The sequence below is a fragment of the Leptosomus discolor genome, chromosome 19 (genome assembly GCF_034619465.1).
Source record: "Leptosomus discolor isolate bLepDis1 chromosome 19, bLepDis1.hap2, whole genome shotgun sequence".
In the NCBI taxonomy this organism is placed as follows: Eukaryota; Metazoa; Chordata; class Aves; order Leptosomiformes; family Leptosomidae; genus Leptosomus; species Leptosomus discolor.
Genome location: NC_141409.1, coordinates 10,181,201 through 10,322,363, shown reverse-complemented (window position 1 = coordinate 10,322,363; position 141,163 = coordinate 10,181,201). Strand labels below are relative to the sequence as shown.

Sequence of the window (141,163 nt, the reverse complement as noted above, 5' to 3'; positions counted from 1 at the left end):
CTCGGTGATGTTGGCAGGCGCCGGACCTGCCCTTCCTTAAAAACATCTCCCCTGACGCGTTGCCCCGCAGGTTTGGACCGCAGGCGGGAGCCTGTGGCCGCAGGGGCGGACGGGAACGCCTTTGCTCTGGGAGCTGTGCTGGCTCCCCCGGGATGGGCTGTGAGATAGGGAAAGCGAGCCCGAAACGGGCTCTGATCTTCCCACCCCAGCCTGCAGCTACTCGGATCCATGGCTGGGCTGTCATGTCAGGGAACTGGGTTTGCAGGTGGGACTCAAGCCTGCCTGGGCTGGATCTGTCCCACAGCTCCCAAGACACGCGATGGAGCCCTGTGTCACAGCCCCTGGCAGGGACGAGCGGTCCCCCGGTGTGACCGACCCCTCTGCCTGCCCCGCGGCAGCCGGGCAGAGACTGTGGGACCAGCGAGTCGCAAATGCGCCTCCTTGCCAAAGTTGCTCGTGGAAGGAGATTTGTCACATAAGCCTGTTTACTCCAGAAATAAATCTCCCTTTAAGGCAGGTAAATCTCAGGCAGAATCTGTAAGATACCTTAATGTGGCATTAAGCTGAAGTTAAGGTTATATTCCTCCAGGGATGCCAGATGGGATTTGCTTTCCTTGAAGACAGGACACGTATTTCAACTTTAATGGGTTGATGGAGCCCCTTTTATCTTGTAAATATGAATGAGGAAGGGGGAGCTGTTAAATAAATGGAGGGGTTTTACCTGAACCTTTTTCCCTGTCATTGGCTTGGACTGTGTTAAAGACCTTTGTTTTCTCAGCGGAAAACTCGCTCAATCATTCAGAAAGGGAACTAAATGCCTTTTGAGAACATAACCTTTATATTCCAGATAAATGGTTCACTCAGAGCAATTTGCATGTGGGAAGCTAGTATAGAGCACAGTAAAAAAAAAATATATTTAAAACCCAATAGCAATGTAGGTCATGATGCAAACATCTACTGCTGAGATGACTTCTCTGGGGTTGGAAAGTTAGGGAGCTCAAGGCAATTTAAAAGGATGGGGAGGTTTTGTGCAGCAGCTCTGCTTAGGGCTGAGCGGGTGGATGGATGAGTGAACTAATCCATACCGGTCCAGATGAAAGGGGTTGGGCATTGTGAAGATCATAGAATAGAAACATAGAATAGTTTCTGCTGGAAGGGATCTTTAAAGGCCATCTAGTCCAACCCCCCTGCAGTGAGCAGGGACATCTTTAGCTGGATCAGGCTGCTCAGAGCCCTGCCCGACCCAACCTTGAATGTTTCCAGGGATGGGGCTTCTACCACCTCTCTGGGCAGCCTGGGCCAGTGTTTCACCACTCTCATTGTAAAAAATTTCTTCCTTCTATCCAGTCCAATTCTACCCTCCTTTACTTTAAAACCATTACTCCTTGTCCTATCGCAACAGGCCCTGCTAAAATACAGATAGGGTCAAACCAGGTGATAAACTCTGCGACTGGGCCCCACCATCCAAAGACTGCTCTGCAGCCTTCCTCCCAACGGCTGGGTTTGCAAACTCATCCCAGCCCCCCTCTCTTTCTCTCTCCCCATCTCTTGCCAGTGTTGATACCACCAGAAGTGTCCCAGTCCCTGGTAGACGTCCTGTGGACCCCAGATGGCACTTGCCTAAGGAAGGGACCCTGCACCAAGTGCAATTCCCACAGCAAAGCCAGCCAAGGGCGCTGCTGCAGCCACATCAGCAGGGAGGGACAAACCACCACTCAAACCACTGAGTCCCAATGACTCACTTTTCCTCCAGCAGTGGATTTCCCTAAACCTCTCCGCATTGGTGCACCCCAAAACTTCTCAGAGTGGCTCCTCATCTCCTTATATAAGCATTTACCTGCTGGGAACCGACCCACTCATCCAAGTCACCTAATACAGATCAGAAATAGCCCCCAGACTTCCAGGGGTTTGCAGACCGCGGGCTGGGAACCGCAACCATCCCCTAGGAAGTGAGAAAAGACCCTGCAAGGCAGCAACCCCCCCCCCCCCCCCACCCCACCCCAGCTTCTTCCCCCGCTGTCGCATGGAGGAGGCAGAGCCGCAGCCCTGGGAAAGGCTCTGGAAGCCGCCGGGAGCAGCTGCGGCAGAGAGCGGTGCCAACTCCAGCTGCTTGTTAATTACGGTAACATGTTGTCTCATGTACGCACCTCCGCGAAGACGCTGTATTAGCTTGATAAGTATTTAACACTTGGCACAGGGGGAAATTTCCACTTAGCATCCAGCAGGGCTGAGCAGCAGGGGGGGAAAGGTGGCACAGGCAGGGCATTCAGCGAGGGCGCAGGCAGGGCAAGGAGGTGGCACGGTCCTGGGGATTCAGCCTCGTGCGGCTTCGGTTAGCGCTGCCGGGAACGGCGTCGTGCAGCAGCCGAGCTTTTTGTCGCCTCTGCCATCACACTGGGAGCTTACAGCCCAGGGCTGCCCCCAGTACAAAGCCCAGGCGCTGCTCTGGGTTTAATCTGCCCTGCTCACGGGGATTGGAGTCGCCTGTGCCTTTCTTCGGCAAGCTTTTCGTGTTTGCTCTGCGTGACCAGCCCGCTGTGCAGCACCTATTGTGCCGGAGCAGAGGAACCGTGCAAACACACTTTCAGGTCCGAGGTGGAGCTCACGAGACATCTTCATCCCCAGAGCTGCCTTCCTGTGCGGGGGCCGTGGGAGAAGGCTCAGGTTTGTCGCGGTGTCCCCAGATTCAAGGGAAAGAGAAAGAGCCTGGGCAGCTCTGCAGAATAATGGCTATTGTCGCAAAAGTCACTTTTTGCAAGCAAATTTCCCTCCAGCGTGGCCAGTTCTGTGCAGGGATGAGGGTGACCAGACCCTCTCCGGGCCTCGGCGGGCTCATCCCAGCCACACGTGCAAGTTGGGATGAGGAAGCTGGCTCCAGTCCATTGTATGCTCCCCGAGCCTTACACAGGGCCGTGGACAACTTCGCAGCACTGCCTCCTCTTGTCACTACCAAGTTATGTTACCATTTTCTGTATGCTTGAATGCAGATAAATCTTTTGTCTGAATCGAAATCAGTAATTATAAGTCAGTGTTAGCACAGAGCGGGTGAGTCAGGCACAAAAGCATTTTTGCCTTGTACCCTCAAGGTCTGAGATACATCGCTCACCTGAGCCTCCCGTGTGTGGTCTCCGCTCAGGGTTTTCACAAACATCATTAGCAATCCACCAGCGAGTTCGGCAGCAACCCACAGCCAAAGCTGCCACCTCCCCTTCGGTTCCCCGGGGTGGGAAAGCACCCTCAGCACCTGGGAAATGCATAGGTGGCCTCCGCTCCCTCCGCACGGGGGCTGCAATGGTTGGGGATGCTGAGGAGGGGTTTATCCCGCACCCACAGCACTCGGCTCACTCTCAGCAGGGTGGCTGAGCACCAAGCCATCCCCTCGGATGGCTGGGTAGCAGGTCCATGCCAAGCCCATTGCCTTCCCGGTGGCTTCCTGGGAAGTCGAGGTGGCTGCGGGAGAAGGGATGGCTGCTCTGCGGTGACAAGAGCTGGACATCATCTCCCCTCAGCCGGACCTGGAAGCCCCCAGCACAAGGACCTGGCTTCAGACCCCACTGCTGGGCATCTCCTGGGGCAGGGCTGGAGCTGGTTGGGCTCCTCGCACCACCACAAGCCCCCGCACCTCAGAGCTATGGGAGGTCTCTGCGTGGTCCAAGACTGCTGAGCAGAGTCCAGCTCGCCCAGGGGCCAGCTGACCATCACACGCTACCAGCTCAGCACCTCCCTCCCAGTAAATCTCTGGGCGGCCAGGCAGCCCGACCCTTCCTTCGGGCTGTCTGCCCCAGAGCCCCCCCACAGAGGAGCCCTGGGCTTGCATTCACTTGCCTTTCAGCTCTGGTGGGATGTGAGTTATTAGAAGGGATGTTTTATTGATGGGTGGGGCTGGTTATGGTTGGAGGTTCGTCTACCCACTCGCTTTGATCCCCTGACTCCTCTCCTTTCCCCATCATCTCCTCTCCTTACACCCCCGTGGAATTTAACTCCATCCTTCCCTCCAACATGGCATTTCACCCTCCTGTACACCAGGTTTGTGCTAGGGAAAGCATTTAAACACTTAGAGGTGATGTGGGCTGCAGGTTAATTTATTCACCCGGCTGCAAGGAAGGAGCCACAACCCAGCAGCAACCCTGGTGAGCTGATCCCAATATGGACCCCGCTGCTGAGTCAAGTTTTAAAGAGAGATGAGCAGACCAGTATGTGGGCAGCATTGCTCCTTGTACATCTCCTGCCCAAATCCTGCATCTCTACAAGGGCCACACTGCCCCGGGGTGACACTTTCCACTGCTTTTCTGCTCCTGGCTGCCTACGGCCATGGAAAAAGTCAGATTATAACTTCCTTAGGGGCTTTGTCCTAGTGAGGCTGGAACTGGCCTGTAGCTCCAAAAGTTATGAGCAGGGAGAATGTGGTCTGAGACATCCACGCACCCAGCATGACCATCTAAACTTCATTTAATTTGGAGGTGCCACAAAGGAGTAACGACACCCTGACAAGTGCCACGAGCCAGAAGTGCGCAGTGCGCAGGAGAGCATCCCCGTGCTCATTGTCTGAGCCATAACAGAGATAAAAATCCCACTGGCACGACCTAGGAAGGAGCTGTCAGCCTCCAGCTCTGCACTGAGGAGATTAGCCCAGGGAGCGTGTGTTTGCTTTCTTTGCCTCAAAGCACGCAAAAGCCCAACAAAACAGACTTTGTTTACTGCTCGTCCTGTAAACCGCTTAGGCAGTCGGAGATGAGCTGAAAGCTTAGACAAGCTGCCGAGTTACAGCCAGATGTGGTTTCGAATGGCCGAGTTAGGCACCTCTGAAACCTGAGGTTTATTAATGAAGGTGCCTGCTGAACCATAACGGGCTGTTGTAATTACCTCCGCCACAGCATCCCCTGCTCCTGGCGGAGGGTGGCCGGGTGCTGCTGCTGCGGCGGCCCCGCTGCGAGCGCCCGGCCGAGCGGACACGGCGTCTTGTGGAGGTGAGTAAACAGGTTAAGGTCATTCCCCACGATGACAGGTCTACGGCTCCGTGAGATGGCTGGGGAGAGATAACAAACCAACAGGGGTCACCACCGATAAGAGATGAAAAGGCTCCAGAGGCGAGGAATAATTACGTGTGAAGGGCGAGCTTTTCCTCCCAATGACAAGCTCTTCATCAGAGCCCTCCAGCGCCGAGGATGCTCTACCGAGGGACTGGCCACAGCTGGGCAGCACCAAGCTGCATCTCTGCAGGGTCAGCGCTGGGTGGGAGGCTCCTTCCCTGCAGCCCAGATAATCCCTTCCCAGTTCAAACCAGTACAAGGAGCAAAGAAGAGGGGTGTAATCCTCCCAGAACACCCCATTGCATCTCCCAGAACACTCCTGGATGAGCTCCGGCATGCTCGGGGAGCAATACTGGGCTCTGCTTAAGTGTGAGCAGCTGGAGCTGAACGCAACCAAGGGCCCACAGCAGAGGGAGTGGAAAAGCCACCACGGCTGAGGATGAGAGAGGAGTCTACCCAAGGCCACCAGGCTGATGGCGACCAGGAAGACCAAGGAAGACAAAGCATGGCATCCAGGAGAGGGTCACAAAGCCAGGGGGGCCGCAGTGCCTCTGCAGGGGACCGGGTGACCCCCACCAGCAGGAGCAGGGACATGTTCTCCTCCCCCCTTCCCCGAAGCACAGCACTGAGGGATGGAAGCCAGCGCCTCGCCAAGGAAACACTCGCTGGGAGCTTTTCACACCTGGTTTTGTCTCTTGAAGTTTCACACCAAAGAATAACTGTGACCTCAGGAGGGGAGCATATCGGCTGTATTTCCCAAATATCAGCAAATTGTGTGAGAGAAAGAGATATGTTAAGGGGGCAGACTGCTCAAACCATTACCATCCTTCTTAGTACCACTTAGCTGAACTGTTAAAAAGATCCAGGGCTCCCAAAGACAATTAAGCTCAAGGGAAGCCATAAATCTCAATAAACATCAGGCCAAGTTTTCTTCACTGCTTGAAACAACAGATATAATTTCATTGGTTACTGAGCTCATGCTCCCAAAGGGATTTCAGATAAAAAGCCACTTATTCAAAACACCAAAGCCAGGCTTCTCCTGTCTCTCAGGCTACTGAGGGGTCAGATTTCCCAGCATGGGAACATGCGCCCCGCGGTCTGCAGAGGTGGAGCTTGACTGGAGAAAACCTTTGCAGATTTATGACGTCTGGGGCACGGCGCTGCAACCTGTCACCAAGGTCGGGCCACTGGCACCTGTGTGCAAAGGTGGCCCTTCCTGATGGGAGGTAGCCATCCCGCAGGAGGGGAATGCTGGAGACAGCCCTTCATCCTCGGCTGTGGTGGTGGGCAAGGGTGGAGGCTTGGCAGGACGTGGACCTGGCAGAGGTAGACCTCTGCTCTGGGTCTGTGTACACATTCCCAGGGACCAAGGTCCCGCACGGCCAAGGCTGAGATACACGACATGTTCCCTCCAAAGCTGGGTGCCACCCTTGCCTCGTTATCTCCGACGTACTTGAGGAGCCTAAATAAGCAACACAGAGGATTCCAGCTCTCCTTGCTGCCCCAGGAGCAACCTGGCAGCTTGCCCTTGTGCCGTTTGCCCAGCCCATGACCAGCCTACCCTGTCCACGTGCTTTGCGGCGCAGAGATCAGAGCGTTTCCCAGTGCAAAGCCCGTGCCAAGGAAGCACACACCAGCCTGAAGTCTGCACGCCAGCCTTGCAGCATTTTTTTTCTGGCAGGTTTTGCATTGGCAGGGCTGGGGCCCTGGTTTTGACAGCTCTCTGCAAGGTCGCTCCGTTCGCCAAGTGCTGCTTCCTTGTGCTTTGATTTAAGTTCTTGCATGCTTCTTGTATTGATCTCCCTCAGATGTATTTTATGGGGAATAAGCACTCAAACCAGAAGGCCAAGACCTCCTGCCTTGTGCACAGCATAGTAATGGATGAGCTCCTTCTCACACTCACTCCCTCGCTCTCCCTCCCCTTCTTCCCACTTCTCTCACCTTTTATTTAATCCGCTTTCAAATGCACCAGGGTGAAGGATGGCAAATGCACAAACACGTGAGGTTTCACTGCTCTGGACACTTAACTCAGCGAGCCAAGCAGGGCACGGCTTCAGGAGGGCTGCGTTTAGATGAGAGTAGAAAGATATCTCCCAGGTATTATCAGAAACTTCGGCTGCAGAAGTATTTCCCAGCTTGCAGAGATGATGGCAAGCACCCGCTGGCTCTGGGCACCCTAAGCCCCAGGAGCCCTGCTTGGCCACAGGAGGAAAGCAGCAGCCCGGAGCCACACACGCAGGGCTCTCCTCCCTCTGAAACCCTAAGGACTTATCCATCATCTCTCTCTGGGGTCTCCTCAATTGCTGGGCGGTACTTTGGGAGCCTCAGAAAGCATTAAGAAGCACATTCAGGTTTTATTCATGATAAATACGCCTTATTTAGAGCCTAAAAACTGAAGATAATAGAACCAACCCGAACCTAATTTTTTCTCCCCACACTACACCCATCTTTACGATTCAGAAATGCCCCGGTAAGATACTAGGGATTTTGTCCTTACATTTGTTTTGCTGTCTGCGCCGCCTATCTGGGGCCAAACACACCCAAACATCCGAGGGAAGGCTCTTCTGCCGGCTGCAAATGTGACCTCAGAAGGAGAGGAGAAACACAGGGTCTCAGGGAACTGCCTGATCTATCGAGGTTTCCAGCCCAGTGGTTTATCAGCATCCAAGACTCACGCTCTGGGTTTGCTGCATCCAGCACAGCTAGAGGTGACCTTGGCCCTGCCTTGCTGACGTCCCAGTTAAACCCCAGACTTAAACCAGACCTAAGGTAAGTCCCCATCAGAAACAGGGAACAAAGCCTCAACTTGAGGGGCTTTTTTGTCCTGTATTAGTAAACAAACGATCTGTGGTCCGTATTGCTAGCATCAGGTTTCCCAAAATCCTGAGTCCGGACTGCTGGAATAACAACACTATCATAAAAATGAGGAATCCAAAAACCCCGTGCAATCTATTTTCATCTAACAATGTGAGCCTAGCTAAGGAGCCAGAATTTGGAAGGCAGCCCTCCCTCTGTACACAGGAGGAATAAAAACATTATTATTGTTTTTCCCAGTGAACTGCAAAGCCTGTTTTTAAGTGAAACCTGAGCTCCCCATCTCATCACGTGCTTCCAGGAGCTAGAGCTTTCAGAAGACCAAATACTTTGAAACTCTGGATAAGACCATTAGAGTTGCTTAATTTCCTTTATGTCCATCTGTTTCAGTTCAGCTCAGTTGCTTCTGTCCCAGACAAGACATTTGGCTCTTCTAAATAAATCTTATAGCCCATTTGGATTAAAGACTTTCTGATGCAGCCTCTGAATATAATCCCTCTGATTTGCATCTCAAAGAAATTGAGTTAAAACCAAGTAAGAACCATACATAGAGTGCTTGGAATTGCTGGAGTATGTGAACAGCTCACGAGGTCCCATATGGATAATGGAGCTTTTGTTTTTAATTTATCATGATCTCCTGCATTCCTATGGCTGTGGTCGCACCAGGCACACTCCGGAGCTTTCAAAGCAGACAGGGTGAAAACATAATTGACTGGTTTTGCTGTTGTCCGAGGCTTGAGTCTTGCACCCGAGAAACTGGGAACGCTGCAGAGAAAGTGTGAGACGCACTTAGAAAGTCTGGGGCAACAGATGCCACCGCGGTGACAGCGGAGGATGAATGACAAATAACATCCGAGCTCAATCAGGTTCGGTGTTATTCTGCTCATTAGCTCTTAATAGCCGTTTTTCACATCAAGGGAGATCGGAGAGTCTTTGCTCAGACAACAGGGCAGCGTGCTCGCGAGCGACGAGCAGGGCACATTGATCATCCTAAGAGGCAGCACTTGCAGGGGTCTTCGCGGTGCTTTCCCAAGGCTGCTCAGCGCCTGTTGCTGGAAAAGTTATCTTATTTTTTTGCAGGACAGCCTGGGTCACGGGACGCCAGGGTGCTATTCCTGGCAGTGACGCAGCCGCCTTCCTTCCCAGGCGAATGCTTTTACCTTTTCCATGTCCCAGGGTACCTGTCTATGAAACACGCCTTGCGAAACAGTTGAAACATGCTCTGAGATTCCCCAGATAAGAGGCTCCGTTCGAGGGTTACTGCTGTCATCATTTTGGCAGCAGCCCTGGTGCTCCCTAGCTGCAAGACGTGACGTGGCCGTCCCACCAATGCTTCTTGTGAGCATTTTTTTGGGGGAGGCGCTTGTACTGGTAAAGTGTGGGAACAGCCACTTCCCGTTTTCTCACCTTCTGAGCAGTAAAATCCTGAAAAAAAAGAAAACTTAATTAATAATTAAAAAAAAAAAAAAAAGAAAATCCTTGCTCCACCACCAGTGCTGCCCATCGCAGAGCTGTGCTCCAGCTGGCATGGGATTTAAGAGAGGGTTTCCAGCAGAGCCCATCGCAGCCTCCTTTGGTGACATAACCATGAGAGGAATGGACCCAGAGACATTGGCAAACCTCTGAACAGTCTCCCAAAGGCCCCAATATCGTTACCTCCTCTGTATGATGGGAAACTGAGTCACTGAGCAGGTAGGCGGTTTGGCTACCAGCCCTAGAGCTCACAGGGTTACATCAGAGGAGTTGATCCACAGCACACAGTCGGATGCAGGCAGGAATCCCAGGTGCTAGGACAAGCAGACACCCACACTCCTACTAATGATAACAATTAATTATGGGGGAGGAAGGGACAGAGCAGAACTGCCCCAGCCTGAACCCTTACCCAGAAAAACTTCATTTTCTGTGGATGAGAAGAGCCTCAGTTGTTTACCACTGAAGAGCAAGGGGTAGAGACGGGGTAGAGACAAACTGGACCCAGCCTGGGCTATCACTCCCTCCTTTTCTGCCATTCCCTCAGCCCCAGATGAAGCAGCTCCAGGGACATTACAGAGCCATTAAAAGCCAAATTCATTTCCACGGCTGAAACCAACTGCCCATAACACAGTATCTCTTGCAGCTGTGGTTCAGTGTGGCACCTGAGAGCTGTGAGGTTAATGACACAGGGCTGTCAGCAGCCTTAATTATATTCCCATTTTTCCATCCCCTGATTAGTTTTAGAGCTCATCTGGTGTCAGAAATTTGGTGCCTAAGCTTTGACAAAAGTGTTTCATTATTACTTAATAAACGAGCAAAAAGGGAGGGCACGTCTTTAAGCTCTGGCTTGTAAAAGCTTCCTCTTTTTTCAGCTATTTTTTATTTAACCTCACAAAAGCTGCCCTACCTCAGCCACTTTGGGCTGACCTCATTCTCAGTGCCCAGCTGGGAGCCCTCCGGGGGTTACTGGGAGCCCCTACCCAGGGGTGCTGGCTGGGGTCACCCTGCTGGCATCTCCAAACCCGACTCCCATTCCCCCATAAGCATGCTCTGTTCAGCTGGGAGCCTGCTGCTCCCTGTCAGCTGATGGCCAATTAATAAGAATCTTTTATTACTGTTATATCACCTCTAAAGTGGGCCAGGTGTTTGCAGGAAAAAAAAAAAAAAAAAAAAAAAGAAAGATTTAAAATAATAATAATAAAAGAACAAGCTTCAAATCAAAAGCTCCGAACAGCTTAACATCTAAAGCAGAGCTTAGGTTCTTCTTGCGATTCAATTTCCTCCAGCCCTCAGTGAAGCTAATTAGCTCAAATATTAATAAAAATGGTGAGAAGGAGCCTGGCATCTTTTAGCTCCTTCTCTAAAAGCACAGCGAACCCCATGCTCCATCCCAAACCTTGCCGCGACCGATGAACCGCCAGCAGCTCCCTGCCCTTGCTCAAACCTTCAAAAGCAGGTCGGTACCCAGTTCCTGGTGACTTCCCCCAAAACCTTTATGGTTCTCAAATCGTCTTTTTCTCCTTTTGCAGGAAATTCCTGGAGTGACATTTGAGCAGATAATCACAGGATATTATACCTGTGCTGGGGGCTTCAATAGCTGGCACTGCCTAGATGGCTGGATGGGATTTTTAAAACCGATGGGTGGCTCTTCGGCACCATGGGTTGGATGTTCCCTTCCACCTGACCTGACAGTCAATCCCCCAAATCTCTCCTGTATTTATGAGCATCAGTAGCAACGTTTTCCATGTTTCTGTGAAGTCAGGACAGGACCTGCCCAGAGTAGCAGTCACGTGTGGTCGGGGTTATGGTGCAGGTTTGTTGCTAGTCACTCTCTGGGCTTGGCCATTTTTGTGGCGGTTGTTTGAGATGAAGGACACTCTCAATGACTTTATCCTTGACCTGTGATCAGTCGGAAACCACTGAAGCTTCCAACAACTTCAACCACTTAATGTTTAACTTCTGTGGTAGCTTCTGGAGACTGATATGGTATGATTTTGGCTTTGCAAAGACAACTTGGCTCTAAGGAGCTGACTGCAAATCATTAGCAGGACTGTTCTCACCTTGGTTCTTCGCTTTGTGATTGCCAAGCAGAGCAGCATGAAACATTCATAACAAAAAGCTGCAACCACACAAAATTTGCCCCATTTGAGGTTTCGTTCCAGCAGAGCAGCGGGTGATGGAAACCAGGCTGATGACTACAGAGCCACTTCCAGCATCTCCAGTGGTGACAGGGCTGGAGTTTGGCTCAGAAGTCTTCCAGAGTCCGGAGGTGGACAAGGAGCAACAATTGCTTTTAATGAATGGCCTCAGTTCAGCAGAAAGCACACGAGCGGGTGGGACGGGATATTTTCAGCACAGTCCCCACTGCCCTATCTAGTGCTCTGCCTGTTCCTGTCACGTTTGGCCCCCATCCCTATAGGCCGAGTGCCCTAAAACAGGCTCCATCAAAACAGGACCACAGGGAAGGTTGGTGACTGCTGTGTGCCCAGCTTTTAAATTATTCCTGTGTCCAGGAATACCTGAAACCACTGAAAATAACCCATCTCCTTCCCCTTTCCTCCCACCTGAAGAAAATATCCTTTACTTTGGGGGGAAAACCAGCTGGGACAGAAACGATCTTCCTCAGCCTCACAAGGCTGGTGTTTCGTGACGTCCCGCTCCGAGGTGGCCAAACCCACGGCAGGTCCCTCTGGATGGGGGAGGACTTTGGCGTAGCCACCTCCCAGCAAGGCGCCGGTAACGCCAGCCCTGCTGCGCCAAAGGCAGCCGGGTCCCATCTCAGTCCCAGGGCTGGGTAACGAAGGGCAAATGCCAAGGCTGGCGGCAGTGCCGCCCCACTGCTTGTTGCATCAAACCCACCCAGGCTAATAACAGTATTAATTACAGCACACGGCCCCTTCTTCCCACTGTAAATCTCTATTAGCAATAAACTGGAAGGGCCATAAAAGGGAGTTTACAATGAACCCACAAGGCGATACGTGTCTGAATCTTTGGCTTTGTTGCAGCTGGCAATAAAGCCGTCTTTTATTATAGCATATACCCTGCCCTCGAGATAACGTACAAGGCCCAGGACTCCTCGAAGGAATGATGCAAAGCCATTTGTTGCACTTTGATTTGCTGCAAAGCCGTGTGGAGGTGGGAAAGCGGAGGGATCCAGCTAACAGGCTCTGGTTCCCTCGATCCCAGCCTGACACTGAATCACCGTGGTGTGCGGCACGGCGGAGTAACAGCCTCTGTAATTTTACGTCGTAAATGTTACTCTGCCCTGCAGGGGGGGAAACTCAAGTAAACATTAAAAAAACAAAAAAAAAGAAGAAAAAAAATTCAGGTTGATTAAGGAACGCAAGGAAATCTCTCATATGAGAAGGCAGTTCTCAAGTAGCAAAATGTGGTGGTGTGATGGGTGGGGGTTAATATTTAAGCTTCTGGTTTTGGTTCTAATAGCCACGAGCAGATAATACTGAATATCCTAGAAATGGGCACAGATCCATGCAGGGGCACGAGGTCCAGGCCTGGAAGAGATTTGTCGGCTTCAAAGTCCCAGGCAGGCTGGTTCCAAAAGAGAAAAAAAGAAAAGTGGGAAAAAAAAAAAAGGACAAACAAGCAAAGATTGATATTTGCAACTTGTGGGACACGAGAGAACCAGCCAGCTCAGCGCACCGGTCCCAGTAAAGCTGTCCCGCTCTCCGCTTCCCTCCCCAGCACACAGCCGAGTTTGCTTTGCTGAAGGGCAAATGTCACCGCTGCTTAGCATCACTGGACAGCACAGCACTGACCCTGGTCCCCAGACGGGGTGCATTTAAGCCCTAAAAAAGGGGACCTGAAGTCCTCGGGCTTGCAAGACCCTTTGGGAGGCAACAACACGCTCATTAATTCAAGCTCAGTTGAAGGCTGCTGTAGACACCGGTATGAAATCATCGGTTTTATTTAGTTCAGTGGTTAGGTATGATTGTTCTGAACTGCAATTCAACCCTGTTCTCTTGTATATCTCGCAGTGTTAAAAGTAACAAGTCTATCACCTCTGGAGCCATTTCTCTGTCGTTCGTACCCTTGCTGGAGCTGCAGTGTTTAGCTGGAGGGCTTCATCTCTTTCAGACAGCCACCTGTCAATTATCTGTCTTCTCCACAAATAAAATGTACGGCTGGTGATTTTTTTTTTTATACATATATAAAAGTAGCTCTCCCTCTGTGTTTGCACTAAAGCTGGTGGCACCACATTAGGAGAAGGCAAAGAGATTCTTCCAGAGAGCTTCATACCTGGCTCCAACAGTGTGGTTCGCACTTTCAAGTTGAGATTCAACTGCGCAGTGTCCCTTCTCACTGCTGCCTTTTTGCCGACTGGAGCTGCTATGAGGCACATTTCCATTCTTGCTGTAAACACTCACAGTTTTGGGGCTCTTGCTGACCAGTGTCTGCTCCCCTGTACGATGGTGAAAACCCATCAGGGTCACCAGATGAACGAGACAAATGGTCCCCTCCGAGCAGTGAGCTGTCCCCAGCGTGGTGTTTCTTAAATGCTGGCATCAGCACATTCTGGACACTGGCTCTTCTCCTTAATCCCAGCACATCTCAGCCCCAAACCCTGGACCCAGCACCTCCAAGCTCCCATGAGGAGCTCCAAAACCAGACCCACTCCAAGCTCCTCTCTCCGTACGGTGGTGCCAGGCACAGGCAAGCGTGGGACCTTGCTCAGCTGGACACTCACACCCCTGGGCCCCATCGCCATCCCCTCCCAAACACCGCTGGCCACGAGCACCGCTGGTGCGTGGGCCACAGCTGGTGGGAGCAGAGAGGGGGCACCAGTGCCTCCCAGATTCTGGCACATCCCAAAACAGAAGCAAGCGCCATGTGGTTTCCCTGGGTGACCAAGAGATACTTGGAATGTGACTTTGGGATTAAAACCAGATGCCATCCACCACCTAGGATGTGGCCAGTGGACTTGGTTCTTCCTTCACTGTCTGTTTCTCCTCCATTGGAAAGGGTGTGTGTTTGCTGTGGAAAACAACCCCTGCCTCCAACGAGGGGATAAATCACCAGCACAGAGTAGTGAGGGTGGGGAGAGGGGAGAGTTGAGCACAAGGCAGAAGGGATGCTTAATCCCCCTGTATAAGGAGACGAAGGAGGTAACTGGCAAACTGCTGTTGCTCATTCGCTGTGAAAGGGTTTGTATTCACAGTAAAACAGCAGCGCTGCTGGCAGCGCCTGTCCCCACCGCCGGCTCCAGGCTGCAGCCAGCCCCAGCATCTTCGGGGAACGTGCTCATCCCAGCCCAGGACAACCTTTCCTGAGCTCTTCTCTCCCCCAGTTAGAGCTTTTCCCCGTTGGGTTTACAGGCCAGACACACTCTCAAAGTCAAGGGGAGAAAAATAATGTGCTGGAAGCGCCGAAGCACTGGGCCTGGCTTTTTAAAGATGAATATTCCGCAGAGAAATTACTCATTGTTTTTTGTGGCTCTTTTACAGAGACAGAGAAAGAAAAGAAACTGATGTAATAGGAGCTATTAGCCAAGCCATCTGACTAATGCACCTCACTCCTGATCTGTGACATCCAGCCCACTCTCTCCGATTTCTCCAGCCAGCCCCAGGCTGGGCTCTGCCTCTGCTGCCTGACCCGGGCAGCAAAGGGGGCTGCAAGAAACACATCGAGATCAGCCTCTGCAGCCGCCTCTGAACCCGCCTCAGCTCCTCCCAGGGAAACCAGGGCTCCGAGGAAGACAGGGAGTCCCACCAGCCTGCAGCCGGGCTTGGAAGGGACGTCAGGTCTCTCCTGGGCCCTTTGCCCACCAGACGGTCCTTCCCACTGGGCTGCTCTTTCTCACTACAGCTTCTGCTACCGAGAGTGCCCGGTAGCCAGCAAGGCCATAACAAACATTACTCATCCACATCCAGTACTTACCAGCTCCAGCTTCTATCAGTCTTGCATGACGCATATGTTTACCACCAGTGGGAGGGTTTTTTTATATATATGTATTTTTTACTGCAGTGAGTGTCCCTGTTTCTGGGGACAGAGGAATTATTACCCACTGCTTTCACAGTGTAATAAAGAGCATGTGTTGTACCCTGCATAAATTTAGCTTCTGATCTGATGAGCAAGGAGATTTTTTCCCTTCTCTGTCCCTAATTGTATAGATGAGTGCTTACATTCATCTGTAACAGGAGCAGGAGAGGGACCGCTCGGTGAAAAGTGAGAATAAGGCACACATGCGCACGCACAGGGACACATGCGCCCATGCATATTGAGCTAGAAAAACACTGAAGCTTTCTAAATCTACCCAGCAATCCTGCGCTAATCTGCTCAGTCGCAGTCACAAATACAACTCAGGGACAATAAATAAACTAACAGGAGTTAAATAAGTTCAGCTTCTTAACCTTTGGACAGATCAATCCCCATGTTATCTCATTTCTCCGTTGTCTCTCTCCATCCCCCACGTCTTGTTCCCTTCTTCTCCCTCCTGTGGTGTTTGTTAGCGCCGGGCAGGCTGACAGCAGGGCAAACACAGCGATATGAAGCAGGTAGCTGGAAGCACAAGCGGAAGACTTAGATCTGTGAGAAAAAAAAAAAAAAAAAAAAAAAAAATCACTAACCACTTCCTTTCTCAAGCCTGGGTTTGGGTGTGCATGTGCAACGACAGGCTGCGTTGCCTGCTGTGCATCCCAAATCTCACAAGGTCCTGTCTCTTCAGGAGGGCAAACAACCCCCAGGGTGCATGTGTTTAGAAGTCCTGGGTTAAAAAGCACTGGCCGTGGCTCCTGCTTGTCTCTGCCCGTATTTCCCACTCTGCCAGTTTGGAGGGAAACAGCCCAGGTGGCTGGGAGCTGAGGTCTGGAAGATGCTCGGTCCTGCCTGTGCTAGAAGGGAGTTCATCATGTCTTCCTGCCCCTCACCGTGACTCATTTGCTGCTACGAAACACACTCATCAGGAAAGTATGATGTGGCCAGGAGCATCTTAGCAAGTTGCCACCCAGCAGATGCTGCACCAGAGAGGGACAGTCCCATGAATCTCAATTCTCCATGCATCCTCCTGGCGTATGCGCCTATCCCTTCCCTCCCAGCTGGTTTCTCAGTTCCCTCAAGAGTGATGCAACTCCAGCCTTGCTGTTGGTGCCATCTCAAGGCACGGGACATGGTCTTTCTAGGTCTTTTTCAAGGTGGTCAATACACACAGCCACCATCTTCCTTTCCCGAAATCCAGGGAGGGCTGTTTTCTCTAAGCTGGGAAAAAGAAGCTGCTTTCCAGACCCCCGCCCTCAGAAGATGAGTCGGAGGAAATTAGCAATGATGCACAACTGAAAAAATCGAATTGTTCTAGCAAGTTCAAAGCTGAGCCAGTCTGGAGACATCTGCACACCACATGCCAGGCTCAGTGAAACACTAATAAATCTTTCTAGGCTGGCACCAATGTAAGGAAGCTGGACCACTGCTCAACCCAACTGGGAAAGCTCCCAATGTTTCTGTTTCTGGGGTGGCTGAAGGGACTCGGCAGACAGGAGAGTTAGGGGACAAGTGAGGGAAGAAAAACAACTTTTGGGGAAAATGTTGAGCCATCCAAGTTATCTTCGTTTTGGGCATGGTTGTTGCTCTAGCTACCAGAATGCGGTGTCCGTTGAAAAGCGCGTTTTCTGATTGAAACCCAGATTTTAAAAAATTGTTAGGACAAATATAATGAAAACCTTTCTAAAATTGGAAGGCAGCTATGAATTAAAATGGCAGAGAAAAATGGAGGCGAGAGTCCAATTTTATTTCCGGAGAAAAGGCCGTTATTTCAATAAAAGTAAAAGAACCTTCCCAGGTGAAAAATGTCAATCCCCTTTAACAGAGATCAATAATGCGATACAATCAGTCTGGTCATGCCGGCTGCCGCTGATCTATGGCTGTTTGCAAAGGGCTTTCATTCTGCCTGTCTTTACAATTTAGCTAATAGTAAAAAAACTTCACAGTGTTAAAAAGAAAACTGAGTAAATGACCCAGAATCAAAGGTCCAGGAGCTCTGCACCCAAATGGTCTCAGGATCCTGCACGCTAAGGGAAGAAATGCCAACCAGAGAGGTAGAATCCTGTCTTACCCGAGCTCAACGGGATATTTGCCATCAAATCCAACAGAGGCAGGATCTTACCCACCGTATTTTTCTGAATTTCTGTGTCAGCCTTAACTCTGTTCCACTGAATTTTGTGGTTGAGACAATAAAGGAGCAAGATAGTTCTAGGAACATTTTACGTCCACATTTAACAAGTGCAAATATCCCTTTGGGAAAATACAGCCGCGTGTCAGCGAGACAGCTGGAGTCTTCCATCTTCAAGACCTTCTGTAGGCTGAACGATGGGTGTGCTGTTGGTGGGCTACCTTGCCAGGAAATCCCCTACAGGGAGGGTGCCGCACTTCATCCCTGGTGCTCAACAAACCACACTAAAGCCTCAGTTCCCCCCCCAGCTCCAGCTGTGCTCTGGCCACTGTGCCTTTGGCAGCATACCCTCGCAGCGGGCGTTACCTTCTCCCAGGAAAAACTGAGGTCAAGCGCGTGACCATGCCATGACCAGCTCCGTGCCTACCAGACGGCCGCTCTGCTGGTCTTTACGTATGACGAGGGCTCCTGGCCTTCAGGCACAATGGGAAGATGCCAAAAGCCCCCATGCGAGGAGCAGCGTGGGAATAGACAGTCACTGCTTTCTCAGAAGTAACAACTCTCTAGGGACAACAAACAGGCTTTTGGCAATGGAGATACCCACCATAATCCCTGTTCGTGATCCCCTCTGCTCCGCCGGTGCTTCCTCACGTTCCATCTCACCAGCCCTGGTCTCTGTGGCTACCTCCTGGAGGAGAATCTCCCCAGAAAGCACCAATAATACCAAAGAAATTCAAGTTAATCAAAATCTGTTCTCAACATCTGGACTATCTGCCACTTTCTGGAGACGGAAGCAAGAAGCAGGGTTAGGGCTGGCCCGCGGGCAGAGGAGTAGAGACATGAGAATTGAGCCCCGTGCCTCCAGGTGTGCTGCCTCTCCTCTAAGAGAGGAGTTTCACACAGACCTGAAACCAGATTGTCAGAGCAGGTAGTTTGCAGAAGTGCTTCAGTGCTGGTGGACTCCCATGGGGATGCTTGAGACCAGACTTTCCTGAAGTGCTCAGCACACACCTAATATACTCTGTTTTTTGGAAACTCTGACACACACAGCAGATAGCTCTAGACACTGCTGTCTCATATATGTATGGCTGACTCAGATATATATATATGAGTGGCCTAACATACTTCCTTTTCTTCCTCCTGCCCCCATCCCCCAAGTTTTGCATGTCTGAAGCTGTTTCAGATAAAAGATACCAAAAATGAAAATGCATTTGGGATGTCTGGGAACTAAAAAATCAGACTGCAAGAAAACCAGACAGGGTTAGAGACCAAAAATCCCTGTCTCCTGCCAGAAATCTAAACCCGCTGCTGACTTCAGGTTCTGAGGCTCCGTGTGCTCAGCGGCAGCAGCGGCCGTCGCCGGAGCTATTTCAAAAGTGTATTCCATCAGCGGTAATGGGTCTTTCCTCATAAGCTGTGTTTTCATAGTAAATCTTCAGTCTTACATTGCATTACAGAGTTCAGCTGCCGCTAATCCTTAAAAACAATTCATTTCCAACTGCAAAGTGCAATAAAGAAAGGATAATCACTATTAATATTAGTTATTGTTATTGATTTCAGCTTTAAAGAATTGATTTTCAGTCCCGGCTGCATTTATGAGTCTCTTTGCTGAAGATGCATATACAGGGCCCACCACTATTTTTAGATCCTTGTCCCAGCTCCCACTGCAGACCCAGAAGGAAAAGGATGGGGGAGGCAGAGGAGGGACCTCATGGGAAAGATGCTGCCGGGTGAAGGAGGGCACCTCCCCGTGGCTTCGCCCCTCTCCCTCACTGGGGATGCTCATCTTCCCAGGACGCAGCCTTAGCTCCAGCTCGTCATCCGCTGGAGCGGCTTTGGGCAGCTGCCTGCAGACCTGCCCGGCTTGGATGCCTTCTCCCCAGAGCAGCTCTGGCCTTTCAGCCCCAAACCCAGAGCAGCCCTGGGCTTTCAGCCCCAAAACGCCTCATCCCTCCATCTCACCATCTGCAACAGCACCCTGAGGGGTCCAGGGCAATGGTTGGTACTGGTGTCTCGGTGTCTGGCACCCAGCGGGGTTGCGTGCCAGCCCGGGGAGCGAGGAAAAAGCACCTCGCAGGCCCATGCACCTCCATCCTTGGCTTCAAACCCTGCTGGTCTTTCGCAGGCACCGTGATATCTCAGCACTTTGGCTGAGCCCATCCTAACTCTGCACTGGGCGAAGCAACCCCGAAGTGGGAGTGACCTCCTGCAACAGAAGCACAAGTTATCCTTCTCCTCCAAGCCACAACAGCTTCCCACATGCATGCACAAGCACACACAGAGGAAAACACGGAGATTAAAAGGGAAAGTATTATTGCTTTCTGCCAGTGAGTCCCTAAAACATCAGTGAGTTTTCCCAGTCCTTCGTGAGCTGTCAATTCAGCTTTAACCTCTGCTGATGAGGCTTGCCTTGCCTGGAGTTTTCCTGCCTGACATCTCCACACTCTGCCCATAGTTTACTTGCTAAATATAACACTAAAACATAAAAAAAATGGTCTTAGTTCAGGTGACCCACTCATGTCCAAGGGGGTGCTTCTCTCTCTGAGGATTCAGGGCATCTCTCACTGAGCAAATCTGTGCGAAATCCCCAAAACACCCTCCTGGTGCGGGAGGGGAGGTGATGGGATAACCCTGGAGGGCTCTTTGGGGAGGGGGGGGGGCTCGGGGCAGGGATGCAGACAGGCAGGTGGGAAATGTTTTGTCGCTTGTGGTCGAAGCAGATGCCCGGAGGAGGGATGCTGAGAGGAAAAAAGAGATGTTTCACTTCCCTGTTTTTAAGGCAAAAAGCAGGTTGGGTTTTTTGAATCAACGTCTTGCTTCAAAAGTCACTAAAGTTTTGTTTCAAGGGCAGAAAAGTTAAGAACCTCAAAAGCAGAAGGAAGGGGGTTGTGTTTTTTAAGCCAGCAAAATGTTTCAGTGGGCTTGAAATAGAAAGGTTTTCAACATATTGCTTAGGAAAAAAATTTGGAAATTTTTTTTCAGTTCCAGTCAACCTGCAGCAAATGCTTCTTCTACCCAGTTGTTTGGAAATGGCAGCATGTAAAAAAAAAAAAACCCACCACATATAGAGCTCTATTTTCTCTGAGCTTTAAAGAGTCTCCCTTTAGATATTTTGAATATAATCTGATGAGGATGTGGGAATGAAACTGGGATAAAAAACCTTAGCCAAGACTGCAAAATAATTAAATGAGCGTTTAACCAAGATCATTATTTTCTACGATTTTTATTTATATGCTAGATTGGATACAATGGTCTTGAATATTGTTTCACGCTATTACTGTGGTATAAATTATTTGAGCAAAGCACAGCAAGGCATCGTGATGTAATATATTTTTATAGTGCCATAAAGTAATTACGCACAAGACAACAAAATCCTACAGAAGCGACATATTTTATGCTTAAATTATAATTACATTAAAAGTGTCTCTTCCATTCAATGTTTATAGAGCACACACAACTGCTGTCAGTCAGCCTGCGAACAAAGAGGATCTTTCATTGAGAGCAGGGCTGGGCCAGGAAGATGCAGCTCGGAAATATTCCTTGAGTTTCGGTGTTTTCAGGATGTTTCTGACAATCTTTGCTACCTATCAGTAGCCGAGCTCAGAGTAACTTCACTATTTCTTGCGTTGGCTTCTCCTGCTGTCTGGTTGAGCCTGTAGGTAGCAGTCCCACCTAGGAGAAACAGCGTAATGTAACGGTGTCCCAAGAGCTGTGGTGGGGATTTTCGCTTTGGTTCGCCTCTCCTGGACGTGAGGAAGGGGTGAATTACCCAAATTAACACTTGCACCCCTGCAGCCTCAGCTACAAGGAAATACAACAACCCCCCTCAATAGAGACCTCAAGCCATCTTCTTCCAATACCATTTTTCTACTAATCTCGCAATGTTCTGGGCACTAATTCAGTCCAGGAGAGAGAATAACATCCTAAAATTTGCACTTGGAGCGAAGGGTGCCTGTTCTTTGGTGGGAAGAGCCTGGAGCCACGGATTTTTTTGCCTCAAAGCCGGAGGGGTTGCAGCCCACAGGAAAGGTCTACACCTCTCCAAATGGGGCATAATGATTTTTCTTAGTGGATGGCGTGTGGTTTGGGTTAAAACTGACCAAGAAGCTTAGGGCAGCGATGCAGAGAGGGGTCATTAATCCAGGGAAGCTGCGGAAGGAGTGAGATGAGCAATGAGGCAGCGATGGTCCCATGGTTGTCCTCATGGCAGGACGCCCTTCGGGGAGCAGCCCAGGGGGTGGGCAAGAGGCAGCTCTGTGGTGAGGACATGAGGGAGCAAATCTCAACCTCAGGAGGGCTCAGCATGCGCAAAGCAGTCGTTTCTGGCAGGAGGATAATGGCTGGAGTCTGCAAGGAAATGGCTTCTGTGGTTTCAGCCCAGCTTTTCCTGGAAAGTGCCCAGCTCCCACCTCGCAGCTCTCGGCTGTTCTGCATGACTCATGCAGGCACACAGACTCCCGGAGGTGGGTGTTCACCATCCTTTAAAGGAGGTGACATCTTCTTAGAGGTGTGACAGGGATCACAACGGGCAGCACAGCAAGTGGCAACGGTTAGAAGAGAGGATGGAGGACGCCATGCCCGGCTTTCCTTCCCGCATGTCACAGGACCTTTAGAAGTTACTTTGCTGCTGTGTGCCTCAGTTTCCCCATCCGGCTGGGAGCTAGGCATGAAGGGAAGGAGTACAGGATCAGGCCTGAGACATTAACACTGTGCAAATACTGCCACACTCAGGAACGGTGTGAAGATACATGAAGTGCCCTTCCAGAGGCGTCAAAACCTGTGTTATGAATGAGAGCAGTTAAAACAAGGATTTGTGAAGGCTGCATTTGTCTGCCTCTATTTCTCTCTCTAACCCCCACACTATCTATCCATCTGGCTGTTTAGCTGTCCATTCATCCATCTTTGCATCCCCTGGCTGTGAAATGGCTGCACACTTCCAGAGCTGACAACTCTTTAGAACAAATCCATACGATAGTTGGTGTTCTGCTAGAGAAAGGTCACTTAAGCTATTTGTGTGACAGAGACGAAGCCAACTCAATGCCCTTCCTGTCCTGACATCCTTTTTCAGGCTGAAGTCCTTTCTGGAAGCACACAGAGGAAAAGCACAGAACAACCGCTAGCAATATCTGCCTTTACTTCCCTCTCCTATGCCACATCCTTCAATGTCCCACCAACCAGGGGTTACACTTGCTGGACTCCATGACAAAAGAAGAAGAAATGGCTCTCAAAGCATGTCTCTCAGGTCTTTGTCATAGCCTGCCTGGACGAGGTGACACACACCTGAACAAACTGGGAGTCCCTCCACTCGATCAGCCTCCTTGCACTTCCTCCGGCATCGAGCTCTCCTCGGGATCTTATGCTAAGAGCGAGAGCAGCAGTGCTGCAGGCTCTGCTGGCAGAGACAAGAGGGAGGAGAGGGCAGGGGTTAAATTCAGGCCTTGGAGAGCTGAAATATTCCAAACATAAGGCGGATGTGGCACTTCCCAGTCTGCATGTAAATCAGAGACACATGCTCCTTCCAGTATGGCAGCACATGTGCACTGTCTGTTTGGAGGACCCACATTGTCTTCTTTTTATTGTTTCAACCCACCAGAACTGAAAAGAGTTTGCTCCAGCTCTACATGGCATTGTAACACGGGATCTCTCTCCCCCAAGGACCGACGGCATGAAAGCTACCTTCAATTTTTTGACCAAAAGGCCTCAACGGTGCCCTTTTGAAATGAGCTCCAGATCCCCCACCAGCCCTGGAGCTTTCTCTCCCTCTGAACCCTGCCAGGAGCAACTCAACATCAGGAAACTATTCAAGGGACTGTTCCACATTAGCCACAATCCAATTATTAGCCGTAGCCTGATGATGGCTTCCCACAACCCTTCCCGGGCCGTGACGATGCCGTCTGTGGCATTGGGCAGGCTGGAGGTCACCAGCCGTTCCCCTGCCCTGGGGACAGCCCTGTTAGCGGGCAGCACGTGAAGGAGCTTGCACTGAGGTCTGTGCCTCCAGCTCTTTGCACAAGCCCCAGTTTGCATCGTCTCGCTGGCAGCGGTGCCTTCAGGGTGAAGTCTGGTGCTACGCTGCCAGTGGGCAAAGGGCACGGGCAATGTGGAGAGCTCGAAGCAGCCAGAGGACCAAAGAGGGACAGACATCCAGGGAGGACAGACTTACACAGCCAGGGCATGAAAGGACTTTCACGCACTGGGCATGGGCAGCTCCCTGGAAAGCTCCGTGGTGCAGCAGTGAGCAAGGCTGGGTGCAAGGCTGGTCTAGCTTCCCTCTTGGGTGTCTCCTCTGGATATTTTGCAAGCAGATACTTTTTGCTGGCTTAAACCAGCCCTGGCTTCATGCTGGGACCTGTGGCTGTGGTCAATGCAGGGCTGAGCCATCGCTAACAAGCCCAGCCTGCTGAGCGTCTGCCCCCACACAGCCCCCAGCAGCTCGGCGTGACTTGCAAGGCACCTCACCCACCACACGGCTCTTACTCTCACCCTCCATGTCACCCTGGGTCCTTTCTTGCCCGACGGCAATTTAGCTCTTGCTGAAATTTGCTCCCCTGCTCAACACCCAGCCCAGCAACCCGGCAGGCTCTCTGGCAGGGACCACGACACAGACGATAGCAATCTGTGAGTGGGATTTGGGGTCCTGGGGAAGGTCCCCCCTGCCATTCTGCCTTGCATCTTTACTCCGAGTTGTGCATTGGTAAGGCAGGAAAACAACACTGCAGGCAGTGCATTTCTGCAGGGTTATCAGTCTGCTCAGCTGGTTGTAGTCACTTACCCTCCAAACCTCCTCCATCACAGCAGCACTCAAGGCATGCAGTAATCTGTCCGGAGTGCAGCATCTGCATATGTTTTTGACTGGCATCTACTGCATGACTGGAGCAGAGAGTGAGGGTTGGGCCAGCTCCGCGTTGAAGTGGCCTTGTGTCACCCAGGAGAGGCTGGGCCGTGTTGCTGTCCCCACTCACAGAGCCATCAGCCAGATGTGGCTTGTCCCATGGTGCGTAAGTGCCTGTGCTGAAGATTTTTTGGGTTTCCTTCCTTCTCAGTGCCCTCAGGCTAGCTGAGCTGATGGCTGGGATGAAAGAGGTGGCTGAGATGCTGGGGCTGAAACCTTCTGTCTCCTGGCACACGAGTACCGTGTCCCCAGTGACTGGTTCATCCTGACCCACCTCCACTCCTGCTCTGTGACACTGGAGGCTGCCTTGTTGCTGGACCACCCGGTGAGGTTTGGTACCCAGCCACACGCCAGCATCCTCCTCTGGTGGAAGGAGAAGCGCACGAAGCCTCAATCACCAAGGCAGAAAATGGATCTCTATCCATCAGCCGGTTCCCATCAGTTCCAGAGGGGCAGAGGGACTGGGCTAACTGGGCAGCTTAACAAGCGATGCTCAGAGGCTCACGCTGAGTTGAGTATGGGCAGCAAAAGCCACCCTACAAAGGATGTGAGAAACCTGTTTGCAGCCGGCTGTGACTAACTTTTCCCTGCTGGATTCAAACTGAAGTTTTGTTCCCTGCTGAACTTAGGACTGATAGAAAAGGACCCACCTGGAGCAACCCCCACTGCATTTTTTGGCTCTGTGATGCCCGTGCCCATCCCACATACAAAGCTCACAGACAAACCCAGGGAGTTTGAAGCCGCTGGGGCTTGCCCAGCTGGAGGGGGTGATTCTGAACCCACTCACGGCATCGCACTGCGGCAAAAACTGCCGAGGAGGGCTGGGATGGAGAGCGCTGGGGGAGGCAAGAAAACCAAAACAGAAACAGAGCTCAGAGGGAAGGAGACAGTCTTTGTTTTTCATCCCCAGGTGAGGCAAGGTGGGGAGGAGGAATACTTTCCTCTGAATCCACCGGGACCCAAGCCACGAATGCACCCGCAGCCTGAGCCCCCAGGGGGGCTGCCCTCACCCCTGAGAGCACAGGCTCTCACAGCGTCCCGGCCAGCCCAGCGGCTGCGGCACACGGCGTTGATCCCGGCTCGGCAGACAGCTCGAAACGCAGCAGCTTCAGAGGGAGAGCAGCCGGGAGGTGGGGAGGAAGGAGAGGGGGTTCCCCACTCTGCAGCCTCCACCATCCTAGGGAGCTCTGCAAACTTGCCTACCCAGCCCAGCAGCAGCAGCAGCAAAAGCAGGCGACCGCGTACCACGAAACCTGGCAGCAGCACGCCCGATGCTTTCCTCCCACTCAAGACAAATCAGCCTTTATCTCCCAGCTAAGTGGGCAAGAGGTGCCTCTTCCGACGATGACTGTGCTCACTGCCGAGAGCCGGGAGCGCGCGGCGCACCGCAGGCACGACCTACAATGGCTCTTTGTACTGGGTTTCGAGGAAGCTGCAAGCCAAGGGAAGCAGAACAGGTTTGGCTTACAGGCTGAGCAAAGACCAAAATCCTCCCAGGAGTGATTATCAGGGGATTCTGAGTGTAAGAAAATCCCCAGCTCCCTCTGGTCCCCATAATTTGGATGTGAGGACAGGCTCACCTGCGAAGACACAGGTAAAAGACGGAGAACCGTTCAATGAGTGCTCCTGGGGACACTGCCGGTGGCAGGTCTGTTGACTGAAAGTCCTGCCAACACGGCCACTCGGCTTCCTATGGCAACACGAAAACGTTGTGGGGAAGGACAAACTTCTGCTTAATTTGGAGATGGAAAAGATCACACTCTTTCAGACAGCTTGGAAGCATATTGATTTGACTGTCATGGTCCCAGGCTGTTGTGCTGTGTCAAAGCAAGATACTCGGATAAGACTGAAACAAAAGAAATGTTGAATTTTCCCTTCAGGAAAAGAATTCCCAGGACTGTGATTTTCATCTCAGCTTGGGAGCGAAGGAGACTGCCCTGCCTCAGCCTTTACTGTGGGACAGGGATGTTTTCTTCTGTTTTCCAAGCCCTTGTCCTCAAGACCTTCAATTCTGAAATTCTGGATTTAGCCTTCACAGAGGGGTCAGGTTTATTCATAACCAGGGATGCCAGAAGGCCTTTTTACTAGTACTGTAATTATAACTGAAATGTCCGTAGAATCAGGACTCCAGAGAGAGCAGAGGCTGAAGGCGAGCACCAAGTGCCTCAGGACCCTTGAGGAAATGAGGAGATCTGGCGCACGTATTTGAAAAGCCATGGTTAAGCCATGAAAACCCTGGTTGGTGCTATTCTGCATCACACTTACGACTGAAATACCAAACCAGGGCTCCCACAGGGAGGCCATACAGGAGCATTAAAACAAATGGTGGTGAATGGAGAAACACCCGCTGCTGTCAAAGGCTTTTTCTCCTGTAAGTGCAGCAATACGGACTCAGAGACTGCGTCCAGTCCCTGCAGCTCGGCAGCTTTAGCTAGCAGACACATCTTGAGTCACAGGATAGCTTTCTATTTCTATTTTCTGTTTCTTTGCAGGGCAGTTTGTATTGGTAGAAGATTTTGCCACGCACTCTTTAACAGATGTCTGTGTTGAGGCACTTCACGGCGGTGCCGCCTACTTCTCCTGCTGTGCGGGAGGTTTCCATGTCCACCTGCGTGCATGAGTGACGAAGCAGGAGGACATGCACAGCCACGTCCAAGGCTCGCTTAGGTTGGTTCCAGGCTGCAAGAACAAGCTCCAAAGCGTGGCATCTCTTGATGGAAATCCAAAGCAGACTATTTCCAGAACACGCCTGCCTGTTTCAGCATCAGTCCCCAAATTTTGATCATTCAACCACCCACGTCAATACCTGTGAAACAAGTTCCCTCGTCGCCTTCCCACCTGCTTGTAGTGTATCTGGTACTGGGATGACCTCAGGTATAAACTGGTGAATTGGGATGTCTGTTTGCTGTTCATAACCCACTCACAGCACAGAAATGTCATCGGACTTTGCTCTCAGCGTTGAATCCCAAGAGGTTTTGTGGCCTTTTCAATCCCCTGCTCAGATCTACAACCCAATTTGCAATGGTTGACCTAAATGGTCATGAAGGGCTTAGAGATATTTGGACGTAAACAACGTCCCGGCCATGCCAAGAACTAACTTCACTCTGAAATCTGCAAAACCTACTTCTGTGTAACTCCTGCCAAGACAGCAATAATCCCAGCTGCAAAGCCAGGGCCGAGGCAGCCCAAGCCAGGGAAGCTATGACCCTGTTTCATTTCAGAGCAGCAAGAAAGTTTTGCATTAAAGAAGCAGATTTCAAAATGAATGCATTCAGAAAAAAAAAAAAAGAATACGCCATCATGAGAACCCACTGCTCAGGGCAGGGGAAATTTCCCCGTGGGGCTGCCCGAAAGGCGCAAGGTGCCAAAACGGGGAAAGATTTAAAGTTACTTCTTTACAGATGGAGGAACTGTAGGTGAACCTCGATAAAAACAACTGAGGGTTACTGTGTGGGCTGTTTCCATTCCCAGCAGAAGAAAAAAAAGATGCAGCAAGTTGGGGGTTTATTTTAAACCTTACCTCCTGGCTCTTCCGCTCCTCGTTCAATAGAGTCATGGTCCCCGATTTACACCCTTTCAGAGATAGCCTTGCTCTTGGAAATTACCCAGGAGAAGCTTTTCCAGATACCCAGGTGGATCAGGTCCTCCAGCAAGGACGAAGCCCTCTCTCTCCAGAGGCAAAATGCAAACATGGGGCTAGGGCTGGGAAGTGGGGCTGGGATTTGGTTGTGAAATATATGCCTGACTTGTACATGGGGCTTATTCCCTGCTCCCTGCATGCCTAGAAATGAGCTGGATCCATGCACGCCGACACTGCGCAGTCCTCCTCTGGCAGCTTTCCCAATGCAAAGAAAAGGATAAAAAAGGAGAAAAATATTATTTTTAAAACAGTCTGAAAGGAAAGAGCTGTACTGAGATCAGGTTAAATACATATATTTCAGGCTCAGTCCTCCTCCCTCCCCCAGAACCAGCAGACGGGCTCCCATTTTGGTGCTCATTACAGAGAGGGAGAATTACCCCGACACGAAAATGCATCCATTTCTGATACCGTCTTTAGCTGGTCCTTCCTTCCACAGCTCCAAGGCTGCCTGCATGGAATCTGCCATTATACTGACGTTGCCATGGATTGGAAACTACTCAGAGTGCAAGCCTGCTGCCAGTCCCACCACGTATACCCCAACCCCTCCAGATGTAAGGGGAAGCGCCCTCAGGAGGCAAAGCCCTGGCCTAGGGACATGGGGATGGCCCTTCCCACCACCTTGCTAGATCATTTCAGGCGACCCTTTACAAATCATTTTTCCCACCTACAAGAAGTCAGCATTGATGCTCAGGTCTTTGCAGAGCGCTTTGGACCTCAGAGTTGCAGCTGAATGTTTGGAGTTTGATTGAGCCACCCATGCAACCACCAGTTAAACTTTAAGCGATGTCCAGAAGTCCTGTTGGCTTCCGTGAGACCAAAGGACACATCTGAAGTGAAGTGTGGGGTTAAACCAGGTTTTCCAAAGGAGTCTGATTGAGTTAAACATTCAACTCCCGATGAAACAGGATGTGGGCACCTGCCCGAATACCTAAACCTTCTCCGAAAACAGGATGTGAAGACAACATTGCTTCACCTGGATAAATGGCTTGAAGAGTTTTATGCCCAGCTTGGCCCAGTGTCTTGCCCAAAACGTCATGTTTTCCACTAAATGGAGCCATTGCAGGAAATGAATGACTCTGAGCCTTTGCCAATGTTGAAGCCATGCAAATGAGGACGGGTGCCCGACGGTGCCAGTAGTTTTGTGTTGGTGGCTCGTCCCTGACAATGGCGGAGTGGCTCCTGATCCCACGGTGACATCAGAAGCGCCTCGTGACTTTGAAGAGCATTTGAGAACTTGAGCTCTATTCTGCTTAAGCAATCCTCGCCTTGAAAACGAGGTTATGGAGAATCCACTGAAAATCCCTTTGCATTTCCTGAGCACTGAGGAAATGAGTGAGACCAACTGCAAACTCTTGCAGCGAGCATGCCCTGCCAGAAATATTTGTGCTCGGACCAGCAAAGCCAACCTTCCCAGGCTGGCTTCGGAGACCAGACACTTTGCTATTTGGCTCCAAGGGAAAATGTTGCCAGCTGCCAGCATTTAAACCGTCTATGTTGCTCCTGAGCATGAAATCAGCCAGGCAAGACGCTGTGATGGGGAGACAGAAGGGGAGAAAGGAGGGCATGGGCTCGGTACAGAAACCACCAAGCCGAGAAACCCAGCTGTGGCACAGAGCTAGAACATGCCCAGGGGTGAAACCAGATGATACCAAGCGATTGGGACTGTTCACTCCATATTACTGCCATCCTTCACCCATTATTGTCCTAGGAAAGGGGGCAGGAGCTTCTAAAAATATGCTAATGCTATTGCTCTTGATTGCCTGACCCTGCCCGTAGTCTGACAGCAGACTGAGCCATGGTGTGGCCGTACACCCCGCGCTCTGCTCTGGATATCTGGATCTTGTACCAGGAAGATGACTCAGTCTCACCTAGGCACTGAGAATGAGCACAGGTTGAATTACTACAAAAGTTTACTTATTTTTTTCTACAAAAGATTATTTTTTCCGTTGGGTCCATCAGCGTGAGTGCTCCCACATCACACGCTCGTCCTCTCTTTGCCTCTTCTCCAGTCCCCTCGTCGCTTCCACAAGCAGCAAGATGCAAGCAGATGTTGGCAGCTTGCAAGACTTTTCTTTCTGAGCCAGGCAAAAGTGACTTTGATTTTCCATGCTGTTCTAGCAGACTTTTCTGACGGAGTGCATGACTGTATATGGCTAATGGTGAATTTACTAAATGAGTTGGGAGCTCTAGAGTCGTCCATATATATGGATATGAAATGCCTGATTCAAATGACTATCCCATGGCCGTTCTTTAAAAGAACAGGAATTTATACACGAAAAAATGTTAACATCAGTATGTTTCCTACAAAGAGAAAGTTTCATAGAGGTTGGGTTTCGTGGGCGTATGTTGCCTACATTTCAAAATCTGCCCACAAATATTTTCTGTCTTAAACACATCAAAAACTTCCCAGCAAAAAGCGACAGAGTGTATCTCTCTGCAGTCAGAAATGTGATTGCATCATATGCAGACATATCCAGGCTAGCTTCAAGCTAATTAGCTCCAATCTCAATAGCAGCATTGCTTGAACAAAGCTGTAAGAGACCCCAGGGGATGTGCCCTGGTAGTTTCGTGATGGGGACAACCTTGCCACAGAGGCTGGGGTTCCCTGGAAGGCCGTACTGATGCCATTTGAAACATTTACACGTACTTCAAGGAAAATCCTTCCAGTTCCCCAAAGATTAAAATACCCGTTGCGAAAATACCCCAAATTTCTTTTCTAAAGTGATAAAAATAACTGTAAAATGAAATCTGGAATGTCTTCCGAAGTAAAAAATAAGAGCTTTCAATTTTATTATTTTATTTTAGGGGATGTCTCAATGCAATATTTTTTTTACATTATTTGATTACATGAAAGAAATTGGAGTGCATAATAGAAGCATCATTGCTAACGAACAAGCCATAACATAACGTGTCAAGCTGTGATAAAACAGGTGGAATTTTAATACTCAGGGCACTGCTGCCAGGCGCGGGCTGAAGCCTTCCACCCCAGCTTCCTTGCAAAGCACAGGGCAATGACAAGGTGAGAGCCTGCAGACCGCGTCCTGTGGCACTGCCAGCTGCAGCTGGAGGCTCTTGGTGCTGACGAAGATGCTCTGAAGACGCTGCTACGCGCAGGGAGTTGTGCTGGACCGGGGTATGAAACCCAGTGCAGCAGCAGCCTCCAAGAGCTTTGTCGCACAGTTCATATGAATGAAAAACTCCCGCTGTCTCCAGCCAATTGTAATTCAATTGTAAAAAATTTGCTCCAGGTGGCAATTTGGCATCTGCTTTCATTTCACCCCCGCACCGCACCGAGGGATTACAGGCAACGCTAACGAGCGGCTAATTTTGCACACAGTGGGCCAGATCCTCAGCTCGTACAAACCCGAGGAGGCACCATTAAGTGTGAAGAAACTCCCTCAGCTTAGGGCAGCGGAGGAACGGAGCCCTGGGTGTCAGTCCTTCCAACAAACCGCTCTCAGTTGCAACAGCAGCTTAAAGCTTGGAGTTCTGGGCTGCAGCGTGGGACAGGTCACGGGGTTGATGTTTGCATCCGCAGCCCCTTTAAACGTCCTCTCTTGTGCCCTTATCGCTCTGGCATTCCAGAGTGCTGAGCCCTGGCCTCAAGCAGCCGGAGGAATTTGCTCCCTGAGCACTAATTCCTTCCTTCCCCCCAGAAGAAGTCCATGGGATGGCTCCTGTTGTGCAACAGGGATGGGTTGGTCTCCTGCCAGTTTCCAGATCCGGGCTCTGGGTTTGTTCCCCCCAGTACATCCAGCTCCGGGGTGTGAGCTGGGTGGTGGGAGAATCATGCTCCAGCCGTGGTGGGACTGGAACAAGCCGAGGGTGAAGAAGGGCTGCAGCACTGGGTGCTGCTGGAGGGCAGCGGCCTCTTCCACCCCTACCACCGCATGGGTGCCTAGGTTGGCATTAACTCATCCAGAGGCAGGATTGGGACCTGGTCTGGAGGAGATGTGCCACGTCTTGGGTCCTCACTCCTATTATTCCCTGATTTTGAGGACAAAAGGGAAGGTTTCTCCACTCAGAGTGTAGCTCAGCTGCGAGACTCTTTGCCACAGGGCAAAGTCGCAGCGGAGTTTCAGTGTGGACTGAATTCATAAGGGATAATAAGAAATTGTACACAGAGAAGAGCAATAGTTTAAAAAATAAAGATAGGGGGAAGAGATAGAAAAGCTTCAGGATGAAAACCAGGCTAATTGCTTGGGTTAGGAGGAGGCTCAACCACAACTGCTTACTGCAGGGTTTTTTTGCCTCTTCTTCTGCTGCAGTCGCTGTTGGAGGAAAAAGGCTCCGGGACTAACCGGGCTGTGGGGTTGGTGAATCATCCTGGGCGAGCTCCGAAGGAGCCAGCGAGCTTTTCCAGAATCTTTGTGTTGACAAGAACATTGTGCTGACAAAACAGCCCATTTTCCCCAGTCTAACCTCCTCCTTATCAGCCATTCATTACAGGAGTGTTGGCTGACACAGGATCGTGGCAGACGCAGATTATTAAGTTGTTGACGGAAAGCTCATCCACTTTGAACAGTTATCATCGCAGGGAGCATCCACCACGCAGGCTGCTCCTGACAGACTCTCTCATCAGCCAGATGCCATGTGTTGGGGAGCCTCCTTGAGACACATGCCCCTATTTTCCCTCTTAATGTATTTAAATGAGTTTCCCAGCAGTGTCATGGTTGACTAGCCTTGCAGAGCGGTTTATGAGGGGGCACAGCGACAAATAGGCCTGGAAAGGCTTCTCACCTGTCCCTCCGGATGAGCACATCTCTGCAAGGGAATAGGAATAGGGGCAGGAGAGGGGTTAATTTGGGTAAATGCTGTTGTGACTGTTGTCCTAAGGAACAGAGAGAGGAAGGAGGAGCGCTGGACCGTGCCTTCATGGATGGGGAAAACCCACCAGGCCAGACCAACACCTTGCCAAGACCTCCGTTGCGTTACTGATTTTGGTATAAGGCTACTGATTGCACCAAGCGGCTGAAAGCCGTGCCAAAGGCTGGGATTAGAAAGCCAAAGGACTGTTCGGTGCTTTTTTCCTGAGCTCGTTAAGTTTGTCCCATCCTGGAAATGGTGCTCAATGATAACGGGTTTAGTGGATGTGCTTGCCACCTCTCAGAGCAGGGTAGGAAGAAAGGAGGTGGGAAGGATAGAAAAGAGCAGGGCAGGAGAAGGAAGACTTTGGTGAAATGTCCTCGTTCCTGCTTCTCTGCCTGCTGGGTCACGGCGCTCCCTCCCCGCTGCTTTGCCATCCGGGCAGCTCATCTGCTAATCACAAGGAAGCAGTGAGAACACCCCAAGCCCATGATGCAGTGCTGGAAAACTCAAGGCTTCACTTTGATGTCTGCCTGAAAGATGAAAAGTCTTAATCAAAGCCAAGAGCATGTAAAACAGCAGACTCTAAAATAATTGGGCACTCCAGCCTTCTTAGGTAAGTGCAAATGGGAGGATTATTGTGGCATGGGTAGTCAAACGTGTATAAGCTTTAATCCAACTGGAATAAGATGCAGGCAGTGAGAGCACGGCAATGCAGGCTTCAGCACACACCATAGAAGGCTTTCCAGAAAGTGCTACGGTCTCTCAGCCGCCCGGGGATTGTGCTGGTCTCTGCTCTTTCCCCTGTGCTGGCTGCATTAAAGCTGCCTGGGGCAGGGCTGCCAGGTTTGGCCAGCGCTTTACTTGCAAGTCTCTCTGCTGATTTTGCAGCGGGGATTTGTCTACTGAGGGAGTCCAAGTCCTTTGCTTCATTTCCCTATGTTAAAGGGTTTCAAAAGGCCTGCAAAGCTGAAGAAGACTTTTAGAAGGTTTTAAACTGGTCATTGGTGGTGGGATGGGGACAGGACTGGACACAGGCTTCGTAAGAGGATCGTCTTCCCAATGCTCTTAGGACAGTGTGCCAGGGAACAAGGGACAACCACGACATCCAGATGGGCCAGACCAGTGCAAAAGGCTGCAGAAATCAGGAGGGATGGAGAGGAGAGGGCTTGCTGCAGGCCGAGCTCTCGCTGGGTTCAAGTGGCATTGCTGCCCCTGGCACTCAGCGCTTGAAGAGGGAACATCAGAGCTGGCCTGGCGGAGGGTGGCGTGGGCCACGGGCTCAGATGATGATGTGGGGGTGCTAGAGCAGAACCCAAACATACCCATTTCTCGTTGCAGTGTTTGTGTCACAGCGGCTCCCAACACTTCACAACCACGCTCCATGTGCAATGACACGGACACATGAGAGAGCTCTTCTGGCACGGGGAGGTTTCTGCCATTGAAAAGGGAGGTTTCTCCCTGATTGGAAAAGCTAATTAGTAATTAGAGAGGAAGGAGCATCACATCAAGCAGATTTGCAGGTTCTTTTCTAGCCCATGTGGTTCGCAGAGAGCAAGGGAGCCGCTTCTCCTGCGAGCCGGCGGAGGGGAGCAGGGGGATGGACAAAGGAGAGGATTGTCTTTAAGAATGAAGAGGACATGAGACAAAATGTTCTTGCTCAATGTTGTAAACAACCCTAAAGTGTTTTGAAAGACTCTGTCAATATAAATTACCGACAAACAAGACACTGGGATTGCAAAAGAGGAGCCCAGCTGGAGAAACGCTGCTCGCGGAGTGCCTCGCTGCCGTCCACCTCAGACACTCAGCGGCGCTGGCACCGCTCTCCGCTGCTCTCACACATTCTTCTCTATTCTTTCCCCTCTCACATGGAGGAGACACATCAAGTGCTCTGCGCGAGATGAGTGCATTAAAGCATCCTCCAGACCCAGCTCCTGCGGCCTGGCGAGCAGAGGGAATTTACCAGCAGAGCTCTTTGCACAGCGTTTTCCTGCTGCAAATGTTTGAGGATAATTCCCTGTGCAAGCTGTCCCCGGGTACGGCCAGACGAGCACGCTGCCGTGAGCTGCACCCAGGTTTGCACGGTTTGCTCGGCCGTGTCTGCGTCCCCACTCCTTCCCTGCGAGCGGCTCGTCTCCATCCCCGCAGGGCAGCAGATCCCGGAGCTCTTTGCATTCACCATGGGGTAAATGTGCACTTAGACCACAGCCAGGGAGCAGCTGCTGTGCCGTAAATCCACATCCCGGGCTACCTCGTGTTAGCTTTCTCATGTGGCCGTACCTTCTCGTGGGACAACAGCCAGAGCTCTGCGAGAAACAGCCACAGCAGTGCCCTCCTGGCTCAGCTCAGGCAGCAGAGAGCCCAGGCAGCCACACTGGCAAAGAAAAGGCCAAACTAGAGTGATGCTGTTCTCTTAACCACGGCTTGGAGTGGTTTGAGCTTGCAGGAAAGGTGGTGCACACTCCCTGAGCACATCGGGAGGCAGTGGTGGCGAGAAGTGTGCACACACCCACACAAGTCATGTTTTGGTACAGGTTGGGGCCAAAAGTCCCTTTTTGGGGGTGTGTTAATCCTCTCCCAAAGAGATCAGTTGAAAAAACTCATCCTCACAGGGGCCGTTGGTGCGGCGAGTTCCCAGTCCATCCCTCTTCCCATCAGGGCTCTGGTGGTAAATCTCAGGAGGATTTTATCTATACCCGTGGGGGTTACATCATCAGAACCTCTCTGGATCTGATCTTAAATTACCAAAACAAAGGCTGTAAAGCCCGTTGCAGCCCCTCAAATTGTCTGTTTGCACTTCTAACTTTTTAATCTGGTATCTAATGAGTAAGAGGAAACAGATAAAAACCAGGAACTTCTACACCCAACGACTTTCTACCAATTCCCAATACCACCCCATGAATGGCATCGATTAGGGCTCTGCACTTTTTCTTTGATGTTTAAAGCACGGGTGTGTAAGAAGAGCTCCAGGAAGAGAGCTCTGCCTGCTGCAGAGCCATGGCATGCGCAAGGTGATGGTTTAAAGCCATATGGGATTTCCACCAGGCCCCTACTGTACTTGGGCCCCGAGTTCAGTGCAAGGGGAGTCCCGCCGCGTCCCTTGTCTGGAGGGGTGTCTTTACCAGCTACATAAATAAACTGGAGCAGCTTCATCCGCCACTGAAATACAAACATGGCCAAGATGGCAGTAAGCCAAGCAGAGAGATAATATTTTTCTTAGATATTAGCCTAGTATGAAATCAGAGCAGAAGTATACTCAAAGAAATTCTTGACAGGGAATAATGAGAGTTTCAGGTGGGCTTTTAAAATCTAACTAGAAAGCTGAGAAAATACTGAATCCTAACAATCCTCCCTATGATTAAAGGGTCTCAGTGCAACCCCCCGGAGTGGCACTGGTAGGAAGTGCTTTTCAGAAGGATTTAGTGGTTATCTCTGCTTTTGCTTACATTGCAGGAGGCTCCAGGAAAGCCAGCCCGGAGCTCAGCAGTCTTTCAGCAGCAACGAGCCCAGCTCTGCCAATGGCACTGGGCACACAGAGCCCTGCCCCGGCACGGATGTCACCGTGGGGCTGGGGGCGCAGGCAGGGCTGCCCTTGGACCAGGGCTCCTGCAGCTTGCCAGAGCCACAGGGCTTTGGGACAGAGCCTGAGCCTCCCCAAGGAGGAGAAGACAAAGCCAGGCCAGGGTGCAAGCAAGGAGCAGAGAGAAGGTCTTCTCCATGGGCATATCACTGTCGCTCAGTCAGCTCTGCCTCCCCTTGGGGCTAAAAATACCCCACTGAGATGCTGACAGGGACCCCAAAGCAGAGCTGGGATGGCCCAGGGATGGGGGGCTGGGGGAGGCAAAGGGAAAACAGAGAGAAACCACCCGTTTTCGGTGCCCCCGAGATGCCAGCGATGGTCCCATGCGTGGGCATCGCTCCGCAGCCAGCCCGTGAGGAGCATTTTGGCCGCCGTCTCTCCCTGTCAGCCTGCAGAAACAGGAGACGATGGACGGTTCGCAGGAGCAGAACTAACAAGCCAACAAATCAGGCCGCTGCCATCTCCTCCGCCCCTCTCTGTCTGGTTCAATAACAGCCGATGGGGGAGGCTCCCAGAACTGCTGAATGGCTCGATAACCAGGAGCCAAAAACATTCAAAACCACACGTCTAAATTAATTCATCCCAAAGCATCCGCAGACAGCAAAGGGGAGGGGGGGGGGGGGGGGGGGGGTGGCGAGGGAGGAGGTGGAGGAAAAGAAACAGAAGAAGAAGAAACAACTTGGCCTCTTTTCAAGCCCTTTCTAAAAATGCTGAAAGAGTTTGGCAATACTAATAAAAACGCTGTGCAGCAGTCGCCCTAATTTCTCCGAGCGACATCACTGAGACGCAGGCGACAAGACGGCTGTGGCATGTAAAATAAGGGCTGAAAAGGATGAGGAAAGGGTTTGGAGGTGCTGGATGTCAAAATGACGGTGGCAGGCTGGAGGGAGAGACCCTGGGGCGGCTGAGCCGCTGGAGCCCCACATGGATGAGTCCCAGCTCCATCTCCGGTCCTTCACAGGTCACCCCAAATCCCTTCCCAGTGCCACGAGCCGCTCTCCATGCACGTGGCTCAGCCCGGCACACTCAGCCGACCACCTCAAGAATGGCAGAGATGGATTTTAACATCACATAGAGGAAGCGTACGATGCAAGACTGTCTGCTGGAATGAAGTTCAACAGAGCTTCAACGAGAGGCGAGCGAGCACAAAAGCAAAGCGTTAGGATTCAGAGCGAGGGAGCCCAGCAGCCAGGCAGACTGCTTGCCTGGAATGCAGCGCAGAGAACATTTTTTTTCTTCAAACGGTGTGAAATCTGGACAGGAGAAAAGTTTGAGACCACGGCAACACAGCCTTCGAACCGCCTCCTAGGGAGGTGAGGGCTGAGAAAGCACTGCGAGGTTCCTGCAGGCACGGGCAGTGCGGCCAAGGTGTTCTGAAGTGCCACCAAACCTGCACTTTGGGCTTAATTTCTATGAAAAAATATTTGTCACTCCAGAGCAGCACTGGCAGCACGCCGTGTGGTCACGCCCAGCTCATCATGGCCAAAGAGGGAGGCTTTGGGGTGCCTTTGAAGTCGACTTCATCAATTAAAAGCTCTAGAAATAAAATCCCTCAGGAATTTCAAGCTCAATACCTTATGTTTTAGGTTTCCAGCATTAAATATCCTGTCAGTAATGGGGTTTAGATGACTCCATTCCTGGAGGTGTAATCTCAGACTGCTGACGGGTTTTGCCAGCTATTGAACGATGGCATTTCTAGGGCAATGGTAGACTCAGGTACATGTCAGGGGTTGCTAATCTGAAAGGCTAGCATTGATGTTAGCAACACACCTATTTAAGGACTTCTGCCCATCAAACCACCAGAACGACCAAGGTCAAAACCATTTTTGAGTCATCCCATCGAGTCTTACAGGGATATATATATAAATAATTGTACAGGCTAAAGCTAACGACTGAATGCAAACACTCCCACTGCTGCAGAACTTGGTGACATTCAGCCAAAAGGTCAGTTTTCTCATGATGGTATTTGCATTCTCCATCTACATACATTAGAAGGAAAGCGAAGGAACTGAAGGAGGCGGATGAATGGCCTGGAAACGCTGACAGGTCTCTGGTTTGGATGGGGCCTTGCATTTATTTTCATCCTTTTAACTATTAAAGCTGATCAACAAAGCACCTCCTGGGGTGATGGGTCTTTTCCTCCCTCTGACCAAGAGCCCCCTAGGGTGAGGACAACACACCCGTGTGGGGCCAGGAGCCCCAGCAGAACGAGCTGGGACACGGAGGCTGCTATATAAGATCATGCCCTGCTCCAGCTGGGGCTTGCTTTTTGGGAAGGTGCTGGGGGCTGTTGTAGGGACAAGTAGAGGTTGGCACTGCTCTGTCAGGGCTACTTTAACTCAGGAGAGCGGGGTTTGGAAGAAGAAAACCGTGAACTCAAGCTCTGTTAGGGCATGTAGCATTTTTAGGGTGCCCCTCGTCTCAGTAACAGTTGAGGACAATTAAGGATTGCAGCGGGAAGGCCGGAGCTTTTGGGCAGGGGCCACTGAATCCCCATCTGACTCCAGGCTGGCTGAATCCAGTCGGGATGAGCAAGAAACAGGGCTTTTCTGTCTTTTAGAGCTGTTCATTATCTGGGGAGTGCGGGGAGGGAAAAGGTGTTAGGAAATGTCTCTGACTCAGGCTTAAAACTTGCTCAACCAAAATGTCCGCTGCAATATAGTGGGGTTTCTTCCTCTGAGCCCTACCCCAGTTGCAAAGAAGTTATGGGTCCAAAAGTTTAAACCTCCAGCTAATAGCAGATGGACTGTCCTATTAGTGTCCAAGCTTGCATCAGTTAAACCTTGTTTCTCTGTTAAACGGGACATAGGAGACATTTGTACCAGTGAAGATGGGCTTAGTCAGAGCATTTCTGGAGCCTGGGGCTTGCTGTACTAAATGGCTGTTCTTAATGCAGTTTCTGCTGATGTCTGAGGCACCTCAGACAGCAGAATGCATCTTTTTAATCGAAAAGAAAAAGGCTGTAGTGTACACGAACCTGGTGAACCATGTCCTCAAAGTCTGACGAAGGATCAAAGTTGGATAACCCTCCTCCTTGCTCCCCAGAGCAGGCTGGCACGCTGGCTTGTTGCACTGACTGTACATGAATTTGAAGTCCCAGTTAGGATTTTAACCACAGCAGATGTTTGAGAAGAAAGCAAAGACCCTCCAGAGCAGACAAACCTGGAACATGGGCTGATCTACAATAGAGGAGACTGATGGTGGGGTCTGTTCTGCTCCTCTCACGGGTATCAGAGGCTTTGGAGCACCTCCTAATGCATCTTTCTGAGAGTGTGTGTACGGGGAATACATCCTGCCCTGGCTTTGGGAGGTGTCCGCTCTAAGCTCTCGGCTAGGGGAAACCATCAATAAAGACTCAAAATAGGAAATGCCTTCAAAAAAATTTCGGGGGAAAACTAGTCTTTGCTGATCTTATCAGAGGGGAAACGGGAATCGGGCTTTTGGGAGGAGACATTTCCCACCCCTGAGGGCTGCCAAGCCATCCCCTGCTGCAGCAGAGCCCTGGCAGAGGCCGTGTGCAGGATGCAGGAGAAGGCCTCTGCGACATTTCTTTCAAAAATAGAGCAGGGGTTACCCTTTCTTTCAAAACTCCTCCCGGGAAGGAGCCACCCTCTCCCCAGCGCCTCGCCGTCCGGTTGCTCCGTGCACGTTAACCCCAGGCTCAGCCCCACCGGAGGGTCCAGCCTGGCTCTTCCCTGTGCATCGGGGCTGCGTTCACCAGGCGTTCCTGGGGCAGCAGGTCCCACTTCTCCTGCTGACGGCTTCCCACATCGTCCCCAAAAGTTTGAGGTAACACCAGGGAAAAGCAGGGATGTGACCATCCGTCTTAACCACGGGGCCCTCCCCTGCACTCCAGCCCCCAGCAGGGCTCTCAGCCAGCCAAGCAGGAGGCCAACCAGAGCTTATGGTGGAAGAGGAGCTATAGCAGAAATTTTAGGAGAAACGCCAGATCCCTGCAAGTCCTCAGTGTGAGACAACCCCATGCTGCTCAGCTCTCTCAAGACAGATGTTTCCAGGTGTGGCCGGGCTGCCTTACAGTCAAAACGACAACACATTCAGACGTTTGGTACCCAGAGGGTTACACACCAGTTCAGCAGGGAGAGGAAGCGTGGCAATTTGGCAGACGACAAGTGGCAAAGTCCCACGAGTCCCCTTTAAGAGGCTGAAGATCGTTTTGTGGATCCAGGCCATCTCTGCTCCTGGGTTTGCGCCTGCTTAAAAATCAATAAAATAATACCGGGCTTCTGGAGGGTGTTGTGACACTCTGAGGATGTGGCTGGAGTGTTTTTAAGTTCTTCCTCTGGAAAGAGCTCTGCAAGTGTGAATTGAAATTGCTATTAACCTTTTCCTGCGTCGTGTACAGACCAGTTTCAGTCTAGCATCCAGGGATTCAAGCTAAGATCGAGGGTCTCTTCTGCAAGGTAGTAAAACACAGTCAGAGGCTGTGGTCAGATGGGTTTGTCACCCAAACGAAAAGAAAATGGGGGAAGAAGAAATCACAAGCATCCCTATTGAACGGGTGAGGGGATGGGGGAACCAAAACTGCAGCCAGACAAGGAGCTGAGATTTTACCTCTGCTCCCCTGAGCATCCGTCCTGGTGCTGCTGATGCTCGTCGCGCTGTGGGAGGGATTGCATCTACTGCGGCTGCATTACCTGCAGGGCATGCAGGCTAATTACCAGCCACACGCTCCAGCAAATGGCTCTGCCATAGAAAAGTGTTATTGACTGAATAAGAGTGCAGGAAAATGGGCCGATCTCTGATAAGGTAACCTCCTTTTTCTAAATGGTTAATCTCCAACATTAGAGCTAGTGTGTTAAAGGAGGTTTAGGACAATTTAATAGCTCATAAAACTTTATGGTCCCAGTTGAAATTGGAGTGATAACTCTGGAGTGTAAAGCTATACTTTGCTAAATGTCTCCCTTAGATTTTTTATTTTATTTTATTATTGGAAACTTAACATCTGCTACAGCAAAATAAAATGGAACAATTTTCACTGTTGAGAGACATGAGCGTTCTGCTTCTCTTCATTCTGTTTATATGTTTATTGCTTAAAACTTTGGCATCGATATTATCTTTGATTATCAAGATTTCAATCACTTCAAGGAAGGGAGAGATAAAATAAGCCAAAATGGACCCACGATCAATTTAATCTGCGAGCAGAATAGAAACCAAGAGGATGCTAAATCGTAAAGTCCTTTTAAATCCCGGTTAATGATATGGTTCCTTGGCCAAATTTCGTCTGTAACAGTGCTACATAAAGCAACATGCAAATCATCATGAAAAGGGAAATGGGGAGGATCTGGAAGGTGTTTGACCTCTAACAGACCCCATCCTGGGGTACAAGTGCGGCAGTGCCTCAGTTTCCCCAAATGTCAAATGCTGGTGATTCCTCTCCTTCCAGGTAGAGACCCACACCTGAAAGGCTCATCCCAAAAGTTAAATATCATTGCTGTTCTGGGGAGTAAACCTGGCCCTGGTAAACGCCTACATCTTTGGCAGGTTGATGTTGGTCGTAAGCCCCAAAATTGGGGAGTTCTCTATAACGCCCAGAGTATTTTTTTTTCATCCAACTTATTTGCTGTTCTTTTCCCATCCTTTTCAGCATAAATCTCAGTTCACACTCTCAGACCACATATTTAAGGGGAAAAATATGTTTCTAAAAAAGAGCCATATGAGAAATGAACCGGTGACTTACGAAGACAGAACAGCCAGAGCGTGAGCAGCGACTCACATGGAAAACGAAATGAAAATCTTCATGAACTCCAGCAAAGGGTGCTCCGGCGGGGAGAGGGTCAGCGCAGCCCAGCACAGGCTCCTGCACTGCTGCCCTTCGGTCCCTGGGGCGTACTAAAGCAAGTTTGGGATTTAGCCAAAGGCCCCTGTGTAGAAGCCAGCTTAACTTGGTCTGAGTACCAAAGCAGGGTTTGCAGAGAGCCCCGGCAGCCTGGTTGAAACCTGGTTTCTATTCGGTGTCCCTTGCTCAGCGCATCACCCAGTGCTTCGTTACCCGGAGTCACTGGTAGTGACTGGGTGCTCCTGGAGCACAGAGCGGCAAGCTCTCCCTCTGCTGCAAGCAGGCCCCCAAAGAGGCTGCTCTGCAATTTTCTGTATTTCGTTGCCACTTGGAACAAAGGGAATTGCTCCTGGCGCAGAAGCTCGCAGCTTCCCTGCCCGTCAGCTGTGTGCAGGGCAGCTCTGCCCGGGTGCTTTCCCAGAGAGTCCGTGATTCAGCAAATACCAGGGCAGCGGCTGAAGGGTTAAAGAGCCTCTTGTTAAGTTGCCCCCAGGGATCCCTTCCCAAGCTCCAGTTTTGGCCTTTGCTGAAAGATTTCCTCCTTCCATGAGAGGTTTAGGCCATTAGGGGATCTTTTGCAGGGAATAATGCCCATCCCTTATATGTGGTCCCCTTAATTAGTAATTAGGGTAATGCAATATTGAAAAAGCAAGGCACAAATTTAATTAGTTGTGTTTTATTAGAGTAACTAAGGAGAAGGCCCCCGGACTCCACTGGAGGAAAGAGATCAATACCGAACATCTATTTTCACTAGAAAACAATTGCAGCTGACGGCTGTCTGCGGAAGCCCAGCAGCGGCGTGATGGAGCGGCTGCCCACCGCAGCGCTCCCTGCCCACCGAAGGGGAAGGGGAAGCACAGGGCCTGGTAAATAAATGATCGATATCTCCAGAGAGCATCTGCGTGTTCTCAGTTAATGTTACAGAGCAGCTAATAGGAGCTGACACATAGCTATAGGGAGATGGCTTCCATTACTCAATTAACTAATTATCTTTTAAGCTGTTCTGACTCAGATGGGAAATAACGGCAGAGGAGCTCGGCTTTTGCATCTATTTTCCTTTTTGGCCAGTTGGTTGGTCTGTTTTGCAGGCAAGCCCCTTCCCAGCGCCGCCCTTTCGTCCCCCAGTCAACCTCCCGGTGTGCACGGAGCCGCCGCAGGAACCCACCCGGCACGGCTGCCCCGCTGCGCGCCCGTGCCTGCCCGGTGTCACCCCGCACACCTGCGGGGAGCAGCCGCCGTGTTCCTTCCGTGCTGGTCCTCCCCGCTCCCTCGGCAGAGGCTCACAGCACACACCTCGGTGGGGGCTGCGGGGGGCTTTGGCGTGTCTCCCTGCTGCCGAGATGAAATAACAGGTTGGTTTGCTCTGCAAACCCTTCTCACGGAGATACTGTGCGAGATGTTTCCTCCTCGGCAGCGCTGGTGTGCAGGCAAGCTTGCCTTTATCGATGTGCTTTCTTCTTACTATGAAAACCTCCCATCTGAGCACATGTTACATCAGTGCCAATGAGTCAGTAAGTGCCGTGTCTTTGCGTGACTTAATAAAGCCACCAGACAGTTTCCAGTCTACCTTTTCCTACCCCTGCCTCTGTTCCATAATTACCAGCTAGGTTGCCTGCATTTCGTGAAGCACCGAGAGCAGGGCCCTGCTGTGCTAGGAACTGTACAAGTACGTGGTAAGATAAAGGGACTGCATGCGGGCACTTGTAGTTCAGATAAAAAGATAAAGGCTGGAAGAAAAGAATTATTCTTGCTTAGTTTAGTTGAGGGAGAAATCGAAGGGTTGTTGAGGGTTGCAGAGAGCAGTGATGGCCACCGCTCCGAGGGTCCCAGGCCAGCGCAGTGGCCACGAGGGCAGCGGAGGGCCAGCAGCACGATGCGGAGCGGTGCAAAAAACTAGACTCAAAACCATGTGGGCTTGAAGGGAGGTCAGGCTTAAAAAAAACCCACCCAAACAAACCAACCAACAGCAAAGATAAAACATGAACTCGTACCCGTTTCTCCACCTGGATGCTTGAACCACCCCAGCTGACGCTGCCCCGGTCCCTGCCGGAGAGGGGACGCAGCGACACAAAGGAAGACAGGCTGCGAACCCGACCTCCCCGCGGGCCAGTGGCAGCAGAGCCTTTCACGGTGTTTAATGCTCTCCAGTGCGATTTCGTACGTAGAGATCAGTCAGGCTTTGATAAGATCATAGCAGGAGGACAGGAGGAAATTGCAGTCTTGCCCAATGCTTGATCTTACGCTGCTGAACTTGCTGTATCTGGGACATTATAGTCCAGCCTTAATAGCATCATATTAAGCTGAGACAATGCAGCCCTGTGACCTTGTGATGCTTGATAGCCATATGTGCTATTTTAATGAAAAATTGGGACTTAAGTAAATGGCTGCCCATCGGCAGAGGGCTGTTAACGGGATCTCACTCCGAGCGAAGCCCAGGCCGGGGGGAGGGCAGGGGAAGGGAATTGGGATGTAATAGCCATAATCATCCCTCAGTGAATGACCTTCCGCCTCCTCTGATCACGGCCCACGATGTTTGCCCAGAGGCAACCCCAACAGGACTGGGGGCTGGACCCAGAGCTACTGGGCTCTGCCGCTGGCTCTGCCTTTGCCGTGCGCCCGAATTTGGTGACGGGCCTCGGTTTCCCGGAGCCGAACAAGCTGCTGCTGCCCCATCACTCGGATGCGATAAGGACAAAGCCCAACTGGATTCCCAGCCGCTCCCCCTCGCTCCGCTCCAGCCTCCCCCGTGCCAACACCCACCGCTGGCGAGCAGGGACGCGGGGCGGACACCCCTTCCAGGCACACGCACGGGTTTCCTCCCCCAACAAATTGAAGCTGTAAATATTGATAGCCTTCTCTTCCAGGGCTTTTTAATGCCCTCTGATACTTAGAAACTATTAAGCGCACCCATCATTACTAACCTGCGAAGTAAATGCGTCCTAATGGGCAGGGGAGCTACGCTGGCCCCAACAAATCATTTCTAATGAATAGTACCTGGCACATCCATCACCCTTAAATGCCAAAGCAAATCCATCTGCGTTAGCCGCTGAAAAGAGCCAGGCAGAGCTCGCCCTCCCTTTCTTCCCGAGGTAGGGGAGGGTTTGGCTCGCAACACGTAAGTGTGACTGTTTCCAATCTTTTTCCCATTCCTGCCGTCAGGATCTTCAAGGCGCGTTTCTCACTAGCCGGGCTGCTCCCGCACACAATGGCGAGAGGTCTCTGGCAGCGGCATGAAAGGTTTTAAATAGAAACCAGCGTTTCTCCCTCGCGCGCACACAATGCTTCCCTGACCCTTTCCCGACCTCACCCTCAAATCTGGGGTTCACAGCCCCAGCCTTGAACCCGGCTCTGTTTTTTCATGTTTGGCCTCTCTATTTCCTGAGGTCAGGCAGCCCACCGCTCCATTAGCATGAAGCAACTCAGGGCTCATTTGCCAAAACTGACATCCTGGGAAAGTCCTGATGAATTTATGAATTAGAGGCTACAGATGCCAGTAAAAGAATTAAGGACTTATTTATATAGATATATTTTTTATTATTATTATTTGCAGGAAGTCAGCTGGAATGCTGCTGTTTTCTTTTTCTGAAAAGCGCCATCAGCCTTGGACGCTGCAAAGGCTGCGTCAGCAACAGTTTTCTTTTAAAGAGGAAAAAACACATTTTTAAAGGCCTGTTGTAGGTTGTGTTTTTTTCAGTTGTTGGGGTTTTTTTGGTTTTTTTTTTTTAAAGGAAGGGCCAGAGGAAGAAAGTTCGGTGAGCAGGAGGGAGAGGGAGCTGGCACGGCATCCCGGCAGGGTGAGGTGCTCTCACCTTGCGGAGCGTAGTGGTTGCAACACCGAAGCAAAGAGGTAAAATTTATATCCCATAAATCACATGTCAAGTGCCTGCAAGGAGAGGTCATTAAACAGATGTATGAGGCAAGAGGCAAAGTCCATCCATTTCAGAAGACGCTCCCAGTGTCAGCAGCTCTCCAGAAGCCTTGAGAGGCAGGGATCCAAGCAGAGCGGCAGCAGCTTTCCTGATAGTCTTATTTATTTCCTCCTCTCTTTATTCGATTGCATTTTCCTTATTGGAATAACTTCCCGGGCTTTCCCCTGTCAGAGCCGCCCGATGTGGGGGATGCAGGATGGAAGAGCGGAGGGCAGCACATCAAACAGCTCGGGAGGGATGGAGTGATGGATGGAGGCTGCCCTGTGATTAATAATCAAACCAAGAGCTTTTACTGGGAGTCATGTGGAAAATGTGGCTTTGGAAACATTTGTCTTCATCCCACAAACAACAAGTGGTGTTTCTCTCCCTTTCTTTGTTTCTCACCCCTCCTTTCCTCCCTCCCTCTCCCTCTTTTGGCTTTTCTTGCCCAGATTCACTGATTAAAATCTTTTCCATCCTTTACCTGCTCCAAGTGGCTCCCGTTCTGGTTTGATTTATGCTTTGCTTATCTCAGGCTTCAGTGGAAAAATAATGACCAGATAATAAAGAGCACTAAGTAGCTTTTCAAATGACATGGCATCCGCCGCGCGGGACTGGGTTCTGCAGGAGCGGGGAGGGAAATGCTGCGATGGCCTTGGGCCAAAGCGGAGGGAGAGTAACGGAGAGAAACTCTTCTCCCATTGTGGCCGCGGTCCAGCAGCTCCTCGCCGGCTGAGAGCCGAGGGCACCTTCCAGCGGGTGCCTCAGCCGGCCCCTCCATGACGTGCCGAGGGTCAGGCAATTTCTCTTGGCGTTGCGATTTTTCCCAGGGCTTTTGGCCCGTCTCGCGGTGGCTGTTGGTCCTCCCAAGCACAGGCAGTCCAGGACACCGCTTTCTCTAGAGCAGACTCACCAGGATGCTCCTTACCACCTCCTTGATCGTCTCCTGGACAAAACCCGCCAGCGAGAGAGGAGACTCCCAGCTCCATCCCTCGGCTGACCCAGGGTGCCCAAACCCCGCTGCCTCCTGCAGCCCCTGGGTCTTGCTGCTCCCGATGGACCTGCAAGGGCTCCAGATCCACGGGACTTCGCCCACAGCTGTAGGGATCAGACTTTGCTATAGGGTCGGGACCTATAGGTATCGCTGCTTTATTCCTTGCTGTCTGCAGGGACGCACGGCTTGGCTGTTCCAGCTTTCCCTATCCTCGGCCACTGCAGCAGAATCATCTGGTTAAAGGATTGCCATTCATTTTAGGGTAGGAAGGACCCATTGTTTACTGTGCAAGCAGGGAAAAGGGAATGTTTTTGTTGCCAATAAACTATTTTTAATTGTAATGTAGATCCAGTATGGCCAGCAAGGTAGTTGCTGCGTGGGAATGGCAGGTTGTTGGCAGGCCAGCTCGGCCGGCGGACTGCAGGGAGAAGCTTTGCAGGGGCAAACGCTCTCCTCCATCGTCCCGCAGCAAAACCTCGAGGTCTGCCCTGCGCAAGCGTGCAGCCAGCACCCAGCCATCCGCAGCGCTGCTCGCTCGGACAGGGAGCCAGCAGTAGCCAGCCCTGTCCCTTCCAGTACACATTTCCAACAAATCAGCCCCAAAAAGGTGCTGCTCGGTTCAACTTAAAGGGGAGAAGAGCTACAAGCCAGCGCAGGACCCGCAGCGTGAAGTTATTGTGGAGGAGGGATAGCAGAAGTCCCTTCTGGCTTGGAATAATGTGCAAAAATAGATGTCTCAGGGTTGTCTCCTGGCTCCTTCCGAGGAGTAAGGGGTGAGTGTGTGAGTTTGTCGGGAAAGGGGAGGGATGCCTGTTTATTTCCCCCTCTCCTCTGGCGGGGAGCCAGCGGCTTACACCTATGGCAGCACCGGAGCCCTCTGCGCCGAGCCGACGTTCCCCGCGCTGTAGGCTCTATAAATACGTGTGCACGACGGATTTGGCACCGCGTATTCCTGTAAGTGATGTAATCTTTGGGAAGTTACTTAGCAACCATGGAAAATGTTTTGGAGGCTCTAATTTTTCAGTATGGTAAAATCGTGTATTTATGCAGTGCAGCTAATCAGCTTGCTGGCAAGTCAGCGACGATGATCTCATTTTCTTCATCATTATTTTATGTGAATTGGGCTTTTAGCACTAAAGAGACCACAAAGATTTAATTCAAAAATGTGATTGCTTTATGTTTCCAGGGTATCATTAACATGGTATCTACGCAAATAACCATGGTAACAAACTGGTAATTAGTACATATATGGCACTTATTATTAATACAGAAACAGGACAAGTTCCAAATCAGCGCAGATTACAGTACATTATTACCATAGTAATTACCTGCAGTAACACACACAAATTGAACTAAATGGCCAATTGAACTAGAGTGAATGGCTTTTTATTCCAGTCCCTAAATAATGTGCATTCTTGGCTGAGTAGTTCAAGGTAAATAAAACTGTTTTAAATTTATTGCCAACTTTTTTTTTCCTTTGGTGGGGAAGGGCTGGGAATGGCAGGAGTCAAGAACTTTTTTTGCCGTGCACACAGTATAATTATTGTACAGACTAAGCCGTTCCTGACTCCATAGAAAGACAAAGAGGGTAAAAGTTATTAGTTTCTATTTTATTAGCGGGTTTATTTCTGTAATTTCAGCCATGAAGTAATGTTCAATGTATCTAAAAGAGTCAATGCCAAATAACGTAGGGTCCAAATTCAGTCTTTTGGTTTCTCGGTGGGTTTTTTTGAGAAAGAATATCTGCACTGGGAGGAAGCTAGAAAACGAAACTTTTTTAAAATTATCACATTTATTAAAATAATGGAAAAACAAGGTTTTGGCCTAAGTCTTCCCCCATGGTTTGAGGCCTCAATAGAAAAATATTGAACCCATGAACCCCAAGTCAAACCCGAGAAGCCAAATGCACGGGCTGAAGCCAGAGGTGCAGAGACGAAGCCAACCGCTGAAAAAAGGAAAAAGCTCCAAACTGCTTCTTATTCTCCCCGTTTTGCTGCATTGCATTGGTGCCCTGATGCCTATCACAGCCCGGGGAGAGCTGGAAAGCGTCTCTTTCGGGGGTGCACAAAGACGCTGGAGCCCCAGGGCTCGGAAGAGAGGAGGCAGAGCAGGGTGAACTGGGAATGGCCCTACTGCTGGGGTGCTGCTGGGGATGGAGCCCTTTAGAGGAGAAAGCCAGCCAGCCAGCCTCTTTTTTTTTTCTTTCTAAATGGAAATAACGTTTAGAGAGAAGCTTTCAAAAGCAGGCCCTGCCTGGCCTCTAAGTCTGCAGCGCTTGCAGACCTGGGAGCAGGCGCTCCAGCTGTGCTGCAGGAGTGCACACGCGCGTGCAAGGCAGCCGGTCCTGCAGGTGCACGGTTCAAGACCTCTTTTTTTTTTTTTCCTTTTTTTTTTTTTTTTTTTCCCAGCTTTGCCTCTTGAAACGATTCTCCCGGGTTCTTTGTATGATGATGATATTACCATTCCCTTCTTATTTGGATGGGCTTTCTTCCAGCTGACGTTTCTTTCTGTCCAGAGCCCCACTGAACAAGTTCTCGGAGCGCAGAAGTGGCCCCAGGCCCACCAGATGAGGTGTCTCCCATCTCGCCAGCACTGGCAAGCAAAACCACAATTAAAATTGCAGTTATTCACAGATATTTCCCCCTCCCCCCCATTCCTTCTCTTTCCTCTGGACAAGCATTTGTATTTCCACTTGCTGTGGGTAATTCAGACAATGCCATTCCTTGAGCTGACCGTGTAGAGCAGCACTGGGTTCTATGTTCTTGTTTTGTGATGGAGACAGGCAGTACGTGAGGGCTTCGGCAGCCAGCACAGCCATGGCGGGCATCCTACACGTGGACCTGTAAGAGGGAAAACACGAAGAACCTTCCCCACCAAAAAAAACTGCTTTATTGTGCTCTTTACCTGGCACACTGGAGAATCATTGTTCCTTTATCAAGTCCATCTTTCATTGTACTTTACCTTCCTCAATTCATAAGAAAATTATTATTTTAGCAGGCAAGCATTTAATTAAGTTTCACTGTATTTGCTTTGGCTCTCATAGCACGGAAAATCTCCTCCTTTTAACAACGATCCATTGAACGTGGGTTCCGATAAAGCCAAATTGCCTGTAACTCAGCTCGATGCAATCCCCTCTCTCCTCTCCTTGCAGCTCCCTTCCTCCTTCCAAATCCCAAGCCCACCTAACGTGGCTGCGATGCTCTCAGCCTGGCCTGCCATGCCAGAAGCGTCCGTAACCCCTTTCAGCACGCAGCAGAAGCAGCAACACTTCTCATCCCTGCGTCGTGCCGCCTGCCCACTCCTCCCCCCTGCACCCCACCACCTGACTCACAAACTTGCCACTTCGAATTAACACCCATTAGGGCTTATTTCCATCACGCTCTTCCTACGCACCCCACAGCAGAGCGCTCCCTGGGTTCAAAACAGGGTTTAAGCCTTGTTTTGATGCTGAGTTTATCCCAGTTTTGTTTCTTGGGGCAGGGGGGGGTTGCCCTTGTTGGAGGCAAAAGCATCGTTTTGGAAGGTGGGAGAGCAGCAGAGCTGCCTCTGAGGAGCAGCTCCGCTCCTGGGCTCGGTTATTTAATCCAGCAAGTCCGTGGCACCTCAGTCCTAAGGGGCAAAAGGATCGTTTTCCCCTATACTGCCAACAGCCATGAGCAGCTCATCTTTGTGAAGTGATTATGAGCTGCTGTTGGGGATTGTGCCTCCTGTGCTGGCCATTTTTCTTTGTATTTTCTCAACAGTAATTGAAAAAAACCCCAAAAAAACAAAACAAACCACGACAGGTTTGGTATCCTCAGCTCTCAGCCCTGCCCTACTGGCGACCCTCAGGAGCTGGGACCTTTCTCAGCCCGAGCGCAGGCTCAGGTACCCCCAGAGAACCACAGCAGTCAGACCTGCCCTAAGGACACCCTGGGAAATGTCGTCACCACCACCCTGTGCCACAGCCCCCATCTCGCTGCAGCCCCTTCCCAGCTCCAGAGGCCAAACTGGGCACTCCAGGACCCTCCAGGACCCCAGCAGCCGAGCGGAGCTGTGCCCAGGTCCGTGCAGCCAGCCCCTCGCATCAGCACCCAGTCCATGTACTAACTCCCACCAACCTGGGATGCGACACCCCCACTTTACCTTAAAAACCCCTGAAGGACAGAGCAGGGCTTTATTTTCTCTCTCTCCTCCTCTCTTCTTGTTACTGTTTTGTTTTGCAGCAGTTGCCGCTGTTGCCATGCTCTCTCCTTTTGTTGCTATGGATTAATAGTGTTTTTTACTGATTTTTATGTATGTCCTGGGAACATGATTGCTTAATTTGCCCTGCAGGTTTGTAGGCCTGACAGGCATTTCCACATCATCCCAGCGCTCACCTTATCTTAATCCAGTTCTGGGCTGCTTGCAGGGTAAATACCTGCAGAAATGTTCCTTCGGAGGCTTGGGACAGGTATTTGCCCCAGCAAACGGCCGGGGTGTGAGCAGAAGGGACATACCGTTCCTGCAACCTGTGCTGTGCCCTCTCTGCTGTCACGGGGCTGTTTTTCATCTAACCCAGAATAACAACTCGGGAACCACCAGTCTACCAAGCCCGCACAGAAGGGTGGGCTCCAGCTGTCCCCCATGGACCCCCAGAGCCCAAAGACGACACAACTGAGGGCTTGCATAAAATATGTTCCTTCATGTTATTATAATGGGCAGCAGGATTTTGCCTCCAGTTTTTTCTGTCCCTGGAAAATCCTGGTCACTAGAGAGGGGCCAGGAGTCCCCGAGGAGCATCCGAGCTGTCCCATGGGGGAGTCTGTTGTCTCCAGCACGTAACGTGGTGATGGGAGCGAGGGTGTCGGGAAAAGAACAGGAACAAAGTGTTTTCCGGTGGTTTTAGGAGGCTGGTTTGTACGCTGTGGAGTCAGAAGACTCAGCACCGGGAGGGCTGGGTTCCTGAGGCCATTTGCTGACACGCCAGTTCATCCTTGCCCCACAAACCCCAAAGGCTGCTCCATCATTGCCGGCCGCGGCAGCGTTCGGCTTTGCTGCTCTAAGTACCCTTGGCCACCCCTGCAACGCTGCTTCCCACCAACCAGTCCAAGAGGAGGACTTGCGTAAGGAAACCACCGCAAATTTGTGGTTTCATTGTGTTATACAAATGTGAAAGCACGAGGTGGGATCAGGAGGGATCTGCTCCGGGTCTGGCTCTGCTGCACGCTCCTTGTGGGATAGTCTGCTTTATTACATTAAGGCAAGCCTTTAATTGCTCTACGTCTCCATCCTCCCCACATGAAATGGGGAAAACAATCCATCGTTTTGTCCCATCATTGAAATCTTCATGGAAGTGGCTCCATCCTATTATTATTTCTGCACTTGGCTCACCACAACGGCCACCGAGCCCTGATGCACTAATGAATATGGATGCAGGGATCGGGCTCTTCCCTTCTGCAATTAATCTTCCCTCCATCCTACTGGGTCATCTAATGAGCAATACTCAGACAAATATCCCCCCGGAGTCGTGAGCCTCGGCGGTTCCTCGGTTGCACACATCAAAGGGGAGCTGGTGACATCATGGAGATCACAGAAAACATCAAGTCTGTCTGTCTGAGGGGGAAAAAAATAGCTTCTCGCAGATCCACAGCTGGTGGGGCTTTTAATTACACAAGGGCCGAGGAACATTCCAACCATAACATCCCGCAGTCTCTCCGCCACCAGACAACGCGCCTTTTATTAGCATAGGAATGTATCTTTAATAAACTGGAGGTTTTTAACTTGTCAGAGGGTGCCAGGGACTGGATCTACCGCCGTCTTTTTTGGCCTGGCTGTTGCACCGGCAGCAGGACAGGTTGGCCCACGGCTGCCCTGGTCCCCTGCCCGTGCCGGTGCCAGGTCGGGGCGATGCTCGTTGCTCTCCGCGCACCCTCTCGTCCCAGGCACCCCGTGCTCTTACAAGGGAGTGACTCTACCGGACCCTCCGTGGGCACCTCATAGCATTTTCCCCGTGGTGCCACCGAAATCCATCCCCACCCCTGCAAGGAGAGCGGCTGGCAGCGCCTGTGAGCTGTAAGTGAGGCTGAAGTCATCATGGCAAAGGAGCGAGCAGCCTTCATCATCTCTGCCATCATCAGTGCTCGTGTGTCGGCACAAACTGGGCTTTGGGGGGGGATATTGCATGCAAATAAATTTGTTTTCTCCAATTCCAAAATGATTGTCGCCACCTTCCTCACCGCTCTGTGTGTGTATATGTATGTATATATGCATAAATGTGTGATCCCATGTAATTCAGCAGGGTTTGGGGCTTTACTCAAGGTTTTCCTCTTTTTCCTCTTTTTCCTCTTTTTCCTCTTTTACTCAAGGTTTTCCTCTTTTTCCTCTTTTACTAGAGATTTTCTTCTTTTTCCTCTTTTACTCGAGGTTTTTTACTTAAAGCAGCAGGAAGGTGACACTGAGTGGCTCCTCCACCAAGTAACAAATCCCCCATATCGTTCCCTCTCCTTCATTCATCCCAAGCAAGCGGCAGCGAGGCAGCCTGAAGAAGTGCGCTGTGTTCCGAGGCGGGCAGCCCAGCAAATGGCTGTTTGCTTTAATCAACCCTGGAGGAGCCCGTGGGGGCCAGGAGAGGTGCGACGCCGGAGATTTGTTCTATTGATTAACCCAGCGCCGGGATGGGAGGAATCAGACACTGGGAGTGGATAAAAGCCTGGGAGGTGAATAGGGCTATTGTCGGGTTTGGTTTGCAGGTTATTGCGTTCGGGGGATTTTATTTTTCTTTTCTTACCTGCGGGGCTGAGAGAAAGCAGAATAACTTTTCTAATATTCCTCCCTGCTTCCCTTTTTCAACTTCCCCGGTTAACACCACACGCCGGAGAGATCCCCCGCTCTGCCTGCCAGCCAGAAGTAAGATTTCACGTTATTGCATCTGACAGCTCTCATTCCTCAGGCACTTTCTTTTTCCTTCCTCAAAGGAGAGAGGAAAAAAAAAAAAAAAAAAAAATCAAAGGTTTCAAAACCTGAGCACCTTCCGAGACTGCAAAATGCAGCCCCTTGTCGGGAGGGACGCTCTGAGCAGGGGAGCAGGAGGAGGGGGTCGGTGTGATCCTGCGCTGCTTGGGAAGAGTTAGGTTTGTCTGACATTACGTTTGCCTTGGGCCCTTGGAAGATGTTTGTAGTTTTCAATTAATCTCATTAGTTTGGAAGTAGACGGAGGGGAGGGAAGGGAGGGAGGAGAGGCGGGAAATAAAAATAATTTCATGGGGAATTCTCTTTAATGACTTTTTAAAAACATGTAATTGAAATCGGGGCTGGCAGAAAACGTTTTCAGAGTGTTGAAGCCAGCTGAGGGGAAGCAGCAAGGGGTGCTCAGAAAACCCCTTGTACGAAGGGGGTCCTTGTGCCGGGACAGGGCTGAGCTGCGGGGGCAACAGGGCTGCCAGGGGCGGCTGGCACGGGGACAGCAGCAGGATCGGGATGCCCAGCTGGGTCCCCCTGGCCTGGGCTCCACAGGTGAGCCATCCCGGCTGCTGCAAAGCCCTGGGAGAGCTCTACTTGCCATCGTCGAGTGAGCTTTTAATTTCCTTTTGCTGCTCTCCCGAGGTTGAATTTGCAAGTCTGGAAGCAGGCAGCGGTTCCCGCAGCTCGCCTTCGCCTCGCTCGCCGACGAGGTGCCAGACCCCACGGCTGCAGGCGGCCGCTGTTTACCCGCTGTGGTGACACTGGGATGACTCCGGGGGTGGCCTGGGGTGAGGACAGGGCACGGTCTGGATGGGTTCCAGCCCGTTCATCCCAGGAAGTATGGCCGGAGGAGGGATGGAGCCTGCCTACGCACTCAGGGTATAAAAACCTCTCTGCTTTGCTGTAACGAGCCCCAGCACCGTGCCTGCCCACCGCAGGAGAGCCCAGCACCCCTCGGGGGGCACAGGACGCGCTGAGCCTCCATCCCACAGTCCAAATCCACCGCATCCCAATTAACCGTGCATTCACCAGAGAGGAAGAACTGTTCATTCGCTTGGGTTTCGAGGAGGATCCTGTGGCAGAGACCCCCCCCGGCAGCCCCCCGCACACCCAGAGCTGCCCCGAGCCCCACACCGACCCCACACAGCTACCCCTTCCCGCCTGCCTCGTCGGCAGAGGTGCGCCCTCCTCTCCAGCCTCCAGGCTGAGCACTTAATTGATCGGATTATCCCTTATTTACTAATTAGCAGCCTCATGCTCAGACGGCAGGAGCGGGGGCCAGCAGCGCTTTCCCTTTATGCCGGAGCAGTTGGAGTTTGATGGCAGCGGGGGCTCCGGCCGCGATCTGGTGCGATTCCCTTCTGCCGTGTAAAACTGAATCTTGGCACGCGGCGCTTTCCCGGGAGCAAAGTGCCGCCATCGGGAACAGGCAATGCCAGACTCTGCCCACCTTTTAACCTGCCTTATTTTTCCTTATTCCATGCCAGGTTTTGCTTTTCTGTGTTTAACGAGCTCTGTAATTACTGCCAGAGACAAAGTCTGCTGCTCCAGGTAGGTAGCGCTAATAGAGAAGGTATAACCCACGGGGAGGGACATGACACTGACACCCAGCAGACCTGGCTTTTGTTCCAAAAGAGTTACCCACAGCGAGGACACACTCTTCTTGTTCATCACCCACCTCCCTCCATCCTCCTCCGTGCTGTGCCCCCAGCCTGGGTGTTCAGCCATCCTCCTCCGGATCCACACTCCCTGGCTAATGCCACCAGCAGTCAGGAGAGTGAATCTGTGTTCATCACATGCGTGGGGAGAGGCAAACTACAGGATTAGGCCCACTGTGCCACCAGATGGTATGTTTGTTCCCCCTAGCTCTTAATTGGTGAGCATTTGGGGATTTGGGGGGAAAATATCGCCTGATACCATAGCGTTTTCCCTCTCCTCCCCTTGTTTACTGTTATATCCTGCCACCCTACCAACCACCTCTGCTGAAGGACAGAAAAGAGCAAACTGTGACAGAAATATCCATCCTTTGCAGCAGAACCTGTGAGGTCAGCAACAGTGGCCCAAGGGTGTCAGATGCTAAAACAACAGAGTCGAAGGAAAAGCCTTAAGGATGTGTTTCCAGGCTGGATGAACCAGACAACTGGGGAGGAAAGACACTCGAATCCACTGATGATCCATTAGCAGGCTCTGTAAGGAGATGTGAATCTAGCTTCTGAGCCAGAGAGCACACCTTTTGACTTAACAGCCGCCAAAACCTTGCGTGCGTTACTTGGAGGTGGCCCAGGGGCACACACAAACCCACGCCTTTCCCTTCCCGAAGCCAGCTGCGCAAAAGGAAGGCCTGCCGGAGGAGAACGTCTCGCCACACGTGTCCGTGGGTCCGGGTTGCTCTGTGCTGGGGCTGTCAAACACGGAGGGCGCAGGGTAGGGGTCCGGGGGGGGGGCTGCGGGATGCACGTGGTGCCCAGGACGGAGGACAAGCTGCTGCCGTGTGGCTTCACCCCAGTGGTTAGACACCGCGACACGGCCACGGTGCCGCCAGCGCCCGGCTGACCGAGGGGTGATGCCCGTTGGGTACAGGGGGGCAGGTCCTCCCCCCCCACCGTTGCATTTGCTGTCTTGCCAATGGATCGATTGTGTTCGGAGAGCTCGGGGCTGTATGTAGGTCAGGCACATCGCCGGCTCCGGCAGTGCCGTAAAATGAACAAGGATCCCTCCTTCTCCCTCCGTTCAACTCCCCCGATGCCCAGCCCTTGGCAGAGGACAGCCTTGGCTCCCGTCCTAGAGAAGAAGAGCGTTTCTTTGAGGCTTTGGGCTCGTTTGAGCAAAGCCAGCGTGTGTGCAGCCCCTCGACTGGTACGGACACTGTGCCCCGTACATCCCCGTGAGCGATGAGCTCCCCGTTTGTGCACGAGGAGAGCTCTGCGCTGGGAGGGGAATGGGCAACATGACCCAGTTCGTGGTTTTCTGTCGATACGGCTGGCACTGCTCCCTCTCAGCTTTGTGAAACGGATGGGGCTGAACCAGCTCCCAGAGAAGGGGGATTTCTTCTGCTGGGGCCCACAGCAGCATCCCCCCCAGGGCAGGCTGAGCGACCCCAGGGAGGAGGGAGCTGGATGTCCCAGGCGTGGTTGCTCCCCTGCTTGTCTCTCCATGGGAGGGGAGCAGATAACCTTCAACCTTGGGAGTCTTTGGTTTTGGCCACCCAGCTTTCATTCCCCCTTTATCACTCCAAGAGGAAACCCAAATCCTTTGGGAACTTGGGCTTCTCCTGGGCTGGAGGGAGGGGGAGGCATGGTAAGAGAGAGAGACAGAGCAAGCAGAGGATAAACTTTCTCAAATAAGAAATTCAGTAGTTTAGAGCAAACTTTGCACTAGCTGAAGATTTGACCTTGTGTTCGTTCCTAGGAACAAACAAGAGAAGAACGAGGATCATATTATTTTGCCTGAAGTTTGGAGTGGATCAAACCCCTGCTGTTCCGAGCTCCTGCAATGAATGGCTATAAACAACATGTATTTCCGGAGAATGAATTAAACAGCGAGCCTGAGTACTGACTGTATTTTAAGAGATGTTTATTTGTCCTCACTGCCTCTCTATAAAGAGTTGCACAAGGACTTACTAAATTTTAACCCCACATTGTTCTTGGGTAAACACTGCCCTTTATCCAACCTGAGGAGTGCTCTCAGCCGAGATAAGCACACGTTAGCTCGTGCTCTCCGGAGCACACAGCATCTCAGCAGCGCTCCCGAGGCAGCCCTGGGCATCAGTGCTGCACGCAGACCCCAGGGCAGCCAGCTCATGCCTGATGACTTGCAGTTTTCTGCACCTTTCTGCCAAAAAGTTGTTTGCAAGAAGGTGGGGATGACCTTGGCCTGCAGAAGCATAGCTGAGACGTACCTCAGCTCCTGTGCTCCTTATTTTACGTTATGGAAAGGGAAAGCATGAGAAACCGCGAATCCTGGCTAAAGAGCTGTGCTGCAACTCCCCAGCGAGTCGAGTCCCAGGGACAGCCTCGTCCCGAGGTTCTCCTGCCCCAGCTCCCACCACCACACGGAGCAAGGGCTGCGGTGGGTGCATATGCCACGGTCCATCCCTCGCACGCCCTTCCTGCAGGCAGCGATGGAGAGACTCCTCCTCCCGAATTTGCGCTCTGTCACCCCCAGGTGAACGCACAAAAAAAAGGCTAAGGGGGATTCATCCCACTCCATGCTTGCTGTCTTCTTTGATTTCCAGGGTCTAAACAGCCTGCACTTTTGGACCATCTGCTGGCATCCAGCGGGGTGGGGAGGCAGGTCTGCAGAGATGTAACTCCCCGTCGGCGTTCAAGAAAGAAGAGCAGGCTGCAGTGCCATATTTGTGGGGGGAAAAAATGGTTTTGCTGCTCGCGAGGGAAAGGCTGACTAAAAGCACGAAAAGCAAACCCTGGCGCCCTGGTGTGAAAGCCAGGCCAGCTCTCCCTGCCTTACCAGGAGCCCCCAAGAAGTCCCCACCTCCCTGTTTTCGGGGGGTGCTTTGGGGTGTTCCCTCCACTTCGGGGAGACGTCAGCCACGGGATGCAAGATGCTGAACGTGGTTCTTCAAAAAGAAGAGGGATCTGTGCCTTGTAGAAACATTTCTGAACTCATGTTTGTTCCCTCTCCTGGGTCTGGGCAGAATGTCAAAGCCTGCTCTGAGCTGGAAATATTTTAAGACTAGCACTCACTAGAGACTGAAACAATGGCAATTCTTCAGCTACTGAGGCTTTTATAAAAGGGCTTTTGACACAGAGGCTGCTTAGGGTTGGGGGTTTTTTGTAGCTGTTTTGGTTTGGTTTTTTCCCAGAAAACACCGTGCTGGTGTCTACGCGTGTGTTTGTGCGCGCACTTTCGCGCGTGCAAAATAATCCCTTGGCTTGCAGCTTGGCCGTTCGTGTGTCTGCCCCCGAGGATGCCCGCAGCCCTGCTAAGATGCAGCCAGCTCCGGCGAGGAGGGGAGCAGGGCCGCTCACACGGGATGCCATGCAGCGATGCAGGAAGAAGACATTTTAGAGTAAATGTCAGCTTTTGCGTTTCTGGGTTTGGGGCTTTTTTTAAACATGTGGGTGGGACTTTTAATGCCCACATGAAGCTGAGACGGTTTCAGTCTCCAGGGCTTATCCAGAAGATTTACACAAACACTACGGAAAGTGTCTCTTTGCTTAGGAGGATGAAATTTGACACTGTGGAGATTTTTAACCCGGTATTCCAGCGAGAAGCCTCCGTGGTTAGTGTGTCATATCTGATAAAGGCTAATCAGCCCTCCTTCAGGCACCATTCAATTCTTATTTTCATCTGCCTTCCATGCATATTGTGTTATCTATGATATCTACTCACACGCAGGCAAACCAGTGCAAATTCTGCCCGGCTCCGGTCTTCCCTTGACAAAAGACCAACAGGCAATGGAAAGTATGAAGAAGTACTTGAGGGACCCCATGAGCAGAGCCCTTGAAAACAGCCCAGGCAGCTCCCAAACAGGTCTTCAGCACTGCCTGGAAACCAGCAGTACCCAGCACCAGTTTGCACTGGTGTGGGGATGGGATCCCAACGGGGAGCGGGTTTCCCGCACAGCCCCGCTGTTGGCTGCCTGCCCCGAGCCTGGCATCCCCCGGCCCCGGTGCCTGCCCTGCTTGTGCCATCCCACCGAGCCTTCTCTCCCTGCTAGGGGTCTGAAGCCTCCTCAACAATTACCCCCAGTCGCTGTTTGTTCAGGCGATGTGGATTTAGCCCTCCAGCCTCATGTGCAGTGTGTGTATAGGGAAAGATAGATTGCCGCTACTTTCCAGTATAAATCACATTCCTTACAACACTCCAAAGTAGCATTTTCAACCTCAGGGTGCTAATAGGATCCAGCAGGAGAAAGAAATGTCAGCTAAGTAGCAGGCGCTGTTTGGAGAGTGCAATGGAGCTGATCCACAGCCCCAGGGCAAAAGGAGCAATCCCAGGGCAAAGGTTAAAGAGTTCAGGAGCACTTCAGCCTACTTAATTGCAACAGGCCTCTTACACAGCGCAAGATGGATGAGTCAAGGCGGGCAAGGGGGGCAGAGCGGGGCCAGCACCATCACCAGCTGGAGGCAGGCAGGCGGCCGGGGGACCGGGATGGAGGGGACCGGGATGGAGGGGACCACGGCGGCCGCCCGCCCTTCGCTTCTCCCCAGGATGCTGCTGGATGGCAAGGTGGCCCACGGCACACCGGGACCCGCGGCCACCAGCTCTGTCCCCTCCGCTGGGAGCCTGGCCCCAGCCTCGGCCAATAAATGGGACTTTCTATCGGAGGGGGGTGATGCTGTGGAGGGTTTTGAAAGAGCTCGGGGCAGCGCTCATCCAGGCAGCTGAATAACTGGTAGCCAGAACAGCTCCAGCTGCCAAGGAAATGTTTCTTGCTCCCCTGAAAATCATAAGGGACTTTTTAAGGGGAAAGGAGCGGGGGGGAATCGGTTAGTGTTGCTGTTCTCGTCATTTTTACAGGATTTGTTTTCTGATTCCCTTTTATTTTGAATCTTCAGAATCTGAACATGTTTTGTATCAGCCCCAAGGTGCTTCTGCTGGGAAGGTGCCTCAGATAATATTTTTAGTAGAGTTTTGACTTGTTTTCTGACACACATCTGATAAATGTCATCAAAAGCTGATGTCTTGCATGGAAAAGATCTCTTGTGCTATATTTTTTTTATCTAAAGAAAAAATAGAATAAAAATATTTCATTCATTTCTCACCAGTGAGGTTGATGCTGTTTCCCTGGTGATAAAAGCACAAGGCTGGCTCTTGAGACATATGCATTTAATTCCCAGCTCTACCACAAACCCCCGCGATGACCTTGAACAAGTTGCTTCGGCTCCGATCCGTATGGGATGAGATTTTTCTGTTAAAGCTCCCGTTTGGCCTCTTTGGTTGGGATAATGTCTGAAAAAAAACCCCGTTCGTTTCACGCGGGCACCCCACTCCCCAGCCTATCACCCACCCATCCCACAGGATCCCGCTGGAGGTGCCGCCCCGAGTGGGTGCTCCATCCCTGCAACCCCCCAGCCCAACCGTGGCTCCCGGGCGGTGGAGCAAGGGCTGAGGATGCCATCTCGTGGGAAGAGCCAGGCTCAGTCCCCACGGGTACCCCTCGCCCTCCACTCCCCCTGCCCCAGGCTGCTGGGGGTACCCCCAGCCCCCCAAGCCCGGAGCAACGTCCCCCACCCTTCCCGGGATACAGCCCTGCCACCGGGGCGTCACCGAAACCGTTCCAGGGCAAAGCATTCGGCACGTTTTATTGAGGAGAAGGGAGAGGAGGGCGTCCTGCCCGTCTGGGAGAGAAGGGCTGGGGGCACCCCTGCTCCCAGCCCCCCCAGCCCCGGGGGGCTCAGGAGAGGAGCAGGGCAGCAAAGAGGCAGGGCAGCAGAAGGCAGCTGCCGGCGAGGCCGGGGGGCGGCCGGGGGGCTCGGGGGGAGGCGTTGCAGAGGTCTGTGTCGCAGCAGTGGATGCGGACCCCCGGCAGCTCCTGCTGCTGGCAGTGACGGGAGGTGGCACAGCCGCTGGTCAGCAAGATGCCCAGGACCACTGCAAAGCAAGCAGAGCGTAGGACGTCAGGGACAGGGGGACAGCGGTGACAGCCGGGGTGGAGGGTGACGTTCTGCCAGCCTTAGGGCAGGGCCAGGCCCCGTTTGAAGGCTGAAGGGTTTGCTTTGGGGTGCGAGCATCCCCGGCTCGATCAGGCACCTCCTGGAACCCACTCACCACTCTCTGTCTTAATGCAGAACCGGTGTTTGAAGCCCTGGTGGGAGTGGGAGCAGGTGATCACCTCTGGGTTAGAGCACCCCATGTCCACGTTTTTGGTGCCAACGATGATGTTGCAGCCATAACACTGGAGTCCGGACACTAAACAAGAACCATATGAAATAAAACTGGATTTTTCCAGGGGGAAAATACTTCAACTCCTTCCTAGCTGCTCTCTAACGATGGCTTTACAGCGCTCTCTGCCTTGCCAAGTCGCATTAAGCACCGAGCCAGAGCCCGAAGCCGCCTGCCACTTCTTTACCCAGTGGGCCCAAAAAATATAAAACCATTTCCCGCTAGAGGTCAGTGCGAAATCAGAGATTAACGGGAGATTTGAGCTGGGATCAAATAGTGGGAACAAGGGAGCTTTGAAACCGCGTTTGTAAAGAGTAGGTGAAACCTCCCAGTCGCAGGCACCACCGAAACAGGGCTTGGCCGCTCTCAGAAACAGCTTTTGCCTGTTTTACCAAATTCCTCCCATTTCAGCGGCGGCTGTGTTGGAGGCATTCACACCGGAGGGATGGTTCATCGGCGCTATTTGGTTTTCTCCCTGAACGCACTCCTGCTTTTAACACAGCATCTATCAGGGAGGCAAAACAGCCCAGAAAGAGAAGGGAAATCCTCGTTCAGAGCAACGGTGAGCCAACGTGCCTGCGACCCCGGGACAGCGGCGTTGGTGTGTGTCCCCAGAGCTTTGCACACTTGTACTGGTGGCAGCTCAGTCCTTCCCTGCAGGGTCAGCGACTGAGAATCGCTTGCCCGAGACCAGAATGGGAATTAAGCCATTTCTCAGGTTTCTTCAAAAAAAAAAACAACCCTCAAGTTCTTTTACATCATCCTCAGAGTTTAAGGCAAACGTAGCACCTGAGCTCTGTCCTGATTAAATAAAAATCAGGTTGCACTTACTGTTGCCGTTACCTCTCCCCTCCTCTGAATGCCGACCCAAAGCCCTTCCCAAGCCCGGCCTTGCCTGCTCCCATGGGGTTTTTGGGAGGTGGGTGAGCACCCTCGTACAGGCACGGCGAGGGGAGACCCTGCCCCAGCGGCACCGGGGAAGGGGAGCCCAGGGGAGCCCGGCTCCTGGCCCACGCTCCTTCCCCAAAACGTGACACCGTTAGCTCCTTCCAAAAACCACCAACGCAGGGTACCACGCAGCTACGTTGCCGGCGCGGGAATGCCCCCGACTCATCCCGGGTATAACCCCCACCCTAACAAGCAGGGTCTGGGGAGGATGCGAACAACCCTAACTCCAAAGCACAGGCACGCTCCGCACCCCGGGGACCGCGGCACTTACCCTCTGGGAGGACGAACACCACGGTTATCAGGGAGAGGATCCCATGGACACCTCCAGGCATGTGTCCTGAGAGCATGGGGGGTTGGAGGACGAACGTGGGTGTCTGGGGGAGCGGGCAGAGACGGCTTCTCCTCCTGGCTCTTCCCTCCCAGCCGTGCACGCCGCTTGCTTTTCACCTGCAAAACCCTCCACCAGAATAAAGGGCGCAGCAGAGATTTGGCCGCTCCCTGCTTCTCCGGCCAGCCCCGTGGCACCCAGTCTCGTTGTGTCGATGCTTAATTTCTTCCTTTCCCTCTCGAGAAAATCTCCAATTCTTTCAGCTCATGCACAGACGTGAGTGCGTATGTGCTACCCTCGGTTATTTCTGTCCTATTTCCTCTGTCCACGATCACTTCCCATTAATACTACTGTGCAGCAGCTCTTGGAGAGAAATTCTCCCTAATCAAGATTTAGTTTTAAATCCACTTCGAAATCCTCTAATTCAGTTGGATTAGGCAGAAGGGGTTTGGGGAGATGTGTGGTTTTACTCTTTTTTTTTTTTTCCCCTCCTCTTTTTCCTCTCTGAGCTGCCTCATCTTCACGAATGGACCCACCGGCTTTCTGTGACATATTGTGCTATTTAAAGAAGGCAGGAATAATTTTATTAAAGAGAAGCAGTCAACTAATTTTAAATCCAAAGCTTGAGACTCTCTAACACGGCCCTGGGAACGGCCACGAGGTTCAAGGGAAAACCTGAAGGAGACAGAAGTGGGTTTGAATGTAACGTATGCATTTGCACACAAGAAAACAGTCGCCTTAATAACGCAGCAAGAGGCCAAACGGGGCCAGCCCTGGGCTTGCATCGGCTCTGGAGGGAGCCCAGCTGGGGCTGCTCGGGGTTTGGGAAGGGGGCCAGGGGTGCAGGGGAGAAAAGCACCGAGCCATGACGTCTCTGAGCCCGCAGGGCCACCTGGGGCATCACGGAGGTCACCAGCTGCAGGGTCAGGCCCCCAGACCCTTGTTGGCTCCTTCACCGCTGTCCCCACAAGCAAAGCCCCAGCTCTCAGTGGAGCTAATGGGACTTAGGGAGCTAATGCTTACTAATAAGAGAGTGCAACCGAATGCATGGGATTAAAAAATTAAAATGACAAAATAAGCTGCTTGCGTAGCCCATCCAGCAGCCACCTGCTAGCAGCACCTGAAATCCCCCACCCTGAACACCCCAGCTCACCGGGCAGACCGCAAGCACCTCCTCTGCCAGACACAGCTCCCGGCCAGGCAGGGGCTTGGACCTAATCTCCACGCAGCATCTTCATCAGGAAGCATGCCTGCTAATATTTCACTGGGAGGCAGCACGAGCTTGTCCAGGTAGAGGCCCCTACAGCTCAAGAGGGACAATTAGCACCTGGAAGAAGTGCCTAAGTAATGCAGCTCATTTATTCAAATCACTTAAACCACCCACAGCGCCTCGCTTGCCCCAAAACAATGTGATTATAACAAATGTCTAGCACAGCAAAGCCTGAAAGCCTCGGGGAGAAGGGATAAAATGCAGGAAATGGGATTGATTTAAACGCGTGCATAAATCAGAGCATTCAATAAGGAGGGGAAACGAACTATTAATCCCTTAATAAACTCGTCGGTATCTGGAAGGGGCGGCCAGGAGCGGCCCGGGCTCTGCTGCGGCGATGGAGCAGCTCTGCACAGCTGGCGGCTCCGGGGCCGTGCACACCTCTGGGCACAGCAGCTGGTCCTCCACCAGCAGCACCAGCTGGCCCTTCTTGCGGTACTTTTAATATAAATTTAATTTCCAAGTCATTTCTATTATTCCACAGGAGAGCTGGTGGGGCCAAGGGCCAGCACACCGTGCACTAAACCCAGCGTCGGTGGGACCAGCAGCGGGATGCTGGGGTGGGTAATCCCGATGGGAACATCACCCTGGCCCTGAACCAGTATCCAGGGCCAGTTTGAGGTGCTGCTGGCGCTGGTTTAGCCAGATGTTTGTGTCGGGTTTATTCCGTTGGGATGCAGAAGGCAAAAAACCTTTGGAAAAGGGAAAAAGAAACCAACCCGGCCTCTTCAATCCCTTCCACATCTCGAACCAGCGTACATGTCTTTTAATTTGTCATTACCTCTGATGCAATCGGAGAGATTTATCAGCCCGGGGGCACCGGGAAACCGTCAGGATACAGCCTTCCTCCCTTGACCGGGGAAAATTTGAGGAGCAAATCCCCCGGTACGCTCGTGTTCCCGCTTAAACCTTCGGGATACCCAGAAAGACGGCTAAACCCTGCGCAGATTAGACGGGTTCGCCTGCAAATCCTGCTTTAGAGCTCATCCCTACGGGAGGCAGAGCTCCGCGCACGGCACCCGCCCCCGCCCCGCCACCCGCCGCCGGCGGCGCTCGCAGCCCCGGGCTCCGCTCCGCACCCCAGCCCAGACCCGCACCCGCCGGAAGCGGGACTCGAACCCGCGGACTAACTCCCTCCCGCCGCCATTAGCGAGGCGGAAGCAGAAGCGCCCTCCCGCCGGTAAACGCGCCCGTTGAGTCGGAGCGCGGCGGGCGGGGGCTCGTCTCCAACGGCAGGGGGCAGTCGAACAGCAACGGGCTGCTGCGCTCTGATTGGCTGAGAGTGATGAATACATTAAGATGGGGCCAAAAGCGCGCGTCTACGCAAAATTCTAACGGGATTTTCGGGTTTTTATACTCACAAAGGGGAATAGAGTAAAACTGGTGTGTTGGGATCAGAAGAAGTGATCAAATTCAGAAAGAAGGAAACGCCATCTATTTCTCACCCGACGCTGTATAGAAGTACTATGATGGAGGTTTAAATAGCAGCGGAGGCAACATGTACTGTGTGTTGTATGAAAGGAGAGAAGGTTAGCACTCCCCTTGATAAGGATGGAAGAGGCCCTAGTGGCCTATACAACACGCATACGGTTAAGGCACTGCCACCTACTTCGTGGCATCTAACCATGTTTTTTCCGCTTTTCCTTTGTTCCCCAAGGATCCCTGAAAAACCACCAGCTCCCTCCCGTCCCTTTTTTCACCCAGATTCTCATTTTGCCCCAGCCTGAAAAGCGCCCAGCGGAGCAGAGCCCCACGGTGATGGCTCGCTCTCCGGCAGCAGGTCACAACACGCTTCAAGCCCTGCCAGCCTGCGCTTGGCACAAGCAAAGCTCCATCTCTGCTGCGGCAGGGCCGGCCAGCCCAGCCTTTACGAGATCAGCTAATCCTGGCCACCAACCCGCCGCTGACACGCCAGGCTGGATATAATTACAGCTAAGTAGAGCTCACACTGACAAGCCCCAGTGTTATTCCCAGGTGGGATACCAGGGACTTAAACACAACCTTTACAACTGATAGCTTTCCAGTAGCTCCTTTACACCAGGGCTCCTCCGCTGGGGGAAAAAGAATATCCCTGTTCAAGAGATTTCCTCCTGACGGCAGGGAAACCACCTCCTTTCTCCACAGCTCCGTGGCTCAGAGGGCAGCAAAAGCCACAGCACAGCTGAGCAACCACAGCCACTCACACACAGTTACACAGAAAGCACCATGCTACAAACGTTACTCAATCTATGTAAAAACGCTTTGCTGGAGTAATACAGCAGCTGCTGCACGCTGGTAAAGCACCACAGCCACATCTTGTTTCATTGGCCTGTGAGAAAAAGACTGGGGGGAAAAAAAAAATCATGAAGAAAATGGATTATTTCAGCAGTGACGCTCACTAAGTCTGGAGACACAGCGTCCTTTCCTGCGGGTAACGCAAAACTCCAAAAGGCAGCGATATTATTAATAGCTATTTCAGCACCAGCTCAAGATGAACTCTGTATTTTCAAAAGAAAAGCTGTACCTCATGTCTTCCAGCTGTCCTCTTCGCTAAGGGTAAAGCGAGGCAGGCTCCGAGCAGCCACAGGAGGAGAGGTTTGTACCGTAACCGATTTTCAGTTTTTGTCAAGCACATCAGGTTGACACCAAAAAAAAAAAAAAATAACAAACAAACAAAATGGATTTTTGCTTCACCAGGAACAAAACATCACCTCACAGCAGAGCCCTTCGGGTGCAATAAAACTGGTGCCTCAACGCAATTCTGAAGCGGCACAAGCCACCTCCAGGATGGTCAGTCAGCCTGCCCTGCCCATTCTGGGAGGATTCCTTTCCCCTTAGCTAAAGGCCCCTGAGAGGGTTTGTACTAACGTTGCCTCTGCCGAGGATACCTCCAGTTTAAACCTCTTACGTTTCTTTAAACAAATTTTGACTTGAGTTATGCTCTTTTCTTTCTCCAGAACAGAAGTAAAGCACCACGCTGCTGCTGCTGTTCCTCCTCCTTTCTTCCTCCTCCCGTCCTCACCCAACGGAGCGGCCTCAGAAATCCTTCCTGCTAAAGGTGGTTTTAAGGGCGGCTCCTTCGGACACAGACACTTCACATTAGTACACTCTTACCACAAGCGTACACATAAAATCCCACCTTTTTATTATGGCATACGGTATTTTTTTTGGATGTGTAAATACCACGCGGGTATGACAAAAAGGGAAAGAAATACCAATGCTGAAATAGATACAGAGCCATGCCATTATCAATACAGTTTCATACGATGGATTTTCAAGATACAAAAGTCTGGGGTTTTTCTTTTTACATTGAAATAACTTTACAGTGTTCCGTGAGCTTGCTTTATAACCAGAAGAGGAAAAAAAAAATTAAAATATGCTGAGAACAACTACAAGCAGGATTCATTTTAATGGTTAACAGAACGGTAACTTTGCTCTAGAACAGCATCTATTAAACACACGTAACAAGAGGTAAGCAACTATACAGAAGGTAAGAGGAGATTCCACCACAGGAGTCAAGTCAGGGGCAGGAAGAGGGAAATCTGGAACTGCACGGTTTTATTTGGTCACAGAGTTTGAGCTGAGTGTTTAAAATGAAGCACCCTTAAAGATGCAGTACTCCTATTTAAAACAATACAGAAACTTCCCAAGAGACTAGAACCTACATTCTGGGGGGGGGAGAAAAAAAAATAATTAAAAAATTAGACATTTAAAAAAAATTCCACACATCTCTAGGCTCATGACTTAACTTACTGTTACAAAGTAGACTGGCAGCTCTTCCTGAAGCAGCAACAGTGCCCAGAAGTAATGCCACCATAAAGTACAGTATCTTTGGGGCGTCCAATACAAGGCTGACACTTCTAACGCGATGTCAGAACGATCCATTTGGCTGCCAAAACATTAGGCAAGAAAAGGAGACACTGCATCTTTTTTTTGTTTGTTTGTTTGTTTCCACCACGTTGCCCGGTTCTAGCACAGAGCTAAGACGTTTTCTTTGGGCCAAGACTAACAGAAACCACTTTATCAAATATTCTTCAGGTTTCCTGCCAAACTGGATTTATTATTCTCATGTGGTTTTTTAATTTTTTTTTTTTTTTAAAAACATTTTTTCCTGACAGTCTCTTAAAGTGATACTGGAACGTTCAACAGTCACTCTTCCACAGTTTAATTGTTTTGTCGTTTTCTAGTGCCGCTGACGCAATGATGTTTTCTGTCGGGTGACAAGCTGTTGAGATTACCACATCTAAGAAGAAGAAAAAAAAAAAAAAAGATATACAAATAGCATTATTTACAGAAATCTGGTTCATAGCAGGCATTTCTGAAAACCAATGTGTATTGCTACTACCTTTTAAAACAGCATAGCCAAGTTACTCTTCCCTTGTAGCAGAATTAACAAACGCATTATTCATAACTATTTTCCAACTACTGCTTCTCTTTGAGAGGAAATAGTAGAACAAAAAAGAATGGAGAGTAAGTAGTTGGAAAGCGTTTGACAGGTTTCAGAATGTGAGAACTCTCCAGCTTCTAGTTCTTGCTTACTTCACCGGCAAAACTCTTTGCATATTATGTCAGAGACAGCTAATAAAAACCACCCAGGTCAGTTTTTCCTTTCCATGTAAAGTATTTCCAACATCCTAGTCAATGCTCGGATAGCACTTCACCTTCAGAGCCTTGCCCTAGCCTGAAAATGAAAGCCTGCTGCCACGGCCCCAACTTACAGCCCAAATCAAGGATCCTGCAAAGGCACAAGCATGCTTAGATTCCACAGCACCGCTCCTTCTGGTCGGGACAGTGAAAGTGCTGCTCTCTCATGGGGTCCAGACTGAAGTATCCACCAAGCAACACCTCAACACACGCTCCACCCTGCCTTCAAGAACAGGCAGACGTACATTTACAAACGGCAGCACCACATCAGTCCTTATCCTCGCAGGAGCTGCAGCTTTGGAAGGTGCTGATAGGCAATTCAAAGTCATGAATGTTACAAGTCACTGAAATATCCCGACCAGTTCTGAACTCAAGGAAATCTCTTTTGCAAACTGATGTCCAAGTCCTCACAGAGCAAGAATAAACACTGGCAATGCCCATGAACAACCCTTCATTAAAAGGAGCGAACTCCCAGGGTTCAATTAAGCTTCAGCCAGCCAAGAATTTACGGGTCTGACGGTCAAAACTAAACATCAGAGAGAAAACGCTCAAGCTAAGCCCTCGTTACAAGCTGACGCGAGGGATATTCCATCAATAAAAATAAAATCCTCTTCCACACCTGTGTGTCCTTGTAATTTCTGTACAATCTCTTTTGTCTGAAGGTTCCAAATATAAACCAGGTTGTCTTCTGAACCAGACACAATCCACTGGAGGGGCAGAGAAAAAAAAAAAACACAGTTATTTTAATCTTTCTCCTCATCTGTATCTAACCGCTATTATTCAGTAAACATTTCATTGACACCATATGAAAGGGAACTTCCAACGTTACATGACTGCTTAGGGCAGTTCATTCTCAGTCTCTACTCGGTGTGTACAGGCAGCAGAAGCTTTTGTTCCACCCTGCGTACGCCAGAGGAGGAAAACGAACAGAGCACAAGGCGCTGAAGTGGTTCTGTGTTAGGACTTAAATCTCTGCTGATTTGTTCTGCCACCTCAACCAACCCATCACCCGATGGCTGATCGCTGTGTGGCTAAAACTGATACAGAAGCAGCTGCTCTGCTCTAGGGAAGTCCTTTTCTCCTGCTGCAGTGGCAGGAGCCTGCAACAGGACAGCGAGCCCACCCAGAGACAACAGACACCAGAGGGACTTGCCCAGGATACCCTCTTCTCCCACTGCACTACGGCACCTGTGAACCAGCCCCCACCAAAGGAGGTTTCCATCCCCAAATTACTGCTTCTTCTACAGAGAAAAGCAGTAAAAAAAATGTGTATTGGTAAAAAGCATCTCAAATAAACACTAACCTTCCCACCAGTAACGGAGAAATTTGCAAATATGCAGTACTTCTCATTTTTGTGTCCTGTGTACGTCTTCAGGCACTGAAAGCGAACAGCCAGAAGACGTTAATACAGCTGGGAAGTAGTTTTCTCAGTCAAGGACAAACCCTCTTGGCAGGAAAGACTAAATATATCTGCCCACGTTTCCCACCCTGCCAACTTATCTAGAGAATGCAGAGGGCATCTCTGCCCTAGAACACTGAAGAGTTTTGAAGGAAAAAAAAAAACAAAACAAAAACAAAAAACCCACAACAAAAGACAGCCCTAAATTTGTCACATTACCACAGAGAAAGACAGCAACAGCAATGTGTTGTTCATAACGAGAAAAATTCAGAAATATAGCTTTACTTAATGCCTCAGGGCTATGTAGGAGCCCAATCTCTTCCCCCCCTCCATCAAAGGCATCTTTAGTTATAGAATCACGGAACAGTTTGGGCTGGAAGGGATCTTTAAAGGCCATCTAGTCCAACCCCCCTGCAGTGAGCAGGGACATCTTTAGCTGGATCAGGCTGCTCAGAGCCCTGCCCGACCCAACCTTGAATGTTTCCAGGGATGGGGCTTCTACCACCTCTCTGGGCAGCCTGGGCCAGTGTTTCACCGCCCTCACTGTAAAAAATGTCTTCCTTATATCATCTAGTCTAAATCTACCCTCTTTTAGTTTAAAACCATTACCCCTTGTGCTATTGCAACAGGCCCGGCTAAAAGTTTGTCCTCTCCAATAATGGGGTATTAACACTTTTTCTGTAGTAGTCACCAAATGTTAAGCAAGTTTAAAAACCACATATGAAATCCAGATTTTCCCCATAAGCTTAGTTAATTTTACATAGGGAGACAGGATAGTTTTTACCTTTCCTTTGCTGTAGTCCCAAAGTTTGAGAGTGCTAAAAAACAACAGAAAAACAAATATTTTAGTTCTTGAGGTTTTTTTCAACTGACAGTTTCCTAGCAGCAAGAAAAGCTTCTCCGTATCCGAGTTCTTAAAGCCTACATGGATCACTTCAGCCTGGCTTTGGAATGCAGCGTTAGTTAACCTCAAAGTACCAATTTCACTGCCATGCCATTCATATTCTTCCCCATAAAAAAGGGTGTATTCCCCCACACCTGCGAGGTTCTTTATAAATAGTGACCAGGAACAACAGGCAGGATAACAGACAAACTACGATGAGAGCCGATAAGGCGGTTTGGCAGACAGCCCCCAGCTCCCAATGCACCCCCAAGATTCACACAGATTTCATGAGACACCACCTCTCTCAGGACCAGGGATGGCCCTACAACCTACCCCCTTTCCCCCAGCTGTTTTAAAAAAAAACAAATCCGGCTGAAAGTAGATACAGACCAAACCACACACACACTGCCCTCATTTTTTGACTCGCAGCCCTGCACCAGGAGGGGAGTAAACACTGGACTGTGGCATCCTCGACCTGTCCAAGCCTCAGCCAGCGCAGGGCAGGTGAGTCGGCACGCTGCTGAACCCAACCTGGACGTGAAGCGAGGCTCTTGTTTCAGGCAAGCCCCACGCGTGTCCAGGCTCAGAGCATCTGTGCTGATACCCAGGCTACTGGCAGAGCCTGCAAGAGAGTCCCTTTTCTCTTCCCCAGGAGGCCTAACCTGGGCTTTCTCTGCTTTTCACTGACTAGTTGAAAAAGGCAGGCGACAGTCTCTGGTGTCTTTTGTACAAAGATGCTCAGACAGGGAGGGCATCAACCTCATGACCTAGGAAAGGAAGGTCTCACAAAAGCAACAGCATCATTGCCATCTGTGAATGGAGATAAGACAAGATCATTTTGAGGGTTTTTTTAATACTTACTTGTCCAAAGTTGCAGCTAGTATGTATTTGCCATTTGGTGAGAACTTCACAAAAGACACAGGAGGGTTATCATCATCTACAGTGAAAATCAAAGCAGTGTTAGTGCACAGTTGTATCGTCTCGTTGACAGAGAATTTCTTTTGACAATCATTCGTTGTTAGTTGTTTCACTGAAACAAGCTTTCACTTTTGCTGTTCTTGCTACTTCAAGAAAAAGAGAGGTGTAGGAAAGGTGGCTGTTTTCATTAATTTAAGAAAAAGGTACTAAATATTGCACTCACAAACATTTTAAATAACCCTTTGTAACGCAACTTTCCTTCTTTGCATCAACGCTTATCAGAGCAAGACCATATCTTCAATCAATTTTAAATCACGAATTAATGATTTTTAAAAGGTAAAATCCTAAGTCACCATCCCTGGAGGTACTTAAAAGACGCGTAGACGTGGCATTTAGGGACATGGCTCAGCGGTGGACTTGGCAGTGCCAGGCTAAAGGCTGGACTCGATCTTAAAGGTCTTTTCCAACCAAAAGGAGTTTATGATTGTACTGTATCAGAAGACACGCAACTGATTGGCAGTGCCCTATAACTTGTCTGAGCAATGCTTTACAGGAACCGCTAGGGAACATGTGCCCAACAGGTGGTTCCCTTTATTAGCCACGTCCACAAGAGGCCTTCGCGCATCTTGCAACGAAAAGGCAGCTGCTGTCGTCCCAGACTACCTGTTTCCATCACGTGCAACAGCACAAACACTTTGTCACTGCAGTTCTGAACGGCTGCACAGCAAGCACTACACAGCTGAATGGCAGAAAACGCTGGAAAACTCTCATTTGTCCGTCTATACTTTACAACACTTGAAGCTTAAGCAAGTTTCCATTCACGAGGGAGGACGGCTCCTCTTTTCACAACAGACAGCAGGACAACAGCGTGCTAACGGCATGGCAGGAAGACAGTAAAAGAGAGCTTAAGGAAGCCACTGTTCGCAGCAACGATACAGAATATCTATGTCACAACTCAACAGCAAAAACAGAGTACAAACAAGAAATATTCCCACTTACCAATCAGTGTTTTCAAGCACTGGCCTGATGCTGTATCCCAGATTCGACTATTAAAAACACATGAGAATCATTACTATTGGTTTTGAAGTCTTTGTTCCAATTTTAACACTATAAATAGAATTTTTTTGTAAAAAGTCGGCTTTTTTAAATGCAGAAGGCTTGAACAGCGCTGCATACAAGAAACAACCACTTACCAGAGTCCATCATAGCTACTTGACACTATTAGGGATCCATCACGATTAAAATGCACCTGTAATATTACAGAAGGGGAAAAACAACTTTATCGATGTTCATGAAGATCAGATTTTTAAGCTCCACTAGAAGTACTTGTCTGCCATCACTGGCACTGCAAGTCACGTGGACAGAAGCAGAACGTCAACACCACGTACAAACAACGGGCACGAGTTTAGGTGGGTAACGTGATAAAACCAAGATTCTCCCCCCCCAGTTTGTCTGGCATTATCACCAAGAGGGATGGATATTAACTACAGCTATTTATTCAAGCATCAGGGACTGGAATACATGTTTCTTCAGAAGCTAAGAGGAACACGAGAACACACTCTGTTCAGACACTATCAGCTGCTCAAGTAATAGTAGTATCAAACCTGGGGATAGGACCTTACAATTTGAAGTGCATGGAATTTAACCTCATACGTAGGCACATATGTTTCAAGGTCAATTTATTGCCTTGAACTACACCCCAAAACACTGCTATTTAAAAGAATAATTACTACTAATGTTCATTTGTAAATATGAAATATCTTCTACACCAGGCAGAACACTCATGTCACAGTTTAGCACATCAGGCTTAAATTTTTTTCAGCTTCATTTCAGAAACATTAAGAGTTGAACACCTGTTTTTCCTTCATTTGAATATCTATTGCTGTATTCCAAGCACCTTTCACCTATCAAATGAATAAGATTTGAAACAGAGTGTACTACAGAACTACCCTGCTCTGGACTTGAGTAATAGCTTGGAACAGCACGAAAGCAACAGACGTACAGGTTGTTCTCAGTTGACCACAAATCTACGCCCCCGCATCAGACCCGGGCACAACGAGCACACCACTGTTCACTGCTCCCCACATTAACACCCAGGACCAAAAGCCACACCAACCTTACAGAAAACACTGTTCATTTCATTCTTACTGAGCAACAACCACTGGCAAATCAACCACAGCCCATCCACCACGCTGCACAAGGGCCTGACAACAAGAGTTTGAGCACAAACCCACTCCTCTACAACCAGAGGCAGGAGAGGAGCTCTGCGAAACAAAGGAGGCATGTTAGGGCGTTCAGTCATCAGAAGGGACTTACAGCTGAAACCGGGTCAGAATGAGCAGGCAACGTCTTGAGGCACTTCCCTGTTTTCACATCCCATATCCTCACGCTTTCGTCAAACTGAAGAGTGAAGAAATGCACAAGGTGGTTTAATGATGCACCTATTCGAGGCCTGCAAGGTGTTACAGCTTGACTAGACGCACGTGCCTTCCTCCAGCTGCCTCAGAAAGCCACGGCCACCAGCACCACACAGGGCAGAAGCAACAGACGGGGCACATCGCTCCCTGAACTCTTCCCCTCCACGCAGGAAACCCGTACGTTGAGGATGGGTTAAGGGCTTGCCCGTGTCCCCAGGCAAAGACAAGCAGTGGCACTGCACGTTCATCTGACTACAAGCTGTGTTTGTGGAGGAAGACAAAGAATCGGAATGCTAAGGGGTTGTGACTGGTATCCCCTGCTCCCAACCCTTGGTAACGCGGCGAGCATAACTAACGCCACGCTGTAAGGGTTGAATACGTTGAAGAACTGAGCCTAACTAACTAAAGCCGTTCTCTGTGACTCAACAGGTCACGTATTTCTTCCCTTTCCTTCCTTTGTCTGTTATCCTGCCTGTTGTTCCTTCATTATCAGGGCCCCAAGGTCCTGTGAACCAAGTAGACAAACCAAACAGATCTCTTCTTCCCCTCCCCACCGGCCTCAAGATTCCTGGGCACCGGGCTGATTACTCCCTTCCTCGCCAGCCTTGAAGGTCCCAGGCACCCGGCCAACCCAGTGGTGGGGACCACCCCGTCCCAGAACAGGGAAGCGTAACAGCACACCGAGCGCTGTCTACAGAAATCAAGCAGTTACAAGTCCTAAGCGGAGAACCTGGACCAGAACCGCTGCTGATCAGTGCGAACCTGACACTTCTGGTAGCCAGGGTCACCCCCACCATCATCTGCTTCCTCTGATGTTAGAGTGGCTCATATTCTTTTATTTTTACATGATTTTTGAGTCTAGCTATGAATGTTATATTGATACAGCAAACCAGCATTTAAAGTCACGGAATTCAAAAAGCTTAAAGCAGATTCTCTCACAGACTGACAGCTTTGTGAAGAAAAACCATGACACCACATCCCTCATGTCCTAAGATCTGATGCGATCTGCAGAGGTCCAGGTGATTAGAAGTCATGCTTCGAGTTAAGTTAGAATCTAGGTGATTAGGAATCGTAAGTTGTATTACGAATTCTGTGCTATGCTACCTATAAATTGTACTACATCGATTCTGGTTGTAGAAATCCTGTGCCATTCTAGTAACAAATTCTGTGCTATACTAATAATAACCTGTTAAGAAAACAAAGCTTTAATTGTAACTACAATTTAGCGCCATCATCATTCTATCAAGGTGACAGGGTGTGCAGCACTTGCTTTGCACAAAGGAAAAAAAAAAAAAAAAAAATCACTTACTGATCCAGAAACGATGAGGTTTGACTGAGGGTTGAAGTTACAGCAGAAAACGTAGTTACTGTGACCTTTCAATGTCTTTAAACACTTACCCTGAAACAAGATTTGGCAGAGTTAAACATACAGCATCCTTCAGCACGATAAGCGCACTCAGATAAGCTGCGCTAAGGTTAATCACTGCGCAGCACACAAAGAAACCATCTCTAACCCCAGATGTAGATGGGCAGAGGACCAGCGACAGCAAAACAACGGGAAAGAAAAAAACCCACATTCTTAATGACTGCAGCCAAGTTGCAAACCCTTTGGGCAACTCAGGAGAACCTAATTAAAATTCAAGTTCTCGTAATCACAGAAGAGGAAGGGGGAGCGAAGCGAAAACAAGTGAAGCTGCAGTAAGAAGTTACAAAAAGGTTTCACCTGAGAGGCCGCTTTCAGATCTGAAGCCTGCAGTTGCATTGCCACCACAAGGCTTAAGCGCTCTCAGAAGATGAGCAGGCTCCTCACGGTTCCCATAAGCATCCCAAAAGCTCTTTCCAAAAGCAGACGGTGTATCTCACTCATCCTCATAGCCCACTCAACCAGCAGCTCATTATAAGAAGGAAAAAGTGTTACCCAAAGAGGAGCCAGCGCTTAAAACTCTACCTTCTCTCATCATAGCACATCAAGGCTGTCTCTCAGAACGCGAGTTAAGACACCAATGCTGGGGAGAAGGAAGGTAAAGTAACAGTTTCTGCCCTTACCGAGCTTACATCCCATATTTTGAGAGTTTTATCATCAGAGGCAGAGACAAGAAGGTTGGAATCTGACGACCAAGCAACATCAGAGATACCCTAAAACAAAGGAAAACAATTCTCTTCTCAGCTCTGTTTGTTCACTGACACAGGAAAACAGAAGACACAGACGGTGTATTATATTCACAGCTGAAGCTTGAAAGAAAGTTCAGCACTGAGAGTTGGGAATTCATTGATTTGACTGAGTTAAGAGCTCCTTTGTCACTTGTTCATTTTAAGCTGAGCCATACACTCCAAACACATCAATGGCTTGTTCACACAGCGCTTACTGTGGCCACCAACACCTTTGCTCGGAATCCATAAACAGCATGCTATATAAACTCAGCTGAGTAAGTGGCTTCTCTTCATGACAAATGGCTTGCTCTTTACGGTCTGAGTCCCTAAGGGCCAGAGAAGAACAAGATTCTACTGTTTTTTTTTTTTCTTTTGGTGAACCTTCATTTTGAAACTTCAGCACGTAAGAAACTTTACAGAATGAAACCAAATGGTTTGGGAGTTTGTGTTTTCTTTAGAACTTTGCAGAATGAGTAAGTGTTGTGTTTACATAGGCAGACCCACAAGAAAAATTCAATCTCCTTAAAAGGCAAGCCATTCTGCTCCATATACAAAGGGAAGATGGAACAGGACACAGCGTTAGAGTTTACAGGGGTTTTCACCCAAGAACGCACCGCCCCGTGTCTGAGGTTGGTGTTCCTCAAATTGAGGGACTCAAGAAAACGGCTGGACAATGTGCAGGTACTTCATGATCAGCCTGCACTTCACCCAGATTTCCAGCCTGACCCGGTATTACTTCAGCGATTCCAGTCCCAGGCTGTTGCACAGGACGGTTAAACAAAGCAGCGCAAAACGAGACTGAAGAAGAAACCTTCTACACAAGTCGAACTAACCAAGAATGGAAATTTCCAGATGAGGAAAAGAAAGCAAAATTCTTTACAAGGAAATTCATAAGCGCACAGGAATCTCCTCATACTTACCAGTTTATGGCCAGATATTGTTTTTTCAAATTTGCCATCATACGCTCCCCAAATTTTAATGAGTTTGTCAGCAGCTGGAAAAGAATGTACCAGTTAGGAGATTAACAGCACCAACAGATACAGCTGTGCCTCCCAGGTGGAAAGAAATACGTTAACTGTGTCTCTGCAAACACTAGGTAGCTCTCCCCCTCCCCAGGCAGGCCCAAGTGCATAAGGTAATCTGTAACCGGTAAAGAACAGCTTCGGTCATGCCAAGCTGCGGCAGCTGAGATGACATAAACTGCCTGGAATGCGGACAGTCTCCAGCCACTTTTGTTTCTTCGATGACAATTTGAGCTTCTACTTTTGGTTTAGATTGCCAGTGGTAAAAGCAGCACCGTTCCACGAGGAATGCTGAAGCGCTTTTGCCCCAAACCAACAAAAATTAACACCAGAGGCTGGACTGAATCAACGCCTGCAAAAACCCAAACAGGTTATCCACGTTAACGTGCAAAACACGCCAGAGAAAGGTTGATAGCTGCTGGAGGTAGAGATTGGGAAGCCTGGGGGGGGGAGAGGGGGGGGACTTTCACAAGGACACCTGAACATAAAAATGATTTATGCAGAGTACACTGCGCCGGCCTTATTCAGGCTATTTGTGGTTAAGCCAAAGACCAAAGTCATTCCCATGTCTGGGAGACGTTCGAGTGGCCTCACCATCACATTCAACAACGTTCTTTCCCATCGCCCCTTCGTTACCCATAGCTCCTCTCCGCACCGCTGAGGGTCACGTAAAGCCTTTTCAAAGGAAAGCTGTCAAACAACGCTGACTACCAAAAACATTTTAGGCAATCCCAAAGCTGAGGGGAAGAGGACTTGATCTACCACTTGAGAGTGAGTAGTGAAACACCATTTATAGCAACCTTCTGCGCCCTTCACTGGGGTAATCAAAGGCTCCAACGCATTAACCACCACAGCACACTGACAGAAACACACGGCCAGGCCCCCATACCGCGCTCTACAGCTCAGCCTAGTAGCGCAAAGCCACCTTCCTTACTTCCCAGAGCCAAGCTTTTGCCTGCAGACGCTGCACACAAGGTTTAAATTAAAAGCTCGAGCTATGTTTTTAGCAATACACAACGATTTCCTTCGCAGAGGAGAAGAATCCTGGGTTTGCAACCGCCCCTTTGCTTGGCAAAGAACACTAAACAAGCGAGGACTCTCCAACTTGGCCACGCGTGGAAGATCCAGCGTTCGAAGTCACGGAATTCAAAAAGCTTAAAGCAGATTCTCTCAGAGACTGACAGCTTTGTGAAGAAAAATCACGACACTACATCCCTCCTCCACCTGATGGAGGTACCACTAACGACAGGCAGTCCTCCAAGGCCCACGTTCGCACGTTTCAGGGGAGACAAAACCCAAGCCACACTTACAGGAGCTGGCTAGCCACTCGCCGTTGGGGCTGAACTTCACTGACGAGACTGCCTTCGTATGTCCCGCTAACGTGAACTTGAGAGCGTAGTTTGGTTTTACCGGCGCGGGCTGTAAGAAAAATACGTATGAACAAGTTGAGTAACTTCCAAGTTTAGCGTCTCAGCGACAAGCTCTGTATCAGACCGGGTCAGCCCACAGGAACAGACTGCAGGGATGTTCACCATAACAGAGATTCCAGCGTTTACATTTTGTCCCCTCTCTCTCCAAATTCAGAAAACAACGATCACCCTGGCTGTCCAGGGCCAGCAGTGCCTTACTGTGGCATCCACGGCCTCATCCCGGTTATGAATTTCATCCAAGCCAGTAACAAACAGGGCAGAGTAATCCAACAGTCCGACCATAAAGCGCTCGGTAGAACAAAATAACACTCTTGGTATTGATCCATGTAGCGCTTTTAAGTGTGTGCAGTTTTCATCCTTATCATGAAATAATCCCAGGCCAATTCCTCTATACCCTTAAAATTCCCCCTTTTTCTTTTTTCCCCCCTTTTCATCCTTTGCGAAGGCTTCATGGTTAAACAATAACATCTCCCTTGAGCACCTAGAGGCTTCAAAGAATGTGAATAACGACGGCCTCCCCACTTCACAACTACCATTCTCCAGCCGATTCACCCATTCTCCAGCCACCTTTAGGCATTCCAAGGGTACAAACGACCTGCCTCTCTAACGCTCAAAGTGGAAGCACTTCGTTAGCAAGAACTCCCACGAAACCAAAAAAAAAAAAAACCAACCCCAATTCCTAGCCCTACAGAAGAGGCTGGGCGCCATCCGCACTTCCCACAAAATCCTCAGCGCGTTTTCAGCTCGAGACAACAGCAGCAGCAGAGACGTGGATCTGAATCTACCCGAGAATTCCACGCTTTAATTCTGGTTTGCCTGTCGAATAGGCAGGTAGTCGGCCTGTGTATCTGCACGGATATTGTTGGGAGCCCCACACACACCTTGCTCTGATTGGTTGAGGAGGAAGGAGTAGATTGTGTTTTGGTAGATTCTGCATCTGGCTTCTTTTCTTCTGTTGCCATGGTTCTGAAGCTGGCAAATGAGACTTATGGTGCTTGAAGGGGAGAATGAATGCGCTGCTTCAAAAGGCAGCCCTTGCCACCGAGAGGAGAGCCGCACTGCAACGAAAACCTGGAAGAACAACAAAATATTCTCATTAGCCGTCAAAAAGATGCTCAGCAGCTAGAAGAACGACATTAGCCTGACTGCAGGTCGCCAGAAAGCAGGCAGAAAACTCGCGTTCTGTATCTGTTGAGCCACCCAGCAGTATTTTAGGCCTTCAGGCTTGTGCAAGGCCCAGAAACCCAAGCCACGGCCTTTTTTATCACTTCTTGGAAAGCTTTTTTTCCACTCTGCTCGATTCCAAATGGAAATAAAGCAGAAGAGCTTTTAGGTGCGGGAGGGTTTTCACATCATATTCCCTAACGAGTCCTTAGTACGTAGCAAACACGAGGGGTTGCACAGAAGATGGAACAGTCCCAGGCCTTTTTTTCAGATTTGTAAAGGTACAGAACGCAAGACGATGACGAACACAAAAAATAACAGGCATTTCCCAAGCTAAGACCCCACTAGATTCCTTCCACCTCGGAATTCGAGTATTTCAGTCTCATATTTCCCTCCCAAACGGCTGAATCAGACCCTTCTCCACCCGAGTGAAGGCCAGCCTCGCGTTAGCCTCGCCAGACTCCCTTCCTACACCGAGCGCTGGGCCAGCTGTCCGGTACCCGGGGCCGATGCTGCAGAGGGAGCGAATCTCCCCCGCAGCGGGGCTACCTTTCAGCTTCAGGAACAGCACAACCCCCAGCTCACACGGTGAAGGTTTGTCCTCAAAGTCCGCTCGCAATATCCCACACGCCCCCCCCCCCCCCGCTCCCATTCTTTTTTGGGTATTTTTTTGCAGGTGGCAGCAGATTTGGGAGCAACAGCGTTCGAGTCCTGGCATTTGAAGCGTTTCCTTCTCGGGAGGGCGCAGGGCAAAGGGGCTACCAGTCGCCCAGCGGCTGTAACAAGCTCCCTCCCCAGCGGGGAGAACTCGCGGGTGGCGACAATAAGAAATTAAAGTTTTTCTAACGCGGATCGGCGCCTTTTTCACGCGGGGCTCCTCTGGGAACGCCGGCGAGCACGCACCCCCCGCGGCCAGCCCTCAGCTCCGCTGCATCCTCCCGCACAAACCCCAGCACCGGGGGCTCCTGCGGGGGCAACGCGGGGCGACGCGGCTCCCGGTGCAGCCCCCCCCCCCCCCGCCGCCGCCTTCCCCCGGGCACGCGGTACCGACACACCCACCGACCCCTCAGCGCCACAAACGCCCCTTCCCCGCCCGCCCTCGCCACGGTCGGCGTTGGGGTTTGGGGAGGGGGAAGCTCCCTGCGGGGACCCCAAACTTTACCCCCCCCCCCCCCCTCAGCTGCAGCCCCGCACGATCGCGGAGCCGCCCGCCCGCGGCGCGCGCCCGGGGAAAGGGGGCGGGGGGGGGGGGGTCCCCCCGCGCGGGAGGTGAAGGCGGGAGGGCGGCGGCGCGAGGCAGGGCCGGGCTCGGCGCGCGCCCCCCCCCCCCCCCCGCGAGGAGGCGGAGAGTGGGCTCCGCGCGCTGCCTGAGGGGAGGCGGCAGCGGCGGCGGCGGCGCCGCGCGCGGGGAAAGGCGGTTGCGGGAGCCCGGCGGTGCGGAGACGGGTAGGGAGGCGGCCCGGCCCCGCGCCTCTCGGTGACTTACCGGGGGAAGGGGGGAGGGAAGGGGGGGAACCGGAGGCGGTGCCGCCGCCTCCTCCGCTGCGAGGAGGAGAGCGGCCGCGGGAGGGGAGGGGGAGGGAACGCGGCAGCGGCAGGAGCAGCTCCGGGGCCGCCAGGCGGGGGGGAATGTGGGAACGGCGCATGCGCGATCCGGGCCAAAGGCTGCACAATGCCGCTCTCTCCCGGGAGCGCTACGGCGAGGCCCGAGAGCCAAAAAGCAGCGCTTGCGCGCGCGCGCGGGCGGCGCCTTAAAGGGGCAGGCGCCTCCTCCCCTTCGGCCTTTCTCCCGCCCGCCCCTCTTCCACTTTCCCGGGCTGAATGGCAACGATCAGCGGGGGAGGAGGCTCTGAGCTGCCCGCCGTGCCCTGCCTCCGCGGCGGGTAAGGCCCCTGAGCTGCTGCCCTTGCGCTGGGAGGCTCTGCGGGGAGCGGGCGCCGAGGGCAGCAGCAGCAGCAGCAGCGGCCGGGCTGCTGTGGTGGGCCCGGCGTGCGGTGCGGAGGTGGGGAGGTCTCGTCAGGGCCCCATCCAGCCCGACGGGGCATGCCCGTGTAGCACAGATGGCGCTGGGCGCTGGTGGGCAGGTACACAGCCACTTCAACACACGGGCACGGCTCTGCTCCCGGCTGTTGCAGTTGTTCAAAAGCCGTTGGGCTTGGCTGCAGTTGGTTTCGTGTCGTTGGGACGTACGTAATACGCAGGCCAGCCCTCCTGGATGAATACACCAGTACCACAGATAAAAACCGCTAGGAAAAGACCAAGCTAATTCACAGGGCGGTAATGCACAGAGTGCACAAGGCTGAGGTATGAACCATTTAACACCGTAATGCTTGCCTGGGTGAGAGTATCTCTGAGGTGGCTCTCAGTGTACCAGCGTACAAGGGTCCTGACTCAGAAAAGCGTTTAACTTTGATTCATCAAGGCCAAACAGCCAACTTAAAGTTAAGCACTTTTCTGGAGAGGCAGTGTATTTTGTCTGTACCGCAATCCACCGCCGCACAGAACACATTGCAGTCTGCTTTCAGTTAAGTGGGAAGAAAACGAGACACGTGTCATTTACTGGCCCTTTAACACAGGAAGATCTTTGGGCTCCAAAAATTTTAGTGGCAGTTGAGAAAGGAAAAAAAAAAAAAGCTGAAAAAACCCTGTGGTACAGTGAAGCCAAGGCCTCCCTTCTCCAGCAGAAGTCTAGAGAATTAACCCTGCCGTTTACCCAGGGAGGTAAAACACAGACAGAGTTAAAAGAGCGGCACGGTCCCCAGAACAGTATTAGGAAACAAATCCCATTAAGTTCCCGTTGCTGATTCTTCCAGAAGGTTTTGGCTTAAAGTTTTCACTCTTTTAAAAAACAAATATGAAATAAAATGAGAGAGCACAAATCAAATCAGCAGCATAATGCTATGGGTTTATATAACTTTCCTGCGATAGGGATAGGGTGGTTTTGTTTCTTTTATAGAGAGAAGAGTTGGTATTTTGCCTCTCAGTCTCTGCTTTGGAAGTTTTTTCCTGATATTTTTATATATATGTATAAAATAAGTATATACCTATGTATAAAAATCCTTATCTGTACTGAATAATACCTCTCTGGAACCTGAAAACTGTAGCCTCGACTACAAATTAATTGTAATCCTAAGCAACCCTTAGCCTCTGAGTGTCCTGGATTTTTTTTAAACAAGTTTAAAGTGTGATAAACTCCATTTGGCAAAGTCCTCGGTCACATGCTGGATTGGGTTTTTGACAGCATGGCGCTTGCAGAAAAAGGCAGCTCAGCGAGCAAGGGCATTTCTTTGGGACGGCATAACGTGAGTACCTGGGGATTTGCACGGACAGCCCATTGTCTTTGCATGAAATTTAACTTGTTGTTTATGAGTCATCTGTGAAGGTCTTTCTTGCTCCCCCGGCCATGCTGCCACAGCTGGGATCCACAGGATGTGGTATCTGTCCAAATTCCCTCCCTGGAAAAGAGTGGGGCTTGGCAGGCTTCTCTCTCACAAAATCTTTCATTCCATTTGGTTCAAAATAGCCTGAGCTTGGTGACCTGCCAAGTGCACTGGAAAAGACACCTGTCTGAGTTTTTTTTGAGGGAGAACTGCTTCCCATAATGATGAAAGGGAAAGAAAAGTCCATGAGTGGCTCAGATTGTGCGGAAGTGACTGCTTTCAGTGCTGCTGGGATCTCTTTGGATGGCTTTTAAGGGTGTTGGGAACAGAGCTGAGGCCATGGGTCCTGCTATGACTAATGTATACATTTTTTTCACAGGTTCACAGGCCAGAACTAATCCAGTCCTGCAGATTTGATCCAAAGGACAGCAATGTTTGTGGAAAAGCTCCCACTAACTTCAGCGCATGCTGGATCTGCTCTTTAGACCTGACTGCTGCAAACAAGCTCGTGCTTACGTTTGCAATGGTGAGTAATAAGGCACTAAGCTTACAAGCTGTGTAAGCCCATGTTTATGTTCTGGCACAATTGGCAATCTCAGTTAGGACTTTGATTTGCTTGGGCCTCTCAGCAGACAGAGGAAGTGCGGAACAGACTTACTGGGTGCTACAGGCTGCTCAAGAAACAGAGGGAGGAAGAACTTAGGAGAGACCTGCTGCATCTTTTAGGCTTTTAAAGAGCAGCTGATGTCTGACATGTAGCTGTTTCTGTGTGGTTGCTAATGTGCTGCTTTGTTTTTTTCTAAATCCCAGAGTCATCGCATTCATATGTTTCTTCTGGGATTTAAAAACAAACACTGAACCGTTTCCAGGCTGATATTTCTACCTCCCCCACTACAGTATGAACCTTGCTTGCTTTTCTGCCAACATTTCTTCATTTAAAACTAAAAAAATCTTACCCCTGCAAAGAGCAGGTAGGCTTCGATTCATTCTGCCCTGGGAGCGATGTGTACACTTAGCCAGGGCTGTGGAAGCTGAAGAACTTCTTTCAAAGTAAGATCATTGAATACTGCATGTATCGAGCTCCACGTTAGTAAAGACCTGTCAAGGAACAGCCCATGCTTTTGAAGAGAAGGTAGGACTTCCCACGGGATTGGAGTTCGGCAACATGTCACACTATCCTTCAAAGCAGATTCCCCCCAGTGCAAGTCAGGGCTGAGTTAATGGACAGAGGCTGCTGATTTGAGAGCCTCAGACTGAATCACACGCAGTCTGGCTGCCAGGCGTGATGACAGCCTGCCTCTCCCAGCCACTTCAACTGGAGCAGCAGGTTCTCAGCACTTCTGTGCATCAGGTGCTTCATTCTTGGCTGGGGCGAATGGTTGCAAGTCCCATGAACGGACAGTTGAATACGATTAACTCATATCCCTGAGATAGTTTTAGTGAAATCTGAATATAGTTATTACTGATTGTAATGTAGAAATCAAGATGTTTGAAAGTGCCACTGTTTGGTTAGGGCATCTCTTTACCATTCTCTCCAGTCTTTGTAAGAGGGCAGGAGGAAAAGGAAGAAAACACCCAGGAGTCCATTAGGGCTTTAGGCAGCTGAAATCCAGCATGTTCTAGTATCTGTTAGTTTAAACTGCCAGCTCAGTAGCACACACTATTCACAAGCTTGCTTACCTGTGCAAACCACTGTGTTAGCAGCAGGTGCTAGGTCTCTACATCGCACTCGCTGTGTAACAAAACCATTTAGATGCAGCTCATTTCCAAAGCAACATACTTACTGTGGCCAAAGATGTGTAGCTGCATTGGCTGGGCAGTTGCTTTTCTCAGATTCTGTGGCCATGTCCCTTTCTTCTCTCCCACAATAGTTTAGGCCTTTGATCTGCTTCTTTCCATACATCTAAATCTTAGCCCACTGTATCCCCGCCTCCAGCTCCTCCAAGTACTGCTTCTTCCTGCATCCTGATAAAAGACACCAAGGTCAAACAGAGTATTTTGTGGGTTCTTCATGCCCTTTGTCTCTGTTTCTCTGGTTTGAGAACTGCCAATCTGGAAGGACATTATTTAAATCTGCTCTGGACCCTCCTTTGGATATTATTGGCTGTCTCCAGACCGGCATTTAGATCGTAATCAAAGCTTATAGTTGCAGATGGACACTTACACAATCCTTTGGGTCTTGGATAGCTCAATTCTTTCCTACCTTCCCACCAGTTACCATAGTGCTGTGCCTTTGGGGACTTGCAGACATCCTGGCTCCTGGGTTCCTTGTTTGGGGCTCTGCTCACCCTTTGCCAGATGAAGAGTGAACCCTGAAGAGACCAAGGTCCTGTAGGCACTGAGTAGCCAGGGTGGCCTCACCAACTGGTGTGTCCAGGCTCTCAGAACTACAAAGTATGAGTCAGAAGAGCTGAGTCCCAGTTGTGGCTCTGCCCATGATTCCCTGCATCATCATATTCCCTCTTGGCTTCCTCAGCTGAAAAACAGGGCTCATAATATTTCCTTACCTACAAAAGCTGTTAGGAAGATTATTGCATTGTTGTGAATTCCACAGATGAAAGGCACTACAGAAGAACAAACTGCAATTATTGTTTCAAACCTCTGCTCTAATCCTGTCATCCTTAACTTACTGAATAACGCTTACTCAATCGAGGAAATCCTGCCACTACAGTGAAGAAAATCATTGGTAAAGGTGACTCTCTGTTGCAATAAGAGCATTTATCCCCTTGTGTTCAACACCCTTCTCTCTGCCACTGGGATGATCAGAGTAATATAATCCCAGGCATTTACTACACGCTTTTGAGCAGTCTTCTGTTTGGGCACTATTATTTCTTTATCCCAAACATGACTGTTACTGAATAAATTCTCTTTTTGTAACGTATAACGACATCCACTCTAGAGATAGCAGCTGCTGTAATAGGCTCTGCTGTGAGTCTCCTGATACGTGAGGTCTCTTGGAGCCCGTGGTGGCTGACAAAATGGTCAGAATGGCCAAATTTGGCTGCCTTGGGGCACGTGGGGCTCACATCAGCCTTTCATGTGCATATAGATGGGTGAGTACCCAGAGATGGAGGTCAGAACGCATTGCCGATGCGGTATTCATACCCCTTCAGCAGCCTTCTCCACTGGTAATCCTTGGTAATTCCCAAGTACGGATACTGACAAGGAGCTCCCTTGCAGCAGGGAGCTACGGCTTTGGTGGTGAAACAGGCACTGAATGCTGAGGTCAAAAATCAGCAGCTTACAGTTGGTACCTATCGCAAAGGTCAGAAAAATTGGTGCTCCAGGTTAGTGCCCCCAGCAGTCCCTGACCAAATACTGTTGGGTGCAGTCGTGCAAGGCACTGAGCGTGGCCAGTTTGCACAAAACTCATCGGTCCCACAGAGGCAAGTATCTCCCTTCTCTGCTTCTGTCCACCCTTGTTTTCAAAAGACACAAGTCCTACCCTGGACACCAAGAGCACAAAACATGTCAGTTTTCAGCTGCCCTGAAAACCACTCTGGCTTTACACAAATAAGTTTTTTCTTGTCAAAGCCTATGCACAAAGCTTCCTAGAGGGATGTACGTGCCACTGTGCATTAAGGGTTAAAAGTAGTGCAGTGGCAGGGAATAAATACACTGCAGGTGCTAGTTAACTGGGTACTAATTGGGTAACTGGAGGTGCAACATAAGAAGCCATAGAGGCTAATCAAAAGGTCTTCAGTGAATCGAGGATGCTCCTCTGAGCTTGAGGAGGAGGGGTGGGGGAAGTAAAAAGCTGCTGCTGTAGTCTTGCATTTTATGGAAAAGCTGTAGTTAAGGTCTCCTGTAACAGGCAGACTGTTACATCTTGTGTGTAAAACTAACATGACAAAATCCGTCCAGAAATTAATTTAAAGATGGTACCTGCCTTTTTCCTCAGTCTCGGTGCTTTTACTTTGAGGTAGGTAACTTGTGCCTGAATTATTCTGACGTGATTTTGTTGGTATCCTGTGGGGCTTATTCAAACTGCTCCAGCCTGTGCCAGTTTGGCTAAACCATTATCTGAACTCACTGCCTTGCATCAAGAAGGCTTTAAGGATGCCTAGAATATGTTTGCTTTCCTCTTCCCTTGGATGATGCAGCTGCGTTCTTCGAGTGCAAGTTTTCAGGCCTACAGGTAGGTGTGTGAGTGACTGGGATGTTCCAGGTCGAAAGCTGATAGTGGTGAAGTCTCTGGGGACGGTTTCCCATGTGAATTGTTTTGCCTGCTCAGCCTGATGCATAATGAACACAACAATTTGGGGTGAAACTGTCTGACGCCCACCCTGGGTGAGATAAGGAAGCATGAGGTGTAGCTGAAGGCTGGGTTTGGGTTGCGGTTTTGTCGTGCCCTCCATCGCCAGGCTGCTCTTGAAAGTGGATTTGCAGCGAGGATCAAACTTTTAACTTGTGCGTAGTCACTATGAGGTGATGCCCTGACAGCCTGAAGGGCTTCACGCTCTTGCAGGGCTCCTTCCTACCTTCTCTTGTCTCTGCCTTTTTCGCTTGCGCTCGCCCATTTTGCTCAGCCCTCCTGTTGGGCTCTCTGCGTGTGGCTGAGGTTGCCCAACACTTTGCATTATGGGACCCCCTGTTCGGTTGCTTATAGCTCTGCCAAGTCTTAGGTTGCAGCCAACACACTGTTGCAGGAGTTTGTCTCAAACTAAAATATAAATAGATTTTAAAATCAAACTTTCAGAGTATGGGTTGAGGCTGGGCCGGCCACTAACGAATGACAGATGGTCCCTATTAACCCCTCTCCCCTCCCAAAAGGGAAAAGGGGAGAGAACAAGAGAGAGAGAGTTTACGGTTTGGAAAAGAAAACTAAAACAGCTTTAATGAAACAATAACATTAAAAGAAAAGATAATAATAAGGAAATAAGTATCTGCAATATGTACAAATATATACAGAACGAATACAAACCAAATACCAAACCCAACTCCCCCCACCCTGATGACGATACATCCCCACCACGCTGCAGGGCTGGCACTGGGGCAGTCCCACGCTGGACTGGGCAGCAGACAGGGATGGGATGCAGGAGCTGGACTCAGGCACTGGATTCAGGGATGCATGGATCAGGATCGACAACAGAAGAACAGACAGAGTCCTCCTCAGATGTCGGCCATCAAAGAGGAGAGATTGACCCTCGTGATCTCTCAGCTTTACACTGACCATGGCGTCTATGGGGTGGAACACTCTGTGGGTCAGGTTTGGGTCACCGGTTCGCTCCTCCCTGCAGGTGCGACCTTTTTTGTGCTTGTGACCCTTTTCACTCCCGCACCCCAACACGCGGTACAAGATTCAGCAGTGACCTTGGTCGCTGTAAGAACAAGTATAAGCAAGGGCCTCTCTGTATCCCATTCCTTGGTACCGACTGTAAACATCAGGCTTTATCATTGCTGGGAGCAGTCACTGTCTGGAAAAACATGCTGCTGTTTCAGAAAGTGGAGTTACTCAGAAGAGATTTAACTGAAAAGTTAAAGCACTAAACCAGAATTAGCTCTGATGTAGCCCAAACCAGGACAGTATGGTTCAGCTGAAAATGAGTCTTTAGAGTGAAAGGTGTACATTTTCCCGAGTGTTCATAATGAATACTCAGCTGATAGCTCCCTGCCCCCTCCCCTGGAAAGCTTCACCCTGCCGGCTTTCCCCAGCCCCCGGGCCTGGAGCAGCAGCAGTTTTCATGCAGGGGCTCTTTGGTCATGCTCGTGATTTGGTGTCTGTGTATGTTACAGGATTCATAAATTTATACCCTGAAAATTGTTGTGGGGCAGGACAGTGTGTCCAAAAGAGCTGACCCAGTACCCTTCGGCTCTCAAATCCTTTGATACGTGTGTGCTCCTTTAGAACTACCTTGAAAGCAGGGATACAGCAGAATGACGGTAAAAAGTGCCCTGTGCTCAAAATCCAGCCCTTCCCGATACCCCCGGTACCCAGACACTCGTAGGCAGGGCAGAGTTCAGGTGGTGTTTCAAAGGGATTTCCTCGCTCCGTCTGGCAAGGTGGAAACACGACGACCCGACACAGGGCAGGTTTAGTGAACACCAGCTTGGCAAGTGTGGCTGTTCCCCTTAAGAAGACCCAGAATGTACCTTTGCCTTCCTGCTTGCCCGCTCCTTGTTCCCACAGCTCCCACGTCCTCTGGGTGCAGAGGGCACTGAAGTGGCTTTTGGGTACCTGATGGTCAAGTCAGAAAGGTCAGCTTGCGTGAGGGAAGCCCCCATCACACACTGACCAAGCGTGGGCTTTGGCTTTTGATGCAGATGCAAATTCAACTGCTGTCTTACGAAGAGAGGACCGGTACAGCTGTGAGCAAGTTTCTAGTTCCTGTATTTGCACAAGCCTTGAAAGTGAGTGCAAAAGAAAAAAAAAAAATAAATAAAAAAATCACTTTTTCTTGGGTTTGGTTAAGGCATATGCACAACTTCCGTTGCATCCTGAGGTGGCTACAAGCCTGGCTAAGTAGAATTTTCCTGAGCGTCCGTCCTTTTGCCTGTGCAAAACCCAGTCTTTCTGATGGTATCAGACCTCCTGAGAAACGTCAGTCCCATCGGTCACGTTTTTCAAAAGCTAATCTTCTGGAAATAAGGTCTTCCAGTAAAACTGCCTTCACCTTATGGTTACAATAAACTGACTTATTAATTGGCATTGCCGCGTGGCTGTCTAACAGGCAGCGTGGCAGCCTCTGCTGGCATATGTGTCCACAGAGGAATCCCGTAACTCCTTTTTATTTTATGTTGGCGCGCAAATGTTTCCCCTGGACTCGTTTATTTTCCAGTGGTTTTAGTTTTTTTCTTTCTTTCTTTTTGTGCTGCAGCAATTCGGTCGTGTTTTGGCTTATAACAATATCGGCTTTTTTAACTTCTGTTTGCATTTGTGGCTTTGCTTCGGGACATAGTTGGTCTGCGATTTGGAAGTGTTTGTAACAGCGCTCGTGTTTGTTGATGCTCTTATGGCGGGTGTGTTTGTAAAATTCATATTCTGTTTTTACTGTACACATTAGATTAATTTTTGTTGTTTTCAGCAGCTGACAGTATTATGAAATGCACCAACCAGTGCAAACTACATCACGTTGTGGGTTTTCTTGATGGATTTTTCTCTTCTTTTTTTTTTTTGCCACTTACTACTACAGCTTGCCTTGGCGGCGTTCTATTTTTATTGCAGCCCGTATTAGTTGTTGCGTAATAAATGTGAGAACACATTACCCAATGCAAACCGCGATTTTAAAAAAGAGGAAAAAAAAAAAAAAGCGGGGGGGGGGGGGGTTGGGGAGCAAGCCAGCTCCCGCCGTTGTGATTTAACCCGGTCCCCGCAGCGCTGCGCGGGGTCCAGCCGGGCGCTGAGCGGCTCCCGCACTTTTAAGGGCTCTTGTACCTTTAGAGCCCGAGAGGCGGGGGGGGGGGGGGGGGGGGGGGGAAGCCAGGATTTTCCCCGGCAGCGTCTGCCCAGGGAGAGGGGGACACGCACACACACACACACACACACACGACAACCGCCACTTCCCCGCGGGATTTTACCTCGGGTCCCCCGTCCCCCCCCCCCGCGCTCCGAAACCACGCCAGGCGTTTTCCCCGCCGGTGGGACCGTGTTTACCCGCTGACCGGGGCATCACCCCTGCTGTTTCTCTCCCCTGCCCGCCGGTCCGTGGGGGGGGGGGACGGGACACACGGAGGGGGGGGGGGACACGACGACACGGGGGACCTGCCGGCTTCTGGGACTTGTAGTCCCGGGGCCAGCGGCCGCCTCTCCCCCGGTCGGGCCCGGGACTACCGTCCCCACATGGCCTTGCGCCCCGGCGCATGAGCTCTTGGGCGCTGTAGCGCATCTATTATACTGCCTTGCCGAGGATAAAAAGAAGAGCAACTGGAGGGACTATCAGGCAAACGTTGCTGGAGCTGCCGGGGCAAAGTAATCTATTTAATCTTTCCCTTTATTTGTTAGATGCTCGGGTGCGCGCTGCTAGCGCTGGGCCATGGTTTCTAGAGGGAGGGGGGGCCGGGGAAGAAGGGGGAGGAAAGCAAAACCCACTTGGGAAAGGCCAATGCTGATTTTTTTTATTTTTTTCTTAATCTCCCCCCCCTTCCCCTCTCTTCTTCTGCTCCTTCTTCTTGCGAGAGCCCCGCGTCGCTCCCCGCGGTCCCGCAGCCTTTGTGCGCCGCGACAATGCAACAAAGCGCGGCGGGGCTGGCTGCAGCCTGGCCATTGATTTCCTCCCGGCCCCGCCGCTCCTGCCCACCCTTTTCTTCTTCTTCTTCTTCTGCCTCTTCTTCTCCATCTTCTGCTCCCCCCTCCCCTTCTCGCCGAGCGCCCGAAGACGCCCCGCACGGGCGCAGCCCCGGCCCCGCGGAGCTCCGCGTCCCCGCGCAGGAGGGATTTTCTTTCTTTCCTATTTTTTTGTTTTGTTTTGTTTTTCTTCTTCTTTCTCCCCCCCCCCCCCCCCCTCTCTCGCTCTCGCTTTCCCTCGCTCGCTCTTTCTGCCCGCCATCTTTTGAAGGGGAAAATTAGGGGCGAGGAAAAGGAGGGCTGCAGGCGCTCATAAAAAAAAAAGAAAATAAAAAAAAAAAAGAGGGGGGGAAGCGGAAAAAAAAAAAAAAAAGGGCAAAAAGAAGAAAAAAAGAAAAAAAGCGGGGGGAGGAACTAAGCAGCAGCAAGCCCCCGCTCCCGGCGGTGCGCGGCTCCGGGCGGCAGCGAGCGGCGGAGCGGGGCCCGGCGGCGGCCCCGGCGCTGCCCCCGGCCATTTCCCGGTGCCCCCGCCGGGGCCGGGGCCGCTGGCCGGTGAGCGGGCGGGGGGGGGCGGAGGCGGGGGGGGAAGGTCTGAGCAGGCTGCGGGCGATGCGCTGAAAAGTGCGCGTTTGGCGTGTTGTCCGTGTCCGCCTGTGTTTGTGTGTGTGTGTGCACGGACAGCTGCTTGGCTGGCGTGGATATCGGGTGTTGACCGAACTTTTGCGAATAAATGGAAACGCAGGGTTCGTCGCCTAAAGTTGGTATGCTTTGTAGGTGTAAAAAGAGGCGCAGATCACGGATTTATATATAGAAGTGTCACGCTATAAATAACGCTACTCATAATAAAATGTAAAACTTCAAAACGCAGCCGTCCTTTTCCTTCGTCGGTGCTCCTTGTTTGGGTTTTTGCACCTCCCTGGGCGCTGGGGCTGGAGCGTTCTGTGCAGCCCGCTGGGTTTCACTTTCAGACAAAGCTGTAGTGTTCAGGGTGCGTGTGTGGGAGCTGCGCGGCTCAGTGTCTCGCAGGGCGCTGAGAGGGAACGTGTCTCCTACCGCGGTGACTTTTGACAACATGGAGCGTGCACCCTGCCAGGTTCGTGCTGTGTTCTGTGGCAGTTCCGTCGTGGGCATATACCTTTCTCTTGATGCCTTCGGGAATCGAAAGCTACTAAAATAAACTTTTTTGGTTAAGCAAATAGAATGGCTCGCTAATGCTTTGAATGTTTATTATTTATTTTTTTTACGGCTGAAGTTCCCTGACGGTAGTAAATAGCAGGTTAAGGGGTGACACAATTAGCAGAGCACACCTGCGGTTCCTTGCTGGGAATAGAGAAGCTTTTTTTTTTTTTTAATATATGCTTGTTAGTATTTTTAATGTGTTGAGTATATATGAGCGTGCTGAGGGAGTGTCTCTAAATTAAACTGACAATTTAGGTTTAAACCTGAAACTTTGTCTTTAATTCACACAGCGACAAGTCAAGGTATTGGAGAGGACTTGGTCACTGCTGTTATGCGCTGCACTATGCGGGTGAGAAGTGCAGAATAGATATGCATCCATGAAAACAAACAAGAAATCCCCAAAGCAGTCTGGTCGCTTTACAAGCGAAAAAAAAAACCCATCTGTATTGCTTACAACTACCCACCACTTGACAGTACTGTAAATGCGAAGTCCTGCCTCCTAATCTGCAGATCACAGCACCAGCAGGCTGCTGTGTGTCTTGTTTTGTTAGCACACAAGTCTGGGGAGTCTTTAATAATATACTGGGAGGCTTCTGCCGAAACAGAGTAACTCCTGACCTCAGAGCCTTCCTTTTTGGAAAGGATAAATGCTAAGATTGTATCTTTCTCTTCAGTCCACAGGGGTTAAAAATACTCACTCATGCACGCATTTAGTCCTTTGAAACAATGCTTAATAAAAGGGTTGGGCAGAGGGTAAAAGGCTTATTCAGTGCTCAGCATAAGCTTGATTGCAATATTGTCTTCTACACTGACTGCCTATCTAGGGCTTGGTGCTGAGACAGTAGCTGTTCTGCTGAAAGGCGTTCTGGTGACCTACGCAGGCAGAGTTTAAATTGAGAAAGAATGCATGTGCCATGTGAAGGGTCTGAGGTTTGTCCTCAGAACTGACGTTGGAGTGTTAGTTCCATTATCTGAAAAACTAGGCTCCGTTGCTTTTGGAAAAAAAAAAAAAAAAAAAAAAAAAAAGTTCTGTCATTTAAGCACTGAGGTGCTTTCAAAAACCTTAGTTCTTTTTGTTTAAAAAGTATATAGAAAAAAAGCATATTGAAGAAGTCTGATGTTCCAGCTCGGGCAGCACGGTAGGAAGCAGTGCTGTTTCACTATCTGTCTGTGAAAAGGCTGGTTTTGTCAGTCAGTGTCTGCAAACGCAAGGGTTTCAGTAGGCTTCGTAGCTGGGTGTTTCTTTGCTCCGTTGTAACTGCGCTGGGTACAGTGACTTCAATCAGTTCTTAATAATCTTGCAAAATGCTTCTTTCCTGAGCTAAGAGTCATATATTTGAAACTTTATCCTTCAGTCATCCCCTAAAATGATGGGGAGTCTGACAGAGGTTCTTGGTATCCACAAACCATGTCTGCAGGCCAGGGATCCAGCCTGCCGGTCCTGAGGATCTCTTCCCCGACGAGCCTCAGTGAGCTGCAGGCAGTGCACACAGATAAAGCTGTTTGCCCTGGTGAAGGCTGGGGCTTCCCGTAGTTTTTACAGACACATCTTTTAATTGGTACAGGTTCTGAAAGATGCTGTTTAATGTTTACCTCTTAACTTCGAGGGGGAGGCACTTGTGCTGTGGGTTTCCAGCCAAGCCCTGCTGCACTCCTAGAATCTCGCTCCTTCTCCCTGGAGTAATCTGGGAGCCTGATCGCTCTCGTTGACAGCACAAACAACTCGAGAGTCAAATCCCTCTCCTTGCCAGCAGCTGAGTGATGTAGGGAGGTCTCATGTTTCAAAGGCTTAATTACTTTTACAAAATATATTACTCTCTGTCTACTTTGGTAAGCTATCAGGTGCTTTCAGCGCAGGCAGAACTACAGTTTGCTAAATAAATGAACAAAGAATGTTTTGCACCTCAGTGTTGTTGATTGTTTCTTTCATCCTGGTCGCTCCTTCTTTGCTAATTTGCAAAATTCATTAATCCGCAGTGAGTTTCCGAATCATTACCGTGAACCGTATGTTTTGTTTTGTTGTGTGTCTTGGTTTTGTTTTGTTGTTTGGGTTGGGTTTTTTTTTTGTTATTCTTCACTAATAGCCTGGAACACAGTTGTAAGCAAGGGAGTTCTGGGAATTAGGAAGGAGCCATTGTTCGCTGTGCTGCTCAGTGAGCTGTCAAGACATTTTGGAAGGATGCGTGCATCTTGAGCTTTTCAGTGCACAGTATCTCACTGCGACATTAGTGCGTTTTTGTCAATTGTTGTTGCTTTTTGGAGGTGAAGAACTTTCTTTGGGGCACACTAACTCTTTAGCCCACTTGTTGCTAAAGCCAACATTGGAAGGATTTAAATTCTTGTGGAGAGCAGAGTGGAAATTCACTATAATGTGCTGCTTTTTCTACTAGTCCTTATTCCTTCTTCCATTCTTCCTGATAAGATACCGACTGAAGAAACACTCGCCTCTATTTTGGATTCCTTTTGCACCTTTTCAGGCCTCAGTCTTTCCAGTTTGAGTCTGACATGAAGAAACCATCGTGTCGGGAAGTACTTCAGCAACACGGATAACCTGGGCAGAGGAGAAGATTTGTTACGCTCCTTTGCTGGGACCAGGCCTCGACATTCTCCTCTCCACCAGCAATGCAACAGGTGTAGCAAAGGCAATCTGAGGTGAAATTTCTGTGCACGGGGGACCAACCTGGAACAAAATGCCCTGGCTGAACTGATTCCACTTAGCTTCAGACTGTGAGGTTTAGACGCAGTTCTGCTTGACACTGGCTGTCTGCTTTGGGATTGATCCTGTTTGCTTCTCTCTTTCCTTTAAAAAGAAAGAGGCAGAGACAGAAAAGGATTGCGGTTTTCCTCCCTGGCTTTGAGAGCTACTCCGCTCTTGAAGTTTACACTTGGAGCTCTTCGCTGATACGGCCTCTGCAGAGGACTTCAGGCACTGACACAAGACAGGCGAGCAGAGGTGCGCTTCGTGCGACTGACTCGCCTGTCGTAACCAAACCCAACCTGGATTGAAGGAAAGGCACGTTTCTCCTTGTGTTAACTCTGTCTTTTCAACTGCTCAACTTACCCTTGCGTAACGCTACAGGGGGCACCCGGTTGGGGATCTCGCTGTCTTGCAACCCACCAGTATGGCCACGCCGAGAGAAATCTGTGTTCAAACGGCACTGGTCGCTGGGTTTGGCTATAGGCGAGCGCGGAGTTTGCAGTGCTGTGTTATTTTGCTGGGAGGGGACGTAGGACTTAGCAGCCTTTTTGCTTACAAAGGCTGGTTTCGGATCTGTGCTGTTCTGTGGGCTGTAGTGAAACTGATACGCTGAGCCCATGTGTGCTCTGTAATGTATGTGCAAGGATTGTGTGGGGGTATAATGGAGAATGATAGTCCTTATTGGAAAGCATTCCCTTTTTGCAACTTTTCTGTTGGTGTTACGGTTCTGATTAGGGTCTGTGAAAGAGGGTGTGCTCCCCCTGAGTTTTTGCTGGAGCGAGCGTGTGTCCGAGTGTGAGTACTACGTGTGCTGAAAGTGGGATCCTTTCCTGGACGGGAATAAGCCGCATGGGAATAAATGAGGATACTTGTGTCCACACTGTCGTGGTCATACTTCCTTTGACTTGAACTTCATCCATATGCAGGAGGAGCTTTAAGAGAGGCTTAGGGCTTGTCTGTTCTCCCTGCGCAGGAAGCTAATCCATGGGTGCTCTCAGCAGGAGCTGTGCTTGGGGAAGCTTAGCTCCTCCTGTTAGGAGCCTGTCTGTCCGCCCCAAGCAGTCCGTGGGGTGAGCAGTGTTCCTCTGGGGGTGCGGAGGGAGACCACCTTCCTCCCTTGGCTGTGAAGCAGCAGGGAGCACCTTCCCCGAATCAGCAGCCCCTGCTCCCTGCACACGGAGGGGTAGCGGACTCTTAAGATCCGAATTTTTCCCTTTTTTGCAGAGTGTTTGGGAATTTAAATCAGATGTGTAAACTCAGATGGTGGAAACTGCGCCGATGCCCTCTCAGGGAGCGACAGCAGCTTAGCTATCACAGTTTATTCACACCTTAGCTGACCTGCAACTTCCTTGCATAGCTTAGCAAATTTATGGATCTACCCAACCTCGGCAAAATCAGTGAGACACTCTTCATCTGCAATAGATCACATGTAGCCTTTCACACTTGTTTGGCTATGTTTGCTTTCAGTTAACATGTTCAGTTATTCTGGGACAATGTGCTTGTCCAAAGACAAGGAACTGAAATTGATTTGGAAACAGATAAAGCTAAGTTAGTGCAACCTGTTTAGGGCAGCATGCATGGGGATGAGTGGTGGTCATAAACGGGAGGGCTACCGCAGCGTAAGAAGTTACTGCTCCTCTGTCAGCTGAGCTGCAATAATGAGCTGGGTGGGTGGGTGTGCTTACTGTGCCCCATTACCAAGTATAACGTTACCGTGGCTCAGCTAACAAGTAGTTTATTTATGTCATGGTAATTCAATCACTTTCATTTTATTGTTTGTCCCCTTAAACTGACTTGATTGTCATATATTGATTTAGGTAGACTTTGCATGGGAAAGTTGCAGTGCTGTAGCTGTAAACCCAGAGCATGATTTAAACCAGTGGCAGCTCATCTGTTCTCACTACGCTCATAATGCTTTTTGTCCTAAACCAAATCTGTTCTTTTTCAATATAGTAAACTTTAACCATAGAACCACAGAATGGTAGGAGTTGGAAGGGACCTCTGGAGATCATCTAGTCCAACCCCCTGCTAAAGCAGGTTCACCCAGAGCAGGTCACACAGGACTGCCTCTAGGCAGGTTTTGAATATCTCCAGGGAAGGAGACTCCAACCTGCCTGGGCAGCCTGTTCCAGTGCTCTGTCACCCTCAGAGTAAAGAAGTTTTTCCTCATGTTCAGGTGGAACTTCCTGTGCTCCGGTTTGTGCCCATTGCCCCCTGTCCTGGCCACCAGTGAAAAGTCTGAAACTGGCCCCATCCTCTTGACACCCACCCTTCAGATATTTATAAGTGTTGATAAGATCCCCTCTCAGTCTTCTCTAGGCTAAAAAGCGCCAGGTCTGTGAGCCTTTCCTTGTAGGGGAGATGCTCCAGTCGTAGGAGAAAGCGTTGGAGCACAAGAAGTGTGCAAGGGAGGTCTGTTGATGAAGGAAGGTATTTTCTCTAATGAATCACTTTGATGGTTCTGCTATGTTATGTGAAATGCTTCTAACAAGTTAACATGCAGATCTGTGTCTGTTTATTAGAAGTCTGTCTTCCCTGTCGATGTTTGCATGGAGCTGCCCCTAAGGATAACATCTGTAGTGCTTGTAAATGATATTAATGATGCTGATATATGGCTGTGCAGTACTGGTGATGTAAGAGAGAACTGAAGTGTAGGTTGTTAGGTACATGGAGCAGAAAACAATCCTTTAAACCAGTAATACATAGTAATTGAATGCTATTTGCAGGGGCTCTGTATTTTATACTTTGCTCAGAATACTTTGTGCTTAGTTTCATTAACAGGAGGTAATCTTCCTGTTACACGTAACATCTTAAATTCAGTTGGAAGTGGAATTTGGCTGTATCTAAACATTCCCCCCCCCCACCAGGTGTCATGAAGGACCTCTTGGGTGTTGTGGTTTATCTTTTAGAAACGTGTTTAAAGAGCGCTGCAGTGTGGGGAAAGGGATAAGGCAGATGGCAGTTTTAGCTTTGCAGTTTCTTCAAATGACAATTAGCGTTGTACTTGGTAAAGAACAGTTAACTGTGTTCTTTATTATTCTATTGTTCTTTATTGTTAACCTAAGTTATGGTATTTGAACACTTTGTAAATATCGATTCCTCTGTGTGTTTGCTTTTTTTTCCTTAAAATTTGGTATAACCATCACACTGAGAAGGAATTAATGTATAAATGCATTTGAAAAGACTAACGACTTTAATTGTAGATGATAGTGGAAATATTCCCATTTTACAAGTAAGGAACTTGACAAGCCTACAGCATGGGATGTCAAGAACTGAGCTGAGGTGTTGGCATCCTGTTTTGTAGCCGTCTCTCGTGATTTTGCAGGTATGGCAGAAGCTTGGAGATGCTCAGCCCAGCAGGGAAGTATCCGAGCTCTTGGGGTTTTGGTTTTGTTTTTTGCCTTGTCTTCAGAATGCTTGGTGTCCAATAATCTTGTCTTTGTGGAAGTCAAAGTGCAGAAAAAGAAACAATCATGACAAAACCTAGTATGGAAAGATTATGTGTAATTTATTCATTCTATGCTGAATCAAACTGAGTGAGTTTGAGTTTTTTTTTCTCAGACTGTAAAAGTACACAGAGCACCATATGCTGATTAAAAAGGGGAAGGGCAGACTCTCTTTTTCAGAACACAAATGTTTAACTGTGCAGATCACATCCTTTAAAAAGCAGAAAAAGAGAGAACCCTGTGAGGGTGTAGACATACAATAATCCCATTAGGAGTTCTGAAGCCTCTGCAGGTGTTGCCATGTTATGCTTTAATGGGTGTACCTACATGCTTCTGTTGTGCATGTCTCATCTGAAACTTGGGTCAGTGCCAAGAGTATGGGGTTTTTGCGTTGTTGGTTTTTTAAATGATGTAACTGAAATATGGTTTGCTGACCTGAAATTGGCAGACGTGATTTCTGGAGTCACAGGATGAATCGGCTGTAGTATCATGTCTTGGATCAGTCGTGCTTTGGAGAAGGTAGGCTGTAAAGTAATAGATGAACAAAGGGGGATTAGGAGACGGAGCCTTGAAGGAGGTGGGTTGTGGTACTGACCTACACAGTGATTTTTTTTATTATTATTATTTAGTTTAGTTTTAGTTTTTAAGACTATTACATCTTGCCAATTTGTGCCTCTTTCCTGGCCTGTCTAGTCTGCTCACTCCTTAGGGCAGAAATCCTGTGCGTGCTGCTCTGTGCTTGGTCCCAGTGAGGGCAGTGGAGCCTCTTGGTCATAGTGCTCTTGGGGTCTAGGCGCATCCTGATGAAACACGGTTCAGTTGAGGTGTTTAACCTGTCAATTCATCGCCCTAGCTATCAGTCAGGCTCCAGCTTTTATTCCATCTCCCCATCCCACTTCCCACGTCTGGTCATGAGCAGACGCTGGAGTCTCCTACAACGTGGACTGTCCTCGTACAGTGTCCGGAGCATGGTTGTCCTTTGTGTTGCTGCATGGCAGTAACAACGATGACCAAGCCTGGAGGAACCACACCAGGGCTTCTCTCCCCCTGCTCTGGTCTAGACTTCAGAAAAGTGAGTGTGTGAGATGCAGCATTTAACAGCAGCCTGTGGTCAGTCACATTTTCAGACTGCATGAAATAGGAAGCTTTAACTTCCTATCTCCTCACTCTATTAATTCCTCCTTTCTTTTCCTGACTTTCTCTACGTTTTGCTTTCTCCCAGAGGGTGTAGGTTAGCTATCTCTTTCCTCTTCCAGTTCATCTGCTCAGTAGTATTTGTATCTGTTTCTTTCCAGTAGTTTTGCTTCCTGGAGGAAAGTAAGCAAAAGGAACCCTAGGCTGACTTCTGCAGGAGCTGATGAGTATCAGGTCAAGACTTGTTCAGCATCATCATCCAGTACTGGAATGATTAACTGCGTTGGCCTGCTTCCTTGTCACTTTGGTGGTGTGTCCAGGACAGGCCTGTTGCTCCTGGACTTTTAGATGTACATTTATTTCTTAGCAGCTCTCAGAGATTTTCCTCCTTTGCTCCCGGTGTGCTGTGGCAGGATTGCCTGATGGCTGGGCAAGCAGGAATCAAAGGATCCCCTGCCACTGAGATCTTACAAGCAAGTTCACAGTGAAGGAACATCAGGCTGTCGCACAGTTTCAGTCTCCCACTTACAAAGAGTTGGGAATGCTGGTGTGAAGGATGCTGACAAAGGGTGACTGCAGTTCAAACCCAAGTGAGCAAATGGATTTGTAGTTCTGATTGGTCTTGAAGTATGGATTTAAATGCACAAGCAAGGGTGATAGAGGTGGAACAGTAGATTCTGTCCATCTGTGAAGTTTAAAGTGATAATAATACCAGAAACATTGAGAGGTGGAGTAACAAAGAAGGCATCCAGCAAACAGCGCTTGTACCAGTTCTGAATGTGTGGAATTGGCTGGCCTGAAGAAATCGTGGCTGAGTCTGTAGAGTCTTCTGCTGTGCCCATCAGCAAGTTTTGAATTTGGGATCACCAAACTTTTTTTTTTTTCCCCTCCTTGGCCAACTTTCATGTAAAGATAAAAGATTCCATTTCTTGACTAGGCTGCAATATATTTTTGTGGTGTTTTAGGAAATGTGATGAAAGAGAAGAAGATCTCCATGCTCTTGCACACCTTATGCTTGCGCAATGGGTCTTCCCTAGCTAGGATCACCTTCTGCAGTGAGTGGATGTGTCTTCAGGGCTGGGTAGCATCGACAAGATCAGCTACTTTAGCTATTGTAACTACAACAATGGGAGCACCCACAACTCTGATCACTCCAACCCCAGATATCTAGCACTTAACCTCCTTTGTCATTTTATCTCTCCCTAATAGACAGCTAAAGAAGAGGTTGACCCAGATAGAGGGGCCAAAAGGTGTGGAGAGATTGTTTCTGTCTTTGCCTAAACCTTCCTTAGAAAGAGATTTATCTTGATTGACCAATTAGTTGTATCTTGTAGGTGATAAGTCTGCAAAACCCTCCTTGGAGAGGCACTGAGCCACAGAAACTGTGCAACTTAGCGAGAGGGGAAAGTTGCTTCGCGCTTTGCAGGATGGGGCTTGAAGTGGTTGCTGAATCACAGCAGAGTTGCTGTCTGTGTTGTGGTTTATACCATACTTCCAATGTGCCTTCAGCCATGTTCCTGCCTCCCCTAGGTCCCCCTGCCCTGCCATCCTGCTCCTGACATGTTGGGAGCTCGTATGGTATGTGGCCATGGGCCAGCACCTTCCCAGCACATCCTTTTTGCCTGATGTCCAAGGCTGCAGGGCTTCTGCTGCACGTGAGCTCTTGGGGAACCGCGGTAGACCCTGCAAGTGCTAGAAATTGCCAAATAAGCCTTCAACGTGTTGCAGTGCACTAGATAAGAGAGAGCATATGCTCAGAAGAAGGTTCACATTCTCTCCTTTCTCTGTAAACCTTGGCTGCTTGCTGTCTGGCTTCTCTCCGGCTCTTCCCCTGATTATGGGGTGTTCTGGGTTCAACCCTGTGGGTCACGCCAGGTAATTTCGTTGCATCTCCACCTTTCCCCTCTAGGAAGAAATGGCACGAGCAGACTCTGCCCGGGCATGTGATTATCCCAAAGACTTTCCTTTCTGTGCCAAATCTCTGTTATGAAGATGAAGGGCTGAAACAGCCCAACACTTGTGGGTTTTTTCCATTGCCAAAAAGGTGTAATTGGTGTATTGGCACAACCACTAGCATTTTCCTGTGAAGCACCTACTCATTCCCATCCTGTTGATTCCACTGTCTTCCCAGGGTGTTGATGTGCAAGCCACCAGCTGCTTTACCTACTCTGAAACCTGTTCATAGAGGCTTATTTCCACTGCTACAACTAAGTGTGTGTTAACGTTTTCATTGTAGGTCGCCCAGTTAATTTGCTGAAGTACTTCCTGGAAGATTTTTTGCAAGTGCAGTTCACTTTATTTCGGACATCTCAGTCCAATCCTTACTGCAGAGTCAGGTCTCAAAGCTGGCTGAACTCCTCCAGTCAGGAATCCAACACAGAGTAAGCTTTTTAACCACTCATACTTTTCCTTCCTCCTGTAGCCTTGTTAACAAAACCGTGTGTAACTCGAGAGCTTGCACGAAACTAACATATGTCCCAGTTAAAATTTGCTTCTATGTTTTCAGAGGACCACAAAAAGTAGGGCTGGAAGGAATGTCCAGAGGTCATTCTGTCCTCACCAATCCAAAACAAGATCAACCGTACCTAATCCGTTACTGAGACTGGTTATTTAAACTGTTTTCAAAAGCAGATTCAAAGCGATGAAAATGAACTTGTTACAGTGTGAAACATCACTCCCTGCACTTGAAACTGCAGCCTTTAGAAAGCAGTTGAGCCCCATATGATTTGTGTGTAGCAGGAGGTATGTGACATGCATCTAAATTCTTGCTCAGACTTGATCAGAAGGTGCTTACTGTGGCATTAGCAACTCAGTGGAAACAAGTACTCTGGCCTGTAATTATCACAAAGACCATCATTTTATTTGAGATGCCTAGAATAGCGCTTGTAAAAGTCTCCAGTGCTTTTATAGTCAAGATAAAATGACTTTTGGGTACCCCTGAGTTTGAAGGCATGATGTGAGACATCTTAAAGCAGCCTGATTTGCAGGGAGCACAGAGTATGTATCTGAACTGAAGGTCCTTGAAATTACCAGTTACTTTTGGCTGATTCTTATCTACTGGTTAGGAACCCACTTACTGAGGAAACACCTGCTCTTATAATAGCCAAGGAGAAACCAAGGGTGGGAAATCCATCTGCATAATCTGATGAGCATTAAACTAACCAAGTCAAAAGCCAAGGAACTGACTTAATCTTCTGTGATCTTTTTCCCTCCCTCATGCAGAGGTAAGTTAAGGACACAGTTGCATCTCCCAGTCTCAGGATGTTATCGGGACTGTGCTCAAAATAATATGCATGAAAAGCAAATCTCTGATGTGTGGAATTAATGATTTGGGAGACAGCGAGGACAGCTGAATGGACTTTTGGAGTGCAAAGCTGCCATGTGCCATAGGCGCACTCACAAGCCAAATTCCCATTTCCTGCGGTGAAGCCAAGTGCAAATGCTTCATCCCCCAGTCTTGAGGGGGTGGCATATTGTGGGTAGCATGTGTGTGTCTGCCAGGGCAGCGTTGGCTGATAAAGCAGCTCATCTGTCCTCAAGTCTTGGTCTCAAATGACAGATCCCTTGAGTCTGAAGAGAACGTCCCTGCTGACATAGAGTTAGTAGGTAGTGAAAGCTGCCTGAAGTTCATTTCATGTATGGGGCTGTGAAGGGAAAGGAGGGCAGAGTAGGAGGAAAAGTAGGACATCCACCAGCTTTGTTTCCTTCTGAGGAGTGGTGGAGTAGCCCTTGCTTTCTACAGCCATAGAATGAAATGGGTCCAACCCTCAATGATCTTATCTGACTTTAAGGTTGTGTTGAGGTGTTGTAGTAGTGCACTAAACCTCTTTGCACTTGTAAGAAGGTCTGGGCAAGATGAGCATGGGCCTGCTGCTTCTCCGAGTTAGGGAGTAGCATGTGGTGGCAAATCTGACCAAGCTTCCAGCTATTGCTGCTGTCGGGGCGAAAAAGGGACCGAGCGTCTGCTTTGGTGGCTGCAAGGAGCCTGTGCGAGGGAGTAACGCTCGGAGCAGCAGTGTGAGGATGCCTGATCCAGCTGCTCTGCTGTCTCAATGTGGTTCTGGCTGCTGGCTCCATCCTGCCTTCAAAAAGGCTCAGCCGCTGCCTTTCACGCCTGTGTGAGCAGCGCTGCTGCTTCAGAGGTGCTGTTTCTCTGCGGGGCTGGCTAATGACACCGGGGCCAGGCACTGGCCGAGGTTCGGGGCTCTGTGGCGGGTCCGCTGGGTGGCCCCGGGCAGGTCACTTCACCACGGCGTGAAGCGTGAGTTGTGAGCACCAGCTCTTCGAGGTAGGAACAGGGTGTTACTGTGTGCCTGCAGCGCGCTAACTGCTGAGGCACCTCGGTCTCTGCACAGCCTCCATATGCTACTGTAATGTAAATAATGATGTGGAGATAAAGATGAGGTCAAGGAGCATCTCTAAACGTGATAATTTTCTCTGATGGGAAGATTTCTGTTGCTGTTTCTGGCTGGGCTGGAATTGCGCCAATTTTTGGTCAGTGTCCAAGTAACCGTGCAGAAATACTGTACCAAGGGGGGGGGGGAAAAAGAGGAGTTAGGCTCACATGCTAACATAAAGCTTGCTACCTTCTAATTTTGCAATCAAAACAAATACCATCCTGTCCTGCATGAACAGCAGCAAGGGAGTGAGCCATCCGTTAAGCGTTCAGCGCTGCCAAAGGAAGTGGCAGAACCGTTAGCTGAAGCAGCAGGCTGACTGGCACAGTGCAAATTTCATGGGGCTTTATAGCTTCTTTTAAAATAGTCTCCACCACTGCAGACAGTCTGTGGGCAGCATCAGCTGAGTAAAATGTTATCCTGCTAGTACAGGGAATTATTAACATGTTTTCTCCATGCCAACTGTCTTTCCACTGCCTGGCCTGTGCAAGCAACTCAATGAAAGAAAAGTTCAAAAAAAAAAAAAAAAAATCCTTCCAACCTAGCTGGGGTTTTTTTGATGGCTGGTTTGGCTGAGGGGTGCGCCAAACCCCATAGCTTTGCTGGATGCCACGCTGAGGTTGCAACTTAGCACAAAAGGACAGACTTAAAATCCAGAGAAGCAAGATTTATTTGAGAGTTCGGGTTTGGGTTTTGTTATCGTCTCAGACCGGGATGAGTAAGACGGAGGAGAAATGCTCTGTGTGGGAAGCGGTGTGTGCTCTTCATGTATGATACCAGAAGGGTGTACTTTAAATTTGTAATATCAAAACTGTACGTGTGCAGCCAGAAAAAACAAAAGCAACTTCTTCTACTTGAACATTACAGGTCTGAGGAACAGGGAAAGTAGTAATTTAAAAATTTAAATTTAAGTTGATACTTCAGGGCTGAAAGAAGCCCAACTTTAGGCCCTCACTGGAAGATGCACACAATCTCTGTGCCAGGGCTGGTTTTGGCAGTCTTCGTTCCAGGCTCGTACGGTGATGTCCTCGTTCGCAGCCGGGCTCTGCCATAGTTTAAATAATTATTGATACTAATGCAATTTCAGTAGATGCTGAAGTGCTCAGATTAGAGCTGTGTATTTTGATTCTACTTGTAGTGAGGGCACAATTTGTGTAAGCTTGCTTGTTTCTTCTGTGTGAGTCTACTTAAGTGGGATGATTTGTATGGTAAGTTGGGATGTCAGATGGTCATGCATCTCACTTTCCTCGTTTGATAAATGAGGTCTGACAAGTAGTAGATTTCTCAGACAGGGCCATGGCCTCTCTGAATTCACTGTCGTATGCTTTTGGACATTTCCAAAGCATTTGCACCCTCAGCTTCCAGATTCCTCATAATCCTGCTTGTTACGGTCTTAAAAAGAGTATCATTTTGAAACTTTAGATGTAAAGGAATAGCTATAGAAACAAATTCTTAGTTTTAAAAATCGAGGAATAATCTGATATCAAAGCAGCTTCCCCAGCAAATGATGAGGAAGCGGATGGACCGAGGCTTAAAAGGGTGCAGTGAGGCACACGCACGTTAAAGCTGTATTGATGCCAGGAACAGACACCTCCAGCGCTGCTGAGATAGCCCAGGTAGCTATTCCTGTCTTTCAGCTGCAGGATCCAGCATTTAAGTGACAGTGCTGCTGAGAGGTTTGGGGGTTGTAACCCCTTTTGGTTGTAATAACCAATGAGTTGGAGCATGCAAGTTGCAAAGAGGATCAGCTGTCAGAGGACTAGCTGAGTTGGCTGTCATGATTCTGCCCTTCCTACTTTTGGTAATGTTCTTAATTAAAATCCTTTCTGAGTTGTGTCACTGATGACTTTTACATGCCTCTCTTACGTGGACTGTACAAGCCTTGTTTAAGCTTGATGATGAAAAGGTGCACGTGAAGAGGCAGTGCATGTCCCAGAGACTTTGCAGGCGGGCTGGGTGGAGCAGATGAAGACAGAAAGGATCTATCGCTATCGCCATGGCACAGATGAGGAGCTGTGGTGTAAAGATACTGAACGCCTTGGGATAAAGTCGGAGAGGGATTTTGGGAGAGGCAGGAGCTAGATCAGTGGGTTTTGAATTACAGTTCTGGGATTTAATAAAAATTAATTTGAAAAAATTCCGTATCGAATAGAGTTTGAGAGGTAGGAGGACATCAGGTAATTCAAATGAAAAGAGAATCATTTCATTAGGTTATTTAAAGGGAAGACTTAAGTTATGCTGCATGGTTTCAAACTTATGACTGAAATGCAGTAGGAATTTCTCTCTGTGGGTGTCTTATTTCCCATCAATCCTTGCATTGAATTCAGTTTGTTAATCAAGAAGACAGCAAACAAAATGCTTCAGTGGTGGTCACCAGGGGCCTGCAGTCAGCATTGCATACACTTGGATGATGGATGTTGTTCAGAGGCCTTGGGGTCTGAAATCCATTCAGGGAGCTCCCCGAAGGAAACTGTGAAACTTCCTAATTATCTTTTTTTCTGCTTTTTAATTCTTTGTCTGTTTCCCCCTCTTTGATCTGAAGATTGCATTTTGCAATATTTCTGCTGCTCCTTTGAGTTGATGGAACGTCCGGAGAAGATGCTTATCCAGTTTCTTCCAAATCTGAAATTCCAAGTAGCATCCTAGTTCTGAAATTCCTTGCCCAAAGGATGCCAGCATTCCTCCTGGCTGCTTGGTATCACCCTGCTTGCCTGCAGCAGCATGACCAGCATGATCCCATGAGAGGGCTGGGGATCAGAGACTAGTCCTTTTTTGAACTACTAAGCTGTACTCTTGACTTACCAAAGAACAGGGACCAGAGGCCTGATTCTGGATCTGTGTTTGTGGCATATGCAGGGCACAAGAAAGTCCTACTGTCATCCCTGCTTTTTCTACATCCTTGGAATGTAATGGGTTTCGTGAACGGATGGTGGCAGAGTCATAACTGCTCTTGTCCCCTGCACACATAAGCACGTGTACTCACACACGGATTTCGTTTAGGTTTTTAACAATTTCATTTTCCATAGAAGCACTATAAAAAATTAGCTGTACAATTAACTCTCAAAAAAATAGATCAGATGTGGTTTCTGGAGCCGGGGACACCTATGAGCAAAGCCAAACTGGCCCACAGCAAGGTGCACCCAGTGGCTGCAGCACCCGGCGCCCTCGGGTGTCCCTGATGGCTGTGTCACCCTGAGCACCACTTGCTTTAGGGTGTAGTTCTCTGTGCCACAACGTCACCAGGGTGCTGGAGTGTTCTCCTGGGTACGGAGCTGCTGGGGCAGCAGCTGGCCTCCAGAATCCAAATGCCTCTGCTACCTGGGCAAGCCTGAGAAGATGGATATTTAAACATTCCTCTCTGCTGCAGATCTGTTTCTGTTTGTACACATCTATTTTTATAAAATTCCTCCAAATTAAGCATGTGTTTACTTTTTGCCATCATTGAATCAGCAGCTCAGAGGGTAAGTTGATGTTCTATATTTAGTCTAGATACTCAGTAGAGATGATTAGGGATGTATCAAAGAAGAGGGTTTTGGGTTTTTTTCCTAGGATGTTTTGCTACTCTCTCCTCCTTCCTGTGTTACTGCAGCTTCTGTCTCTGCTCATGTTTCTCTGTGCCACCAAAAAGCATGTGTCGGTGAGAGTATTTGTGTGGCTTTCTGAACATATTTGAAGTAATTTTCCTCTATAAAGTAATTGTGGTCTGTTTGCCATGAGAAGAGTAGCTGCAGTCCTGATGTGAACTGAAATATCAAATGTTTATGGAAGATGACATGGCAAAGCTGTTTACCATATGGTATACAAGAAACAGTGATACTAGACTGTTTTTTCTTTTCCCTGCAGTTTGCTGGAGGAAAAATAGATCAATTTGTGATTCTCCTGTATTTCATATGTGCCTTTAAGAGAGAGCACGACAGTGGTCTCTTAGCCAGATCATGGGATACAAGTATGATATTAATTATTATTTATATTGAGCCTGTATCTTGAGACTTCCATACGAAACTGAGGACCCAGTCATGTACGTGTAGTAAGGGACATAGTAAGACATTTATGAGATTCATAGTGCAGACGGCTTCCAGTTAGGATGCTTCTGGTGACACCTTTCATTGACAGCTGTTCACAGCACCTCCCTCTGTCCCTTCATTCATTTCCCTGGATTGAGGTCCTCTGACAGCTGTCATCTGCTCTTGATTATGGGATTTTAGACTAACGATTGCACCAGCGTAGGCACTTGTAAGCTGACCCAGTGCCAGCCAGCGTGGGTCTAGAGACAATGCAGTTACGTTTGTGTGGAGCTACAAGCTATGGATTTAGTAGCTTGGATCAGCGCGTTCGTGGGAGACTGCATTACATCCTCCCTGTATTCCCTAACCGTATGTTTGTGCTACCCCCTGTGTTTCCTTCACACAAAGATGCTCTCTGAGCTAGATAAAGCAAGAACAAGTCCTGCGAAGCTTACTGGCTCTCTGCAGGCTTTGAATTTGAGAATTGCTGTTCCACTGTCTCTTGGGTCTTGAACTGTGCCCATCATCAAGATGGTGTGTTGCAGGGAATGAAGCAGATGGGGTAAAGAGCCTGAATTCAAACACTGTCAACAGCAGAAGTGCCCTAACATGCCTACTTCAAGTAAATATCTGTATTTACACGTTGTCCTCCTCTTCTCATTTGATCTAGGTTGTATGGTTGGACCCTGGAAATGGGATGTCAGTCCCGTTCAGGGAGCATAAAGGAAGAAAGAAAATCTCCCAGTTGCTGCTGCTGTGACAGCGAGTGAGAGCAAGAGCAGGAAAATGTCGACAGTCACATCAGCAATCCAGGCTCCTCAGGGCCCGGTGAATCCGCCACCTCCGGAGGTCACTAATCCTAATAAGCCTGGCCGGAAGACCAACCAATTGCAATACATGCAAAATGTTGTGGTAAAGACCTTGTGGAAGCATCAGTTTGCTTGGCCTTTCTACCAACCTGTTGATGCAATTAAATTGAATTTGCCGGTATGTATCTTACCATCTTCTGCTTGGTGTTCTGTTCTTAAAAAGCTTGGTGTTGGTGAGGTCGGTTTTCTAATCACTGGATCAGAATGGTTAGGTTGCTTTTGGGGATTTCCTTGAATGCTCTTAGACTCACCAAATTAGAAGATGATGTCTTTCAGAGCTGGAGGGGTGCAGGTCCCCGAAGGAGAAAATTGCTTCTCACTTAGTGACGGAAGAGAAGAGCACACAGGCAAGCTGTCTTAGAGCAACTGAAGCATAGTGCTTTCTTTGTAGCTGACATCTGTTTACTTGTTTGTGTCTTCACCCCTTGTCCCACCTCTGTCCAATTTGAGAGAGTCTCGAAGCCCGTGCTTTTCTGAGCATTTGGCATTGGGCTCCGTGTAACTTGTGTTCTCGATAGGCTTTCCTGGATTTCCACTGACTTCAGTGTTGAGGAAGACTGGAGAAGCTGACTGCCAAGGATGCTTTGGAGCTAGATATTTTCAAATGCTGTACTGGAAGTAGAAACAGCAGAACAGTTGCATTTACCCATCTGCATCCTGTACCTGATGATACGTACCCTGTCCCTGTCAGACCAGATAGTACAAGATATAGCCTGGTTATTCATAAATGACCGAAGTTTACTAAGCTTGTTTCTTTCAGGAAACAGAGCCACGCATTCTTCACTTCTTCAAAGGGGTCCTGTCAGTGTAGACCCCCAGCAGTGGAGGCATACCCCTACCCACCTGCTTCACTTAAATACAGACCCCACCACCCTGCCGGCCACGCTGCTGTTTGCTCAGCCGGGCAGCCCTTTGCGACTTAACTCTGGCTGCTTTGAGCAAGAGGGTTGCATGTAGGATTTGAGGGAGCGTGGTTCTGGGATATAAGGTCGGGAGAGCTCCAATTACTGCCGGTTATAACCCAATGGACTGTTATCAGGAGTCTTTTGAACTCTGTAACTGTTGTTGATGGGTACTATTTAAAGTGTTAGCCAAAAGAGTAAACCACTTAACACCTGTATAATATTTCTCTAGGTCTGTGCTTCTTTATGTCTTCTTTTTGTGGGTTTAGTTTCTCAGTGAGGCATTTTGAGGTGGTTTTAGGGCAGGTTACCAGAAAATTTAAAGGAGGAGTCAGTTGGGAGAATAGTGTCTTTCAGGTGTGGCCTAAATCCGCACAAGCCCAGCAGCCAGCAGGATTGCCTTTTCTGCCCTAGCGTGCCTTGCCTGGCAATATCGGTCCCTCAGATCGTGCTTGAGGGTTGGGCTCGGAGAGTGGCCCGTGGCTGTACGTGGCTTCAGGTGCACGTGCAGCAGGAGGGCTTGCTGCTGCTCTTCTCCAGAATGAGAAAATGACAGTGTATAACTTGCATGCCTAGAGCATCTCCAGGCTAATCGCAGTCTCTACAGATGCTAGAAACCAGCCCAAAGAGAAACTGGGTTGACATGTGAAAGCCTTTTAAGGACTGAAATGCCTGTAAAAGAGAGACTGAAACTTTTAGCACAGTCTGATCCAGTGCTGGCACTGATAAACTTCTGTAAGCGCCAGAGGCAGCCCTTTTGAAACGAGAGGCAGAAATGCTGTTTCCCAAATCGCAGGCAGGTCACTGTTACACCGACCACCCTGCCAAAGCTGGTACTGACCCTGCTGCCAGATTTGTGGTCCCATGTGGGCGTGAAGCGCGACACCGCAGCGTTCGTCTGGCTATCGAGTGTGGTGCCCTTCCAAAACGGCACCTAGAGCCTCGTAAGAGGCGTCAAGGCTGCAAACAGCTTCCAGGGGGAGCTGCTCAGAAAGCATGTTTTCCTCCACGTGTTACTCTTAGTGTCTTCCCAGTCCAGCTGTCCTTATGAAAAGCAGGTAATGTCCAAGTAGCCGTTTCTCTGTGTGTGTTTGAGCAGGTACTGGGGGGAGCTGGGAAAGACTGGTGGTTTGGGGAAGGAGTTCTTGTGCTTTGTAGTCGAATTCATAATAATGATGGACTAAAAGGCTACAAATTAGAAATTAAATGAAAGCAAAGGTGATATTTACAATTTCCACAAAAATTTGGGGGAGTGTTTTTTGGGAGGAGGAATCAGGAGAAAGCTAGGACTAGAGGGAGAAGTGAACAACGCTCCGTGTATCAGGAGATGTAACGTCTTTCCTGTTTCTCCCAACAGGATTATCACAAAATAATAAAAAACCCCATGGACATGGGGACGATCAAGAAGCGCCTGGAACATAACTATTACTGGAGTGCCAGTGAATGTATGCAGGATTTCAACACCATGTTTACAAATTGTTACATTTATAACAAGGTAAAGAGCCCAGACAAGCATTTAGCTGGGGCACTGCCTAGAAAAGACCCACCTACTACTGTCATAGTGCAGGTTTTGAACAGGGCCACCTCCGCTGTGCTCCAGGCTTTCCTTGCAAGGATTTGAAATGCCACTAATTGCAACCACATTACTCAAAATGCACAAAGCTGTCTTTGTGCTGTGTCTTTCTTCCCCCAGACTAGTTAAAATGGCAAATGTGCCTTTTAATTATAGGTAGATTTCTGTTCTGGGGTTACATAGCAAGTTTTTACTCCTTTTATTTTCAGTTCGGAATTCTTTAAGGCGCGCTACAGGTTATGCAGTGCTTTGCAGGTGTTCTGTGGAGTATTAGTGCTGTGTGTTACGCTGGCTGTCTAGCAGTAAATAGCATCTCTTAGCAGCAGAGAGCACTTCAGGAAAGGTAACTGTTCTCTGCCTAGGTCTCGTCCATACTTGCACACCTTTAGATTGGTTATTATTATTATTTTGGGTTTGGCTCGTTTGCTGTTTTGTTAGGTTGTTAAAAGCCTCTGTTCTTTATATTATGTTTTTACATAGTGGTTTTTCATCATTGACCCATACTGGAGCACAAGCTGAAATAAACAAATTAATTAGTTTGAGCACAGAGTAAGTGTTTACACTCTTCTCTTGGACCTGCTGGCAAGCAGGGGAGGACAGCTCATCTGTTCCAGTTTGCTGCTTCCACGCTGTTGCACAGGATGCTAGTTAGCAGGCTCCTACTGGAAGTCCTGATAACTCTCTGGATGCAGTGTACTTAGAGGCTGTAATTATTGCATGCTAGACCAGAACAGAAGAGCAGGAGGGTAGCATGCGAGGAGGAAGAAGAGCTAGTCTGTTTGTTGTCAGGGCTTAGATACTGTCGCTTATTTGAAGGGCAGTGACGTTGGGGATTTCAAAGCCTGATCTTGAACCTCTCTGCTTCTAATATGGGTGATCCAGCATAGCTTTATGTTCTTCTTTCTGCAGCCCACAGATGACATCGTCCTCATGGCCCAAGCCCTGGAGAAGATATTTCTGCAGAAGGTTGCCCAGATGCCTCAGGAGGAAGTGGAATTATTACCCCCAGTTCCTAAAGGCAAAGGTCGCAAGCCATCAGCGGGCACGCAGAGTGCAGGTACTCACCTGATGCAGTGACATTAAATGTTACCAGCCTGTTGCTGAGGCCTGACCCACCTCCCGAGCTGCCTGGCTTTGCAGGTGGTGAAGAGGCTAGGAAGGGAGCCTGTAGTCTTAACAGTTAAAGCAGTGGAGAGGAAAGTACGAGATGTCTAGATAACGTTCAGCCAGTGTCAGGGCTTGTCCGTCTAAGGCCGCTCTGCGTTTGTCATGCAAACATCTTACCATCTGTGACTTACCCATCCATGCAGCGCTTCAGTGAGGGAGGGCAATGCTGTTGCTTTCTGTATGCAAAGAAGAAACCGAGGCAAGAAGAGGCAAGGTAGTTAGACATGCCAGTCCCCTGCAAGTGACAGACCATGGCAAAGAACGCCTTTACAGACCTGGGTTTGTACGGCTCACCGAGTGTCCTGGCAGAAGTCTGACACAGCAGAGACTTGGACTCAAACCTTACTGATCCCTTAAACCCCATATAACATTTTTATTTTGCGCATGCAGGTGCCACATCATCGAATAAAGTTTGATGAACAGAAAGGATCGGTTAAGCCGTTGCAAAAGGCTATGTAGACCATCGCATAGCAGTAGAAACTTAAGTTTAGTTCAGCTTACCTAGAGTTGATTTTTAAATGGATTTAGGACTAAAACATCTGTAAGCACAGTAAAACAGTTCATATAAGAGCTTGTGTGGGCTGAATTAAACTGTTGCAAATTTTGTTCTGTAAACAAGGTCTAATTGTTGCTCTGGGAAAGTCAACTGTTCCTCTTTGTTTTCCCACATCTCAGGTGCCAAATGGAGCTGCAACTTCATCCAAGCTCAGGGAAATTTGTGATGATGTCTCTTTTCAGCATCCTTTGATAAAAGCTGCTATAAAAACGTAGAAGAGTATTGCTACTTTGGTTATTAGTTACTAGATTTGTCCCCTTACTTTACACTAGTAGGCAGTTCTTTAATAGTGCAGGTCTAGCATGAGGCGTTTGCCTGGCTATCAGGAGACTGACTTTGTGGCAAATCTGAAGTGTTTTGGACTCTTGGGTGTACAGCTGGCAATAGGGGAGTGATTGTTACCGTTTGTCATGCGTAGGAAAAACCACTCCCAGATTGAGGTCTGTGCAGGACAGCAGCTGCCCAACAGAGCCGTATCCCTCCGTTCCCTCTCCTTGAGCTCCTGCTCTTTTGCTGAGTGCAGGGTAGCTCAGAGCACGAGAGGAGTGAAGACACCCCAGAGCAGCCCATGTGCAAAGCGTGAAGTATCTTGCTTGCATGTGGCTGGCCTGGGACTCGTGGTACAAGCACTTAGGTCAGTGATTTCTCATTTTTTGTTGACCCCTGGGTAACAGCACCAAGCAAATCACGCTGTGTCCTTTGTGCCCTTCCTGTGGCCCTGGACCGGGAGCCTTTTGCTAAGCCTGGGATTGTACCGTCCAGTGGCGCCAGCGTCACGTTGTTCCCAGTGTCTCGTCGGCACTTGTAACCATCGGTACGTTGCAGTCAGCGCCTTTTCCCTTTGTCGTTTGAAAGGAGCGCAGCAAGCAGTGGCCGTGTCTTCCGTCTCCCCGCCGGCCCCGTTCCAGAGCGTCCCTCCAGCCGTGTCTCAGACGCCCGTCATTGCTGCCACCCCTGTGCCAACCATCACCGCTAATGTCCCGCCTGTCACTGCCCCTCCCGCCGCTGCTCCCCCTCCGCCTGCTGCTCCGATAATGCCTGTGGTGCCTCCTACGCCACCAGTAGTCAAGGTAAATGGAGAACTCGACCCCTTCCTCTTCAGAAGGCAATGTTGCTGAGCAGTGCTTTGTTTTCATCCCCTCACTGCTGGTTACACGCGTTCCTTCTTCACATTTGACTCCTTGCCTCTCTGGCCATCGTTGTCCCTTTGGGGTGTGCTCAGACAAGTGCTTGCTGTCGAGTTTCAGAGGGTTGAGAGGAGTTTTGCCAGTTTTACTGCACCCCAGCTGAGGTGATGTCAGCTGTAATTGCTCCAGCTCAGTTACAAGCTTTCATCTGACCATAGCCTTAGCCTGATGCTCCATGAACCAAGATGCTGTTGGAGACTTCCCCCCATTTCGCACCATACAGGCCAAAGCATCTCTTCCCTCTCACCGAGCCCCTGATTTTACTGGGACTATTCCTTTAAGGTTTGCAGACTCCGGCACTAGGAATGTTCCTCTCTGCCATAAACCAGTTCAAGACAAGCCTGTCCCTCCAGTTGGAGGAGACTGATGTTGCCTGCAGGTTTTGGGTGCATTAGTTCTGTCTTCCTTACTGAGTAATCTTGTGGGAGTTGTCATTGCTGTTTTGCTATTTCCTATGTTAATTTATGGGTAAATGAAAACGTTGCTCTAAATAATTGGAATTTTCCTAGCAAGCTGTGTAATGCTTTAAAAATGATGAAAGCATAGCTCAGAGAAAACTGGTTGTTTTTTTCTAAACTGGGGAATTAACTGCAACAGTATTTGGTGTTCTCTAATGTGAGGTTGCATGGACCAGCAGAGCCACAGAATTGTTTTGCTTATTTAACGCTGTAGTTTGGGAATTACCAGAGAAAATTTAAGTCAGATCTTCCTGCAGCTAAGCTGTCCTCCTCAGAAGCCTGTCTCACACTTGAGTTTCTATCCAAATAACTGGTTTCTGAGAGTCAATTTAATTTTAAAACTCAAGGATGAACCCAGAAGTGAGTTTGTCAGATATATGCTGCAAAAATACTTCTGCTTGGGATTTACTGAAGATTTCCCTTAGATTTCCCTAAGGAACTTCCCCCCACCCCCCCTTCTCTCTCTCTCAAGAGAAACAGATCCTTCATCGGAGCACAAGAGAGAGCTGACAGGACAGTCACAGCTTGAATTTGTATGAGAGAGGTTTTGTTTGCTTAAGGCAAAATCATTAAATTCTTGCTCTTGTCCATAATAAGCAATCTACTTTAGCACACCCACTAAATACAAGGGAGCGAGGGCTCATGGGTCTTTGGTGATTAATATGCTTTGGTTCAGAACTTAGAGCCTGATCCTGCCACTGGGGACTCAGAAATGTGGTTAAGTTACTGACACTTACTAAGTCACGATGCATCAGCTGAGCTGCAGTAATCGACTGGGCGCACTCCTTTCCCTTGGCAAACACGAGGTAAGAGTCCTTAGTTTAAATCTCAGTGAAATGCATAGAGCTTAACACGTTTTGTGTCATGTTTGGGGTTGGGTTGGAGACGTGCAAATGGCTGGTTACTGTGGCTCAGATGACGTGCAGTAATACATCGTGTTGTAGTCACCGAACTGTGTGTCGAAGCCTCTAGTCACAGGTCCCATTTCTCCCAGTGAAGTAATTGTATTTTCTGTCGGAGGGCAGGCAGATCTCAAAAATAAGGATGAACTGTGCTAGGTTTCTGCTAGTGTAGCACGAGAGCTGGGCACGTACTCATGAAGTCTGTCCATCTGCTGTTTCAGAAAAAGGGAGTGAAGCGGAAAGCAGACACGACCACCCCCACCACCTCTGCGATCACTGCCAGCCGGAGCGAGTCGCCCACGCCCCTCTCGGACCCCAAGCAGGCCAAAATCATCGCTCGACGGGAGAGCGGTGGCCGGCCCATCAAACCACCAAAGAAAGACCTTGAAGATGGAGAGGTCCCCCAGCACGCAGGGAAGAAGGGCAAACTCTCCGAGCACCTCAAGTACTGTGACAGCATTCTCAAGGAGATGCTCTCGAAGAAGCATGCAGCCTATGCATGGCCCTTTTACAAGCCTGTTGATGCAGAGGCCTTGGAATTACATGACTATCATGATATTATCAAACACCCCATGGATCTCAGTACTGTTAAAGTACGTCCACATTTACCACCTCTTTTGCAGGGTGTCACAGCCCTCTGGTTCCAGAGGACTGGCTCCTTCTGGGGGAGGGGGAAGGGACAAGGGTGGAAAACTGAACCTGTTTGGATATCATCTGGATATTTTTATATTTTGTTTCCTTCCCCTCTCCTTTTTTTCCCTGTAACCTGGGACATCTTTATTATTTTTTTTTCTGCCTGCAAAGCAGACTGTACGATGGCATCCTCTCGTCCTTGTGGATAGTCCAGCTGTTTAAACTTGTGTCCTTGGGATTGTGTTGCGCTCTGAGAAGAAGAGGTGCTGTATTTCATAGGATTTGATTGATAGTCTCCCATTTCCAGAAACTGCTGCCTGCCTACTTGTTGGCATGATGTGTGATCCAGATAGGCTTATGCTGAGCAATTCCAACTGGAACATCATGATCACCTGGTGCTCGGGGAGGGGAGGAAGTAATGTGGTGCTTGTGTGGTTCGTGCTCGGCTCTTCGAGAGCTTAGCTTAGCATGGTCCAATATTCAAGGTGTGTTTCCCAGTAGACTGGGAGGTTTTCTGAATCCCTTCTAAATATCCATGGAGCAAAGCCGTGTTTTTCTAGGTCCCACCTTCTGCTTGTAAGCCAGCCGTTGGAATCAGTGTTGGTGGAGGTGAGACTTTCTTCAGTGTGCAGGAAGTTAAGGTATTTCTGCTGGCTTTCACTAGCGTGCCAGAAGTGTTTTGCTGCTAGCTGAGCCAATGCCTGGGATTGTCTGAATACCCAGGTGAAAAAAGGGCAGTTGCATTCGTGGTTCCTTTCATGTTCCTTGGCAAATCCGGGAAGCAGTGTGTCATGGTCCGATGTGCCATGCCATTCAGCCGTGATGCTGCAGGGGTTCTTACTATAGCTGCAATACTTTCATGAGTATTTTAGTTTCGTTATTTAGCGGTGAGAGAATAGTTGTCATGGTCTGCACATGGAAGATTAGACCAGAGTTACTGGTGTCTGAGTTTTAATTGCTGCATATGATGCTGTAGTCCTGGACGAGTTTCTGAATAGCTCTGTGCTGTAGTTTTCCCAGTCATAAAATGGAGAGAATAACACTGACCCTACCTCACAGGGCTGTTGTGAGGACAGATATCTGGAAGGCTCTAAGTACTAATTATTATTATTGATTGGGTTTGTACAGAAGAAACCGTCTCTGAGCTAGCATTGTAAGCAAGCTCTGGTGGACCTAGGCTTGGAGACCATTCTCCTCCTGAGCTTGCAGTGCCCTCACTTTGTTTACAAAAGCCAGTGCAACACGCAGTATTTTTGGCTTGCAGTTAAGCCGAGCTGTGTTAGCAGCAGCTTCCTGGCAGGAGAGGAGGGCAAGACGAAGGGTGAGTTGAGCTGCAGGCAAGAAGTGGGAGCTTGAAACAGTGGTAAAAGCCAGAGAAAGGGCGAGGTTGAACGTGGTAGTCTGCGAAGCTGGAGCGCTGGTGCCTGGCTCTAATGCTCTGCTGATAGAGGAAGGTCCCAGGGTTCTCTTGGGTAAGTTCCATTTTGTCTTGTTCTTCAGCATGGATGAGGAAGGAAGAAGCTTCCCTCAGTTTTGGTGCTGTGGTGCATTCTCCATCCTGCTGATTTTGGAAGCCCAGTACTGAAGGCTTACTTAATCCTTGTACTCGGTTTTAATTGTTTGACTTGCTGTCAAGGTCTGCTCACTTCACTTTGCATTGTTGTTGCTCTTCTCCACCAGCTTGGAAGTCCATCCAACACGGCTTGGATCATAGACTCATGGATAGTTTAGGTTGGTCAGGAGGCCTGCCTCCTGCTCAAAGCAGGGTCACTTACACGCTGCTCTGTTCCCTTTCAGGGCTCACCACCTTCTCAGCTGAGTGGGTCTGACCTTGCTCCTCTGATGCTATTGCGTGGGCTGGGAGTGGGAGCAGGAATAGGTTGCAAACGGGGTTTTCAGTGTTCTGTAAGTCAGATCAGAGGTGCAGTACTTAGCTGACATCAGGACCCTTCATGTGCGATGTTCTCTTTGGTGGGCATACAGTTACATTTGCCCATGCTTCTCATAGGCACACGTCAAAATCTGTCCTAAGAGTCTATAAACTGGCCAGTAGCTTTAAAGGAATTTTAGAGTGTGTCTGGTTCACACAGAAATGATTGAGATGGGAAGAAGCATCTCTTGTGCAGTGCGACTGTTCTCTTTGTTGTCGCGTGAGAGCGATGAAGCGCTATTGACAGCCTTTTCTCTGATGGTCTTGAGCTGATCACGTCCTAGATGAACTCACTCAGTTGCTGTACTGACTGTAGTGGGACTGCTGGTAAACATAGTCCTTTCAGACCTAATCTCAGCTCAGTGACGTTCTCTTGAGTTCCTAGGGATGCTGCGGGTCTCCAGAGATACCTGCAGCCTGGTAATCAAGCCCCGGGCGAATGCAGTAAGATTAGAGATGGAGAGAGTAAAATCCTGACTCTCTCAAAGCTGGCATTTCCATGTGTGGTTAGATGGCGTCTTATTGCAAGAGATTCTGTGCTGTATTCTGCAAAATCTAGGTGCAAAGCTGCAATTTCTTGGATTGGTGACTTCTTCACACTTAAATCTCTTTATAGTCCTAACTTAATTCTTTTAAACACCTCTGCACTTTTTTTTTGCAAGTGGAGGTGATGCTCTCCCTCTGTACCTTACTAGTGTAGGGCAGAAAATTGGAGACAAATTAATGGCAGACCCAGTGGAGTCTTTTGTATGTAAAGACTCTGGATTTGTCTTACCACGTGGTGGTATTTTTCTTAATAAACTCGTTTGAAGTGCTGTCTGGTATTGGTTTTTTTTTATGGAGTGTTTTATTATCATTGCTCTTGGCCTGTAGATCGTAGTGTGACTTCTCTGAGATGCAGTCTATAATGCATTAAGTGCATGGAACAGAAACCTGCCCTTTGCAGGCAGTGTAATTCTCCAGTGTCGGGGTTTTCTCTGTGGCTCTGAAGGGTTTTAGATTTAGTTCTGCACAAGTGACAATGGCTGTGGTAAAGCAGCGCAACTAATGGCCTTCAGAGTAATCTTGAAGGAATTATGTGAGAAAGTAAAACATAAGCATTGCTGCAGCTATAATAGATTCCCCAATACCTGGTTGCTTGTCACTTTGGTTCTCTGGTTATATGAGGTTTGATTTTCTTCAGAGAATATCCTTCGTGTCCAGGAGTGTGGGTTTTTTTTCTTCAGGCTGTGCACCCAACAGTGTGCTTCAGAAGGATTTGGAGATTGTTTTCTCTGTGTGGTGGAGGCAGGTTGGCTGTTGTGACTGTGCCAGCAGCAGGTGAGAGGTGGAGGGGCTGTAGCTGAGTTTATTGCAGCAAGGAGCAGAGGGGTCTGCTGGAATGCCGTGCTGGAGCTAGGACTGAGAGTGGGGGGAGCCAAAGGAACAGGATCAGTGAGCTCATCTCCACCTCGGTTCTTTGGTAGTCGTCACAGAGCAGGAAAGAGCAGAATTGCTTGGAGCAGAGAGAGGAAAGGATGAAAGCAAGAGGAGAGAAGGAGGCAGAGGCATGGGTTACCCTTTAAACACGAAGAGGCAGCAGCCCTGAGTCCCTGTAGGAGGTGCAATGCTTGCCATGAAGCTGTAGCAGCACCGTGCTTCTGCCGCCCCGTCAGCACGCTCGTGTCGCCCTCTCTGATGCTGGGGAGCTCTGGCGTGGGCAGGCAGGGTGCTGTGCCCACCATGGAGCTGGGGGGAACCTGGAGCTCCTCTTGCTCCATCCTCTGGCTGCTGGGTCACAGCAGCAGCAATGTGGATGTCTCTGCGTTTGCTTTGCTCAAGCAACAGGCCTTGCTATGCAGGGGGATTTATACAGGGGGTTTACTTTTGGAGTAAAGCACTACCCCCAGGGGCTAACTGCGCTCACCGGTTAGTTTTCTTGCAACGAATTGCTGTGATTTCAGAACTGCTGAGTTCAGGGTCTTGAAAGTGAGGAGGCATTCTCGGGGGGAATTTTTAAAGATTTCTTTAGTTGCATCTGCTTTAGAGTACAAACACAGCTTCACAAAGCCGCTGCTCTTGTTGAGGTAGTTTCTGTAAGGTGCAGTTAGGCCCCCAAAAATCAGGCTGGGTCCTCCTTAGCCATGCTAAAGTCCCTGGGCCTGTGTGGCCCGGCCCCTCATCAGCACCTGCCCGGATGCTGTGCCCAAGGCGTTGAGGACAGATTGCTGTTCAGTTTAGTCTTGGAGAAGAGACAGTGGAAAGGGGACGTGTTAGATCTTCAAATATGTAAGAGATTGCTTCAAGAAGGGAGGGATCAAAAGTTTTCTCTGCATCCTCTGTGGGCAGGACAAGACTTACCTTAGAGCAAGAGACACATTAGACGTTGGGAAACACATTTCTGAGCATTAAAGAATATTAAACAATGGAATTGATTGCTGAGGGAAAATGAAATTGCTGTGGTAGATATTGCGTGGCGCGGAGAATGGACTAGCTGGCCTCCCGGCACCTCTGCCAGTCCTGCTTCTCTATGACTCCTGATTTGCAATTGTAAATGTAATAACTTTTTAAGCAGCTGGATATCTCAAAGTGAATTTGTAACTGAAGATATTCCAGCCCACCAATTTAAAGTCCTTTTTTTTTTTTTTTTCTTTTGTTAAGTTAATTATTCTTTACAAGGAAAAAAAAAAAATCCACAGATTAAAACCATTGGGCTAGAAAACTGTTGGGTTTGGATAAAAGTGAAGCCTCAGACGCTGGAATGTATTTCATAGGCAGTAATCAGCCATTGAGTGTGCCAAACAAATATAAGTGCATCAAAAAGGCCTTTCATATAGTAAGACGTATTTTAAAATAAATGGGCCCTTTCGTTTGAACATACGTTTTGCTTTGGAATCGGCCTGAGATGCTTTTCAAACAAGACCAGCTCTCCTTCAGACAGCAGAGGCACAACCCTGTTTCCCTTTCTGTCTTTGTGCTGTGGCTCAGCGGCTCTCTCCTCGTTTAATCAGCAAGAGAGTGAGGTCTCCTGACAAAATTTTGACAGATGTCTGGCTGCAGACAGCAGGGAGTAAGGCTGCAGGAATGTCACCGCCCACAGAGGGTGTGTGACAGGGTGCAGGTCCTTCCGAAGCTTCGTCCCTGGAGGTGAAATTCTGCCCTATTCAGAACAAAACCAGTTTTTAGGAGTCGTTGCCATGGTTCAAGATAGTTACAAGGTCTGCCGGGTAGCTGTGAAGTATCTGTCGCTTCCATTGAAGAAACGGGGATTTTGCTTGTGTTCAGGCTTCCAGCATGGGTCACAGGCCCTAAGCAGCCCTGCTTTCTGCTCCCATGGGGGATGTGTCTTCCCCAGTCACGTTTGCAGCCTGCCTGCCAGTCAACCCCTTCCCTTCCCTGGGGGCTACAGGTGCACCAGACATACAAAAGGCAGGCCCGTGGGCACTTGGCAAAAAGTTTCTTTAAACCCATAAATGCAAACGAAATCTAGTGTTAGCTCCTTTTTCCTTTCAGTAGGAGTAATTGGAGCTGAGGTTTTATACATAGTAGTAATATATGCATAAAATCCATTCAGTTCTAGAAATGTGATAAACTGTTGTTTAAATCAAAGTCATCCAGTCCCAAACAGCAAGAGAAATGGACGAAAATGAGAGCTGAAAAATAAGAGAAAGGAACAAGCTGCAGATATTTAGCTCCAGGTACTTATCCTCGCTGCGCTAGGAAATGACATTATGAATAGGTTCATAAAGGGTGAATTCGTTATCGGTTGGACTTTTAGATCAAGAGTAGGTGTCGTAGTTTCACTGTAAATGCTTGTCTCGCTGTAGGAATTGCCGAGCAAAATGCATGCCCCATGTTAGCAGGAAGTCAGAGTTAGATGGTCATGATCTTTTCTGTCCTTTCAGATTTACAGGGCAAATATACCCCAGCAGCACATAGAAATGCACGCTTAAGGTACTCCTGTAATTGCAGCTTTGTGGACTCCTGCCCTTCCCGTACATGATCCTGGTTTACATTAGTTTCTGATCCAGCAATCCCTTTTTCTAAATTACTCTTATTTTCTAATAGAATGGGGACCCTGACAGATTTATATAGTACTACTTAGAAAAAGAAAACAACCCAAAGTTGGAATCTTAAAGTGTTTAAACTGTTACAGAGCAATATCAACTTCTTTGATTGCGTGGTCTTTTGTTTGCTTGCTTGTTTTAAAAGGCAGAAACTCTGAATGTTATTTAGGAACCAATAAGCCAGATCAAACTACTTGTCTCTTAGACAAATGCGATTTTTGAGGCTGTCCTGAGCTGTCTCCAAGATGCATGTGTCCTCCATGCAGTTGCTACCAATGCCTTTTGCTTATGGCTTTTTCTCCCTTTTCCCTTTGGCTTGTTTGTTTGCAGAAAAAAATGGACAGTCGGGAATACCAGGATGCGCAAGGTTTTGCAGCAGATATTCGGTTAATGTTCTCTAATTGTTACAAGTACAATCCTCCAGACCACGAAGTGGTAGCGATGGCCAGGAAGCTCCAGGTAAAGGTGTTGGCACATGCGTCTTCCAGAGTATGTTTAGTTCAGCTACGAGGTTGTTGATTCAGAGATCCAAGTGTGGATCTGCTCGTGGCACCAAGGGCGAGTTGGTGATTCCTCCGGCCCTTGGAAAGAGCCATGTTCTCTGCTGCAGAACTGTTGTGCTCTTCACGTGGCATGGCCCAAGGCCACATTCTGCTCCTAAAATGTTGTAATTGTTGCTGTATAAAGTAATGGGAGAATTTTCTTGGGCCTACAGACTATGTGTGCCCATCAGTACATTATTATTTACTTGTACAGCAGCTCGCGTAGTGCAGTAAGACCCGCACCCATGGTGGGGTGTCTGGTGTCTTTAAAAGGCCAGAGTGAGCTCTTTGTGGCCGAGGCTCCTTTTGTCACCACTTTTTTCCCCCTTTTTATAGGATGTCTTTGAGATGAGGTTCGCAAAAATGCCTGATGAGCCTGCGGAGGCCCCACCTCCGCCTCCACCAACAGCACCAGTGGTGAGCAAAAGCACAGAGAGCAGTCACAGCAGTGAGGAGAGCTCTTCCGACTCGGACAGCTCGGACTCGGAAGAAGAGCGAGCGACTCGGCTGGCGGAGCTCCAGGAGCAGGTATTGCAATGGCCAGGCTGTGTGTCTGTGGAGTAGAAAGGGCAGAGCAGGAGGAAGGGCTTAATTTTGTTCTTAAAAATCCCATCGAGGCCGGATGCAGTACGGCAATCTCCCCTCCTGCCACCCCAATGGGAAGAATGCTTAGCTGTGAAATCAGCGCTTGTTTGATGTAATGTTGGTTTTCTTTGAGGTAGCGGTTCTCGGTGCTGGTGCTCTGTGCTTCCTTCTGGGATCCCAGAGAATGAGTGAAGGTGCACACAGTACTAGGGGTCTGGGAAGAACAGAGACCCCCATGTTGTAGGAGAGCTCAGGCGTAACGAAATCTGTCACAGGCTTCCTGTGGGATATTGTCCCCCTGTACCCAGCCTGTAGAAGGGACCTGTTTTAACTGTTGTGGTAGCAAACCCTTGAGCCATGGCCTTTCTTAGTGAGCGGGTGTACAACGCCAGCTGCTGTGGTGCTCATGTGTGCTTCCATAACACAGCAAAGCATTGATAAAACAGCTTATCCAGTGTCTCAAAGCAAGCTGGAAGGAGAGCAAAGAAGTGAACCCCGGATTACAGAGGCCAAGCTGTCAGCGCTCTAGACGGAGCTATGAAGCTTAATTTTTATTTGCCCCTGTATAACAAGAATGACATTTTCATTTGAGTCAGCTTCTGCGTTCTTACACTGCATTTTTGAAAGAATTTCAAATCAAGCAAAGTCTTCTGAGTTCAGTCACTGCTTGATCGCTGACTTTGGGATATTCTTACGTGTTGGGATGTAGAGGAAGGGAATGTGGAGGCATCCGTTCTCTCGCCTTGAAGTCTGATTAATTTTTTCACTGTCCTCCCCCAGCTAAAGGCCGTCCATGAGCAGCTAGCTGCATTGTCACAAGCGCCAGTGAACAAACCAAAGAAAAAAAAAGAGAAGAAGGAGAAAGAAAAGAAAAAGAAAGACAAAGAGAAGGAAAAAGAAAAGCACAAAGTAAAAGCTGAGGAGGAGAAGAAACCCAAGGTGGCTCAACCACCAAAACAAACCCAACAGAAGAAAGCCCCAGCTAAGAAAGCAAACAGCACAACCACAGCTAACAGGTGAGAGCCTGCCTGCTGCAGGTTGCCTTAAGGGGAATGCCGAGAGCTTCCAGCCCAGTTCTCCTGTCCCTCCTGTCCCTGTTGAATTCCTGATGAAGCTCAGTTGTCAGAGCCGTTGAATAGCGTCCCCATTCCCAGACAACTCCAGAGAGTCTTTAAGTTAGAGCTGGCAGGGGAACCATCCTCTTTCCACTGTCCAACCCGCTCAGAATCCCTGCCGATCACTCTCAGATAAGGTTTTGCTTTTTGTCTTTTGCACAGCCAGCAAGAACGTGCCATTTCGGTGCTGCCCCCCTGCTGCTACATGGGCTTGTTGTCCTGCCTCATAGGGCTAAAATATAATAGGAGTAGAACAGCTGATCTCAGATTTCTGAACTTTTTCAGAAGTTGTGGTGCTGTTCAAGCCGTCTGGCTAGACGTTCAAAGCCAAGAGCATTGGGACGTTACGAGGGGGGGTAGAAAAGCAGAGTGCATTGCTTCTATATACCCATGAATGTTTCCATGCTTGCCAACTCCCCCAGGCAGCCCAAGAAAGGAGGCAAACAGGCATCTGCAACCTATGATTCAGACGAGGAGGAGGAAGGTCTGCCCATGACCTATGATGAGAAACGACAGCTCAGCTTGGACATCAACCGCCTGCCTGGGGAGAAGCTGGGCAGAGTGGTGCACATCATCCAGTCACGGGAACCTTCCCTCAGAGACTCCAATCCCGACGAGATAGAAATAGATTTTGAAACGTTGAAGCCCACAACTTTACGAGAACTGGAGAGATACGTGAAATCTTGTTTACAGAAAAAACAAAGGAAACCATTTTGTAAGTTACCTCCTGGGGCACGCATTCCCCCACAAGCTCTTGGGCTCAGCTTTGGAGTCAGGGCATGTGTGTTGGGATTCTCTTTTCCAGCTGTTGGGTATGTGCTGACAGGGATTTTTAGGAGATTCTTTTCTCCGTGAAAATCTACAGAAGCTTTCTATATTTTCCTGTTCTTTCTTCCCGTGATGTCCTGCTGTGGAGACCTGGAGGACTATTGTGTTCCTCTACAAGACCTGTGTGATAACCTTTATTGCTTATCTAGAAGCCAATATGAAGGTTTCTGTCTCACTGTGTTAGGTGTTACGTGCACACATCTGGAAGGATCAGTTGCTTATCCTGAATAGTTCAGCATCTAATTAGGAAGGAAACAAAAAGCATGGTTGGGATCCAAAACACCAAGGGGATAAATAGCTTGCACAAAGTTACCTGGGCAGCCTGTGGATTTGGGGTGTAAGTGTCTGGGTTGTATATTCACCCCAAAACTGCTCCTGCTAGGTGGCCTGATCACCGTACTGCCCTCAGTCCCTCTCAGATCAGAGGATTAACGTTCATGAGCTGCTGAGCGGATGGTTCAGAACGGGACAGGCTTTTCTCTAGGCCTCATCCACAGAGAGTGAATTGTTGTGGCCCCTTGAGAGCTGAGCTCCAGCTGAACAGTAATAGGATCACTTACCTGAACTGGTCCTGGCTCTGTTCCTCTGCTTGTCCGTTAAGAGGCAGTTGTCCTGTTAAGAGTGTAACACAACAGCTATTCGTAACTCTTGCAGAGCACCTCCATTTCTTCACCCCAGGATTTTCAGGTAGGCCTAAGCAAAGCTTAGACTTTGACTCTTCTTTTTGGGTTTTAATACACTGCTTTGAATGTTTTGGGTTTTTTTTTCCCCTTGAGTCCTTTACTATTGGAATAGCTCGGGAAAAGATTTTCCAGAGTGGTTAGGAACAAGAAGCTTCCTTTTGTTTTGGAGCCAAAGCACAGAGTAACACAGATAGCCTCAGATGTCCGCTCCTCTGAGACTGGTCTGCCCTGGGCTGGCAGGCTGGCATGCCTGACCCCCGCTGGACTCTCGTGCTGTCTGCTGTCTAGTGCAATGCTCCGTGTTCAGGGGAGCACCCTCTTAGGCCTCTGCTTTCCAGATTTCCCTTTTTTTTTTTTTTTTTTTTAAATCATTGCTTTAAAACAGCACACAGAAATGTAGGTATTTCCTTGCTGGATCCGGCAAAATATCTGGCCCCTGTCTTGTGCTTCTGATACTGGCCAACACCTGTGTTCAGTTACTGCTTCGTGGGAGGGATATTTCTTCTCCTCAGAAGTATGAGTATTGCTGGTACTTGTCACCGTTTCCATCCTAACTGATGCAGCTACATCCCTGTTGCCTGCAAGCCTTTGCCTCAGTTGGTTTTTAATTTGCCCTTTTTGTTTTCTTTTCTACTTCAAACAACATAAAACATGGTAGGTTCTTGCATGAGGTATCTTAAGTTTTAATGGCAGATGCTTACTTCTGACAGCCTTTAATGGGACACTTTATTTTACAGGGCAGAAAACCCATGTAATAATTCTGTAATTAAAAAATGTGTAACTATTGACCATGTAACTGCCTGGTAAGTAACCTCTAACTACAAGGTTATTACATGGATATTTCTATCTTCTAAAATACTTCTCAGAAGAGCTCTCTTAAAAAGTGCATGTTACAGGATGATGGTGACTGAATGATCTAGACAACTTCAAATGTTGTCCTCTGCCTGGAATTAGTTGCTGTAAGGTCACTTGATCTTAGCAGCGTCATTGCAAAGTGCTTGCAGAGTTATGTGCCCTGTAAAATAGTCCTGTCCAGTCTTTTTCGCCTGCAACCATGCAGTTTCAGAAATTGTGCATTCCTCCTCCACAGCTGCAAGTGGAAAAAAACAAGCAGCAAAGTCAAAAGAAGAGTTAGCTCAGGAAAAGAAGAAAGAACTAGAAAAACGGTTACAGGACGTCAGTGGGCAGCTAAACAACAACAAGAAACCTGCAAAGAAAGGTAATGGCTTTGGTTTTACCGTGCTAACAATGCCCGAGAAGCTGTGTGTGTGGCTACACCTCCTCACCGAGGCAGAACTACTGCCGCCTTGTAGCCCTTGGTTTATCTCTGACAGTTACCCCGGTTGGTCACTGGTGTCGGGGCACAGTGAGGTGCTGCTGGGCACTGAGCTACTGTGTGGGGGCTGCTTTGGTCCCTGCCCAGGTGGAAGCTCTCCTGGGTGGTAAATGTGAGGTGTCATGGAGGCAAGTCCTCCTTCAGAGGGAGGAAGGTCTTCTCTGTGTTAGCCCGTGCAGGGCTGTGCGTACAGACCGGTACAGCGGAGCCTCAAACAGATGGGTTTTCTCCATTGTGGGATTAAAAAAAGCCCGAGCCCCCACATAGTGCAGTAGCGTGAAAGATGGTACAAAAACAAGGCGGTTCTTCCAGTGCAATCGAAGCTGCTTCTGGTTTCGCACGAGTCAGGGTTTTCTTGCATCAGAGGTTGCGCTGGAGCAGGTGAGGCTGCGGACGCGGCTCCCCCGGTGCTCTGCCCCGTCGGGCCGTGGAGGACATTGCCCTCTCGTAGAGCTCCTGTGCGGATCCCAAACTTTCATGGTCACCTGCAGCCTGGGAACCCTCGCTGTCCTCTGACAGACCTTGTTGCAGCCAGCAAAGGCTGCGAGCGAATGAGCTGCCCGGGCGAAATGCAGTGGTGAACGCAGCCGTGAGGGATGAAGGCTGTGGGCCAACCTCTGTTTCGGTTCCTTGCGAGTAACCCCATCGCTGCCTTCTTCCCCGCAGAGAAATCCGGCTCGGCTCCCTCCGGAGGCCCATCCCGGCTCAGCAGCAGCAGCTCCTCCGAGTCCGGGAGCAGCAGCTCCAGCGGCTCCAGCTCGGACAGCAGCGATTCGGAATGAGTTACGGACACTTACACACAAACCCAAAATGGACATCACCCTCACCGATGCTCTGCAGTGTTCCTTTCTCTCCTTAATATACTGCTCTTGTTCCACGGTGGTCAGGTTTTTTTTCCCCCCCCTCTCTCTTTCTCTGACTTTTTTATTTTGTTTTTTAATTCAGTGTTATAAAAGGTATCTTCCATTTTTTTGGGGGGCGCTCTTTTAATAGGTCAAAGATCTTTGCGTGTGCGTGTGTGTGTGACTAGACTTTATGACAAATAGTTCCCTTTGCATAAAGTCTCTAAAATACATTTTAACTGAAGAAGATTGGTTGAAAATGGAAGAACTTTGAACTCTTAGCAGGAGATAAATAGAAAGTTCTGCAAGGTTTGTAGTACATTTCCTTCCTGCCCCTTCTGTCTCCCCAGAATGTTCTCTTTTAATAAGCCTACCTGGCTCACACAAGGTAAAAAAAAACATCTTTTTTAAAAGAAATCTCTGTAAAATGGTACTGTATCTGAAAGATGTTAGCTTTTGAACTAGTTGGTGTATTTGTTATTAGCACTAGTATTCTTAATCTCGAAGTCTACAGTGTGATGAAAATGTCAGATGCTATCATCTTTTTACATAAAAACAAAAACAAACAAAAAAATTCTCATGTACTGTGGATTGCTAACATGCTTTTTTTCAATCTTGGTAGAGGCATAGGCACCTGGTCAGGAAGGTATTTAAGCATGAATTTAACTTTAAGCACATGAGCAATACAATTTAAATGCAGGTTGCATTTGGGTTTTTTCCACTCAAGTTTTTAATTTTTCTTGGGGGTCTGTTGGGACGAAGGGAGCAAGGGACACTCAAATTTCTTGGGAATGTTATTTTTAACATCAGATAGATAACTTCCAGGCAATGGACACTCTCGATGAAGGTTTTCATTTAATTGAAAATGGGTTTTGGCTGAAAGTTCTCAGCTGGACCTCAGAGTGATCCCTGCAGCGACCAGGGCAAGTCATGTGCTCATTACTAGACACGTGCTTAAGTATTTTCTCCATGACAAGCACCTCAGTCTGAGCTTGAAATAAAGGAGCACTTGAGCTCCAGCTGAGGCTGAGCTGGCAGGGGAATTGGAGAGGGATGTTGTGTGTGTTTGGGTGGAATTTTTTTCCTCTCTCCTTGTTATTTCAGTAGTGAGCTCCTAGAAAGGGAATGCTACTTCTGTGTCATGCAGGGTGCAGGTTTCCAGGCACTGAAATGCTTACCTCAATAAAAAGAGGGGAGGGAGAAAAAAAAAAGGAAAGAGACAGGTTTTTAAGGCTTGCAGTTTTTTGAGTCCAGCCTAATGTTTTGACCTGCACTGCTGCAATACACTCTGTTTTCACTGTCCCGAATTCCATGTATATACAAGTGTTTTATTTATTAAACACCATTGGTCATTTAAAACTTAATAAAAAAATAACAAAAGCAAAACTGCATTATGCAGACCAGCAGAAATGCAGACTTATAATTTGGGGTTTTTTAATCTGGTTCGAACCACAACAACAACAAAGCAAATAAAAATCTGGGACTTTAAATACATTGGACTTTATACCTACAGGTGCTACAGTCCAGTCGTCGTGTGTCTGGTGCTCTGTCATGTTTGGTGTGTTCATTTTTTGATTTGTTTTCTCTCTTCTTTCTCTTTTTACCCCAGCCCCCTTTTTTCCTGTTATGTACAGATTTTGGGGACATACAGGTAGATACAGTTTCTTGATGCAGCACGTTGTTATTTTCTGTAATATTTCCAGAGGTCATTTTCCTCCTCTTTTTTTTTTTTTTTTTTTTGTAGATTAGTGGGTTTTTTTTCTTTTATAATGCAATTTTAGGAAAACACCAGTTCTATAATTATATAAAATTTGTAACCCGAGGGGCAGAAATTTATTGTAAATTCTTAACTTTTTATTGTAAAGAAAAAAAATATACAGAGTTTAACAGAAAGTTATGCCTTTCCCTCTCCCAGCACCAGCCCCTAAGGCTGCCTCTCTGCTATGGGGTAGCCCGAAAATTCACCCTGCTGCCGTCTCTACTAGTGGTTTGCCAGAGGCCCCGTGGTGCCGATCGCCCCGGCCTTGTTTTTCACGTGGGTGAGCGGCCCTGGGGGACTCCTGAGCCCCAGCCCACGATTTCCTTTGCACCCGCAGCCTCCGGGAGCTGGGACAGGAGGTCGGGTGGGGTCTGGGGGACATCCCTTTGTGGGAAGGCTGGGGAAGGCAGGGCCAGCCTGTCGCTCGCACTCCATGGTTTGCACTTCTGATCGCCTCCCCGCTCAGCTGCCAGTCGCTTACTGCCCATCGGCCGAGGTTTTATTAGGCAGACGCTTACTCGTCTGTCTCAGACTGTCTCACGCGTAGTTTTCAGATCTGGCTTTCAAAGATCAGCGTTTCGGGGTGTTCAGATGTGCGTCTCCTACAGCTGACGTGCCTCTCTCTGTGTGTCTTACCCGTATAGCGGCCGTAACACACTCTCCACAGTTGGCTGCGAAAAGAATTCCCCCTTTTTTTTCTCGCTAAGGGCTGAGAGAGCGATGCTGTGCTGCTGTGTGGCACCGAGTTCCTCTGGTAAGCTGCTGGGCGTCTCGTTGTGCAATCACCAGGGTGCTCGGCCCCGTGGCAGGAGGTTCTCAAGTCTTTGCAGAAAGTTTCCCATAGTAGTTGAAAGCGGATGAACTGGGGTATTCCAATTCTTACGGAAATCAATGATTTTTCTTTTCCATTAACAATGGAGTTATTTTATTTGCTGTATGATTTTTAAATTCTGCCCTTAAAAAAAAAAAAAAATCTTGCCCATGGCAGAATTTGCAGAATTTACTATGGGGAGATGTAATATACACCTAATTAAGAGCTTAGGGTTTTATTTTTAATGGGGTTAGGTCTCCTCTGTGTTTCTCCTGTGGTCTGAGACTTGCATTATCAAAACCAACTAGCGTTTTAGTTAAAACAATTGTAACCGATTCCATACCACGACAGCTCGGATAAACAAGCTCCCGCTTTTCCCTGCTTGAAACCTTTTCCTGCGGGCGTGAACCTGAGCTCTGCCAGCGGTGTGCCGGGGTGATCGCTCCCGCGTGGAGAACAAACCGCAGCCGGGGGGGGGTGGAGGCCCCAGCAGCTGCCCGGCAGCCGCTCTCACCAGCATCACCGCCACGCAGGGCCCGGGTCCCTGGTGTGCCACCATCCTCCGCCGTCGGGGACAGCCCCGCCGACCGCAGCCAGGGTACGGACAGTCCTCTGGGACACCCGGGTCTGTCCCACCGGAATCGGTGGGAAGGTTAGAGGCAAAGGGTTGGGGATCAAGCGTGAAGTGTGATGGAGAGGGGTCTGGCCTGGGACTGCCCGCAGCGCTGAAGGAGGATCCCGGTTGTAGGTGGCAAACCTGTCCTAGCTTGGGGGTTTGCGAGGAAACCAAGCCGCCAAAACTGCCCAGGAGCGTGAAGAACCACCTGCATGTCTCTGAGGTACCCGGCTGCGACTTGGGCCACCGTTTCGTGGGAAACTTGGTTGGTTGTCACACGTGTTCCCCTATGAAGCGGCAGTTCACTGGAGAAATCCCATTGTGGCCTGACCTTCATTTCAGGAAAGAAATTGGTGACCCTTCGTTTCAAAATGTTGTTCTTACACGTTTTCATTTTCGTATTGTTTGTAGTGCTCATTCTCTCCTGCCATGTCAGTAGTGGTGCCTCTTGTATCTCCAGATCGCAGTGTCTGCAGGAAAGAAGAGATGTTTTCAGTCCATAGTAAGTAGCAGCAGCCCTTAACGAGTTGGAAACTGAAACCACAGAGCGTTTATTTAACGGAGTTTGTATTGCATGACATGTCAGTACAGGTGTCATGAAATAACTTTGAAATGATCAAACATGCAACATTTGAAATAGCATTTTTAAACTTAAGAATAAAAAAAAAAAAGAAATGGAAATTTTTATGGTAGAATTTTTCTTGAACGAACCAAGTTTAACTCCGTTTTCCAGGGGAAACTTCACCGAAATCAGTAGGATTTCATCCGTATGCATACACACAACTAGTTTTACTGAAACTGCTTTTTTCTGGCGAATTCCTGTTTTGACAAACCAATGTCTGACCTATTATCAACCAACCAGCATCGCAGCACCTTTAAAAACTTTGTTAAACCTTACCTGATTGTAAGGTCAGCCTGTTCCTTGGCGTACCACCGGCAGGCTCAGTGGGACCAGAGGGAGCCCCGCATCCCGCGGGCTCAGGCCCCGCTCCGTCTGTTACAGGAACCTGTTGCATTACAGCAGTTTGCTGCCAACCCAACGCTGTCTGTACAAAACCAGTTCAGTTTGGTATCGATGTGATTTTAAACTTTCCTACCGCCGGGGTTTGTAGCTGTAGAACTGACCTTTCAGGACGGTGTAACTGCTGGTGGTGAGCGCGTGGGTGACAGACGCACGCGCCCCCAGCCCGCGTGTGTGTATCCCCCTCCGTCCCCCGGGCAGCTCTTCCCGTGTTCTCGAGGCGGTCGAAGCAGACTGCAGTTACCTCATCTCGTTCTTGCTCTGTTTCGGGGACTCTTAGACCAGGGTTTAATTTTTTTTCCTTGTTTTGAAAGGAATGGTGTTTTTTAAAATGGGGGTTGGAGCTAGGGGGAGGGATCGGGGCATGACAAAGGAAAATCACAACCTTTTTCGTACTGGGTTTTGAGAAGACTTGTCCTCCAACACGAGCAGTTACCGCTCGGGCCGACTGTGGGCAGGCTCTGCATTGTTGAAGGTAAATTTAGGGTTACACTAGCAACACTATCTTGCTTGTAAAACAATGAGATGCATTTTTTTCAAGAAATGGTATTTGCATATCTTTTAAAATGTCATTTTTAAAAATAAATAAACCACCAGCTAGGATTTGACACAGGCCACTTAGAACTTACCCCTGATACTGGCATAACCCATCCAGAAAGGTTTGTTGTTGTATTTTGGTTTTGGTTTTGTTTGGGTTTTGGGTTTTGGTTTTTTTTTTTTTTAATATTTAAAAAAAAATGTTACTTTTCTGTATGATGTGCATGCAAATTTACAGTAACTCTTTTTCTTAAAACTTTTTAGTGCCATTTCTAGTATATTCCTGTAAATGTCAGTTACTGAAAAGAAATGAGTCAATGTAAGTAGTTTAGCTTGTTTATTGCAAATTGCTGGCCTCCAACACAACAGAATTTAAAAAAACAAAACAAAAAAAAGAGTTAGAAAGTAATCTTTGATGTTACTGGTAATCATGGACTCTGGTCCTGGGGCATTTGTTTTGTTTTCATAATAAAAAGAAAAATGGGTTTGTGTGTGCGGTTTGATCCCCTATTTTCCCCCTCTCCTCCCCCCCCCCCTTTCCCTTCCTCATCTCCTTTTTCAGGTAGTGCTCTCGCTCCAGTTGAAAACTCGTAGGGCTTTGATGGAGCAGTCGGTTGAGTGGCATTGCCAGGAGACAGACATAAATAGACGAAGAGACCCGGTGCCACGAGTACTGAAATAATTTGGAAGTGATTTTGCAAGTCCAGCTGCCAGTGCTGATGGAGTGCTGCCGTAACGGGGCAAACTGCCTTCAGAGCAGGGGGCAGGTCCGGGCCGCTGCCAGCCTGGTCGGGGGTTTCCAGGTCACGGTTCAGTACCTGGCACAGACACGCTTGAAATACACCTTCTGGTGGCGAGGGGAGCACTCGGGCAGCCGAGGAAGGACTTGGACTCTTCCTAGAAGCCTGAAGGGGTCTTGGGTTACGTGAGAATTGCGTCTGACTGAGGTAAGTTCAGCTGAAGAGCAGACGGGACGTTTCACCCGGGTTTAACGCCGACTGCTTTCAAGCCACCAGGACCTGAAGGCACCCGAGGGGCTTTCCCACCCGCGCTGGCAGCGGCACCAGCTCCGCCAGCCGGTGCTGGCCCTGCAGGTCAGCGAGCCCAGGGTGCCAGGGCCGTGGAGGACACGGCTGGGACAGGAGGGGCCCAGAGTCGCTGGTCCCGTTCACAGCAGAGTCTTGACGTTACTGTGTGGTGGCCAAGATCTATTTTGGTCACTGGAGAGGATTCAGGTTGGGTTTGCTGTTGGGTTTCTCAGAGGCATGCCTGATGGTTTATTTATAAGCGAAGGGTTACAACGGCCAGCTTTCTCCAGGGTTAATTTTTCTCTAACCCTGTTCCTGCTCACTGGGTTTAAAAGCCGTGATCTCTCTCTAAGGTTTTAGCAAACCTGTTTTGCTTAGCCCTTGTATCGGTGTAGCTGTGTGTGGTATCGACGTGAGGAGGAAATGTTTGGTTCAACTTACCCTCTAAAATACTGCCCCGCAGGAAGATGTTTTCTTCAGCATTTATAGTGAATTATTCCTGGGTGCATCAAGCAGTGCTGCTGCTGCTCACACAGGCTTGGAGGAGGCTGAGGACAGGCTGTATCGACAGGTTATCGCGCGTGTGACAGCCCTGTCCTCCTCCCGGAACGCACCACAAAGACGTGGCAAGGGCTGTTGGGTTTGGGAACCTGGGGCTGCATCTGCACAGGGCCCGTCTTCACAGGTGAAGCGCTGTGACTTTGGAGAGGGAGGTGACCCACAGCCCCACCAGTAACCGAGGTCATGCCCAACTGGGAGGAACTGCCTGTCTGCTGAGCCTTCCCCCTTCTGCCCGGGTGGGGACTGGCAGTGATAACGGCTCTAATCCTCCTCCCGTGTGCCAGAGTGATTAACATGCAGAAGAGAAACAAATGCTTGCGATGATGCACTCAAATCATTTTAATGCACTTTATCAAAGAGGATACAACAGCATTTTAAACAAGTGCATCGACACCACAATGCTAATAGCAGCTACTCCACAAACCTGCTGTGACTAATAAAGACACAGTGATATGGGAAATAATGCAGTCACGTTCACAGAGAGATGGAAGAACGAGTCACCCTCTTCCTGTATTGTCGTGTCCAGCCTCAGTCCTGGAAGAATTTATGCACATACTTCAGTTTTCATTCCTGTACAGTCCAATTAACGCTTCCCAAGCAACTGAACTTTGGTTTACCAGCCACATGAACAAAAAGAGACTGATTAAACCCAAAATAATCAACTTTCTTACTGAAATTAAAAAAAAAAAATAAATCTATGTGTGTGGGTTTTTTTTTTTCTATAAGAAAAGTAACGAAAACGAACAGCTGGTTTTAGGGACGTGCTGTTCCTCAAACTCCCAGAGTTCGCATGCTCCCCTGGGCTGCTGGACAGGCCCTGAATCCTCCTCTCCTGCCTCTCCAGGCACTTTCCAGGGGAGCTCTCAGACCGGCCTCCTGCCCCTTCCTGTAAACCATCACTCCTTCCTTCGGCCGAGCACTGGAGCCCTGGCTGGCTCCCACCGCCCTGGCACCGCTCTACCCTAACCCGCCCACTCAGCACAGGAGCATCACCACCGCCGGCAGCTTTCCGAGTCTCGCTAGTTTTGTGAATCCCACTTAAAAACCATTGATTCGCCAAACTATTTCCCACCCAGCGCAGATCAAGAGGACGACGCGAGCGTGCAGAGCCGCGCGCGGGGCTGCGAAGCGCCGAGGGCCATCAGCAGGTTTAGTTTCACGAGCACACGCGTACGGTACCGAACATCCGCACGTGCAGGAACAGCACTGTAAAACAAACGAGCTGCCTGTGGTTTGCCGTGCGAACACGTGCTACGGATCAGGGTGGGGTACATCAAAACCCCTCCGAGCTCACGTCAGAACAGGTACGTTCTGCTCAGGGCACGGACTCGAGCATTTAACCCACACGGGTGAGCTGGAAGAGATTCTTCTTCGCTGTATTAAAAAAAAATAATAAATAAAGTGCTTGAAAAATGCAAAAGAGGTTTTAGATAAATATAATAGAAGTAATGACTGTGCCTAATTTTAGGCAGGTAAATAATCCATACTGAAGTCAACATCAAATACTGATTTGCTTGAAGTTAAGCCTGTACCTAAGTGCTGCTGGATGAGGCACCCGGGTCTGCAGGAGGACGTCCTAGGCAGGACATAAAGGGAGCCTACGACTTGAGCCCGATGTGAACCCCGGGCACGTAACTAGCACCCCTGGAAGTGGTGCTGCTTTGTTTAATAAAGGGTTCGGTGATTGCTGGGTTGGGTTTCTCAGCTTGATCTTGCCCGGAGTAAGTCAGCGACTCGAGCGGAACCAACCCGAACGCAGTCTCTATTCCCAAGAAGCGCAATTATTGTTATTTCCCCCCCCCGAAATCCTTCAGTTAGTTGAAACAAACACTCCCAGACACAACTTTTAAAAAACATGCACCAAAACTACCACCCAACCCCAATTAGAAGACAAACCCTTCCAAGCTACTGCATCCATTAAAGCCTAAATGCAAAGCAAACCTCAGCAGACTGTTCCCTCCTGTGACTGATCTCTGGGGGCAGGTACGTGCTGTGCAGGAGTGCCCTGACGTCCCTTAGCAGATCTGTGTGTTTACAAGAGCTTTCTTCCTGTTGCTCTCCCGGGCCTGTCCCCTCCCTTTCAGGTGGTTCACTTGGTGACCTGTTCCCCAAGCGTGGGCTGGGGATCGAGCTGCGTGATTCCCCCCGCAATAAATCATCTCGTTACCTGGCTGTAAGAGACCACTTCCAGGGCAGTAAATGAAGGGAGAGGGGCAAGCAGAACAAGTGATGGCCGGATAGTTTTGCAGATCACCTTCCTAAATTCTTAGCCTCGATGGAAACGGATCTGCGCTCGCCTCTCTCCCACCAGCACCCGCAGAGCTTTGGCAATGCACAAGGACTAGCAAGCAGAAGCACCTACTGGGGCTGGTTCCCAAATGACAGCGGGTGTTCCCCGTGGTGCACAAACCACTTTCAAGCGACACGTGGTCCAGCACAGACCCTGCCAAGGTGCTAAGTGGCAAACACAGGCTCCTGAGTTCCCGAGCAAGACTGGTTTTGTTGTACACACCCAATGACAAGCAAAATCTGATGCTACCAACAGCAAAAACAAACGTAAACTTCCGACAGCCCTTCTGGCCTGTCCCGTACACGCTGCCTTAGCCGCAGGTCTGTTGTGAGGATGATGCAAACCGATCTCCCCCAGCTTGCTCCAAGTCTCGTTTGTCTCCACGTGTGGATTTCTGATGCAAAACCACCAAAACTACATAATAGCGCAAAACTTCGATTGCCCAGTGTCCCTGGAGACATCCAGCTTGTTTTTGTCCCGCACCAGGATGGCTTCGTTGCCGTACTGCGAGTACCACATACTCCGACTCCGGCTCAGGTAGGTGTTGGGAGGCGCTGACTCCAGCTTCTGCTGCTGCTGCTGCCAGATGAGCAGAGAGGTGTCCCGGTACCGCAGCCGGGCGTAGCCCTCGGACAAGGCTTTTTCAGGCAGGGGGACCCTCCCGTTCATTACTTTATCAGTCATCTGCTCAGGGACAGCCCCAAAGATGAGAGCTCCTTCCCAGCAGCTCCGAAATACACCCCGCTGGGTCGGTCCAGGAGGACTGCTGTTGCTTTGAGCTCAAGGGAGAACATCCCCAGGGGCACGGCTCTCGGGACCCACGAGCTGTTGGTCGGTGTAAGCACCGCTCTGCAGAGGGAGCGGGGCTACGCGCACCCAAAAATCACAACGGGCAGCCCAGCCTTGCTTAAATAACAAGCCAGGACTTCCGAAAGCTTATCCAGCGGTGATGCCGCTACGTGTTTCATCTCGCGAAGGGTCCACGCACACACGAGGTGCTGTCGAGAGTCCACGACGTACCTCAAGTGGAGGCTCCACGGACGGTGGGCTTCCTCCGCAGCTGGGAAGGACGGGCTGAGCGGCTCTGGATGAGTTTTGCTCCCCAAAGAACGGATCCTGAAGCCGTAGGGCAGACCGAAGGGGTCAGACCTAAGACGTCACCAGCGCCCAGGCCCGAACTCTCCACCTGTGCTTCACGCTGATGCCGGACTGACGGACGGGAGCGCAGCAAGTCACGTCCTCAGGGATGCAGGAGAAGATGCTGCCTCCAGCCCCGGTTATGGTACCCGAGCTGGGGTGCCCGTCGCCTCCTGACTGCTTCAACCTGGGGGGGGGGGGACACAGCGAGAGTCACCCCAAACCCTGGCAGCGGGGTTCCCCGTCCTGCGAGGGCCCTTTCCCCGGCACCACCGTGTCCCCCACCTCCCTCCCGCCGGCCCCCCACAGCCCCCCGACCCCTTCCACCGCCACTGCGCACCCCGCTAAGGCCTCCCGGGGGTCTCCTGCACCCTCCTGCCCCTCCGCCCCCGCTGTGGGGCAGCCCTCATCCCCAATTGCCCCCCCGGGGGCTCCCTGCCCGCCTCCCCCAGCCCGTGTCCCCCGCCCCGCGCCGGTGCTGCCCGGCCCCACCGTTGCCTGCGCGGCCCGGCCCGGCCCGGCCCGGCCCCGGCCCCGGCGCCGCTCGGCGGAGCAGCCGCGGAGCCGCCTCCCGATCGCATCACGGCGGGAGGAGCCAGAGCCACGGCGGGGGCGGGGGGGCGGGAGGCGGGCGGGGGTACGGCGGGGGGGCTGCCCGAGCCGGGGGCGTGGGTGTAGGGCACGGCGAGGGAGCATCCCGAGTGGGGGGCGTGGGTCCGGGGCATGGTCGTGGGGCTCCCCACGCCGGGTCTGTGCGTCCAGGGCATGGTCGTGGGGCTCCCCGAGTGGGGTGCGTGGGTCTAGGGCACGGCAAGGGAGCATCCCGAGTGGGGGGCGTGGGTCCGGGGCATGGCGGTGGGGCTCCCCACGCCGGGTCTGTGGGTCCGGGGCATGGTCGTGGGGCTCCCCGAGTGGGGTGTGTGGGTCTAGGCACGGCAAGGGAGCATCCCGAGTGGGGGGCGTGGGTCCGGGGCACGGTGGTGGGGCTCCCCACGCCGGGTCTGTGGGTCCGGGGCACGGTGGTGGGGCTCCCTGAGTGGGGTCTGTGGGTCCAGGGTATGGCGGTGGGGCTCCCCAAGTGGATTACATGGGTCCAAGGCACAGCAGTGAGGCTCCTTGAGTGGGGTGCGTGGGTCTGGGGCATGGCAGTGGGGCTCCCCACGCTGGGTCTGTGGGTCCAGGACACGGCAGTGGGGATCCCGAGTGGGGTGCCTGGGTCCAGGGTACAGCAATGGGGCTCCCCGAGTGGGGTGCAGGGGTTCCGGGCACGGCAATGGAGCATCCTGAGTGGGGTGCCTGGGTCCAGGGTACGGCAGTGGGGCTCCCGGAGTGGGGTGCATGGGTCCAGGGCATGGCAATGGGGCTCCCTACATTGGATCTGTGGGTCTGGGTCACGGCAGTGGGGCTCCCCACGCTGGGTCTGTAGGTCTGGGGCACGGCAGTGGGGCTCCCCACGCTGGGTCTGTGGGTCTGGGGCACGGCAGTGGGGCTCCCCACTCTGGGTGCATGAGTCCCACAGGTGTCAGCCCCCTCTGGGTGCCCAGAGCATTTTAAAGGGACGCCCAGCGCTGGGTGCGCTGAGCCTGTGGCATCATACACAGAAGCTGAACTGGGGGAGCCTGGTGTGGCCCACCCCGTCCGGCACTGCCCTTGGGAGCGCGGCTCTCCTTGCTGCTGCAGGTGCTGGGGTGGGCGCCAGCCCCGGGATTTACAGCCAAGGCAGAGCATGTTGCTGCCCAGTCTCCTTTCTGCTGGGTGACTGGTGCGGCAGCCGTTCGTGCTGGGAGGGTGCGGGGTACCCTTTGTACCCCTTCTCCGGCTCCCCAGTGACTGCCCATGCGTGGGCTGAAGGCAGGTAGGGGACAGCCCTACGTGTCCTGAGCCTCCTGTGACCGTCGCTGTGACAGCCACGCGGGTACATGTCGGGTGGGCTGTGTGGAAAAGGAGCGTGACTGAGCAGCACCTCCTCTACCTCCGCTCCTCATCGCCGTCTGCTCCCTTAGCCCAACCGTCCCTTGGCAAGCACAGTAAGAAATATGTTTTGAAGAGAGCTGTAGGGCTTAGTCTTTTTTTTTTTTTCTGATGATGCTAAATTTAAGCTCTCAATCTTCTTATCTCCTGTGAATGCAGCGCCATCTAATCTCCTGTTAAGGACCAGATACACTTATCTGCTGCAGAGCTACTCGAGGCGTTGCTGCCATTCCGCTTGGCCTTCATGGACACAAACAAGACGCGGTGGTTTACTTCTGTCAGATAGAAGCACGCTGCAAGTCCCCGTTCCCAGAAGATTTAGACCAAACATGAAGAAGAAGGAAGAAATAAAAGAAAAGAAAAGAAAAAAAAAAAAAAAAAAGAAGAATGAATACCCGATCAAAATGTTTACTAACAGAAATGTCCTGACACTGCTGCTTA

The 141,163-nt window shown here is 49.7% G+C and overlaps 3 protein-coding genes and 1 non-coding gene across 4 annotated transcripts; 2 read left to right on the top strand and 2 right to left on the bottom strand.

The window, feature by feature from the left end:
• Positions 1 to 65,875: 65,875 nt before the first annotated feature.
• On the top strand, positions 65,876 to 66,003 carry LOC147414119 (U6atac minor spliceosomal RNA). Its single transcript, XR_015183976.1, has one exon. It is a non-coding gene; the product is annotated as a U6atac minor spliceosomal RNA (small nuclear RNA).
• A 1,734-nt stretch (positions 66,004 to 67,737) lies between these two features.
• On the bottom strand, positions 67,738 to 81,882 carry WDR5 (WD repeat domain 5). Its single transcript, XM_086475566.1, has 14 exons — positions 81,862 to 81,882; positions 80,093 to 80,282; positions 79,092 to 79,200; positions 77,680 to 77,753; positions 76,655 to 76,744; positions 75,918 to 76,007; positions 74,508 to 74,591; positions 73,385 to 73,440; positions 73,191 to 73,237; positions 72,135 to 72,210; positions 71,175 to 71,208; positions 70,295 to 70,369; positions 69,611 to 69,698; positions 67,738 to 68,590 (listed from the first exon to the last, which is right to left on the bottom strand). Exons 2-14 carry the CDS (start codon positions 80,171 to 80,173, stop codon positions 68,490 to 68,492), a joined length of 1,005 nt encoding a protein of 334 aa, XP_086331692.1. The 5' UTR covers positions 80,174 to 80,282; positions 81,862 to 81,882; the 3' UTR covers positions 67,738 to 68,489.
• A 27,686-nt stretch (positions 81,883 to 109,568) lies between these two features.
• BRD3 (bromodomain containing 3) lies at positions 109,569 to 130,448 on the top strand. Its single transcript, XM_009955351.2, has 11 exons — positions 109,569 to 109,824; positions 111,966 to 112,103; positions 113,091 to 113,238; positions 114,760 to 114,974; positions 116,673 to 117,044; positions 123,391 to 123,519; positions 123,939 to 124,130; positions 124,968 to 125,203; positions 125,725 to 126,017; positions 127,904 to 128,032; positions 128,816 to 130,448. Exons 1-11 carry the CDS (start codon positions 109,624 to 109,626, stop codon positions 128,929 to 128,931), a joined length of 2,169 nt encoding a protein of 722 aa, XP_009953653.2. The 5' UTR covers positions 109,569 to 109,623; the 3' UTR covers positions 128,932 to 130,448.
• A 7,580-nt stretch (positions 130,449 to 138,028) lies between these two features.
• BRD3OS (BRD3 opposite strand) lies at positions 138,029 to 138,298 on the bottom strand. Its single transcript, XM_086475885.1, has one exon. The coding sequence runs from the start codon at positions 138,296 to 138,298 to the stop codon at positions 138,029 to 138,031; it is 270 nt and encodes an 89-aa protein (XP_086332011.1).
• Positions 138,299 to 141,163: the final 2,865 nt, after the last annotated feature.

Coding starts and splice junctions, on each gene's coding strand:
- WDR5 (XM_086475566.1), bottom strand. CDS start 80,173: ATGGCAACAGAAGAAAAGAAGCCAGATGCAGAATCTACCAAAACACAA. Junction 79,201..80,092: donor CCTCAACCAATCAGAGCAAG/GTGTGTGTGGGG, acceptor TTTTTCTTACAG/CCCGCGCCGGTAAAACCAAA. Junction 70,370..71,174: donor GGGACTACAGCAAAGGAAAG/GTAAAAACTATC, acceptor GTTCGCTTTCAG/TGCCTGAAGACGTACACAGG.
- BRD3 (XM_009955351.2), top strand. CDS start 109,624: ATGTCGACAGTCACATCAGCAATCCAGGCTCCTCAGGGCCCGGTGAAT. Junction 123,520..123,938: donor CGATGGCCAGGAAGCTCCAG/GTAAAGGTGTTG, acceptor CCCTTTTTATAG/GATGTCTTTGAGATGAGGTT. Junction 124,131..124,967: donor TGGCGGAGCTCCAGGAGCAG/GTATTGCAATGG, acceptor GTCCTCCCCCAG/CTAAAGGCCGTCCATGAGCA.
- BRD3OS (XM_086475885.1), bottom strand. CDS start 138,298: ATGACTGATAAAGTAATGAACGGGAGGGTCCCCCTGCCTGAAAAAGCC.